Genomic DNA, 144,179 nt, shown 5'->3' with positions numbered 1-144,179 from the left:
ACTACCTAAATCTAACTAACCTAAGGACACCACACACATCCACGCCCGAGGCTGGATTCGAAGCTGCGACCGTAGCGGTCGCGCGGTTCCAGACTGTAGCACCTAGAATCGCTCGGCCACACCGACCGGCTAATTTTGAAATGGAGGAAGAAACGTCGGAGATTTTTGAGAATTTCCTTCATTAAATGTATGTGGGGAGCACATAGGCTTCAACATACAGTGCTTTTCTAAACGATGAAGATGGTATGGTATTGCGTTCCTCCACTTTCATTGATTCATTCTCTCATTAATCATGTTCCGCAGACTCCGTGAAGAAGAACAACTTTTAGTAGTTTAGACCGAATGAAGAAATGTGTTGCCAACTGCCTTGCCGATGTGGTAACACCGGTTCCCGTCTAATCACTGAAGTTAGCGCCGTCAGCCTTGGATAGCACCGTCCGGGTCTGCTGAGTGCTCTTGGTAAGTGGGCTGCACTCAGCCCTTGTGAGGCCAGTTGAGGAGCTAGTTGACTGTGAAAGCAGCGCCACCGGTACGAAAACTAACAACGGCGGGAGAGCGGTGTGCTGACCACATAGCCATCGACATACGCCTTTGGGCCGATGATGGCATGGCGGCTGGTTGGTAGCGCTGGGCCTTCAAGAACTGTCTGGACAGCGTTGGACAGTGACATGAGACAAACACGGCACAAGCGTAATCTCAGTACTGTATCGCTTAAAGCTGTTCGTGTTGAAGAGAGCTAAATTTAACAGAGTAAATTAGACAAAAATGCGACTAGACTGAGGAAAGCTGCTGGCTACTCAGTTACAGCACATTGCTGGTGCTTACCTGCTACTCTACTGGTAGCCTAGTATTACTTGATTACCACAATATACAGGGTGGTCCATTGATCGTGACCGGGCCAAATGTCTCACGAAATAAGCGTCAAGCCAAAAAACTACAGAGAACGAAACTTCTCCAGCTTGAAGGGGGAAACCAGATGGCTCTATGGTTGGCCCGCTAGATGGAGCTGGCATAGGTCAAACGGATATCAACTGCGTTTTTTTTAAAAATAGGAATCCCATATTTTATTATATATTCGTGTAGTACACAAAGAAATATGAATGTTTTAGTTGGATCACTTTTTTCGCTTTGTGATAGATGGCGCTGTAGTAATCACAAAGATATGGCTCACAATTTTAGACGAACAGTTGGTAACAGGTAGGTTTTTTAAATTACAGAACGTAGGTACATTCGTACATTTTATCCGGTTGTTCCAATGTGATACATGTACCTTTGTGAACTTATCATTTCTGAGAACGCATGCAGTTACAGCGTGATTATCTCTAAATACCACATTAATGCAATGAATACTCAACATGATGTACGTCAACCTCAATGCATTTTGCAATACGTGTAACGACATTACTCTCAACACCGAGTAGTTCTCCTTCCGTAATGCTCGCACATGCATTGACAATGCGATGACGCATATTGTCAGGCATTGTCGGTGGATCACGATAGCAAATATCCTCCAACTTTCCCCACAGAAAGAAATTCGCGGACGTCAGATCCGGTAAACGTGCGGGATATGGTATGGTGCTTCCGCGACCAGTCCACCTGTCATGAAATATGGTATTAAATACCGCTTCAGCTGCACGCGAACTATGTGCCGCACATCCATCTTGTTGCAAGAACATCACCATTCTGTCATGCAGTGAACATCTTGTAGTAAAATCCCTAGAACATTACGTAGGAAATCAGCATACATTGCACCATTTAGATTGCCATCGATAAAATGGCCAATTATCCTTCCTCCCATAGTGCCACACCATACATTAACCCACCAAGGTCGCTGATGTTCCACTTGCCGCAGACATCGTGGATTTTCCATTGCCCAGTAGTGCATATTATGCCGGTTTACGTTACCGTTGTTGGTAATGACGCTTCGTCGCTAAATAGAACGCGCGCAAAAAATGTGTCATCGTCCTGTTTCCTTAAATAACGTAACTATCTGGCCAACGGTCCGGACACTTGGATGATGAAGTCCAGGATACCGAGCAGCATACAAAGCACACGCGCGTTGGGTATTTTGATCACAATAGCCATCCATACATCAACACGAAATCTGCCTTTTCCGCGATTGGTAAACGGTCCATTATAACACAGGTAATGAATCACGAAGCAAATACCGTCCGCACTGTTGGAATGTTACGTGATACCACGTACTTATACGGTTGTGACTACTACAGCGCCATCTATCACAAAGCGAAAAAGTGGTCCAGCTAAAACATTCATATTTCTTTACGTACTACACGAATATATAATAAAAATGGGGGTCCAGCTAAAACATTCATATTTCTTTACGTACTACACGAATATATAATAAAAATGGGGGTTTCTATTTAAAAAAAAAAAAAACAACGCAGCTGATATCCGTTTGACCTATGGCAGCGCCATCTAGCGGACCAACCATAGCGCCATCTGGTTTCCCCGTTCAAGCTAGACGAGTTTCGTTCTTTGTAGTTCTTTCATTTGATGCTTATTTCGTGAGATATTTGGCCCGGTCACTATCAATGGACCACCCTGTATTTTAAAGAAAGTGAGTCCTGTTTACAGTACGTCGCTGCTTCTCACGGTGCCTTACAATGAACACTGTTACATATCATATGGCTAAAAGAATATTGACATTCATATAGTTTGTAGAACGAATCATGTATGGACTTAATTATGTTTTGAATTGTTGAGGCACTGAATTTGTATCTGTATGACACAAAAGTTTCCTGGGTACCGTACTGAGTGATTATATAATAATAAATAAATGAAAAAGAACTGCTCTGGAGAAACAAACATTTCGGCAACGGCTACAGTGGCCTTCTTCTGATCTATTGATGTGCTTTAGCTGTGTGGAGTCACTTATATTTTGTCATGGCTGCTCGGTGAACCTGACGTTACGTCATTATTGTAAAAGATCGTTGTTTTGATTAGTCACTTGTCAGACACAGAGGTAACGCAAGCTTACACATACGGACAGGTATCTGCACGCCGAATGCAACCACCACCCAACGCAGAAGAACTCAGTTATCCATCATCTGTGTGCAGCGGCTAAACGATGTTCAAAACGTAACACGAGAGCTCGAAAGGCTGTGTCCAATGTTCGTGACCAATGGCTATGGCTATAAATCGATCCAAACATCCTTGACAACAGACAAGTGAATGTGAAATAGGCAAGAAATCGAAAAACCACAGCCAGCAGCGCGCTTATTTTACGTGAAAAATGTAACTGATCGAATCGGTAGACTGCTTTGCCGGGTTGGTGTCCAACCACAGCAGCCGCAAGATCCAGGATGTACTACGTACCACGAAGGACAAGACAGATGCTTTACACACTGCAGGTGCGTTCAAGGTGGAATGTCAGTGTGGAGAACTGGGAGAGCGATAGCAACGCGCATACGAGGACATGAGCGTTACATTTGTCTGGGAGAGCACAGGAAGTCTGCAGTGGTAACTGGCTATCTCATTTGGTAATGTCATAGATCACGAAAGGTGGACAACCGAATTAGAATCGCAGTGTGGCTCACTACTTTCATCAGTTAGCATGCTTCAGAAGAATCTCTCCGTAATTACTTAGGGTTACTGAGGTCCTGTTTCCTCACGAGTCAAGTCCTCATTTTATTCCTTTCTTATTTCCATAAAATATTTTCTATTCCACGTCTTTCAATTAACCATACTTATCTGTCACAGACGAGTGTCACTTGATGTACTGTTGACTATAGGTTTGATTTAGGAATAAATAATTAAACTTAACTGCTGCAAGAAAGTTGTATTTTGGTTTCTCCAGATGGTGACGATGTTAACGTCGATTCTGTCGTCGTCTCGGGATACGACGGGGCTCCTTGTCCGTGTAATAATACTGGTCTCAATGACGACAACTTTCAGTTCCAGGAATCGAGTTCTATAGCTGAGCGTGCTCAAATGGATGGAGTTTGGTGGCCACATACTATGATATAATATCTATCTGTAGTCCTCACAATGGTAGCCACATCTACAGCGGTCCAGAGCAATACAGGGTGATACAAAAAGGTACGGCCAAACTTTCAGGAAACATTCCTCACATACAAATAAAGAAAAGACATTATGTGGATATGTGTCCGGAAACGATTAATTTCCATGTTAGAGCTCATTTTAGTTTCGTCAGTATGTACTGTACTTCCTCGATTCACCGCTAGTTGGCCCAATTGAAGGACAGTAATGTTGATTTTTGTGCTTGTGTTGACATGCGCCTCTTTGCTCTACAGTACTACCATCAAGCAGGTTAGTGTTCGTCACGAACGTGGTTTTGCAGTCAGCGCAATGTTTACAAATGCGGAGTTGGCAGATGCCCATTTGATGTATGGATTAGCACGGGCAATAGCCGTGGCGCGGTACGTTTGCAAGCAAGGTAATGTTGACTTAGGTGCTTGTATTGACATGCGACTCATTGCTGTACAGTACGTTTGGGCAGGCACTGTTAGTGATGTCTTTATTGGGCCCCATGTTCTCCCACCTACGGTCAATGGAGCGCGTTATCATGATTTCATACGGGATACTCTACCTGTGCTACTGGAACATGTGCCTTTACAAGTACGACACAACATGTGGTTCATGCACGATGGAGCTCCTGCAATTTTCAGTCGAAGTGTTCGTACGCTTCTCAACAACAGATACGATGACCGATGGATTGGTAGAGGCGAACCAATTCTATGGCCTCCACGCTCTCCTGACCTCAACCCTCTTGACTTTCATTTATGGGGGCATTTGAAAGCTCTTATCTACGCAACCCCGGTACCAAATGTAGAGACTCTTCGTGCTCGTATTGTGGTCGGTTGTGATACAATTCTCCAGAGCTGAATCAGTGCATCAGGGATTCCATGCGACGGAGGATAGATGCAGGTATCCTCGCTAACGAAGGACATTTTGAACATTTCCTGTAACAAAGTGTTTGAAGTCACGCTGGTACGTTCTGTTGCTGGTGTTTCCATTCGATGATTAATGTGATTTCAAGAGAAGTAATAAAAAGAGCTCTAACATGGAAAGTAAGCGTTTTCGGACACATGTCCACATAACATATTTTCTTTCTTTGTGTATGAGGAATGTTTCCTGAAAGTTTGGCCGTACCTTTCTGTAACACCCTGTATACGCAAGAGTGGCCCATAGAGACCATCATGTTCAACAACTATTAGTACGTCACTAAACAGAATGTCGGCATCGACGAGTGGTATTTTCTCTTCTCCAAGCCTTCTGGCGTACCAGAAGAGTGCAAGACCACCCATTCAGTTGGGTCGACGTGGGCGTCCTAAAAGAAGGCTACGGTGAGGCATGTGGACACGTAAATAGTTGCCAACGGCTTCAGCAATAGCCAGATCGAGATAGATAATATGTGGGAAACCTGCTACGTCATCTTGACGTTCGACACGGCCTATTTCCCCCACGCGAGGAAACATGCAGAGGAATTCGACGACCTGGTGTTCGGCGTCATGCTGCTGTTCTACCCATTTGTGAACCGACTGCGTGTCTTACCATTCTGAGGTCCTCGCCAGTGGTTTCTTTGTCACCAGTACTGGCGGCAACGCCGGTGCCTCCTGGTGGCACAGCAAATTTTGACGCAGCAGCCTCGAGGGCCGGTAGGCTTTGGTCAAGTATTCTTGTGTCTGCTGAGTAGTAACGAATTGCAACGTGACAACTGACTATGAGTCGGGCTTCCTGTGATAGTTACTTACAGTTACTTGCTATACTTACTGCAAGTGATAAAAGAACTGGGATACACAAAAATGATTTTTCTGCGTTTAATGCAGGACATCTTTCCATAAAGGAAGTGGAAACTAACAGGTGTATGACTGTTAACAGGGAGTGAAAATAGGTATAGAATAATTAGGCATTAGCTATGTGAATCTTCTTTGGGGGTTAGAATCACCTTGCAACGAAGCCCACAGATAGCTAATTTAGCTTATGTGTGTTCGTTCTCATATTACAGCACCTGTTGATGCAGTCTCGCCCGTTCAAATGGTTCTGAGCACTATGGAACACCTGATGTCATCAGTCCCCTTGAATTTAGAACTGCTTCAACCTAACTAATCTAAGGACATCACACACATCCATGCCCGAGGAAGGATTCAAACCTGCGACCGTAGCGGTCACGCGGTTCCAGACTGTAGCGCCTACAACCGCTCAGCCACCACGGCCGGCAATTTACCTATGGTTTCACCTGCAACGCATCTACGTTGTTGGTAACAGAATTTCAACAGTTGTGATTATATTTGTTGGAAGTTGCTAGTAGTACTTAATGCGTTATTTATGCTAAATGAGTCATAACATCATCTTCTGCGAATGTATAACTATTTTCACAATGGTTGTTTCTTTTGTTAGGACTCAGACATTCTTTCCTGTTTTGTCGTTCGTGTAATGACACTGGATTTTGGCACTGTTCCTTGATATGAAATTGATGTGCGTTAGTAACGGTTTGAGCTTTGGTATAAAAGCCTTTCAGCGCTACCTCCTCGACACCACAGTAGACAGCTTTGCAAATGCGACATTTGGTCACTGCGCACAACGGAAACACCATTACACTGAAACAACACTTTCTTCGTCGCCTGGCCCGCATCTCGTGGTCGTGCGGTAGCGTTCTCGCTTCCCTCGCACGGGTTTCCGGGTTCGATTCCCGGCGGGGTCAGGGATTTTCTCTGCCTCGTGATGACTGGGTGTTGTGTGATGTCCTTAGGTTAGTTAGGTTTAAGTAGTTCTAAGTTCTAGGGGACTGATGACCATAGATGTAAAGTATCATAGTGCTCAGAGCCATTTGTTCTTCGCCTGATATGGGAGATGCTGAAGGAATTAGGGTTCATAAATGGAAGTCAATATCATCGTAACCAACATAGAATCTTATTTCACCATAACTCTTGAAAAACATGAAATGTGGGCTAAAACTCCCCATATGGGCCACTGTCATCTTGCGGGTAGGTACCGTGGTACAGCTCACAATGCACACAATTTGAAGTACCAGTTACCACGACACTTACCCGTTTTCTTCCATAATTTAATTGGATTTGACACTCACTTTCTAGTTAAGCAATTGGTTAATTTCGGCTGGGAGAAAGGTCAGTGTCCTGCCTGAGAGTGTTGAGAATTATATTTCGTTCTCTAAAGGAATAACTCCAAAAATTGCTCTCTACTTCCTTAACACGCTACATTTTATCCAGCCGTCACTCCAGAAACTCATAGAAACTCTACCTCAGGAGGATATGCATATCACACGATCTGCATGCCCTGGGGAGGAAAAGTTTAAGCTTGTGACTAGGAAAGGACTTTTCCCTTATGAGTATCTGGATAGTAAGGCAAAACTCGAAGAAACAGGCTACCCGACATATTTGCATTTACCAGCACCCTCACAGGCGAAGCCATAGCTTGTGCAGATTATGAGCATGCCATGAATGTCTGGCGGGAATTCAACATTCACAAGTTGGCTGAATACTCAAGAGTATACAAGGACACGTGCGCTTGCTTGCAGATGTTTTTGAAAAGTTCCGGAGTGTATGCATAGCCACTTACTCCCTGGAGCCCACCTTTTGTTACATGGCACCTGGGTTGTCCTGGGATGCAATGCTCAAGAAAAGGAGGCGCTGCATCGAACTTTTGATTGGTGATGAAATGCTTCTTTTCTTTGAGTCCATGGAGGACATTGACAATGAGACCATAGACACGCCAAACCAAATGATCGACATGTGGGTGTGGGGCTCAACGCATACCTCGATTGAAGTTATATATAGTTTATATGGGCATGCCATGATGCAGTCATGATGGGTTTCAATGGGTGCCCGCAAATGCGTTAGAGAGATCAGGTTGAAAAATATTGGATCTGGCTGCTGATTCTGATGTAGGGTATGTGGTGGAGGCAGACCTCATATACCCTGTTTGCATGCACGAAATGACAAACGACTTGTCATTATATACAGAGTAACCAGTTCCGCGAGGAAGCACTACCCCTAAACAGATGACCACTGTTGGACACAAGAAGAGGTACGCAATTCATTATCGTAATCTGCAGTATCTCAGCTTTGGAATGGAGCTAGGTAGAATCATCTGGACTATCTCACTCAATCAGTCCCGCTGGTTGAAGGAGGATATTCAATTAAATACCGAAATGAGTGCGGGCGCGACTAGTGATTTAGATAATGATTTTTGTGAACTAATGAGTAATTCCATTTTCACTAAAGCCACGCAGAATGTAAGAAATGAACGCGATATTTTGATTAGGACCACGTGGGATGGGCGTTGGGGCGTAAGAAAGTGCAAAATAAGTGAGTCACTCTTTTCAACGAGAAATTTGTTGCCGTTGCGATGTCAAAGGTTTTAGTAGAGTTTACGAAACCTATCTATTGCGGTACGTGTATACTGGACATCTCCAGACACCACAGGTACCGCGTCCACTATGAGTTTGCTAAAACTCATTTCGTGGAGCCAAAGTTACTTTATATGGATAGAGATAGCTTCATACATTGGGCGAAAACCTGCAATCCATATGAAGTAATTAGATGCCTAGTTAAAGAATTCGACACATCGGAATACGCAGCCGATAATCCATACGGTATTGTTCCTCAGAACAAGAAGGTTATCGATTTAATAAAAGATGAGGTGGATGGATTGCCTGTTGTAGATTTTGTGGATCTAAGATGTAAAATATATGCATATTGTACAATACATGGAGCCATCCAGAGGCGGGCTAAGGGTGTGCAACGTGTGGAATCGTGTGTCCTCGCTGTCTAAAGGCTCGCTTACGCTGGGGCAACGTCTTGCAACATTGTGGAATGGCACGGAAATGTGGAGTTCGTCGTCTTGTGGCATGCTCCAAGAGGCAACACCTTGCGACGTATGTTGCATGCGGCAGGCTTCCCTATATCAAAGCAACAGACTTTGTGCCACATTGAGTCGGTCTTGCAGAAGAATGGGTGAGAAAGTGATTGCGGTGGCTGTTTGTCATCGCACATTCAGCTGACACCGGAAACGAAAATAAGCGGAAAACGAAACGATGGTGGAAGAGAAGAATATTTAAAGATGCACGAACTAGAATACCAGGAGACCTAACCACAGATTATAGTGCATTATTTAGTAATTTTACCAATGAGCACTTCAATTATTCACTGTTATTAATTAGACCTCTTATTCTAAAGAAAGATACCTATTTTCAGAACATTTTCACCAAGAATTCGATTGGCCGTCATAGCCACTGAAGATTCGTACAAGTCAATAATATAATAATTCAAAATAACATGTTCTGCTACTTCCCTCATGTAATTACCGATTTTCTCGGCCACTACGTATTGTCAAAAACGCCTTCGGAATAATGTCGTCGGTTTAGGAAAAGGTACAAAAGCTTGTACGTATCCCCACAATTTTTTATGGCAGAGTGTAACGTCCAGAACTATTTATTCACCTCCAAGTAGTTTGGACACGGTAGACGTAGATATAGGTGTAATTACTCTTGGAGAGTGGAGTGAAGCTACTCGCACCTATAACGGTTTAACGAATTTATCAAAGATTCCTATGATGCACAGGCAGTACGAGAGGAATTCGAAGAATATTTTATGACACCGCAAGGGAAGGTTGAGTGGCGCGACAGATACCAGTGGTATCGTCCTGTATCAACGGATATTAACTATGTACGTACTACAATGTACAATATTTTAAGTAAATAAATAGAATTATATAAATGAACTCAAATGTTTTAGCTACTTTTTTCCTGCAGACTTTTTTGTGTGCTCTCCGTCACATATAGAATGAATTTTAATGATTCATATTAGCGAACTATTTTCTTTCCGTATTAGGCGCTGAGCCGCTTTTTTCATTCGTCACTCCTGTATGTTCGCAATGAACTGCCCATTCTCAGATTTGTAATTTTCTTCCTCCCAGCTTTCTCATCGACTTCATTATTTTGAAGCGAGAGTCCATATAACGTCTCTTTTCACTACATTATTTTTGTATTTACATTCACGTACGTTTCGCAGAACCACAGCTTGTCTGTTGTCCTCTATGAATGCTTAATACTTCTCGTTCGACCCACTCCATATTTTGAATTTACCGCTGCCGCACAGAAGATGTCGCATACGAACCCACTCAGCTCGAGAGCTAGCTACAGCCCATTGCGGCAGTTTGCGGCATACGACAACGTGCGCCACGTAAAATGCGGCACTGTTGCATGTTGCAAGATGTTGCTCCAGCGTAAACGTGGCTTAAGACTACTTGCAGCGCCTGTACGGTGGCGTTCGCGGTGCCCCGCCGAAACCTCCACATTTGGTACAGGGAACAAATATCCGATCGCAAGGGTACGAGTTGTACAGTCTGCTGCACTCTGTAGACGCCCACCGTCGATCTGCTGTCGTCAGATATTGATGTTGTTATCTAATGTATACGCCCGACTCTTCGTTATATCTACACATCAGTGGAGTAGCCACAAACATCTTCATCATAACGGCGACTAAATTTTGGATTTTCACAATAATGATAACTAATGTTAACTTTTTACACAGACGATCATCCTTCGTTTATTCTTGCGTTACCAAAGACAAGATAGTAACGCCTTTGGACGTTTTATGCACTTTCCCTTCATTTGTTGCTGCGTTATCGAAGACAACATAGTAACTTCTTTGGACGTCAGTTATTATTTTATCTTCCATTTCCGATGTTACTACTTATTTCTGATTTTGTATTATTTCTGTCCGATTGGAAATGAAATATTAGATAGCCTTTAAGTCACAATTTACGCATCTTAATATTTCATAATCGAACCTTCCGTCATTCAGAGATATAGTTGACTATGATTATCGTTGACTAATACACACGCTATTGTGGAAATAACTTTAGTTTTTTATTAACAACATTCAATAATACTTAAATGATCATGAATGATTGCCTGTTGTGCATAGAAAAAGGGAGGGTTATTCCTAAAATTACTCTCAGCAATTACAGCAACTAAAGTGTCCGTAATTTTTATATTTCGTCACTCAAAGACATTATAGCAAGGATATGGTCCATTTCTATACTTCGATACAAATTTCGTACGCTATTACTTTCACGAAACTAAGTGTCCAATTCCGTTCTTATATTCAGTTTAACGTCCGTACAGTCCACAGATCCTATTATCGGTTATTCGGCATGTAACAGAGTTTAACACTAAGCGTTACTTTCTCTCAAGCGCACAATTCCTTAGATATTCTTAGTCCGTGATTTTAGTGAAAATATAAGTTTGAACGTAGTCCTGCCCGCTGTAAATGAACTATAGTTAATTTTCTGGAAGTTTAACAGAAATGCCCTGATCCCTCCCGTAGCATATCACACGGAAATGCCTACATCGCACGCCGCAGCTGAGTAGACTTTCTCAGAGTGCAGAAAACAAGACAAGAAAACTAACAATACCCGCGCATGGTTTATATAGTAGAATTTAGTAAGAAAATTATCCGCGTTGAACCCTCTTTGATTTCCCTGAGGCGTTACTTTGCTGCGGGCGTTATTCTGATGAGAGATTCTACATCGATAATTTTAATTAAAACGTTCTCAGTGTTATTAATTATTTTCGATATCATCGATTACCTCTACTCTATACGGGAATAAGCCTGATGATACTGTTCTCAGTTAAAAGAGCGGATGTAAAAGCCTCCCAGAATGACAACAGTTTTCACTTTGCTGCACGATGTTGTCAGTCTCACACATAACCGCTATCTTTATATTTCCACTATATTAGTAAACAGTCTTTACTGCCCCTAATAGGGGGACTGAACTTATATTTGCTGATTTATTTTAATGTGGACTGTGAGGCTAATCCTCTTGGCTTTTCAGCACCGAAGTGCTGGAGATGGGGGAAAGGGGAAGTTTGATCATTATGTTACATTGTTTTTTTTCTACATTTGTTTGGTTCTTATAAATAACATGCTTACATAGTTGTAGATTTTTACATGTTATAAGTGATTTAAATACTTCATGACTAACTTATGCGGAATAAATCCGCCTATCATAAATAAGTATCTCAATTTTAGGTATAGTCCATTTTAATACTTCATCGCTAAATTATGCAGAATAAGCCTGTCTATTACAAATACGTAAGTTCATTACAAATATTTTACAGTTGTTTAAAAGTTGTCTAAAGACAGTCTTCGATCTTAAGCTTGATAGAGTTTTCAGACGACATCAGCTTATCAACACTGCATCGCCCTATTCTTGAGACCCTCCGTGCGGTTGCACAGAGGGATGCAGCAATTATTTGAGATGGAACTAATCTTTTCGAGTCGCCTCTTGAATATGGAAGCGACTCGACGGACTGTTGCCAACTCATGTGCCCGCCTGTTCTTATGACTTGCAGAGTACGTTCGTTCAACTGACTATTGCTTATATGTCTCTTCTTATAATTATTAATGAACGGTAGAAGTTACATCCTGATCATTGGTTTATCTGATTTCTTCTTGCTGACTGACGAAGTACTTATTGACATCTTCTTATCTTCCATTGCGTTTAATGCATCATGGCTTTTTTGCGTAGGGTTTTATTTTACAGATGTTGCCCCCCGCAGGTTTCTTTCTTTGCATCGTCATCAACCTTGACATAAGCAGCTTTAGACCATCTGATTATTAGGTTGCCGTTGTTGCAATCTTCTTAACGTCTTGGTCCCTAGCTGCGTGCAATTTCGCCCAAAAGGGTATTGGTACTGGATCTTGAATCTCGTTTCGTGTAGAAGGTCCTCTGCTGCAGCTTAATGTGCTTTCGTCCCATCAGAGAATTCAGACTGCGACAGCACGTCATCTCGACCACCAGATAGTTGTGGCAGCCTTAACATGTCATCTCGCCCCGTAAGGTGTTGCAGACTGCGTTGGTGTATGTTCTCACACCATCAGGTACGTTGTGCAGATTTGGCACGTTGCACCTAACTGACTATCGAAGACAACGGTTCGCACAACTCAGTCTCGTGGATAGTGTGGATATTGAACATAAAATTTGTGCACATATACGGTGAAATAGTTATCTCCTCAAATGCTCGTGAGTTTCACGAAATAAACTTAGTCATAGTTATTTTTCACCAATTCATACACGACACTGTCTTTAACACAGATTATAGATCGTCAACTGTTAAATACATAATCACATCGGGTTCTTTTTATAGTAACACATTAATAGCACTTAATAATTGTGCAACTAGTCACGTGAAAAGTTGCGTCCTTTTAGTTCTAGTGACGTACAGTCAAAACACGTGATCAATGAACGTCCTACATCATGAGCTCAGATTCTGTCCTTTCAGTTCCAAACACGTAAGGACATGATGTTTAATTAAGCACTTCCTGCGTATCACGAGCCCAGATTTAGTATTTTATTCCGTTCCGAACACGTAATACGTTTGATATGGCTGACAAAGCTCCTGTCCCACACGTTATAATTGAGTTTCGTTTATCTTTAAACACGCAGTCACTCATAATAAAATCATTAAGTATAGTACTAGGATTCTGTCCTCACACCTGTCCTTTATATCAGGTCACAGTCGGTGATCATATTTTGCAAAAAATCAGATAGCTTGTTCCATTGAATTAGGATCAACATCCATTGAATAGGAAATAATTGACTGTTAACTTTTAGGACAGTTGCCCTCACGCTATGTACTGAATTACCGCTTCAGCACTCATCGTGCTATTACATATACTGGCCTCATGAAACTGACTTTACATCTGAGGCATTTATTCAACTTAATGATACAACATAAATTCACTAACAATGCAAGTAACCACACATAAAACACACACTAAGTTATTTTCCTTACATTTACATCAAATTACACAAAAAATATAACATCCTGAAGACAGTATCTAAACCCTTTTTCTCGTTGACTTTTCATTCGTAATATTTCTTCAGGTCTTTCTGACGGAACAACCCTTTGGCGCGCCCTCCATTATGGATATCCCCCAATACATAACTACCCAGATGTGGAATGTTGATTATCTTATAGGTCCAGCACATAGATGTTGCCACTTTTGATTCATCTGCTTCACCGCAGATGACTTGATGTGTTTCCGTAACAGTGCTTTATAATTCAAATTATATGTATTAACTTTAATTAGTTTCCTATCATACTTTCGTTTCCTTAACATCGCAATTTTGTACAAGGCTAGCTGAACTTTACCAATAAGTACACATCTGCCTATTACGGGATCAGCTATTCTCGGTAAGCTCTTAATCCATTCCCAGGATTCTTCCTTGTGGAATATTATTTCTACACAACTACACTGGGTGGATGAATGAGGCAGTCCGTTATGGATCTTTTCAAACATACCCGAGTTCGAGTCTCTGTTCGGCACACAGTTTTAATCTGCCAGGAAGTTTCATATCAACGCACACTCCTCTGCAGAGTGAAAATCTCATTCTGGAAACATCTCCCAGGCTGTGGCTAAGCCATGTCTCCGCAATATCCTTTCTTTCAGGAGTGCTAGTTCCGCAAGGTTCGTATGAGAGCTTCTGTAAAGTTTGGAAGGAAGGAGACGAGGTACTGGCAGAAGCGGTGAGGACGGGGCGTGAGTCGTGCTTGGGTAGCTCAGTTCATGTCGACACGGTAGCTCAGGGTTTAGCTACCCTCTGTAATAAAAAAACTGAGTGAACGGATCAAAGAACAACCTGAACGGATGTCATGAGACGTCCGCCCCGATCATATGCAATGAACAAAATTGAACATAATGAGATCAACAAAGACTTTTTTTAAAAAAAAAAAGTTTAGTAGAGCACTTGCACGTGAAAGGCAAAGGTCCCGAGTTCGAGTCTCGTTCCGGCACACAGTTTTAATCTGCCAGGAAGTTTCATACATACGTATTCCATCCACTTATACTGTTTTCTCTACATATATTCTACGAAATCTACTGAAGTCCCGGAATACCGGCTCCACAGGCGATCCCTCGGCATGGTATCTTATATTTAAATTATTGATACATTCATGCTAGGCTTTACAAGCGTAATACGAAGAATTATCGGTCAATATAGCTGTGGATTTGCCTACTTTTGAAATGCAGTCATTTACCAGTTTACTTTACATAGGTTTGGCGTTAGTGGATCGTAAACGATACATTCGTAGAAACTTCGAAAAAACATCATAAAATGCTGTTACGTATTTAAATCTTCCTTTCGCCGTTGGTAATGGCCCTGTGACGTCTCATGATACAATTTCAAGAGGTTTTGGCGGTATTATGGGCTGCGACCATAGTTTGTCAGAATAGTCTATAGGTCTAGCTTCTGACATAGTTTAAATTTACGTAAGATTTCAAATACTTTCCTCTTGATGTTGAGAACAAAACAGTTTTGTTTCAGTTTCCCCGAACACTTATTAGCACTAAAGTGTTCCCACGAGTAATGGGTATACCATACAAGCGGTGGAAACGTTACCGTTGGAATACACAATCTCCAGCTTTCTTCACCATCCATAATCTTACGAAATTGTATATTTAGATGCAACTTATACTTAATAATTCATTATAACACCAGGTTTATTATCAATAACATTAGTACGACATCGAAGTACTTCAGCTAGTTCGTACCTTTGCTCATCAGTCAAATATTCGGATTCTAGAATTTTAACTTTTATAAGTTCATTGACGAATATATGGGATCCTTATTGTTGAAGTGGAGGATGTTAGAATCATTACTTCTTATTTTGATTTGATTACATATTTTGTTTTGAAATTCCAGTTCCCCTACTGACGGTAACTCAACGTGTAAGGTGTCAGGCAAATCCAACACCTTCCATGAAAACCCTGACACGATAAGCAAATCCAGTAGTATGTCACATAGCTCCGAATAAATTGTGACATTAAATTAACCAAAGTAATACAAATAACGAGTGAGCAAATGGAATACCACAGACTAACACAAGAATGCCTAAATGCATGTCGTACCTTTCCACCGTGAGACCGACACAGTTCCGAGGGGAGAAATGAGAACAGAAGCCGAGAGCAGAACCGTGTTAAGCTAGAAGGCCCTACGATAAGGGACGGACTGGACACCCACGTCGCCAGCCTACCTCTAAGACTACCACCTGCACGTTTTAGCGTGAGACTGTTTCGCGTCTCTGTTACGTCAAGGACCACCCCCCAGCTCATGTTAAAAGCTAGAGCCCTCCAGAAAAACAGTATAGATCTTACGATAACACAAAAAGGGCCCCTACCATCCGCAAGTTTTAGCGTGAGACTTTTTTTTCGTGTCTGTTACATTAGGACCACCCCCAGCCCATGTTAAAAGATAGAGCCCTCTAGAAGAACAGTATAGATATTACGATAACGCTAAAAGGACCACACCAGCTGCAGGTTTTATCGTGAGACTTTTTCGCGTCTCTGTTACGTTGCAAACTTTACAAACGTTGCCCCACCACGAAAAGTATAACGTTTCTCATTGGATAGACAGAATGTTTGTAGGCGGAGCTTAAGGTTAACATTGAGACCCTGATTGGTCAGATGAAAACACTGCCAGATAATTTTTTTAAAACCAACTTCGGTAAATTGTAGTAAGGAGAAGTTAGGAAAGAGTTGCTTCCGAGATGGCGAGGTGAGCGGAGCTGTGCTGCCCGCCGCTGCCGTGACGCTGCCTAAACACCGACAAGGTAATGAACGCACGCGATGCCGCATTTTTGAGCGCATAAGGCTTCACTCAGAACTGCAGAAGTCTCATCTGTTACACCCCCGTTTTGCTTAATACTAGTGTCGATCGTTAATTAAATCTCATGGTGTTCACATTTGCCACTTGAAGAACAGATCTGAAACGCGATGATTTTTCTTTTATATAGTTATTAAGAAGCCACTGTAATTTTCGACAAGTTAGATAAATAATTAAAGATAATTGAGGGTCACTGTAGACCATTTTGATAGTTTTCTCTTTTGTGAAACTCAATTTAAACCTAGATTATAGATGTGATATGGCATAGGTTATCCTTCGATCCATTGTAGAACTTGGGAAACCCATTCAGGGAATATTCGTTCACATTTTTGTTGAACGCAGTTGGTTTTTACCATCCTGTATTAAAACATCTCCTTTTATCAATATTGCAATTAATAAACAATGTTTTGTGAGTAGATTAAAATTTCCAATGGTAAACGTAACTGTTTTTTCGACGTTATTTTACCAGCTAACTAAAAATAGGAAAGCCTTTAACCCCTTCCACTAAATATAGTTAGTATTAAGATTCTTTTACAGGGAGTGCAGTGGAGCTGACGCTGAGATCATTAAGTATTTAGTTATATCATCGCTAGTCTCACTGAACTCTTCTGAATTCTACATGTCATGTGTGGTCTGGCGTCTCCTTACCAGCAACAGGTCCCAGGTTCAAACTAGTTAATTCCCTAAAAAACACGCTCAGATAGTCGTTGCGCGAAAGTGGTAGGGAGACACGATATAGTACAAACAGACACCGCCATGAATGTTTAGAAACAACCCGTACCTGATTGTTTAAGTTACACAAACGCTTCACAGTGTCGAGCGTTACGTCTCGTTCACGCATAAAATCCCATCCCCAAATTCATGGGTAAGTTAAATTAGGAGCCAACAGGAAGGTGCTAATAAGTCGTTCCCCTTGCGCTACTATTTCTACCTGTAGTTGGGCCTTTATGGGCACAGAATTGGTTCCTAATGCTCCAGACAAAGTATAGTTGCCTTCCGGTAATACTGCGAACTGCTGTTTGCTATTCAGATATTTTTAAAATCCCGTATTCGCCACACCAAAAATTGTGCCAATGTCAAACAGGATGCTAACATCTTCATCTTAAATTTTTACTTTAACCATGGCTTGCATCACTTCAATAGAATTATCATCTAATTTTCTTGGAATATCTAAGAGTTCTCTGATATCGATATCATCATTATACCTCAGTACACACACCTTTAAGATTTTATTCCCTCCTGTCTCTTCGCGAGCTACGCTGGGAAGGCTCAGAGCAGCTGGTTTGTTTGTCGCATCTGTTTGGTGGTTACCCATTTCATGGAGTACCACTACTCGAACCCCAGAATTCTGACCATTCCATTCACTGTTACTATTAGTAGAGATATTCTAAGGCATAGACATTACGGGGGTTGGTACAAATTGTCCACTAGCTATAATAACAATAGTGGGAGCCCCCCCCCCCCCTCCCACTGAGTATTCTGTCCATTATCCCACTGAACACGCTTGTCATTTCTGTCCCGGCTGCTCTCCGTACTTTCGTTTTCTATTAAAACCCTCTGAATTCTCACCATTCTGATTAGCCTGATTTATATTGCTATGTTCGGCGTTATTACTACAATTTTGTCCATTACTTCCATTATTGTTATTAGGACTATTCTGTTTATAGTTTTTATCTCTAGATTGATTACTGTTATCCGGACCGTTGTACTTACTATTCTGATTTCGATTAGCATTGTGACCCTGTCCATTGTATTTCGTTTTACTGTTACTGTTATTGTCACAAGAACAATTATATCGTTGAGAGCTGTTACAATTAGTACAGTGAAATTGATTCCCCATACTCTTAGCGTCTTCCTGAATTACGTCCAGGGAACCAATAATTGACATAAAGTGGTCAACATCGTCAGCCGATAAGTTCATTAATTTCTGACGTTAACAAATAGGTAATTTTCTCTCGAGAATTGTAATAACCCCTCTGCGACTAATGAGAGTATCCCAGTATCGAATTTTATTGATGTACTTTTCAAAGCATTTTCGTTGGTTGGTTGGTTGGTTTGTGGGGATTGAAGGGACCAGACTACAAAGGCCATCGGTCCCTTAGTATTTTCGTAGAGCTCCTTATTTAGGATTGTAAAATTCCGGACTACATTTTTCATTCCTTAATCGATTTCGTTTGCTTTGCGATCGATATTTCGCGATGAATAATTTTTCAAAATCTCTGCATGTTCTGCAACTTTCAGTTGCTTCCGATATCCTTCGTGAAACTTCTCCAATGGTCTTTGACACTATAAACTGTATTTCATGTTGTTCCTCCCAAGACCGGGGAAATACATTTCTGAAACTTTTTATAAACATCATTGGGTGTATAGAATGTTTGTCTTTCGAAAATATTTGAAATTGTGTAGCTTTGAAAATACTGTATTCAACCATAGAGGATGAAACAGTCCCCTTGCGATCATAATATCAATCTTCAAGATCCGACTCATCGCTACTTCTACCGTTACTATGATCGCTCTCTCTCCACTTTCGCTTCCTAACGGGCCATTGTTTTCTAGAATATGGTTCTGGATATGTTTCAAATTGATTTTGTCTTTTAGGACTACCTCACCTTTCGACAAACGAATAGTTACATATTTCTCCTGCACAGACATATCGGATGAAAGTTTCTCCTTAATAAAACTGAATTATGATTTAATTTGTTGAATGCTGTCTACCTCCTCGCGTCGCGGTGCATTTGGTTTATTCCGTTGCGTTACGTCCTCGATAGTATCCTGAATTTGCGTGTGAACTTTTCCTGTCTGTGCTCCAAACCACTCTGATAAAATCTCCTCGATCTTAGTCGTCTGTTTACTAAGATAGTCATCAATAACTTCTGCCCTGTGATTTTTGAATCTTCTGCTTGTTTTGTTACGTTATCGATCTGTTCAGCTATTATAGTCTGTTCTTTATTTATTGCCTCCACATTCCACTCTAATGTGGAGACCGAAGTTCGCAATGTTTAGTTCACTTCATTAGAAGATTTTAGAATTAACGATAATTTATCTGTCTCCGCAGGTGAGTATTCAGCCTTTTTCTTGGTAGGTGAGTCTAGGTTATTAACAGTCTTTAATTCCTCTTTCTTAAATTCTTGGTCTTGATTATCTCGTTCTTTCTGTAATTCTAACATCTTCTGAAAAGTTTTTTCCGCAAGTTCGCATCGTTTGTTTTGCTCTAAAATATTCTCTCTAAAGGCTTGCTCTCTAAGATCACATTATTTATTTAGCTCTATAGCTCAGACTTCACGCTGTTTGTTTTTCTCTAATTTTTCCTGACTTGATTACACTAGAAATTCAGGCAACTTATTGATAACTGACATCTCCATATGGCATATTGACCACACCGGTGGGATTACTTTCCTCGCAAGTACTTACAGTTTCAAACTATTGACTTTCGGTATGGTCATTCCTCCTTACCAAACTAGTCCTCCTCATATTTGACATTTCAGGTTCCAACAAAAGCTCTGTGCTATTAACATCTAAATTTTCCACACGGTTTTCATCCTTGCTCGCATCTTCTCTCCCCAAAGTCCCTAGACTTGAACCTAGATTTTTATCTTAAATGGTATCCCCGTTTCATTGTGATCCATATACAGTATCTGAATAACACCAAAATTGTAATACACAGTAAATAAAATATAACTCTAACTACTTATACAGTTTCTGCGTCACAGACTTGTCTCATTTATCGACACAGTTAAAATTAAAAGCAAGCACAATGAGGCACCGTTCAGCCAGAACCAAATATTTTTACACATACAAGTCCGAGCCGCAGTAACACAAGTCAGTTGTTTCCTATTTTCCGTACAGCTTCTGACGTCTTGTAGTTCCCGGAGGTAGTTGCCTCGTTGTCGGCCGCACTCACAGATCCGATCTTGCGTCCGAAATCAACTCGTGTCTTTGCGCGTGCGTGATGGGTTGTGGTAGTGGAGAACATGTAACATAAATTGGAAGTTTTCAATCACTGTTAATTATGCAATCATAACAATTATATTTCTCCATTGTCATTTCGTCATAATTGTTTTCATACCTTACTCGCGCCTTCCACCCCCCCACCCCCCCCCCCACCCCCCCACCCCCATTGGGCGCCATTTGTAGCCGCACTCCATCGATCTGCTTTCGTCGACTTCTCTGTCGTAAGATATTGATGTTGTTATGTGCTGTATGTGCCCGACTTTCCGTTATAACTACACAGCAGATGGAGCAGCCACAAACATCTTCACTGTAACGGAGACTAAACTTTGGGTTTTCATAATAATAATTAATGTTGACTTTATACACTTTTCCTTTATTTGCTGCTGCGATACCGAAGACAAGATAGTAACTTTTTTGGATGTTAGTTATTATTTCAACTTCCTGTTTCCGACGTTACTACTTATCAGCACTGTTCGTGATTTTGTATTATTTCTGTCAGATTGTAAATGAAATGTTAAATAACTTTTAAGTCAAAACTTACGCGTCGTAGTTTATTTGACAATCGAACCTTCTGTCATTCAGAGATACAGTTTGCAGCTTGGCTATGATTATCGTTGACTAATACACACGCTATTGTGGAAATCACTTTAGTTTTTTTATTAACAACATTTAATAATAAATAAATGATCATGAATGATTTTGTTTTGTATGTAGAGAAAGGGAGGGTTGGCCCTACAACTACTTTCAGCCATTACGGCAACTAAAATGTCCGTAATTATAATAATTTGTCACTCAAAGATATTATTACAAGGATATGGTCTACTAATATACTTTGATACAGTCATTCAAATTTTGTAAGCTTTTACTTTCACAGAAATAAGTGTCCAATTCCGTTCTGATATTCAATTTAACCCCCTTTCGTATAGTCCACGGATGCTATTATCAGTTATTCGGCAGTAATAGAGTTTCATACTGAGCGCTACTTTCTCTCGCGCACGCAATCCTTAGATATTCTTAGACCTTCCCCTTACGGCGAATATGTGTTTCAACATAGATCTGTCCGGTGTAAATTAACTGTTAATTTTCTGGCAGTTTAACAGAAGTGCCCTGATCCTTTCCGTAGCATATCACACGGAAATTCATATATCGCATTTATTTTTCCTATATATATATATATATATATATATATATATATATATATATATATATATATATAAGCACCATGTACTGAAACAAAATATAAAGAAAAGTTAACAATGTGCTTTATATACGAAAGATTAAGAATTGACTAAAATCATTAAAAAAGTTAAAAAATTGTAATGTAGAAAAAAATAATTTACCGTATTTCTCTCCTTTGCACTTTATGTGTGTGTGTGTGTGTGTGTGTGTGTGTGTGTGTGTGTGTGTGCATATACAAATAGATTAGTTCTTAAGTTTCGAATACTGATAGCTGTCCAAGTCATACTACTGTAGTATTACGTGTAAGCTCAATCCACTTATTTTAGTGCAGCTGTTTGGGATGAGGATTTTAGGGTCATCGCTTGATTGTATTATTAAATTACTTCAGCTTCTTGAGGAGGAAAATGTTCAGAGCCACCCAGCTCAATGTATAAATTAAGTCTCCTGTGTGAGTGGAATTTTACTAGTAACAATAGCAGTGTAAGAGAAATTGTACCTCTGCTCAGTACTGCAATGTAAAGCAAAAAGACAGATTTGTTCAGCTAGTACTATTATTTTAAAACCAAGAACTGTGAACAAAAAATTACAATTCAAACAGTAACTAGAATTGTGAATTTAAAAGCAGTATCACTTCGTTTATTGTAAAAACGACTAGATTTATGGACGTAAAGATGTATTACCACTGTGAATGTTTATGTCTGCACAAAAAATTGTTATTCGTTACCATATATCTTTCTTGTTATTTTACAAATCCTTACCATTACAAATGTATATAAATGCTGTGCAAGATACGTAAGGTACTAGTTTGAACTATGAGAAAGGTGACGTTTAAGGTGAAGGAAAACAAAATATATGTACTGACTGAGTGGGATTTCACCTACGGTGCTGCATGTATAGGTTTTTGGGAACAGGCGGAGCGTGATCGTGTCCGCTTCAAAAGACATATAGCAACCATGTCTGAAATTATATCCCCGTGCTTTAAGAAAGCCACAGACCTAGGATATGGGCAAACTACATACTATCTAAGTAGGGGTTAGGAGGAAGAAAGAGAAAAACCGGATGTGAGGTAAAAATGCATTCACCTTCATTAATCCAACTTAAAAGTAATTATACATTTTCATAAGCAAACAAACACTATTTTCACAAATCCTCTTCTCGTTGAGTTTATGGGCAGCAGGGCACTCCTAGAATTGCAGGTCTTGAATATATGCAAAATTGAAGACTCGCTGCATCCATGTGATCTTCTCCTCGCCTTTAACGTAGATAATGGTCTCAGGATGACTGAATATTCGAAGTGAGATTATTTTTTTATGAGATATTTCAGGATCGCCCCAGGGGAGTCCATGAAAGAAAAGTGTTGACCAGTTTGCTCTCCTCCGTGTTTTAGCAAACTTCACAGCCTTGAAAGGCCTCAGTGATGCAATAATTGCTGAGGATAAGTTTATTATAATAGCATCTTCAGTGTATGATATCAGCGCAACATCTTTAAATGTGAATTGTCTACACTCATCATTATAGAAATCTTGAACTTCGGCAATGACGTTCACGCTGCAAGTTTTCATTATGAAATGCTGTGGGTATGCCACGGAACTTGGTCATTTATACAGGACGTTGCACAATTCCAGTAAGTGGATAATGGTTAATCATACGGTCATGTAGAACTAGAGCATTCGCTGCAGTGTGTTCTGGAAAATTTGATAAGGATTGAAATTTGATTTGTACATCTATTGGCTCTGATTCAATTATCTCATTCTGCTTAGAACAGTCTATGACGATGATTGATGCCAGATCCTTGAGTTTTCGTGAACTGAGTAGGCACTATTCCTCTTCAACAGCTTCATAATAAGAAGCACGGAACCTTGCATACATATCAAATGCTATACTGCATACATTCTCACCCCAATGTAGCCGCAAATTGTCATATGGACAGAATTCTGAGTTAAAGTAGGTTCTGGCATTAGTTAAATTACAGTTGTGAAATACGATGGAAAAATTTGCTAAATTACCCCTTCTATTGGTCTGAAATGCAAGTATGATGAATCTCGGTGTTTCCAGCTGCACTGAGATTTTAATAGCCCATGTCTGCTAGCTCTCGGTAGCATCGGATACTCTAAAACCTCCCACGAGCGTAAAGTGGCATTTAGAACTTTCTTCTGCCACAGTGATGTGTGGCATTTTCCATGTAATTCTCCTCTTGAGGTCCTTGAATATCTGAGCTACTATTTGTTGCGCTCCGTACCAGAAAAGTTCCTGTTTTAAATTCAAAATAATTCGCTGCATGTCATTAAACTACCCTGTAATATTTTTAGAGGTATACCTGCAGTATATCGGTGGAAATCCACTGCTGTTCTGCTCACAGGATCGTCTATGAACCATTCTGCATTTTCTAAACCATTAAAATCCGAGGATGATGATGATGATACATGTGTTTTAAGGATCCGTTTAATTTGAGGGGAAGAGATCAAACTGCGAGGTCATCAGTCTCATCAGATTAGGGAAGGATGAGGAAGGAAGTCGGCCGTGACCTTTCAAAGGAACCATCTCGGCATTTGCCTGAAGCGATTAATGGAAATCACGGAAAACCTAAATCAGGATGGCCGGACGCGGGATAGAACCGTCGTCCTCTCGAATGCGAGTCCAGTGTGCTAGCCACTGCGCTACCTCGCTCGGTTATGTTTGAAGGGTTGATGCTACGCAGACATTACGTGTACGATCAGTCTCTACCCCTTTAATTTCATAACGTATTTCCTGAAACAGGAATGCCAAAGCATTACGTGTAAGCCTTGATCCCACTGTAAGACCACCATCCTTTTTCTTAAAGGATCCATCCAAATATATGAAACTCCTGCATGGAAGAATTAAAGCGTCTTGGTATCGGATGTCAATCCTAATTTCATCGTTCTTGTTGAATGTGGTTGAAGCATAAGATTTACGCGAGAAGTATTCCTGGCGTGTGATTTGCATATCATATTCAACTGGGTGAAAGACATTGCGAGGTTTCAAGCCTATTGGTTTAAGAAACATGTAGTTTGCTCGTGTTATCACTTTCTGGTTCTGCTGCAAAGTGCTGTGCTGTGCTGTGCGCTGTGTGCTCTGATTTTATACCTTAAACCCAGCCGAAAAGAATGGAAACGAATGGCTCTAAGCACTATGGGACTTAACATCTGAAGTCATCAGTCCCATAGAACTTAGAACTACTTAAACCTAACTAACCTAAGGACATCACGGACATACATGCCCGAGGCAGGATTCGAACCTGCGACCGTAGCAGCAGCACGGTTCCGGACTGAAGCGTCTAGACCCGCTCGGCCACAGTGGCTGGCAAACCCAGCCGATCTTAGATGTAGTCATACAATAGTTTCTTCACCACGAAAGTGAACAGGTTGATTATTCTGGTCCACGATACGCACCTCTAGGTAGTCCAATGTCTGAACAGTCACTGGAAGTTATATACCGTTGGTAGGAGTCTCAACAATCGTATACTCTGTTACAAATGTTTGGAAGACTCTGCAAATTTAATGAATCAATCTGTTTGAGATACGACTTCGTTGTAAAGTTACACTCAACACTGCTCGTGCTGACAGGGAGAATATCCACTGTCTAATCAGGTTTGAAAAATTTACTGGGATCCATCTTCAAAAACTGTCCCTTTTTGAAACCCAGTAGTGGGCCTATTGAACCTTTCTACTCAAAGTCAGTTGATGCATTCACCGTCTTTATCTCAGATTTAAGTGCACTGATGTTTGCTCTGGTCTCAGTCCCTTTCCCAGACTGTTTTCAATCTTCGTTGAAATTGTCAGTATCATATGCATCGTATACAATTTCCACAATTTCGTTTTTACCATTAATTTCCAGGTTATTGCTAGCCTTTGTGATATTTTGGATGGTGGTGTACATCTTTCGTCTAGTCAATGCGATACTCCAATCTCCAATGTTCAAATCAATTGGTGGGAAGTAATTCACACGTAATACAATCGTTATTTTAAAGTCAGAGAGTACGACACTGTATGTAAACATCAACTGGTGAATGGATGATTAATACCCGTCCTTATATATCATTCGTGAACGTCAGGATGCATAGATGACCACACCGGAATGTATTAAAGACTTGGTAACATCGAAAATTATACAGCACATACATTCTGCCTGTGAAGTATCGTTGTAATTCTTCCGTGCGTTGCAGGTAGTCGAATGAGTCGAAATGGTAGACGTTATTTGTATTTCTTTTTTTTAACATATGCTACATCTACATTCACAAGTCCGCGTTATCCTGATTTCCACATAGTCTGCATTAATGTATTCCGCATGATCACTCCTCGGAATCTCAGAATGTTCAATTTCTTCTTAACAAACTTAAGCAGCTCTATACCTGGTAGGCCTTCTAGGGGGCTTTTTTTTGTTTATGAAGAGACCTAGTCTTTTGTTGTATGGTTCCGAGTATAGCCCTTTTCCGATGGCTGCTGCCTCCATCATGCAGTAATGTCTTCTTGCTTCCTGCAGCTGTTCCTTAGGGTTTTGTGTGTTCTTGGTTGTCGTGACAATAGCCACAGCACCCACAGCCAGTGACCCCACTGCAAAGACACCGCCTAGGGCAGGAATGAGGAAGGAAATAATTCCGCCCGACGTATTGTGTATTTGTAGAACCCTGGGTAGTTTAATCGATAGATTTTTCTCGCTTCTTTCTGCTTCAGGGCGCTTTTACTGCATATAACGCTGTCAGGATACAGTTTTTCGCGCAACCTTTGGTTATCACCTTCTTCCTTAGCACCTACGTGCAGCGCTCATAACTTGTTTGAACTCCTTCGCACCCAAGACCAATTTAACTTCACCACGCGTAGTTTTTTCAACTGCAGATGCTGCAGTGTTTTGACTTACATCTATATCTGCACAGATACTCCGTAAACTACTGTACAGTGCGTGGCGGAGGGTACTCTGCACCACTACCTGTCATTTCCTTTCCTGCTCCACTCGCAAACAGTGCGAGGGAAAAACGACCCTCTTTATGCCTCCACATGAGTCCTAATTTCTTGTCTCTTATCTTCGTGGTACTTATGCGCAATGTATGTTGGAGGCAGTAGAGTCGTGTGGCAATCAGCTTCAAACGCCGGTTCTCTAAATTTTCTCAATACTGTTTCTCAGAAAGAACGTTGCCTTCCCTCCAGTCATTCCCATCTGAGTTCCCCAAGCATCTCCGCAACATTTGCGCATTGTTCGAACCTACCGTGACAAATCTAGCAGTCCGCATCTGAATTGCTTCGATGTCTTCCTTCAATCCGACTTGGTACGGATCCCAAACATTCCAGTAGTTCATGCGGCCTCCTTTACAGGTGAACCACCCTCTCCTAAAATTCTTCCACTAAACCGAAGTTGACCATTCGCCTTCCCTACCACAGTTCTCACATGCGCTTTTCACCTCATATCGCTTTGCAACGTTATGCTCAGGTATTTGAACGACTAGACTGTGCGAAGCAGGACACTAGTAACACTGTATCCGAACACTACAGGTTCGATCTTCCTACTCATCCGTATTAACTTATATTTTTCCACATTTAGGACTAGCTGCCATTCGTCACACCAACTGGAAATGTTGTCTAAATCGTCCTGTATCTTTCTACCGTTACCCAACTTCGCCATCTTACCGTACACCACGGCATCATCAGCAAACAACCTCAGATTACTGTCCACCCTGTCAGCCAAATCATTTATGTACACTGAGAATCACAGCGGTCCCCTCACACTTCCCTAGGGCACTCCTGATGATCCCCTTGGCTCTGTTGAACACTAGCCGTCGAGGACAACATACTGGGTTGTAGTACTTAAGAAGCCTTCGAACCCCTCACATATCTGTGAACTTACAACATACGCTCGTACTTTTGTTATCAGCCTGCAATGTCAAATGCTTTCCGGAAATATAGAAATATGAAATTTGCCTGTTGCCCTTCATCCATAGTTCTAATTAGAACACTCGAGAAAAAGGGCAAACTGAGTTTCGCGCTAGCGATGTTTTCTAAAACCACGCTGATTTGTAAATCTTATCAGTCTCAAGAAAGTTTATTGTATTCTAACTGAGAATATGTTCAGGGAAAATTTGTGGCAAGGACTATGGGGCCAAACTGCTTAGGTCATCGGTCTCTAAGCTTACTCACTACGTAATATAACTTAAACTAACTTACGTTAAGGACAACACACACATCAATGCCCGAGGGAGGACTCGAACCTCCGACGGGGGAAGCCGCCCGAACTGTGACAAGACGCCCTAGACCACACGGCTACCCCAAGCGGCTATGTTCAGGGGTTCTGCAGCAAACAGAAGTTAGGGATATTGGTCTGTAATTGTGCGGGTCCGTTCTTTTACCTTTATTATATACTGGAGTCATATGCGCTTTTTTCCAGTCACTTGGAGATTTGTGCTGCGTGAGGGGTTCGAGACAAATGCAAGCTAGGTAAGGGGCCAATGCCACAGAGCATGCTTTGTAAAACCGAATTAGGATTCCATCCGGACCTACTGATTTATTTGCTTTCAAATCTTTTAGTTGTTTCTGTACGCCAGTTACGCCTATTGCTATGTTGTCCATACTGGAGTCTTTCCGACGATCAATCGACGGTGTGTTTGTACGATTCTCTTGTGTGAACGATCTCTTGATCGTGAAATTTAAAACTTCAACTTTCGTTTTGCTGTCTTCAAGTGCCACACCAGACTGGTCAACAATGGACTGAATGGAAGCCTTAGACTTTGTTGGCGAATTTACAGACGACCAGAATTTTCTCGGGTTCTCTGCCAGGTCTTTTGCTAAGGTGTGACTGTTGTAGCTGCATGCATAGATTTGTTCACATACGCACGAATCTGTACTAATTTTCGCTCGTCGTCAGTTGTGCGTTCCCTTTTGAACGGTGCCTCAGCGTTCGCCGAATTTTATTATTAAAACATGGAGGGTCTTTTCCATCTTTTATCCACTTACCAGGCACATAACTCTCCGACCACGATTTACAATTTGCTTAAACTTTGTCCATAATTCCTCTACATCCATCTTGCTGGAACTAAGTGATGTGAATTCTCTGTCTAAGTGAGATATTAATAACTGCTTATCTGCGCTATCTAGCAGGAACACTCTCCAAGCCTTCTTAACTAATTTATTACCTATCGTGACCATAGCTGTTATAACGACATCCTGATCGCTAATCCCCGTTTCTATAGTGACACTGCAGGTAAGGGCACTTGCATTTGTAGCTGCAAGATCAAAAATCTTTCCACTGCGTGTGGGTTGCCGAGATGGCTTCTCCACATAAGTCTCAAAACACGTGCCCAACAGTATTTCGCATGACTATACCCCCCCCCCCCCCCCCCCCAACGAATCCATGGATATCCCTTCTCGCACGTATCGCCTTAGCTTTATCCCCTTATCACCATAATTGTTTTTGAAGTTTTGTTTTAGGTCCACTGTCCTCACGTCCACGATAATGGAATTAGACTGGTAGTTTGTCGAGAATACCGCCTCCTCAAATGCGTCCCCTATTATGCACATTATGCTCCTGAGGTGGTTGTGATCTGTGAACCCTGTAGTATATAAAATCCTCATCATCGATCCAGCTGTTTTATGATGCGGGAAAACCAAGCCATTTAACTATCGCCCTACTCCCTCGACGCTGTATGACCCTCTCTACAAGACACACGTCTGGTTCCGAGTTCTTCTCTAATTATTCTGTGTAAAAGTATCCTGCAATTTCAGAACCACTGCTGTCCTTTAATAGGTGGGTTCTAGGATTCGTTCTCTACACTTTGGAAACCACAGTTTCGGTTGACCAGTTTGGCATGTATGACTTCTCAAATGCGGCCTTGTTTTTTGAATACATACTAAATCGCCTACATTGAATTGCTGTTTGCGTGGACCTAGCCTTTTAATACCATTGCATTCTGTATCTAGTAGTCTATTACCTTGAACATCGATGGTCCTATTTTTATTGTGTGATGTTTGGTTCGATTATACTGCTCAGCTATTTGCGGGAGGATATCGCCCCGTGTGAGCCACGACGATTGAATAGCATCTACATTTGGGTTTCCACTATCCTGTTCAGACTTTCCACGATACTCGTCTTCAGGTGTGTGAATGTCGAATAGTGGAGTATTCACTACGGCTCCATCACAGTCTTGAAGTATCTACTGTAAAACTCACCGCCGTGATCTCTTTGATGGTTGTTTGGGCTTTGATTCGTCCCCGTCTGGAGCAATTGCTCAAACAAATACGTGACATCCTTCCCCGTTTTCGCTTTCACGGGTAATGCCCAGGCAAATTTAGAATAATTATGAATGACCATCAAAATACACTCCTGGAAATGGAAAAAAAGACACATTGACACCGGTGTGTCAGACCCACCATACTTGCTCCGGACACTGCGAGAGGGCTGTACAAGCAATGATCACACGCACGGCACAGCGGACACACCAGGAACCGCGGTGTTGGCCGTCGAATGGCGCTAGCTGCGCAGCATTTGTGCACCGCCGCCGGCAGTGTCAGCCAGTTTGCCGTAGCATATGGAGCTCCATCGCAGTCTTTAACACTGGTAGCATGCCGCAACAGCGTGGACGTGAACCGTATGTGCAGTTGACGGACTTTGAGCGAGGGCGTATAGTGGGCATGCGGGACGCCGGGTGGACGTACCGCCGAATTGCTCAACACGTGGGGCGTGAGGTCTCCACAGTACATCGATGTTGTCGCCAGTGGTCGGCGGAAGGTGCACGTGCCTGTCGACCTGGGACTGGACCGCAGCGACGCACGGATGCACGCCAAGACCGTATGATCCTGCGCAGTGCCGTAGGGGACTGCACCGCCACTTACCAGCAAATTAGGGACACTGTTGCTCCTGGGGTATCGGCGAGGACCATTCGCAACCGTCTCCATGAAGCTGGGCAACGATCCTACACACCGTTAGGCCGTCTCCCGCTCACGCCCCAACATCGTGCAGCCCGCCTCCAGTGGTGTCGCGACAGGAATGAATGGAGGGACGAATGGAGACATGTCATCTTCAGCGATGAGAGTCGCTTCTGCCTTGGTGCCAATGATGGTCGTATGCGTGTTTGGCGCCGTGCAGGTGAGCGCCACAATCAGGACTGCATACGACCGAGGCACACAGGGCCAACACCCGGCATCATGGTGTGGGGAGCGATCTCCTACACTGGCCGTACACCTCTGGTGATCGTCGAGGGGACACTGAATAGTGCACGGTACATCCAAACCGTCATCGAACCCATCGTTCTACCATTCCTAGACCGGCAAGGGAACTTGCTGTTCCAACAGGACAATGCACGTCCGCATGTATCCCGTGCCACCCAACGTGCTCTAGAAGATGTAAGTCAACTACCCTGCCCAGCAAGATCTCCGGATCTGTCCCCCATTGAGCATGTTTGGGACTGGATGAAGCGTCGTCTCACGCGGTCTGCACGTCCAGCGCGAACGCTGGTCCAACTGAGGCGCCAGGTGGAAATGGCATGGCTAGCCGTTCCACAGGACTACATCCAGCATCTCTACGATCGTCTCCATGGGAGAATAGCAGCGTGCATTGCTGCGAAAGGTGGATATACACTGTACTAGTGCCGACATTGTGCATGCTCTGTTGCCCGTGTCTATGTGCCTGTGGTTCTGTCAGTGTGATCATGTGATGTATCTGACCCCAGGAATGTGTCAATAAAGTTTCCCCTTCCTGGGACAATGAATTCACGGTGTTCTTATTTCAATTTCCAGGAGTGTATATTTGAATCCGTTACTCACAGGTGAATGTTCCATCATGTTGGCAAAATCCGCCTGACACAGGTAGTCCAGACTTAAGTCATAACATATCTTCGAGGGTTTGTTTTGCGTGCTGGTTTGTGCAGTTATCGAACAAGTCTCCATACTTATTCGATGACGTCTCTAAGCTCAGAAATTATTGAAACAACTTCATTCGAATGAGCTGTATTACCAGGGGCAGCTGATGCCATGAGCAGTCGTAGCCGGTCTATTAGCTTATTGGGGCCATCGTAATATGTATACTGCTGGAGTCGATTGCTCACTCTTTTATGCTTAATGTCAGTACCATCACCACCGCTGATGAATGCTACATACTACGACTCCCTACCCGGATGCGAAGTCCATACTCGTGTAAGTTTTCAACAGTACAGTGCCTAACCGTTCTAACTATAAAATTTCCTGAGCAAAGACAGCAAGTCCGTCTGTACCAACAAAAGCTGATACAAAGCGACCGTCAAATACGGGCGCTCAAAACGGAAGACCTCTTTCTCTTCACTGCTGGCTTCCCAGCAAAGCTCGGCTCCCCTCCCTCGTAACTGCAGAAGGTGAATCATATTCTTGAAACCACGGAATATTCTTCCTCTCTACAAATTCTTCCGAACACTGACCAACCATATTTTAGTCTTTTGTCGTCCAGCGCGGAAAGTTTGCGAGGAAATACCTATCCCCATTGATTAGAAATTCATAAAATAGCACGCTTCTCAGAGTAAAAATCCTCAGAAATAACGCAGCCTGAGTGATTTCCGAAGTAACGCTTTCTTGTTTCTCTCAACTGCATCCAAGATTTTCAGAGTTTGAGGTTATCTTTCTGGCCCAGCTACAACACCGGCCAGCCGCCACTCTATTGTGCTTCAGCACTCAGGTACCCCGACCATCCAGCTAGGGCTACTTCCTCTGTTAAGCAGGACCAACACACCTGTGCGGGCTTTTCCACCCAGTGACTGAGTTATGCCTGCCGTTTCATGTCCACTGGCGTTCCAACCTCTACTAGTATAGGCGATAATTCATTATGCCGTTTTGATAATAAAGACACTCAATCACCTTTCATGCAATTAGTGTTATCTACTGTTTACAAGGTGTGCGTGACAATGTCAGTCTTCTTTAAATATTCATGTATACGATTTACAATCTATCAAATGATACCTAATACTGGCAAAGTATTTAGATGATTGGTTTTAAGGTGCGAAATTATAGCCACCTTACAATATGACCAGTATCTCTTTGAGTCTTCTGCCAGATTTAGAGACTGAGTTTCGTTGTGGAAACTATTAAACCATCTCACACTGAAGTTTGCACTAAATTTCGAACTCCTGTAAAACTGCGCCATTTTAGGTGATATTGGTTCTTTTAAATCCGACACCCATTTTTCTTTGCTTCTGCAACAGTGTTCTTACCTGTTTTATGTACCATGGGGGACCATTTCTTATTAACTTATGCATATACATCTCTCAACTGCCGCCGATTGTGGGTTTGGACGTTACGGTATCCAGTCTCACTACAACTCCCTTGTTGTCACTGATCCCTGAATCCGTCATGATCCTCCCAATTTACTCAGGATTCTTAGATCAAGTATGATTTCGCAACCGCTTGCACTTCGAGTAGGCTGCTAAACTAATTGTTCTAAATAATTATCTTAGGAAACATTCAGTTTAAGTTCGAATGACGTATAATGTCTCCCCCTGCTTTAAACATGTATTTCTGCCAACATATCGAGAGTAGATTGAAGTCACCATAGTTGTATGAGCGGGATACCTATTTGAGGTGACACACAAGTTTTCTTTGAACTGTTCACAAACTGTATCATCTGAGTCAGAGAGGCCAGGTAAACGAACTAACTGTTAATTATTCCGATTGCCAAATGTAGCCTCTACCCATATTAGCACACAGGAACTATCTCCTTCAATTTCACTACATGGTCGACTACTTCTGACACTAATAAACACTCTACCGCCAATTGCATTTAATATATCATTTCTGAACACAATTAGGTCATTTAAAATGTGTTGGCTGAAGTTATTTCCATCTTTACATAATACTCCGTACGTGTTACCATATGAGCTTCTGCTAGCGTTTGCAGCTCTAGTTCTTTAACGCAGTTACGATTGTAAAAGTTCAGGCTTTCCCGGCGAGGTGGTTGTCATGTTGATTAATAGGGTTTCTGCCGACTATTCGCGTCCTTCCTGCACGATTTTTCAACTGTGTGACTCGCGGTCTGTCTGATAGAGATGCCAGTTCTTTTTTTCTGATTTCGCTCCTTAGGGAGGAAAGAGGGCTGCTTCAGTGCCTTAGTTTTTGAACACTATTCAGCCATGGGGTTTATGTTGAACTGTCGGGCATCTAATTATTTTTCTGAGGGGAAAGCGGGGTACTTGTATCTCCCAATAGGGAATTTATTTGCAGGAGGTTTGGGGGACAGCTCCGATATTCACCTTACAGCCTACGGAAAACCTGCAAAACCCGGCCAGAGTTGCTGGTGTTGACACCTTTTCCACCTCATAGCGCTTCGCTCAGGAAACGCTATGTTGTTTTGTTTTGTCTTCTCAGCACTTCGGCGTTGTTCTTGCCTTCTTGCGCCTCATGACGGGCCTATCTTCTGTGGTAGCGATAGGGCTGTCGTTGGCGTCGTTCTTGTTTTTCCTCCTCGTTTCGAGCTTTCTCTGGAATTCAAGCTGCTCTGCCTCTTTCCTTCGCCAGACTTCGGGCCGGTTGTGCTGATACGCGTCGTCTCGACCTCCGCCTTGGAGCCTGTCTTGTCTAGCATAAAAATGTTGACGAGGTTCTCGTGCCAGTTGGCAAACTCCCTAGTTTGTACCTCTTGGTTTGCTTCGTTAGGGGCGACGCCAGTCGCATGCACGGCTCGGTTGATCACCGTTCTCCTCTTCTGTGTGGTGGTCTGCACTTGCAGCGAGCAGGCTTCCGTTTGGGATGCCGCTTCGGCTCCCATTTGGACGGTCATCGGTGAAGCTCACGACTTCACTTGCAGTCGGAGACAGAAGAACGGCCGGCCGTTTTGCCCGAGCGGTTATAGGCGCTTCAGTCCCGAACCGCGCAACTGCTACGGTATCAGGCTCGAAACCGGCCTCGGGCATGGATGTGCGTGGTCTCCTTACGTTAGTTCGGTTTAAGTAGTTCTAAGTTCTAGGGGACTGATGGCCTCAGATGTTGAGTGCTCAGAGCCATTTGAACTATGTGAACCAGTGTGACCTTACGACTTATCTTGGAAGAAAGATTGAGGAAAGGCAAACCTACGTTACTAGCATTTGTAGACTTAGAAAACCTTTTGACAATGATGACTGGAATACTCTCTTTCAAATTCGGAAGGTGGCAGGAGTAAAATACTGGGAGCGAAATGCTATTTACAATTTGTATAGAAACCAGATGGCAGTTATAAGAGTCGAGGGGGATGAAAGGGAAGCAGTGGTTGGGAAGGGAGTGAAACAGGGTTGTGGCCTCTCCCCGATGTTATTCAGTCTGTATATTGAGCAAGCAATAAAGAAAACAAAAGAAAAGTTTGGAGTTGGTATTAAAATCCAGGGAGAAGAAATATAAACTTTGAGGTTCGCAGATGACATTGTAATTCTGTCAGAGACAGCAAAGGACTCGGAAGGGCAGTTGAACGGAACGGACAGTGTCTTGAAAGGCGGATATAAGATGAATATCCACAAAAGAAAAACAAGGGTAATGGAATGTAGTCGAATGAAGTCGGCTATTACTGACGGAATTATGTTAGGAAATGAGACACTTAAACTAGTAAAGGAGTTTTGCCGTTTGGGGAGCAAAATAACTGATGATGGTCGACGTAGAGAGGATATAAAATGTAGACTAGTAATGGCAAGGAAAGCGTTTCTGAAGAAGAAAAATTTGTTAACATCGAGTATAGATTTAAGTTTCAGAAAGTCATTTATGAAAGTATTTGTATGGAGTGTAGCCATGTATGGAAGTGAAACATGGACAATAAATAGTTTGGACAAGAAGAGAATAGAAGCTTTCGAAATGTGGTGCTACAGAAGAATGTTGAAGATTAGGTGGGTAGATCACGTAACTAATGAGGAGGTATTGAATAGGATTGGGGAGAAGAGAAGTTTGTGGCACAACTTGACTAGAAGAAGGGATCGGTTGGTAGGATATGTCCTGAGGCATAAAGGGATCACAAATTTAGCATTGGAGGGCAGCATGGAGGGTAAAAATCGTAGAGGGAGACCAAGTGATGAATACAGTCAGCAGTTTCAGGAGGATGTAGGTTGCAGTAGGTACTGGGAGATGAAGGAGCTTGCACAGGATAGAGTAGCATGGAGAGCTGCATCAAACCAGTCTCAGGGCTGAAGACCACAACAACAACAACATGACTCCCTCAGAGAGAGGCAGGCTGCTTCCATCTCTGTGTGGAGCACCATCCGGAAGCTTCTTCCAGGGCGGCGTCGATGTCTGTTCGCAGTGTGTCTTGGCTGCATGATGCTGCGCCGCCTTTTGCCACTGCGACGACTTGGCCAGCGTGGCGGTCTTGGGCGGCCTGCTGCCGTCCGTCCGTACGTAGCCGGCCAGTGCCTTCCCCACCACAGCCACGGCCGCGCAGGTGGTGGGGCTGCTGTCGGCCCGCTGTTGTTCTGCGCTGGAGGTAAGGCAGCGGTCTTGCTACATTTTCACCTCCTCGTGCGTTTCTGCTTAGGTTGTTCCAGCTCTCTGGACGCCGCATTGTTGGTGTTGCTACGGACAGCAAAGGCTCAGCACCCACACCAGCTGGCGACGTGTGGCCCACCACAGTAGAGTCACGTCGGACAGGGGTTATGATCCGTCATGAAGAGACGAAGATCTGCTAGCATGAGTTTCTTAAAAGTAGATACCTTAGGGGTTGTGAAGCAACTCAAATCGATTGATACGGGCAAGTCTTCAGGTCCTGATTGTATACCGATTAGGTTCCTTTTAGATTACGCTGACACAATAGCTCCCTACTTAGCAATCATATACAACCGCTCGCTCACCGATAGATCTGTAACTACAGATTGGAAAATTGCGCAGGTCGCGCCAGTGTTTAAGAAGGGTAGTAGGAGTAATCCATCGACGTCTGTTTGCAGTAGTGTTTTGGAGTATGTATTGTTTTCAAACATTATGTATCACCTCGAAGGGAACGATCTATTGATACGTAATCAGCATGGTTTCAGAAAGGGGACAGGGGATCTCAAGTTGATTCGGTATATCTAGATTTCTGGAAAGCTTTTGACACCGTTCCTCACAAGCGACTTCAAATCAGGCTGCGGGCCTATGGGGTATCGTCTCAGTTGTGCGACAGGATTGATGACTTCCTGTCAGGAAGGTCGCAGTTCGTAGTAATAAATGGCAAATCATCGAGCAAAATTGAAGGGATATCAGGTGTTCCCCAGGGTAGCGTCCTGGGACCTGTGCTGTTCCTGATCTATACAAGGTGTTACAAAAAGTTACGGCCAAACTAGCAGGAAACATTCCTTACACACAATTAAAGAAAATATGTTATGTGGGCATGTGTCCGGAAGGGCTTAATTTCCATGTTAGAGCTCATTTTAGTTTCGTCACTATGTACTGTACTACCTCGATTCACCGCCAGTTGGCCCAATTGAAGGAAGGTAATGTTGACTTCGGTGCTTGTGTTGACATGCGACTCATTGCTCTACAGTAATAGCATCAAGCATATCAGTACGTAGTGTTCATCACGAACGTGGTTTTGCAGTCAGTGCAATGTTTACAAATGTGGAGTTGGCAGAGGCCCATTTGATGTGTGGATTAGCACGGGGCAATAGCCGTGGAGCGGTACGTTTGTATCGACAGATTTCCAGAACGAAGGTGTCCCGACAGGAAAACGTTCGAAGCAATAAATCGGCGTTTTACGGAGCACGGAACATTCCAGCCTATGACTCGCGATTGGGGAAGACCTAGAACGACGAGAACACCTGCAATGGACGAGGCAATTCTTCGTGCAGTTCACGATAACCCTAATGTCAGAGTCAGAGAAGTTGATTCTGTACAAGGTAACGTTGACCACGTCACTGTATGGAGAGTACTACGAGAGAACCAGTTGTTTCCGTACCATGTACAGCGTGTGCAGGCACTATCAGCAGCTGATTGGCCTCCACGGGTACACTTCTGCGAATAGTGTCAATGTGTCAATCCTCATTTCAGTGCAAATGTTCTCTTTACGGATGAGGCTTCATTCCAGCGTGATCAAATTGTAAATTTTCACAATCAACATGTGTGGCCTGACGAGAATCCGCACGCAGTTGTGCAATTATATCATTAACACAGATTTTCCGTGAACGTTTGGGCAGGCATTGTTGGTGATGTCTTTATTGGGCCCCATGTTCTTCCACCTACGCTCAATGGAGGGGGATACTCTACCTGCGCTGCTAGAACATGTGCCTTTAGAAGTACGACACAACATGTGGTTCATGAACGATGGAGCTCCTTCACATTTCAGTCGAAGTGTTCGTACGCTTCTCAACAATAGATACGGTGACCGATGGATTGGTAGAGGCGGACCAATTCCATGGCCTCCACGCTCTCCTGACCTCAACCCTCTTGACCTTCATTTATGGGGGCATTTGAAAGTTCTTGTCTACGCAACCCCGGTACCAAATGTAGAGACTCTTCGTGCTCGTATTGTGGACGGCTGTGATACAATACGCCATTCTCCAGGGTTGCATCAGCGCATCAGGGATTCCATGCGACGGAGGGTGGATGCATGTATACTCGCTAACGGAGGACATTTTGAACATTTCCTGTAACAAAGTCTTTGAGGTCACGCTGGTACGTTGTGTTGCTGTGTGTTTCCATTCCATGATGAATGTGATTTGAAGAGAAGTAATAAAATGAGCTCTAGCATGGAAAGTAAGCGTTTCCGGACGCATGTCCACATAACATATTTTCTTTCTTTGTGTGTGAGTAATGTTTCCTGAAATTTTGGCCGCACCTTTTTCTAACACCCTGTATAAATGACCTGGGTGACAATCTGAGCAGCTCTCTTAGGTTGTTCGCAGATGATGCCGTAATTTACCGTCTAGTAAGGTCATGCGAAGACCAGTATCAGTTGCAAAGTGATTTAGAAAAGATTGCTGTATGGTGTGGCAGGTGGCAGTTGACGGTAATTAACGAAAAGTGTGAGGTGATCCACATGAGTTCCAAAAGAAATCCGTTGGAATTCGATTACTCGATAAATAGTACAATTCTCAAGGCTGTCAATTCAACTAAGTACCTGTGTGTTAAAATTACGAACAACTTCAGTTGAAAAGACCACACAGATAATATTGTGGGGAAGGCGAGCCAAAGGTTGGCAGGACACTTAGAAGATGCAACAAGTCCACTAAAGAGACAGGTTACACTACACTCGTTCGTCCTCTGTTGGAATATTGGTGGGATTGACGGAGGGCATCGAAAGGCTGCAAAAAAGGGCAGCTCGTTTTGTATTATCACGTAATAAGGGAGAGAGTGTGGCAGATATGATACGCGAATTGGGATGGAAGTCATTAAAGCGAGATCTATTTACGAAATTTCAGTCACCAACTTTCTCTTCGGAATGCGAAAATATTTTGTTGCGCTCAACCTACATAGGTAGGAAAGATCGTCAAAATAAAATAAGAGAAATCAGAGCTCGAACAGAAAGGTTTAGGTGATCGTTTTTCCCGCGCGCTGTTCTGGATTGGAGTGGTAGAGAGATAGTATGATTGTGGTTCGATGAATCCTCTGCCAAGCACTTAAATGTGAATTGCAGCGTAATTATGTAGATGGAGATGTAGATGTAGACGCGGCAGCCTTCTGCAACAGGGGTTGCACGCTGCGCTCAGTAGCGACCGTCAAGCGTGCCTGCACCGTCACAGCAAGCGGAGGTGTCTCGTTATGCGTCCCCTCGACGTGTCTGCAGCACGTCCTCCCCTTCGGAAGGGAGCAGACGTCCCCAAATCCATCGGGGACGACACGCTATCCCGCGCGTTGGCTGGGGGCGTAGCTGGCCCCATGTAGGTGGAGGCGTCCACTCCCACCGGCTATCTCACAGTGGAGACGGCGACAGGGAAAAAGCGTCTTCTTGAGCACCCGCAGCTCCTCGCGCAGCTGTTGCAGCTTGCGGTGACTGCTACGAGTTCTCCCTCTACGGCGGACTTCTCGGTCGCAAGGGCAGCGTTGATGGCAGCCAATCCGGGCGGTTTCGCGGCAGCGCTGCTCACCAACCCTTACAAGAACAGGGGGGCGGGACGGCTTTTTGCCACCAGGAACCGCTGCAAGGTGTGGGGCGACCTTGTTGCTTCTGTAGCATTTAGCATTTTACTTAGGCAACTGCGCGAGTTTGCGGCGTGGGGACCGCAGCAGTTCGAGCACTTGGCAGCCATACCGCGAGGCTTGGAGCATATGCGCCTCGGCACACTTGAAGCACGCGTTAGTGCTCCTGTGCGCCTTATCTATGTGCCCCATCTTCTGACACTTGAAGCACTGCTGTTTCGTGCGCTTCTTCGAGCGCCGTTTGCGGCCTCGCTCATTCCCGATCACTTCCACCAGGAATTCCAATGTGGCAGCAAACTTGCCTCCTTTTCCGCGTCCAGGCACGTCGGTTGCGTAGGCGAGTGAGCAACGAAGCAGCTCGGTACGGGCTTTTGTTGAAGTTTCGAGAACATACCTTCACCGAGGAGTCAAGCAGTATACGAGGTGCATTCAAGTTCTAAGGCCTCCGATTTTTTTTCTAATTAACTACTCACCCGAAATCGATGAAACTGGCTTTACTTCTCGACGTGATCGCCCTGCAGACGTACACATTTTTCACAACGTTGACGCCATGATTCCATGGCAGCGGCGCAGGCTTCTTCAGGAGTCTGTTTTGAACACTGGAAAATCGCTCAGGCGACAGCAGCACGGCTGGTGAATGTGCGGCCACGGAAAGTGTCTTTCATTGTTGGAAAAAGCCAAAAGTCACTAGGAGCCAGGTCAGGTGAGTAGGGAGCATGTAGAATCACTTCAAAGTTGTTACCACGAAGAAACTGTTGAGTAACGTTACCTCGTTGTGCGGGTGCGTTGTCTTGGCCAAACAGCACACGCGCATCCCTCCCCGGACATTTTTGTTGCAGTGCAGGAAGGAATTTGTTCTTCAAAACATTTTCGTAGAATGCACCTGTTACCGTAGTGCCCTTTGGAACGCAACGGGTAAGGATTACACCCTCGCTGTCCCAGAACATGGATACCATCATTTTTTCAGCACTGGCGGTTATCCGAAATTTTTTTGGTGGCGTTGAATCTGTGTGCTTCCATTGAGCTGACTGGCGCTTTGTTCCTGGATTGAAAAATGGCATCCACGTTTCATCCATTGTCACAACCGACGAAAAGAAAGTCCCATTCGTGCTGTCGTTGCGCGTCAACATTGCTTGGCAACATGCCACACAGGCAGCCATGCGGTCGTCCGTCAGCATTCGTGGCACCCACCTGGATGACACTTTTCGTATTTTCAGGTCGTCGTGCAGGATTGTGTGCACAGAACCCACAGAAATGCCAACTCTGGAGGCGATCTGTTCAACAGTCATTCGGCGATCCCCCAAAACAATTCTCTCCACTTTCTCGATCATGTCGTCAGACCGGCTTGTGCGAACCCGAAGTTGTTTCGGTTTGTTGTCACACGATGTTCTGCCTTCAGTAAACTGTAGCACTCCCGAACGCACTTTCGACACATCCATAACTCCATCACCACATGTCTCCTTCAACTGTCAATGAATTTAAATTGGTTTCACACCACGCAAATTCAGAAAACGAATGATTGCACGCTGTTCAAGTAAGGAAAACGTCGCCATTTTAAGTATTTAAAACAGTTCTCATTCTCGCCGCTGGCGGTAAAATTCCATCTGCCGTACGGTGCTGCCAACTCTGGGACGTATTGATAATGAACGTGGCCTCATTTTCAAACAATGCGCATGTTTCTATCTCTCTTCTCCAGTCCGGAGAAAAAAAATCGGAGGCCTTAGAACTTGAATGCACCTCGTATTGCTCCCTGCTACGTATATCTCGCGAAGAGACCATGATGATAAAATCAGAAAGAGCCCACGCAGAGGTATACCGACAATTCTGTCCACGAACAATACGAGACTGGAATAGAAGGGAGAACCGATTGAGGTACTCAAGGTACCCTCCGCATCACACCGTCAGGTGGCTTGCGGAGTATGGATGTAGATGTAGATGTAGATCTCTAGCAAAGCGCAATAGTGTCCTTCTGATTCCAGTGTGGAATTAGTCCGGTATTATGCCTATGTTATGCTACGCGTTCCCTATGCGGTTTTCGTCGCGTCCGGCGCTCTGTACGTGGCTGTGCGCTGACCAATAGCAGCGGCTGTAGCGTTTCTTTCTAGCCGCGACTGTTCCGAATTCTGAGCGCGTACTCTTTGGTTATTACCCGTTGTCAGTATTGCTGAATTAAGTTGTGAATGACGTCCAAGCCGTGTTAGACGGTTTGTCTTCCGACTGCCGCCATTTGAGTCCTTCTGTGAATTAGGACGTGCTGCCTTTTGATCACTGCACCCTGTTTAACGGCCAGAGGTTCCTGAAGAGGTACAAGTAGAAACGCAGACGGTTGCGCATTTGCCGGATTTTTGGCCGATGTCTGCCAAAATCACCACAATTCTGCGCAAACATAACATTAAAAGCGTATTCCGTGCACCTACCAAGATTAAGGCTGTGCTGGGGAGTGTGAAGGACGATCTGCGTCTATAGAAACCGGGCGTTTACCACTTACCATGTGGATGTACGATGGTACACATTGGCCAGACGACCATGACCGTTGACGTCAGGTGCAAAGATCACCATGGCACACCATACTGAGACAGGCAACCAAGTCAGCGATTGCCGAATATTGTTTAGAACCCAATCATTCTATGAAGTGTAATGAAGCCAAAATTTTAATACAAACATCGAGGTTCTGGGACAGCGTCATCAAGGAATCAATTGAGATTAAGGTCGGGTAGACCGGATTTCAACTGATCTCGGCTTGGAACCCAGCACTCGACCTTCTGAAGGCGCAGCGGAGGCAATATCCAAATCCCAACGGACACAACTATGAAGATGGAATTAGAGATAACAACTCAGTACATGTAACAGAGGACGTACGTGAAATCGTACCTCAGACTACAGACACAATTCCTGAGGACGAGCGGCAATTTGAACACAATCAGCCAGAAAATAACATAGCAGCCGCTCCTGGGTGGCAAGGATTTCGGACAGAGGGTCTAACACGGCACACCAAGGTAACAGAAAATCTTAATGCATGGAAAGACTCAAATGACGACAGTCAGAAGATAAAATGTCTAGCACGGCTTGGACGTCATTCAGAACTTAGTTCAGAAGTACTGACAACGGATAATAACCACAAAGACTCGCACAGCGTTAGGAACAGCCGCGGATAGAAGGAAACGCTACAGCTGCTGCTGTTGGTCGGTGCACAACCACGTACAGAGCGCCGGACGCAACGAGGACCGCTGAAGAAACGCCTAGAATAACATAGGCGAAAATACCGGACTTGTTCCAGACTGCAATCAGTATCATACAGCACCTGAAGAAGAATGCAGGACACGCAGTTGAAATATCGTGCCGGAAAGACGCGAATAACAGGCAGAAACCCGATTTATCAACACGACAGCAACGACCGTTTACACCTACATCACCGGTAGTTACAAGGTCTCCCTTCCTGTGTTTGCCATGCACCTTTTTTGACTGACGCGCTTTCTGTATGCGGTGTCTTTGCTTTCGAACATAGCCGAAAGAACAGAGAAAGAAAGATCAGATGACCAAATCTAATTGCAAAATGATTTAGTGGCAATTGACACTGAATAAAGAAAAGTGTGAAGTTATTCACATGAGTACTAAAAGAAATCAGCAAAATTTCGATTACGCGATAAGTCACACAAATCTGAAGGCTGTAAATTCAACTACATCCTTCTTTTTTTTTTTGGTCATCTGTCTACTGACTGGTTTGATGCGGCCCGCCACGAATTCCTTCAAAAAATGGTTCAAATGGCTCTGAGCACTATGAGACTCAACATCTTAGGTCATAAGTCCCCTAGAACTTAGAACTACTTAAACCTAACTAACCTAAGGACATCACACACACCCATGCCCGAGGCAGGATTCGAACCTGCGACTGTAGCAGCCCCGCGGTTCCGGACTGCAGCGCCAGAATCGCACGGCCACCGCTGCCGGCCACGAATTCCTTTCCTGTGCTAACCTCTTCATCTCAGAGCAGCACTTGCAACCTACGTCCTCAATTATTTGCTTGACGTATTCCAATCTCTGTCTTCCTCTACAGTTTTTGCCCTCTACAGCTCCCTCTAGTACCATGGAAGTCATTCCCTCATGTCTTAGCAGATATCCTATCATCCTGTCCCTTGTCCTTATCAGTGTTTTCCACATATTCCTTTCCTCTCCGATTCTGCGTAGAACCTCCTCAATCCTTGCCTTATCAGTCCACCTAATTTTCAACATTGGTCTGTAGCACCACATCTCAAATGTTCGATTCTCTTCTGTTCCGGTTTTCCCACAGTCCATGTTTCACTACCATACAATGCTGTACTCCAGACGTACATCCTCAGAAATTTCTTCCTCAAATTAAGGCCGGTATTTGATATTAGTAGACTTCTCTTGGCCAGAAATGCCTTTTTTGCCATAGCGAGCCTGCTTTCGATGTCCTCCTTGCTCCGCCCGTCATTGGTTATTTTACTGCCTAGGTAGCAGAATTCCTTAACTTCATTGACTTCGTGACCATCAATCCTGATGTTAAGTTTCTCGCTGTTCTCATTTCTACTACTCTCATTACCTTCGTCTTTCTCCGATTTACTCTTAAACCATACTGTGTACTCATTAGACTGTTCATTCCGTTCAGCAGATCATTTAATGCTTCTTCAATTACACTCAGGATAGCAATGTCATCAGCGAATCGTATCATTGATATCCTTTCACCTTGTATTTTAATTCCACTCCTGAACCTTTCTTTTATTTTCATCATTGCTTCCTCGATGTACAGATTGAAGAGTAGGGGCGAAAGGCTACAGCCTTGTCTTACTCCCTTCTTAATACGAGCACTTCATTCTTGATAGTCCACTCTTATTATTCCCTCTTGGTTGTTGTACATATTGTATATGACGCGTCTCTCCCTATAGCTTACCCCTACTTTTTTCAGTACATGCTTAGAGGTTACAGTTACAAATATCCGAAATTGGAACGACCACATAGATAATGTTGTGGGTAGAGCAAACCAAAGACTGCGATTCATTCGCAGAACAACACTTAGTAGGTGCAACAGGTCTACTAAAGAGACTGCTTACACCACGCGTGTCCGCCATAATCTGGAGTATTGCTGTGCGGTGTGGGATCCGCACCAGGTGGGAGTGACGGATGAAATCGAAAAAGTACAAAGAAGGGCGGCTCGTTTTGTATTATAGCGAAATAGGGGAGACAGTGCCACAGACATGATATGTGAACTGGAGTGGCAATCATTAAAACAAAGACGTTTTTTGTTGTAACGGGATCTTCTCATGAAAATTCAATCACCAGTTTTCTCCTCCGATTGCAAAAACATTCTGCTAGCGCTCAGATACATAGGGAGAAATGATGATCACGATAAAATAGGAGAAATCAGGGCTCACACTAGCAAATTTAATTGCTCGTTTTTCCCGCACGCCATTCGAGAGTGGAACGATGGAGAGACAGCTTGAAGGTGGTTCATGCAACTCTTTACCAGGCACTTTATTGTGAATAGCAGAGTAATCATGTAGATGTAGTTGTAGTGCGGATACACACCACTCTAGAACTTTTACGCGAATCGGCGAAATGGCGCGAGTTATGAAAATAGTGGGCAAGGGGCGCCACATCAATAGTGTGTGGATAAATTGAGAGTTTGGCTCCGACGGGAGGCGTGCTAGCACAGTATGTGATGTTTCAATGGCTGCCGTGTCCGGATGACGCAGTGGTCAGCGCATCTTCCTAGAGAACAGCAGAGTCGGGTTCGAATTCCGGTGTGGAACCAATTTTCATTTTCATCCATTGATTTAAAACAATTTGCCCTGTAAAGTAGTATCCCGAAACCCTCTGATCTAAAAACACGCCCACTCTCCTCCACACAACCCCCGCCCCCCCTACCTACGTATCCGCTCGCTGTGTGTAGTGAAGCCCTGACCTATGAAACGGAATCCAGAAACCCACCACCCGATGGAGCAAGTCGAGGGATCTGCAGCTTACATAGTCGTAGAACCACCTGATCCTCTGATTCAAACCCTCCACTCACTCTGTACCAAAGGACCATAGTCGGTTGTGTCGACGTTGGTGCAGATGGTGACACCTTCATCTCGCAAGCAAGACCAGCAGTCCTTACCACGTGAGCTAGCTACCCGAAACAAACGAGAATCTCTTCCGATGCAAAGCGACACACATTGTTGGTACTGACATGAGTCACATCCTGCAGTTTCCTCCCTCTGTCCTCTTCGTATCATCTGGAAGTATCCTTTCCACATCTGGAATGACTTCTCCCGGTATGCACACACACTCTGGTTTCCTTCCCCTCCTTGGCAGCTCTGTCCCTAAGGCGCCTTATTGTAGACTAAAGTTGGAGCTCCCATCTACCATTAAACCCATCCTCTCTGAATGCTCTGGCGTTGCTGGCCGAGAGGCCTCCTCTGGAATAGGGCGAGCGACTGCATTTGGCTCAAGCACCCTGTCAGCCACAGATAGCCCCAAAACCTGTTTGATAGATGAACTGGGGCGCCCTCCGGTAGGCCCCTCAGTCCTTCGCTGCCTGCCACATCTTGGAACGACTTCCCACTGGGGCCTACCTTAGTGCAGGCAATACGTGGGGAGCCCGAAGCAGTGAACACTGACGGACAAATAGGAAGTGCTGGACGTCCTTTGCATTCACGCGCTCGGCCCCCTACAGGGGTGCCCATTGGCAGCAGCCGCAAGCTGTGTGGCCGAAGCCAGCGCCACCTGGAGTCACGAGTGAAATGTCGCCAACTCACATCCGACTGCAGTAATTACAGTTCCTATACATACTACAGATGGCGAAAATATGCTCTAGACAGTTAACAAACGCGAATCTGTGGCTGATAAATAAACAAACACATCCGAAATTAACGAGTTTAAACTAAAGAGCACAGAGGAAATTAAAGATAATGCACTTCTTATGAGTACCTGTGACAAACTCACAAAAATAAACACTGTTTCCTGTCGTGTTGCAGTAACGAAAGATAGCACTAGACTGAGGCCTGTAACTACTGCAGTGGCTGTTCAGACACAAAAAATTGCTGGTACGATGCAAGCAGTGGTACTATGCACTACATAGAAAATAAATTGCGAAACTCTTTCTGATAAATAAACAAATACACATGAAATTAACAAGTTTAAACTAAATTATGTCTATTGTATTTCCATTTTTAAATTGTATATCTTACCTACCTGATTAGTGGCTCTAACATACCACGCTGCCACACATAGAACAGCAGTTTTGTTTCTCCTGATGATCCTCCTGGGTAGTCCCTGTCCGGAGGTCCGAATGGCGGACTATTTTCGTTCGAAATATTTTTCCCAAGCAGAAGCAATCACCATGCTACATTCCTTCGGGAAAAATAACCGTAGTAGTTTGTCCTCATCTACATCTACATGACTACTCTGCAATTCACATTTAAGTGCTTGGCAGAGGGTTCATCGAACCACAATCATACTGTCTCTCTACTATTCCACTCCCGAACAGCGAGCGGGAAAAACGAACACCTAAACCTTTCTGTTCGAGCTCTGATTTCTCTTATTTTATTTTGATGATCATTCCTACCTATGTAGGTTGGGCTCAACAAAATATTTTCGCATTCGGAAGAGAAAGTTGGTGACTGAAATTTCGTAAAAAGGTCTCGCCGCGACGAAAAACGTCTATGCTGTAATGACTTCCATCCCAACTCGTGTATCATATCTGCCACACTCTCTCCCCTATAAGGCGATAATACAAAACGAGCTGCCCTTTTTTGCACCCTTTCGATGTCCTCCGTCAATCCCACCTGGTAAGGATCCCACACCGCGCAGCAATATTCTAACAGAGGACGAACGAGTGTAGTGTAAGCTGTCTCTTTAGTGGACTTGTTGCATCTTCTAAGTGTCCTGCCAATGAAACGCAACCTTTGGCTCGCCTTCCCGACAATATTATCTATGTGCTCCTTCCAACTGAAGTTGTTCGTAATTTTAACACCCAGGTACTTAGTTGAATTGACAGCCTTGAGAATTGTACTATTGATCGAGTAATCGAATTCCAACGGATTTCTTTTGGAACTCATGTGGATCATCTCACACTTTTCGTTATTTAGCGTCAACTGCCACCTGACACACCATACAGCAATCTTTTCTAAATCGCTTTGGAGCTGATACTGGTCTTCGGATGACCTTACTAGACGGTAAATTACAGCATCATCTGCGAACAGTCTAAGAGAACTGCTCAGATTGTCACCCAGGTCATTTATATAGATAAGGAACAGTAGAGGTCCCAGGACGCTTCCCTGGGGAACACCTGATATCACTTCAGTTTTACTCGATGATTTGCCGTCTATTACTACGAACTGCGACCTTCCTGACAGGAAATCACGTTTCAGCGTTTTGCAGTACCAGAACACGAAGGCCATGTTGGCTGATGTTACAAGTCCAGATCAGTAAATCATCCAGACTGTTCCCCTGTAACTACGGGTATCGTTGAGGCACGTAAGCCACTCCACCTAGGTCTATGATTTCACGGGGGCACGAAGTCACATACGAGTTACTCTTATATGTTGTACGATGTGATATAATCGAAATGACAGCTACGAGACCATTACACTACCAAAAAGCAACGTGCTAGTTCGAAAGTTATATGCTTGAAGGATTTCTGAAGATACACGGTAATAAAGTTAAGACCCTTAATGTCTCTTATACATCATCCGATCGGTTGTATTTTATAACGGAACGATAGGCCATCTTGAAGACTTTCAAGTAATTTACGGTTCTCTACAAGGTGAGTCAAGGTGAATGTGTCGTATGTCGGAAACCGTGTGGTTAAGATAAGTGTTTTTATAATTTCTCCAACAGCAAGCAGAGATTGAATCAAGTGGCTCAACATTTTGATTTAATCTGTCGATCAACGACCTGATATGACTCGTTATACTCAGGCTGATAAGTTCTTACGGTATAAACGCACGGCGTAACGTCTGAGAGTGGACAGTGCGGCAAAAGTGTGCACGATTACCTCGCTGCGCTGCGATGTGGACAGGTGAGAAGAGCAAGTGAACAAAATGTAAAAGATGTGTGTATTTGTATGTTGGTATTCTAATACGATACTAGATCTTAATGATGGGAATATCGAACTGAGTGAGCACCAAATCTACTGCACAGCCTTTTTTTAACGTTCGCTTACTTCATAAAATATTCTGGCTAGAGAACGCCACTGGTTCGGATTAACATAAACGAAGGAAGAAGAGCAATTTAAGGTAATCGAAACAGTCAAATTTCAGCAGAGAGTACAGGTTTTGTTGCAGATCCATCAGTGATGTAGTGGGTTTAGAAACTGCCCGCAGAAATAATTTCTTTCTGTTTTATCCTTCAGAGTCGTTTATTCTGTGTATCCACTATTTACACTTTCCTCCACTGTGACGATTGCTTCATTGTTTTTTAGATTAGTTTCGCTTCGTTAGCTGGCGAAGAATGCGCTTCAGGCTCTCATGGAAGAACCCCCCACGTTTCCTGAAGTGACGCAGAGAAACAGCGGAAAACCTAAACTGGGCTCGTCGTGCAAGGATCTGAATACCCGATCTTCCCATACGCTGGACCATCGTCTCAGTCACATTGATACTGCTACTAAATGTGTATAGCTACAAATAAAAAAAATACCTTACTGCTAAATTCACCGCCTCCGAAGTTGAGAATTTCTTTGCGAAAGCTCTCAGTCAAACGACTAGGGAGACCTGGAAGAAAATTGTGAACTCCACTGTAAGCGTCACCAGATTGGTTCATATGGCTCTGAGCACTATGGGACTCAAATGCTGTGGTCATTAGTCCCCTAGTACTTAGAACTACTTAAACCTAACTAACCTAAGGACATCACACACATCCATGCCCGAGGCAGGATTCGAACCTGCGACCGTAGCAGTAAGCGTCACCAGAGATGCAACCAAAAGCAACGGCATTGTGAAAGACTATGAGAATAATTTAATTATACACTGAGGCGACAAAAGTCATGGGATACCTCCTAACATCGTTTCGGACACCCATTTTACATACGCTGCGCAGCTGCGCAGCAACTCGACGTGGCATGGACTCAACAAGCCGTTGGAAGTACCCTGTAGGAATATTTATCCATGCTGCTCCTACGCCGCCCACAATTGCAAAAGTGTTGCCGGCGCAGGATTTTTGCACGAACTGACCTGTCGATTATGTCCCATAAATGTTCGATGGGATTCATGTCGGCGATCTGTGTGACCAAACCATTCGCTCGAATTACTTTGTATACATCCTCGTGACTGGAGGTCCGGGAGACTGCGGCCGTTCACTATTGTAGGAAAATGAAACACCTACGGTCGTCCTCATGGCGTCATTTATTGTGCAGATACCAGTTTCACCGCTTCAATGCACCTCCTTCAGGCCTTAGCTGATGCTGAAGGAATTATCACGATCCATGTATACGATGCATCAGTGGCCAACATGACTGATTTACGCAGACTATCTGTGACTGTGACGTTGTCTCTCCACCCACCAACTGTCTACTCACAGAATTGACAGTTGGTGGGTGGAGAGACTAAGGCCAGAAGATGGTGCACTGAAGCGCCGAAACTGGTGGTTATACAATAATTGACATCATAATAGACGGCTGTAGGTATTTCATTTTCTTGAAATCGATCGAATTTTTCCAGAATGTTCTTCAAACCAGTCACGAACATCTGTGGCTCAGTGACATGACTCATTGCCATCCTTAAAAATTCCATCGTTGTTTGGAAACATGACGTCCACGAATGGCTGCAAATGGTCTCCAAGTAATCGAAGGCCAGAGGACGCAGTCAATTCCATGTAAACACAGCCCACAGGTTATGAAGCCATTGCCACTGTCAGGTTGGGGAGTTCTTTGTTGACAACCTGAGTGGAAGGGTCCTTGTGGTCTGCGGCACACCCGAATCCTACCATTAGCTCTCACCAACTGGCTCAGAAGACCTGGTCACGGTTTTCCATTCGTCTGGGGTCCAAACGGTATTGTCACGAACCCAGGAGAAGCGCAGCAGGTGATGTCGTACTGTTAGCAAAAGCACTTTCATCTGGTGCCTGCTGCGCCACATTGTCCTAACGGATACATTCATCGTATGCGCCACACTGATTCCTGCGTTCAGCACAGTGTTGCTTGTCTGCTAGAAATGACAACTATACACGAACGCTGCTGCTCTCAGGCTTTAAGTGAAGGCAGTCGACCTTACGTTGTTCGTAGTGACACGTAATGCCTGAATTTTTGTATTGTCGGTACTCTCTTGGCACTGTGGATTTCGGAATATTGAATTCCCTTAAGATTTCTGAGATGGAATGTCCCATGCGTCAAGCTACAACTACCACTCCACGTTCAAAGTCTGTTAATTCCTTTCGTGCGATCATAATCAAGTCGGAATCCTTTTCACATGGATCACTTGAGTGCAAATGACAGCTGCGTCTCAATACACCACCCCTTTATACCTTGGTACTCAATACTACTGTCACTTTTACACTTGCATACAGCTATCGCACGAATTTCGTTACCTCAGTGTACATCTTCTCGAAACCAGGGTCTGCCAGCGACGTGAGTGACGCTTTTCAGTGCAACTGTAACGCGGGGTGCCTTAATCTACATTCTGCACCACTGTTGCGTAGCCGCGCGAACTATCGACAACAATCATTCCTTTTACGTACTGTACAATCACCACAGTAAGAGATACGTTGAGTAATTATACACTCCTGGAAATTGAAATAAGAACACCGTGAATTCATTGTCCCAGGAAGGGGAATCTTTATTGACACATTCCTGGGGTCAGATACATCACATGATCACACTGACAGAACCACAGGCACATAGACACAGGCAACAGAGCATGCACAATGTCGGCACTAGTACAGTGTATATCCACCTTTCGCAGCAATGCAGGCTGCTATTCTCCCAAGGAGACGATCGTAGAGATGCTGGATGTAGTCCTGTGGAACAGCTTGCCATGCCATTTCCACCTGGCGCCTCAGTTGGACCAGCGTTCGTGCTGGACGTGCAGACCGCGTGAGACGACGCTTCATCCAGTCCCAAACATGCTCAATGGGGGACAGATCCGGAGATCTTGCTGGCCAGGGTAGTTGACTTACACCTTCTAGAGCACGTTGGGTGGCACGGGATACATGCGGACGTGCATGGTCCTGTTGGAACAGCAAGTTCCCTTGCCGGTCTAGGAATGGTAGAACGATGGGTTCGATGACGGTTTGGATGTACCGTGCACTATTCAGTGTCCCCTCGACGATCACCAGAGGTGTACGGCCAGTGTAGGAGATCGCTCTCCACATCATGATGCCGGGTGTTGGCCCTGTGTGCCTCGGTCGTATGCAGTCCTGATTGTGGCGCTCACCTGCACGGCGCCAAACACGCATACGACCATCATTGGCACCAAGGCAGAAGCGACTCTCATCGCTGAAGACGACACGTCTCCATTCGTCCCTCCATTCACGCCTGTCGCGACACCACTGGAGGCGGGCTGCACGATGTTGGGGCGTGAGCGGAAGACGGCCTAACGGTGTGCGGGACCGTAGCCCAGCTTCATGGAGACGGTTGCGAATGGTCCTCGCCGATACCCCAGGAGCAACAGTGTCCCTAATTTGCTGCGAAGTGGCGGTGCGGTCCCCTACGGCACTGCGTAGGATCCTACGGTCTTGGCGTGCATCCGTGCGTCGCTGCGGTCCGGTCCCAGGTCGACGGGCACGTGTACTGTCCGCCGACCACTGGCGACAACATCGATGTACTGTGGAGACCTCACGCCCCACGTGTTGAGCAATTCCGCGGTACGTCCACCCGGCCTCCCGCATGCCCACTATACGCCCTCGCTCAAAGTCCGTCAACTGCACATACGGTTCACGTCCACGCTGTCGCGGCATGCTACCAGTGTTAAAGACTGCGATGGAGCTCCGTATGCCACGTCAAAATGGCTGACACTGACGGCGGCGGTGCACAAATGCTACGCAGCTAGCGCCATTCGACGGCCAACACCGCGGTTCCTGGTGTGTCCGCTGTGCCGTGCGTGTGATCATTGCTTGTACAGCCCTCTCGCAGTGTCCGGAGCAAGTATGGTGGGTCTGACACACCGGTGTCAATGTGTTCTTTTTTCCATTTCCAGGAGTGTAGTTGCATATTTTAGCTCCGAACGTTGTCGATCAGCTCCACACGACGGCTGTTTCGATCATCCATTATTACGAATGCAGAGTAAAATGCTTAGATCACGACTTTAGAAAGTAGCTGATCAGCCGAAAGACGATAAGTCGATAAAAGACTTCCACTCTATAATTATTGAACGATGCTGCTGAGTGACATAGTGAACTTCTATTGCACTGACACTAGCAGCACATTAATGAAATTAGGAACGTGATGTTGTGATGGAATTCCTAATGAATTGGTCGTGGATTTTCTAAGCCTTACCGCATTGCATTTTCGCAGTAAGCCATAGAAGAAGATAATCAATTTTGTTTTAATTTCGTTTCTTTTGGAGAAATCTTTGTTGCACTAGCCTGATCGTATAGCATGGCGGATTTATTACTTCACTACACAGCAGTTCGAATATACATTCGTACGAAACCTGCTTATGTGTACGGAGAGCAGTTTTTTGGAATAAACTTGTAATTCTGACGTAAATGGTTACCAATTAATACATCAATTTTTTTGTAAATGGGACCTATTGTATAAATATAGGCAATAGGTCTAAAGGTTCAGTAAATAAACGTAGATTCTATCGTGGGGAGAGTAGTAGAAATTAAAAGTTTATTATAGTTAGTAACTTTATCCTTACGTATTCAAATATTTTTATTAGTACTTCTATATTAAAAGTATGCTGTGGTACGTAACTGATAAGCGCTTACACTGAACGAGACTACATGCAAATCAGCAATTCCAGGACGTCTGTGTTGCAGCTACGTGGGCGACACCATTGCCGCTGGTGGTGGTTCTGGTGCTTGGGACGCTGGCGTCAACAGCAGCGGCTGACCTCGAGGTGCGCTATGACGAGATCAGTGGACGCCTCCTCATCTCCTCCGACAAGTGTGAGTGTGTGGCCACCTGCCGCGCTAATTCCGCACTGATGGTAGTCATCAACGTTTCCCTGTCATCTGGCATGTTTTTATGTTGTTACTAACTGAGTACCCGGCGTTGCTCTTGTGTAAATTTATTTCATTTTTCTTAGTCTTTTCCCCCTCTATTCATCCCCTCCACCACTCGTTTCACCATCTCCTTCTGCCGCCTCTCTGTATACACTGCCAACACGCCATACTCTCTATTTCCTCCTGATTCTCTCTCTGTCCATCTGCTACACCCACCTCTCTCTCTCCTTCTGCTCCTCTCCTCTCTGTCCACATGCTCCTTCCTCCTCTGTCCATCTCCTCCTCCTCACTCTGAATCCCTGTAGGATCGTTTTCTTGCAGCTCAAATTTGACCGCTCCCCCCCCCCCCTCCCCCACCCTCCTACGAACTATGACCCTTGATATGCGGCAGCGGCTTGCATGCCTCAAAGATACATGTAGCTCTGTCATAAGTGAAACGCCAACGGAGTGTTGTCTGTAGAAAACCAAGACAAAAGCGTGGTTCCTGAAGGGGGCACCAATTCGTTCAGTTGCGGGGGTTATAATCTGGATGATTGAATGATCTGGCCTTGTGAGATCAGCCAACATGGTCTCGCTGTGCAGGTACTGCAAACGGCTGGAAGCACGAGAAAATTACAGCTGTATTTTTACGCATGGGCATGCAGCTCTACTCTATAGTTAAACAATGGTGGCACCCTTCTAGTTAAAATATTCCGGAGGCAATATAGTCACCCATTCGGGTCTCCAGGTGGGGACTACTAAAGAGCATGACCTCGTCGGAAGAAACAAAACTCGCCTTCTACAGGTAGAAGTGTGGAATGTTAGAACCATTAGTCAGACTCGTGGGTTAGAAAATTCAAACTGGGAAATAGATAAGTTGAAGGCAAATATAGTGACTTTCGGTAGCAGTAGGGACTGCAGGGGTAATGCAGGAACAGACCTAATAATGAAAATGAAAATAGGAATGCGGGTAAGTTACTATGAACAATGAATGTATTATCGTAGCCAAGATAAACGCGAAGCCCATACTGACCACAATAAAAATGGTTCAAAAGGCTCTAAGCACTATGGGACTTAACATCTGAGGTCATCAGTGCCCTAGACTTAGAACTACTTAAACCTAACTAACCTAAGGACATCACACACATCCACGCCCGAGGCAGGGTTCGAACATGCGACTGTAGCAGCAGTGCGGTTCCGGACTGAAGCGCCTAGAACCGAGACCACAATAGTACAAGTTCATATGCCACCTTGCTCCGCAGATGATGAAGAGATTGAAGAAATGTATCATGAGAAAGAAGGAATAGTTCAGGTGGTCAAAGGAGACGAAAATGTAATTGTGATAGGGGACAGGAATGCGTTTGTACGAAAAGGGAGAGAAGGAAGAATAGTGAATGTGGACTGGCGGAAAGGAATTAAAGAGGATGTCGCCTGGTAGAATGATAGAATTGTGCGCAGAGAATGATTTAATTATCGCCAAATATGGTTTGAGGATCATGAAACAAGGTTGTATAGGTGGAAGAGACCTGGATATACCGGTAGATTTCAGACGGGACCAAAGAACCAGAGGTTGTTGACAGCTTCATAGTGTCATTAAGTAACGATTGACTACAACAACGGAAAAAGGAAAAGACGAATGTGTAGCTTTCAGAGATGAAACAGTAAAGACAGCAGACGCCCAAATAGGTAGAAATAGAAGGCCTACTAGAAATTCTTGGATTACACAGGATATATTGCATTTCACAGATGAAAGGAGAAAATATAAGAATGCAGCAAATTATGCAGACGAAAGGGAATACAAACGTCTAAAAATGAGATTCACAGATAGTACAAAATGACTAAGCAGGAGGGCTGGAGAACAAATGTAAGCATTTAGAGAGATGTACCGCTAATGGATAGACAGATACTGTCTGCAGGAAAATTAAAGAGGTCTTTTTGGAGAAAAGAGAAGGAGTGGTATGAATATCAATATCTCAGATGGGAAATCGGTAATACGTAAACAAGCGAAACCTGAAAGGTGGAAAGAGTATATGGAGGGGCTGTATAAGGAAGATGAATGCAATATTTTTGAAAGGAAGAGGATGCACATGAAGATGAGATAGTAGATATTATACTGCGAGAACAATTTGACACAGCAATGAAAGACCTAAGTCGAAAGAAAAGTAAATGATATGTGCACCACGTTTTGTCGAAATCGGTCCAATGGGAAGATGTAGAGCATATGTTCATTCATTCATACATACATACATATATATTTATAGTAAGTGCACTTTATCAGTGATTTATACAAGGCCTCTCTCCACGTAACGCACCTGTTCTTTAACTTGTCAAATTAACGGAAATAATCTGATTAGCAAGTTGAACAAGTCATGTTCAACTTGCTGCTCAGATTATTTCCGTTAATTTATCGGTCGTCTATCATCTACGATGATGGGCAGTCAGGAAGTATAGCAGTCGCGAAAAGTTATGCTTAACAAACCGACAAGCATTTGAGATGAACTCAGAAGAAGATTCATTCTGTGCAGTCATTCATGCATGTCGCTTCTTTGCTATGTAACTGGAAGGCCTGGTATCGCCTACTTTTCATGTAATGTGAATTGCACACTGTCTGACAAGAGAAATGAAGCACGTAGGAGGAAGGGAACTTTACGGACTGAGAGGGTATGTGATATTATTTCGCTGATTACAATATCGAGAAACATTTACAAAGAACATGACCGTAAGGGCCCACTTATCTGTACGATGTTACACCCACTGCGGCCCGATTGTACGCACTGATTCGGTTGAGGAGTGTGCCATACAGCATTTGTATCCTTTCCTTGAGGTGAGCTGGCCCACATCTGTTGTAACCTCTTCGTGATATCGTGGTTGATGGCGCTGGGACAGCATGGAGGTTCGGGGTCACCACACTCATGTTCTAATGGGGCTAAAACTGGGAATCTGGATGGCCATAAGAGTACCTAAACATCACGCAAGACATTCCATAGAGACACGTAGCATGTGTGTACGGTCATTGTCTTCCACAATACTGCCCTATGCGGGGTAACACATGAGGGCACAGAAATGTCCACGCTATATCGGTGTGCTTAAGCCTCTGTCGTAAGTCATCCTGCTTGCTCCCCACATCATGGCGGCAGGAGTAACACTGCTATGTCTCTCCAAAACATTGCAAGAATGGGCAGTCTCCCCACGTCAGCACGATATTCTCCGGCGACAGTTATCTGGGGAAGTGTAGAACAGAGAGACTCATGGTTGAACACAATGCGACGCCGTTCATCAGAATTCCACGCCTCCCGTTCACAGTGCTATCCAAACAATATCGTTTGTGTTGTGTAGTTAACGGCTGCATGCACGTGGGACGGTAATTCGATAGTCCGACCAATTGCGGAGGAGGACACATAATGTTGCACAGAGTCCATCAAGGATGGGAGGTACAGATGTGAGGGTTATCGTCTCTTGAATGGTGGTCAGATCTGGTCGATCGAAGAGCACGCCTACCTCCCGTTTCTATGTAGTTCACCATCAGGCCACTGTCACGTCTGAATGCTCCGCAAATCTGCGTTATTTGAACGGCCGTTCAAATACCCCCCCCCCCCCCCCCCCCCCTCGTCTCCCACTGAGGACATTTTCAAAGTCTGTCAGGTGCTGATAACGCTGACTCACGTCTCCGTATCGTTCATAGTGATCACTCAACATCTGACGCTGTCCGCCTCTGGTAGCTGAATGGTCAGCGCGACAGACTGTCAATCCAAAGGGCCCGGGTTCGATTCCCGGCTGGGTCGGAGATTTTCTCCGCTTAGGGACTGGGTGTTGTGTTGTCTTGATCATCATCATTTCATCTCATCGACGCACAAGTCGCTGAAGTGGCGTCAAATCGAAAGACTTGCACCAGGCGAACGGTCTACCCGACGGGAGGCCCTCGGCACACGACATTTCATTTCATTATCTGACGCTATTAACGCTCCTCATAAACGATGACAGTTGGCGTTCTACCTGTCACAGAGAACGGCAACTGTCATCATTTACATACCTGCGGCTGTTGTGCACGTGTACGAAGCTACATTGACTTCCGATCATAGCTTCGTGTGCTTCGCTTTTTGTCAGGCAATGTATACCTATGCATATTCATATCATAAAGTCTCCCGCTGCATTTTTCTGTATTTATGTGACGGCTAATATCCGGAACAACAGAGGGCTTATGATACCATTCTCACTAATACACTGACACATTCGCGATGAAAGTTTGTGTATATAAATGAGTAGTCAAGTCGTAGATAATGAATAACACACGTGCCAAGCCGGGGAGAATCCCTAGTAAAATGTGAATCGGTTGAGAGTTTCTGTATACCATGGAGGCAGGATCTAATTTAACACAGATAAATGCAATAATAAGCGACACAGAAAGTGTGCTAAGCTGTCTCCACACCAGAGTCTCTGGTGATACGTGAAAAATAAGTCTTTGTGTTGTGTTACATATATGTTTTTCTGAAACAATGCTGTTAGTGATCTATATGTAGACTGTTCGAGCTCTTCTGTGCAGTGGCGCAAACTGTCAAAAAAAAAAAAAAAACCGCTTTAAAGAGGACATAAGAATATGATCACAAGCACCACATGAACTGCGTAAATAGGACGCAATAGTAATATTTTCTTTTTCGTCCTACGTAATTTTGAAAAGACGATCGAGCTGCACATTTAATTTTCTGCTTTTGTTGTTCGACGGTTCAATCCCGTCTCCAGCCATCCTGATTTAGGTTTTCCGTGATTTCCCTAAATCGTTTCAGGCAAATGCCGGGATGGTTCCTTTGAAAGGGCACGGCCGATTTCCTTCCCAATCCTTCCCTAACCCGAGCTTGCGCTCCGTCTCTAATGACCCCGTTGTCGACGGGACGTTAAACACTAAGCACCACCACCACCGCTTTTATTGTCACCGAGCACGCAGTTAGACCATTCCCACGCACTCAGCTTAACATTAATGCTCATGAAAATACTATCTCGAATTTGAAATTTTCCCTGCTGCAAATATCTTTCTTTCATTACTCCTGTGAGGTGGCAAAAACTGTTTCAAGTACAGCTGTAAAAGAAATGAAGTCTGAAGCTCGTTATCCGCCCAGTTTCCTTCTTACGGCCGGCTATCGCGCTGTTCGAGAACAGGAGGCCTAATCTCAGATAAAGTGTAGATCGACCTGAGATTGTTTACCAAGATTTTCTGAAGAACTTCATCAGTTGCATCACACTTAAAAATGGTTGCAGAACCTTGACACATGCACTTACAGTAATTTTTTTCCGTGGACAGTTTATTCACTCATTCGTCACGTGTTTGATAAACTAGTTCTCAGTGTTCGGGTAATATAAGAGTTTGTCATTTCTGTCTAAGAATTACGTATGATTCTAACAACTCTGCGAGAGTAGAGGTGATGAGTGCTATACTATTCTTAGTTCACTATTTATTCGTGATTTCAGCTGCGATTCGAGCATTTTTGGTGGTTGTGAACATTTTCACGACCTTCGTCTTCTGGTACTATGTTTTCTTGATGATATAGAGGAGGACCGACTTTACGCTGGAGTCCAGTAACTTTTGTGAATGTGTGCCACCACCTACTGATCTGCCCCCCTGCGGGTCCAGGGGTTAGAATAGGCCCGAGGTATTCCTTCCTGTCATAACAGGCTGCTAAAAGGAGTCTCCCCCCCCCCCCCCCCCTCAAGGGGGTAGTTTGCGCCTGCGTCAGGAGACGGACGGTTCCACGACTTATATTTGTGGTCATTTTGGTTTTTCACTTATTCTGGTTTCTTCCTTCCTTTGTTTGGTTCCTTTCTTGGTCCTTCTCCCTCTCACTGTCTTCCTTACTTTTTACCTTACCTTCTTCTCCTTGCCTCCTTCTTCTTGCCTTCTTCTCCTTGCCTTCTTGTCCACCCTCTGGTCTCCGCCTCAGCGTTAGTCTGTCCTCTTTCTCCCTCTCTCCCTTTTTTCACTCTTCTTCTTTCCTCCCTGTGCTTGCCTGAAGGCCGACCCACGCTTTCGCACGTGTAGCCGGTGACAGGGTAACGCGTAACTCCCCGCCCCGAGTAGACAAGTAAAGCACGCATGTACCCCCTGGTAAAGGCCAGGCCCAGGGAGGGGTGATTGCCTGAGCTGACACCTTCCGACCATGCCGATTGGTCCCTCCATCCGTTTCTTGGGAGGTGTGACCTGAGGTGTGAACATTCACCTAAGGCGGGAGTGCCTTTTGATAGGGTCCCCACAAGGAAGGAGCGCGCCATCGGAGATGGTGGCAATCATGGGGGATTCCTCCGCAATGAATTTCTCTTCTTATTCTCTTTCGACTTCTGCCCAAAAACGGAAACTTGACCAGCCACCAGTGAGAAAAGTACTACCGCCTGCCCTAAAGTTTCTCGATCTGAGGACGGAAAGGATTTTTCATCTGTCAACCCTTTCGTTATCCAGAAGGGCGTAGATGCCATAGCCGGATCTGTCAAGTCTTGTACCAGGATGCGTAACGGTACCTTGTTATTAGAAACTGAGAGCGCCTTTCAGGCACAAAAAGTGCTTCAGGCCACACTCCTGTACACGTCCCCTGTCCGGGTGAAGGCTCACGGCACTTTGAATTCGTCGCGTGGTGTGGATCACTCGACGGATTGACTGACGAGGAGATTCAGTCTTTCCTCGCTGAGCAGGGTGTGACGGATGTCCATAGGGTTATGCAAAAGGTCAAAAATGACCTTGTACCAACCCAGACACTTTTCTTGACCTTTGATAGTGTTCAGCTGCCGTTGGGTATCAAAGCAGGCTACGAGGTTGTTTCTGTTCGCGCCTATGTCCTGACACCTAAGCGCTGCTACCAGTGTCAGCGTTTTAATCACACTCGCCAGTCTTGTTCTAATGCGGCTAAATGTGTCACTTGTGGCAGGGACGCCCTTGAGGGTGACTGTCCACCTCCGTCTCCTCGTTGCATGAACTGTCAGGGTGACAATGCAGCGTCCTCCCGCGACTGTCCCATCTACAAGGATGAACGCTATATACAGGAAATTCAGGCCAAAGAGAAAGTGTCCACCTCAGCTGCTCACAAGCTATTTGCTAGTAGGAAGCCCACGCTGCTCCTAGCGGGGAAATACAGTATTGTCTTCTCCTCTCCTCGGACTACCAGGGAGGTGGCGACTCAGACATGCGATCTGACCTTTAGCACTACAGCACTACGGTCGTCCATTCGGCCAGTGCTAAGATCTCCCGGTCAACGTCTCCTCCTCCTCCTGTCACCCCTAAGACACAAGCACCTTCATCAGCTTCTGCCAAGACAAAGATCCAGAAGTCAGATGCACGGTCCTTCAAGAAGGAACCGTCCCATGCAGACTTCCTACGTACCTCGAACTCCCAGCCACCGACCAGTACTTCCACTAAACGACCTTCCAAGAAGGCTCATAGGAAGCAAAGTTCTCCTACTCCGCCACGGCGCGTTTCTTCTCCTGCGCCACCCAGCGGTTGCCGCCCCAGGCCGTCATCCGTTTCGTCTGGCCGCACCGCTGGTAGCCGAACATCTGGCCGTTCACCAGCGGAGGACGCTCCCCTCTCCCGGCCACCTTAACAAGATGGTCGACGAACATATTGAACTAGTGGACGATGACTCTCCGCCTATTGATAGCGGCTGCAGTGCTCGCAGGCCCTCAGCAGCCTTCGAGGTGAGCTCATCTTGCTTCTCCTTTTTCTTTTTCTTCTCACGATGGCACTTCATTGGAATATTCGCAGCATTTGCTCCAACCCAGCGGACTTAAAGTTGCTGCTACGCTTGCACTGTCCGCTCGTCGTAGCTCTCCAGGAAACGAAGCTATGCCCATGCGATCAAATTCACTTTGCACACTATGTGCGTTTTGACTTAGGCAGGTATTCCGGCTCATGGAGGGGTTATGTTGCTAGTCCAGGATGATATTTACTACGATCCCATCACATTGCACACCGACCTGCAGGCAGTTGACGTCCGAATTACTCTCCCCACTTTTACATTTTCCATTTGTACCGTTTACACTCCATCATCGTCTGTCGTTACCAGAGCAGACATGATGCAAATTATGGCTCAGCTATCTGCAACAATTTTGTTAACTGGAGATTTCAATGCCCACCATCCCCTTTGAGGCTCTCCAGCATCCTGTCCAAGAGGCTCCCTGTTAGCAGACCTTTTCTACCACCTCAATCTTGTCTGCCTCAACACTGGCGCCCCTGCTTTTCTTTACACCTCTCTATATGTACTACCCAACTTGCACGCCGGTTTGAGTGAGTGGTACGCACTTTCTGATACGTATTCGAGCGACCACTTCCATTGTGTTATCCATCTCCTGCATCATATCCCCTCTCCGTGCTCAACTAGTTGGAACATCTCCAAAGCAGACTGGGGGCTCTTCTCTTCTGGTGGACCGCAGCATGTAGTGACGCTTTACGTGCTCGTCGACGTGCTTTACGCACATTTAAACGCCACCCTAAGATGGCGAATTGTATCAATTATAAACGATTACGTGCGCAGTGTCGTCGTGTTATTAAAGAAAGCAAGAAAGCCAGCTGGGCTGCTTTCACAGGCACCTTCAACAGTTTTACTCCTTCTTCTGTTGTCTGGGGTAGCATGCGCCGGCTATCTCGTAATAAGGTCCATTCACTAGTTTCTGGCTTGACGGTCGCGAATGACGTCCTTGTGGCCCCTGAGAATGTCTCCAATGCCTTCGGCCGCTTTTTCGCAGAGGTTTCGAGCTCCACTCATTACCACCCGGCCTTCCTCCCCCGAAAGCAGGCAGAGGAGGTAAGGCCACCTAACTTTCGCTCTTCGAATCGTGAAAGTTATAATGACCCATTCACCATGCGGAAACGCGAAAATGCACTTGCCCAGTCACGGTCCTCCGCTCCAGGGCCTGATTCTATTCATATTGAGATGCTGATGAACCTTTCTCCTGCGGGTAAAGGTTTTCTTCTTCGTACTTATAATCGCATCTGGGTCATGTTCCCACATGCTGGCGCGGGTCTATTCCTAAGCCTGGGCAGGACAAGCACTTGCCTTCCAGTTATCGACCCATCTCGCTTACCAGCTATGTCTGTAAGGTGATGGAGCGAATGGTTAACTCTCGCTTGGTTTGGCTGCTCGAATCTCGACGCCTACTTGCCAATGTACAATGTGGATTTCTTAGGCGCCGCTTTGCTGTTGAACATCTGGTTACCTTGTCGACCTCCATTATGAAGCGCCCGACCGCTGCTGTGTTCTTTGATTTGGAGAAGGCTTACGACACCTGTTGGAGGGTGGGCATTCTCTGCACCATGCATACATGGGGCCTTCGCGGTCGCCTCCCTCTTTTTATTCGTGCCTTTTTAATGGATCGACAGTTCAGGTTACGTGTGGATTCTGTCCTGCCCGACGCCTTTCGCCAGGAGAATGGGGTGCCACAGGGCTCAGTTTTGAGCGTCCCTGTCTTCGCCATAGCGATCAACCATTAATGGATTGCCTCCCAGCTCATGTATCAGGCTCCCTTTTTGTGGACGATTTTACCATCTGTTGCAGCGCGCATTGCACATGTTTCCTGGAGCGTTGTCTTCAGCGTTGTCTTGACCTTTACTCCTGGAGTGTCGCCAATGGCTTCCGTTTTTCTACCGAGAAGACCGTCTGTATTAACTTCTGGCGCTACAAAGTGTTTCTCCGACCTCATTACGACTCGATGCTGTTGCTCTCCCATTCGTGGAGACAACCAAATTTTTAGGTCTTACATTTGACAGGAAACTTAGCTGGTCTCCACATGTGTCATATTTGGCTGCCCGTTGTACCCGTTCTCTGAATGTCTTCCGTGTTCTCAGCGGTATGTCGTGGGGAGAGGATCGAACCGTTCTACTTCACCTATATCGGTCGCTCGTCTGCTCAAACCTGGATTATGGGAGCTCCTCTGCACGGCCGTCCATCTTACGCTGCCTCAACTCTATACAACATCGGGGTTTACGTCTTTCGATCGGAACGTTCTATACTAGTCCCGTCGAGAGTCTTCATGCTGAAGCCGGTGAATTGCCACTCACCTACCGGCGCGATATACTGCTTTGTCGTTACGCCTGTCGGCTATTGTCAATGCCCAACCACCCATCGTATCGTTCCTTTTTTGACGACTCTCTCGACCGTCAATACGGGTTGTATGTCTCTGCCCTGCTACCCCCTGGAGTTCGCTTTCGTCGCCTCCTTCAGCACCTTGATTTTTCACTCCCTGGCACCTTTCGAGTGAGCGAGAGCCAAACTCCACCTTGGCTCCAGGCTCAGGTTCGCGTTCACCTTGACCTCAGGTCGCTCCCAAAGGAGGTTACCCCAGCTTCGGTATACCGCTCCCGTTTTGTCGAACTTCGTTCGAAGTTCATTATACATTTGGCTCTAAGACCAATGACGTAGTCGGGTGTTCTTTTATTGTTGGGGCACACAGTTTCAAATACCGGCTCCTTGGCCATTGTTCGTTCTTTACAACTGAGCTATTTGCCCTCTACCAGGGCATCTGCCACCACCGACATTCTGCTTATGTCATCTGCTCTGATTCCCTGAGCGCCATCCAGAGTTTCAGTGACCCATATCCGGTTCACCCTTTCGTGCACCGAATCCAACGCTCTCTTCAGCAGCTGGCGGACGATGGTTCTCCGGGTACCTTTGTGGGTTCCTGGACATGTCGGTATCCCTCTGAACGAAGCTGCAGATGCCGCGGCCAAGGCTGCGGTCCTCCAGCGTCGGAAAGCTTCTTGTTGTGTCCCTTCATCAGATTGTAGCAGGGTCATTTGTCAGCGCATTTTATCGCCGTGGTATGCCGATTGGGCTACACTTACGGATAAACAAGCTTCGGGCCTTGAAACCTCTTCCCACGTCTTGGAAGACCTCTTCACGCCCTTCTCGGCGGGAGGAAGTCTTTTTGGCCCGGTTACGAATTGGACACTGCCGGTTCAGCCATCGCCATCTGCTGACGGCTGCGCTGGCGCCGTTCTGCCCATGTGGGCAATTGCTGACGGTACGCCACGTTTTAACGTCCTGTCCGAATTTTAATACACTGCGCGTTGAACTTGGCCTGCCATGTACTCTGGATGCCATTTTTGCGGATGACCCAAGAGCTGCTGCTCGCGTTCTTCGTTTTATCCACTTGACAAATCTGTCTAGGGACATTTGATTATACTGTTTTTTTAATCCTATGCCTGTTAATATGTCTTTTATAGTATTGTCTCTTTTAGTTGCTGTTTTAACCTTGTGCCTCGCGGTGCATTCCTAACTTAGTCTGGGCGCTAATGACCATTGTTGTTTTCATCTCGTTATTCTCTTGGACGTAACTTACCTAAGTTGTTGAGATGGTCCCCCATTTCCTTACGAATTCGCGACGGTGGTTACTTTTAAGCGGTTGCAAATTCATCTTTTTCTTTTCTATGTTTAATATTCTTTGCGGGATTCTTTATACATGAGGTTTTGTTGTTTTTACTACAGCGTTTTCGGATGCCGCTGTTGATATTGCTTGGATAATTTTTTCATCGTATTTTTCTACTTTTTCTACGTTTGCTATTTCTTGGGCTTGCAGAATATTTTTAGATGTTGCACGTTGGTCATTTGGTACTTCTTTACATTTACGTTTCCGGTGACTAAAAATATTGCTTTTTTGTTTCCTTCGATTTTCGAAGATGCCTGTACACGTGTACCTATTTTTAGGAGAAGGTGGTCAATACTGATGCTGACTCCCGCCCATGGTATGTTGAGATAAGTATAAAATGAGGTTGAACATACGTAGCGATCAGCTGTAGACGTTTCTACATGATTAATGAAGGATGGTGCCTTACAGTTTGTGTTGTCTTCTAGTATTGTTTCTAGGGCAATTCCGCTCTTATCGCTTCTGGAATCTCCAAATGTTTCAGGTCTCGTACTTATGATATCCATAATTATAAATTCTGCCAGGTGTATGACGTAATGCAGGAACTCTATTAGTAATTGCTCCTGTTTTGGTACATACATATTTATTAGTTGCTGTTTTTTGTTGGCATGGGTTTGTAGCTTAAGGCTGATTCCCTGGATGTCCGTATGTTACGGTGCTAAGTTTATTCTAATGGTATGCATTATTTTTCTGTGAAATATTATCACTTTGCTTTTGGGTAAGTAATGATATACTGGCTCTGTGTCCACTCCATGGCTGGCGTAAATGTGTAGGATCAGTCTAAATCTGATAGCCCTTGTTCTAAGACTCCAAGTGTGGCTAATTTTTCATTGATGATTAGTTGTCCTAATACCAGTAGCCTTGCCCTGAAGTCGTTGGTACTGACAAAGTCAGCAGTGATATTTTGCTGAAGTCCCTCACCCATGGCTGTTCTATGGTTCGTTAGGGACTGCTCCCTTTATTTTCCTGTAGCTTTTGTCTTTTATGTTGATGTTTCCTTAGTTACTCTGTCTGTACTGTATCTGCATTTGAATATGGACAGAGTGATGTTTCCACTTCTTGATTCGTTAGCTTCTCGTCTGCTGTGGCTGGATTAGTGGTCGGGTTTTCTTGTGCGATGGTTGTGGTGGAGTACATTTTGGTGTCTCCGATAGCTCTTCAGGTTTATTTTTTACCATAGATTTCTATGTGGAGTGTATGTGCAGGTGTGGCTTATTGCCAGTTAGCACAAGGTCTAATTGTTTTGCAAAGGCTTTTTAGATGCTTCTTTCATAGCTTCGAATTCGTTTTTCTCTCCGGCAGTGTATTGACAAGGGCGGTTGTGACTGTCCTGAAGAAACTGGAAATTCCTATGGAAGTTCCTATGTGACTAAACTGCTGAGGTCATCGATCCATAGGTTTACACACTACTTAATCTAACTAATTTACGCTAAAGACAACACACACACCTATGCCCGAGACGTGTATATTGTGTCTTCTGGTATACTGGCAGTTTTGTTATCAATACATTTTATGTTTAAGTAGGATTTAGGTTCGTTGGAACGGATGGTCTTTTCGAGCACTTCGCAAGCGTGTAGTTGCTCATACACTTCGCGCATTTAGTGTTATCTTCGCTTGTGTCACATTCGACCTCAAAATGATCACCTGTGTATCTTGAGCATTTCTGTGCACTGTATGTATCCAAGTAGGGTCGAAAGTCTGCCCCTGTCTCAGTGAGCATTCGGATATTTGGGGTGTACTCTGATATCATTCTTGTTCGAATTCAGAGAGATCGTTCGTATTTATATCTTTCTCTCGTGAATTCCTCTTATATTTATGTGGCAGGTGTGTAAAAATCGATCTTTTATTTCGACGCAAATGACTTCGCCTACCATTATTTGAGATGCGAAATTCTTTCAGATTATAGCTCGTCTAAGGTCGATATCGCGCTGGAAATACGTTGCTTTTTGGTTTGATGTATGGGTGTTTGCGGTACAGTTTCTATGTACAGTTCTATCTGATGGTGATATGTAATGTGCTACATTTAATGGCTTACATACCAAGCGAGATCTGTGCGTTTCTTCTTTGGTTATGTTGTATACCGTCAGAACGGTTAGCCTCGATAGGTTGGCCTGTAAAATATTTGCAACTTCTTAAACGTCTGAGCCCAATCACAACCAGCTAAGCTAAATTTATAAACTGTCCAGTTATTTTGTTTGCGAGAGTCATTCTCAATAATTTGTTTTTCGTAAGAGAAGGCAGTCTTTGGACGATGTTTTCATTCTTGCTATGCTCCTGTGATACTTTGTTTTGTTCTCTTTGCTGTCAATAATTTTCTTTGTCCTAAGGTATATGTAAACAATCCTCTCCTACACCGCGACGTATGGAAACGGTGGTGAGTGATGGTGCGGTCTTTGCATACGCTGATGTAACTAAGACGCCGTGGAGTCTTTCTTTCTTTTTAGTGAATATGCATTAAAGTAACTAGTGACTCCTTACTGCAATAAACTGGCTTGCGTCCAGATGCGTTTCTGAAGAAGACAAATAAATTTCGAGCATCATATGAAAGGATATCCAGGTGGCACTAATGTTTCAATTTACTCACAACCATTGATTTTCTGTCATATTTGATCTCAGTGCCCGAAGTATGCCAAACTCAAGAACGAAATGGTCATTTTGTTGGACCATTTAATGTCTTGAGTGACGTGAGTCTTTTCAGGGATGCACGTGGCCTTGACTTCATTTATATGGGTGAGAATACGGGATAATTGAACAGAGCAAGTAGAGGAACGAGAGGATGCCCGTGTGGAATGCGTTGGGGAGATATATTATAGGACGTCTGGTTTTACGAACGACTATACAGCAGATGTCAGCCTCGATCCTGAAGGAATGGAACACCCTGCCACGAGAACTTCTTACCAACCATGTGGCCTGCATGTGAGCGGGTTACAAAGGATGCATGGCCGACCGTGGTGACCACACATCCTATTAACAACCATGTTTCGCCTTTTGTAATATCCCGGAAACCAACATGAACTGCGGTGACTTCAGTGTAATTACTGCCTATGAATAAAAGTGTCATTTCTGTTCGTCTGATTGCGTATTTCTTTCAGTTACATTCTGTTCTATAGTGTAGCCGTTCTTTCTATGTAGGATCCGTTTTATCGAGCTATGTCGTTTGGCAGTGTCACATCATGAGAAAATCACTTTCGTCCTTACGTTTTGTCCACTAGTGTGTAGTTGTAGAAGCGCGATATTTTATTGCAAAGAAAAGAAAGCAATTAAAAGTGTTACTCTGTCACAAAAAATGTGGTTTAGTATGGATTCATTCCGCATCGTTATTCAGCAGAAGCCCGCTCTTCCGTCATTCAAAATTTGCACATCAACTCCTTTACGTCAATCAGTCGCTTGCAGAAGATGACCAGCTGTAATCACATTGATTTACACGTTCAGTACGCCATATTTGTACGCCTTTTTCACTATCTGTCAATTCTTCAGTCGTTCAACTCTTATTTACACAGACATTAATCTCTCTGAACACAGCATCCACACAACAGAAAATTCACATGTGCAATACTTACATACGTACTAAGTTTCGTATTCCATTTAACATGTTGTTGTTGTGGTCTTCAGTCCTGAGACTGGTTTGATGCAGCTCCCCATGCTACCCTATCCTGTGCAAGCTTCTTCATCTCCCAGTACCTACTGCAACCTACATCCTTCTGAATCTGCTTAGTGTATTCATCTCTTGGTCTCCCTCTACGATTTTTACCCTCCACACTGCCCTCCAATACTAAATTTGTGATCCCTTGATGCCTCAGAACATGTCCACATAACATAGGTAATATTAATTGCAGAGAAAGAGAAAGTATTTAAATTAGTACTTTATACAAAAATTTTGCTCTCAAATGTATTGAAATCAACAAGAGGATGTGTGGTGGAGGTGGCGCGGAGTGAATATCCCAAGAATTCATAATGTAAGGTCTGGGTATGCTTTCCTGACCACTCTCACTTGCGATACGAAGCGTGATCTTGCTTGGAAATTTCGTCAGTCAGGCTAGATTTTTATCTGTTATATTGATTATTTGATCACTACTCTCGAGATCAAAATATGGTCGCGGCCAAAATGTACTGTTTTAACAACAGGTAGAGGTTCAGCTCTACTGTGTATGCCAGAGGCGTCACACTAGAAGTGACGATGATAGCAACGTGCCATCATTTAGCGGAATTCCGTCTTCGCTGCTACCATACGGACGGAACAATTTAAACCACGAATGTTTGTAATCTTGTCATGTCACAATGTGGGAACGTCATTGCTTTATACACACGCAAGTCGTACACTGCGTGACTGCTGTTCAACCCTAAGTCTATCTTATGGCCAACCCGGACAGCACACGTGATGCCGGTTTTGCTGTTCGATTACGGTGTAATTTGAAGAATTAAGAACCACACGCCATGGCAGTACTTGGATACGTCACGCCAGTTGGTACAGCGGTTAATGTTGTATTGTAGCCTGTCAATACAATGCAACGGGCAATCGTTCCGGGTACACAGGTTGCGCCGCGCGGGGTAGCCGTGTGGTCTGGTGTGAAATGCCCCGGCTCCCCCGTCGGAGGTTCGAGTCCCCCCTTGGGCATAGGTGTGTGTGTGTGTTGTCATTAGTGCAAGTTAGTTTAAGTTAGATTAAGTAGTGTGTAAGCGTATGGACCGATGACCTCACCAGTTTGGTCCCATAGAACTTACCACAAATTTCCGAATTTCCTACAGAGGTTGGCTCTAGAGTTTCCGCTGTTGTCAGACACAGGCAGCGGCAGCGACTGCACGAGCGACACGTTCCCTTATCACGTGTTTAATAGGCCGACTGACAACAGCATTTTCCCAGCTGTGTAGCTCCAGTCTAGCAGCAGTCGAGTACCGTCTTAGTTCCAGTCGCAACGTTCCCTACTAGTACAGTGCAACACAACTTACTTCAAGGCTTGACTTACCTTTAACCCTGTTGACTGCAAGCCAGACGTACAATGATCAGCCAGAACATTATGACCACCGATGTATTATGGGTATAAACGCGTCCAGGAGATAGCAGCATCACATGGCGAGGAATGACTGTTGGTCAGACACATGCTCGGTGGATGTAGCATCAGTAAGTGTGCTGCCCGAGGGTAGAATGTGGAAGGCGCGCGATCGAGGGCAGATTGTGATGGCCTGGAGGCCCGGCACTAGAATTTAGGAAACTGAACGACTTGTAGGGTTTCGAGGACCGCTGCGGCGAGTGTCTTCAATACGTGGCGCAACTAAGGCCTGAAGACGGCGTACTGAAGCACCGAAACTGGTAGCTGCACAATAAATATGATCATAAGGACGGTTTTAGGCGTTAGATTTTCTACGTCTACATTTATACTCCGCAAGCCACCCAACTGTGTGTGGTGGAGGGCACTTTACGTACCCTGTCATTACCTCCGGCCAGAGTGGCCATGCGGTTCTAGGAGCTACAGTCTGGAGCCGAGCGACCGCTACGGTCGCAGGTTCGAATCCTGCCTCGGGCATGGATGTGTGTGATGTCCCTAGGTTAGTTAGGTTTAATTAGTTGTAAGTTCTAGGCGACTGATGACCTCAGAAGTTAAGTCGCATAATGCTCAGAGCCATTGTTTGTCATTACCTCCCTTTCCTGTTCCAGTCACGTATGGTTCGCGGGAAGAACGACTGCCGGGAAGTCCCCGTGTGCGATCGAGCCTCTCTAATTTTACATTCGTGCTCTCCTCGGGAGGTATGAGTAGGGGGAAGGAATATATTCGATACCTCATCCAGAAACGCACCCTCTCGAAACCTGGACAGCAAGCTACACCGCGATGCAGAGCACCTCTCTTGCAGAGTCTGCCACTTGAGTTTCCTAAACATCTTCGTCACGTAATCACGCTTACCAAATAACGCTGTGACGAAACGCGCCGCGCTTCTTTCTATCTTCTCTATCTCCTCTGTCAACCTGAGGTGGTAAGGATCCCACACTGATGAGCAATACTCAAATATAGGTCGAACGAGTGTCACCTCCTTTGTTGATGGACTGCATTGTCTAAGGACTCTCCCAAAAAATCTCATCCTGGCACCTGCCTTATCAACAGTTAATTGTATATGAGCATTCCATTTCAAATCGTTCCGTACGCATACTCCCAGATATTTTACAGAAGTAACTGCTACCAGTGTTTGTTCCGCTATCATAAAATCTTTCTATGTGTTCGCAATACATTACATTTATCTATGTTAAGGGTCAGTTGCTACTCGCTGCACCAAGTGCCTATCCGCTGCAGATCTTTCTGCATTTCGCTGCAATTTCCTAATGCTGCAACTTCTCTGTATACTACAGCATCATCCGCGAAAAGCAGCATGGAACGTCCGACACTATCTACTAAGTTATATATATATATATATATATATATATATATATATATATATATATATATATATATATAGTGTGAAAAGCAATGGACCCATAACACTCCCCTGTGGCACGCCAGAGGTTACTTTAACGTCTGTAGACGTCTCTCCATTGAGAACAACATGCTGTGTTCTGTTTGCTAAAAACTCTTCAATCCAGCCACACAGCTGGTCTGTTATTCCGTAGGCTCTTACTTTGTTTATCAGGCGACAATGCGGAACTGTGTCGAACGCCTTCCGGAAGTCAAGGAAAATGGCATCGACCTGAGAGCTTGTATCTAATATTTTCTGAGTCTCATGAACAAATAAAGCGAGTTGGGTCTCTTACAATAGTGAACGGCTGTAGTCCCCAAGACCTCCAGCCAAAAGGATGGATGTACGATAGGCGAAACCACATCCAGACGTCGTGTTGTTGGGCGGCTTGGGCAGACTGGTAAAATAGGACAGGCGCCGAACAGTGGTTGAAGCCTTTAATGCTGGACAGCGTGCAAGTATGTCTGAACACACAGTGCACTGAACAGCCCTAAGAAGCGTCTCCGCATCCGAAGACCCATGCATGTACTAATGTTAACATCAAGACATCAACAACTACGACTGAAATAGGCGTGTGACCATCAGCAGTGGACATTTGCGCAGTGGCAGGACGTTGCACGGTCTGATGAACCCCGTTTTCATCATGCCCATGGGAGAGCGCAAATCCGTCGTCTTCCAGGTAAACAGCTCCTTGACTCGTGTACTACAGGACGGAGACAAGCTGGTGGCGGCTGCATTATACTGTGGGGGACATTCACGTGGGCACCCATGGGTCCTGTGCAACTCGTGCAAGACACCATAATGGCCAAAGACTATCGTACGTAGCCTGCAGACCATGTTTCCGAATGCCGGGGCATTTTTCTACAAGATAACACGCCCTGTCACAAGGTCAGGAGTATGATGCAGAGGTTAGAGCAACAAAGTGTCAAAGAGCCAAGTCCTAATTGATGTGCTGGACTCCCTCCCCTCCCCCCACTCCCCCCCCCCACTACCCCCCCCCCCCCCCCCCCACGCACACACAAACAACACGCCAGAGCTCAGCCCAGTCAAATACATCTGGGATGTAAATAAATTATACAGAACTGCAATCACTATTTTGAATAATTATGTTTTATTCCATGAACCGGGTTTCGAACCTTTAAAGGTTCATCTTCAGGAAGTTACGTCATTACTGCTAGCATAAGGCTGGGTGCTGGTTCTATGACAAAAAGATGGGTCACACTTTAATGTGTCGCCATGACTGTAGCTTATCTGTCTATATGGATGTAAATTTAGTTTTTGCTTAATGAGACTGTATAGGCGTAATGGATAAGCATAATCAGCAGGGATGATACTGCACGTGGCGTCAGAACTCACCGCCCTCCTCCCCGGAATTTACGGGAATCAAGTGACTTGCATGTGCAGATGCTGTGTCAGCTCCCTCCAACTACCTACCGCGGCCTCATTGCTTCCACGCCACGACGTGTAGCCGCTTTTATCCGTGTCAAAGATAGACATACAGGCTATCAGGTAGGTGGTCATAATGTTCTGACTGGTCAGTGCAAATTGTGAAGTGTTAAGGTGTTTAACTTGCCCCGACATTACGCAAGGACTTTCATAAGGATTTCGACGATAATCATTTTAATAAAGCGAATACACACTCCAGGAAATGGAAAAAAGAACACATTGACACCGGTGTGTCAAACCCACCATACCTGCTCCGGACACTGCGGAGGGCTGTACAAGCAATGATCACACGCATGGCACAGCGGACACACCAGGAACCGCGGTGTTGGCAGTCGAATGGCGCTAGCTGCGCAGCATTTGTGCACCGCCGCTGTCAGTGTCAGCCAGTTTGCCGTGGCATACGGAGCTCCATCGCAGTCTTTAACACTGGTAGCATGCCGCGACAGCGTGGACGTGAACCGTATGTGCAGTTGACGGACTTTGAGCGAGGGCGTATAGTGGGCATGCGGGAGGCCGGGTGGACGTACCGCCGAATTGCTCAACACGTGGGGCGTGAGGTCTCCACAGTACATCGATGTTGTCGCCAGTGGTAGGCGGTAGGTGCACGTGCCCGTCGACATGGGACCGGACCGCAGCGACGCACGGATGCACGCCAAGACCGTAGGATCCTACGCAGTGCCGTAGGGGACCGCACCGCTACTTCCCAGCAAATTAGGGACACTGTTGCTCCTGGGGTATCGGCGAGGACCATTCGCAACCGTCTCCATGAAGCTGGGCTACGGTCCCGCACACCGTTAGGCCGTCTCCCGCTCACGCCCCAACATCGTGCAGCCCGCCTCCAGTGGTGTCGCGACAGGCGTGAATGGAGGGACGAATGGAGGCGTGTCGTCTTCAGCGATGAGAGTCGCTTCTGCCTTGGTGCCAATGATGGTCGTATGCGTGTTTGGCGCCGTGCAGGTGAGCGCCACAATCAGGACTGCATACGACCGAGGCACACAGGGCCAACACCCGGCATCATGGTGTGGGGAGTGATCTCCTACACTGGTCGTACACCTCTGGTGATCGTCGAGGGGACACTGAATAGTGCACGGTACATCCAAACCGTCATCGAACCCATCGTTCTACTATTCGTAGACCGGCAAGGGAACTTGCTGTTCCAACAGGACCATGCACGTCCGCATGTATCCCGTACCACCCAACGTGCTCTAGAAGGTGTAAGTCAACTACCCTGGCCTGCAAGATCTCCGGATCTGTCCCCCATTGAGCATGTTTGGGACTGGATGAAGCGTCGTCTCACGCGGTCTGCACGTCCAGCACGAACGCTGGTCCAACTGAGGCGCCAGGTGGAAATGGCATGGCAAGCCGTTCCACTGGACTACATCCAGCATCTCTACGATCGTCTCCATGGGAGAATAGCAACCTGGATTGCTGCGAAAGGTGGATATACACTGTACTAGTGCCGACATTGTGCATGCTTTGTTGCCTGTGTCTATGTGCCTGTGGTTCTGTCAGTGTGATCATGTGATGTATCTGACCCCAGGAATGTGTCAATAAAGATTCCCCTTCCTGGGACAATGAATTCACGGTGTTCTTATTTCAATTTCCAGGAGTGTATTACAATATTTCTAAGAGTGATTGTATTCTCTCATGCTTTGGAAATCTGCTTCAGAAACCCACAAACAATTCCGACACGACACCACATAATTTTGGAGACGAGACTTCACTTGTTGACTTCTGTTTCGATACTGCACTTGCAATTGATATTAATTCAGTGTTCCATAGTCTATTTACACGAGTTTTATCTAAATGATACTGGTTGTGTCGGCTTGCAGGATGAATAGACACGACGTGTTTGTGTTTATGGTTACTTATTGAGCATTTATAGATTGATAGGTCACACAGAGGCATCAATGTTTTGAAGACATGCATACTTACTTGCTGATCGACCCTCAGGAAATCTTTTGCTCGTCTCAATTGTATTCAAATCAGCTATAGGATGTGTGGTGGGGGACACATACACTGCCAAGAGCTATGGGTTTTGACACAACACACATTATTTATGAAATGCATTTAAATTTGGTAGGAAAATAAAAATCTTTCTATTATACATGACAGTTTCCATAAAATTTTAGTTAAAAATCAAGTATTACAAAAAAGAACTTCTCCAGAAGGAAAGATTTAAGATAGTATCTAAAATTTGTTTTGATGCATACTAAGCACTAAAATTTTTAGTAAACGAGTAATGAAGATCATTGTCTTGTATAGCGTTTTTCTTGTGGATATTACCATTCTTTCAAGAGGGTGTTACATTGTCTATAAAATTTCATTAACGAATATATGTTCTATCAAGGCACAATCAGCATATGCATCTCCTTATAACGGTACCTACACTGTGTCTCTGGGTAAAGAATACACACTGTCCTCACTTTTATCTACCCTACGATTGAAATTCCAATTCTAAGTGGTAGGTTACTCCAGGGAATTATATCATAGACAAATTGTGAATAGAAATAAGTAACACCTTGAAATGGGATTTGCTTCCTTTCATATCTGGAAATTATACCAGGAGCAAGTACTGCTGAACTTAGTTTTCTGAGGATCTCAGTAATATGTTTTTCTACAGCTCAAATTGTCGTCGGTATCTAAATTCAAAACTTTTGAAGTAAAGTGTAATTTTTCTGCTGTAGTTCACACTATTCCTGATTATATTACTTCCTCGAATAATTTGGGAAGTCATTACAGTAGAAATACTTTAACAATATACAGTAAGCGTCACCGTTGGTCCTAAAACAGTAGTCTATACCAGGCACCAGATAAAATGCTATACCTAAAACCAGTAACGTGTGACACTGATAATCTCGACACCATGAATGACAAATACACAGTAACGTGTGCACAGACGCTTTACGACATAGCATCATAAACTCACATCATCTCCTCACAAATAATAAAGGTTTTGACTTCTTCCTTGGACTCAAAGTAGTTAGCTGGTTCTAATGTGCACGATAGCAGTTATTTTCACAAACAAAATGAGAGGTGATGGCGTAGTCTTCCATATCAACAAACGCTGCATCAGTGTTCTGGATTAAGTCCCTGTTCCCCAGCACATCATGGAATGCTGATACAGGATGCTGCAGGTGATGATACACCTGTGGTGTAGACTCACTCAGTTGGACAGCCATCTTAGTACCACTAAACAGGTGTAGTAAAACAAGCATTAGATCTTCATTCTCTTGTTTCATTCTTTGTGCGTACGCAGCTCCATAACTAGAACAAACTTTTCATCACAGTCATCCACCCGGTACGAATACACTTGACTGGCAGACCTGAGAACTTGCCTACAAAGCAGTTCGTAATTTGTATCAAATATCCAAAGAGCCTAAGGATCTTAAATTTAAGCCGTAAATACTTTCAACCACATATGTAAGATATGGTCATGTTGTAGCCTGTCTGATAAATACATGGAGGATGAAGGTAACCTTTCAACAACGTGGTCAGTAGAAAAAAATGAACCTGGTCAATCAGACAAGGATGCGGAAATATGTCTGTGGGAACTCCATCCCAGCTTTCACCTGGCATTGTCTCGGAATGGGGATGAGATATCATAGAAAATATAGATCAGAATTGCCTCATTGTATTCTAACGTCGCTCCTCTTGAGTAGGTGCTCAGTGTCCCGATTACTGTTCAAACTCGTGCCGAGAATAGCGCATCATACTCTTAAAATTGCACAGTAATGAAAGAGATGTGCGAATGTTACTACACATCCATATTTTACAGCTCACATTTTGAAATGTTAGCAGGTGCTGTAGATCAGGGAATGTGTGACCTTGTCTGACTCCATGTCTCATTATTGCCAGCAACATCCTTAACTGTACGATGCTGGGACACATACATACTTCATTAAACATCCTATTCCAAGAAAATAGAAAATGCCCAAATGATCACCTTCTATCTGGAGATAACGTTGCAGAGTGATATTAAATAGGACTAACATATGAGGATTCTGGTACCGCACGCCGCAGAATTTGAATCGCTGCCATACGTCGTGGACGTCGAAGACCCCTAGAGGTCTCTGCATCATCGCGCCGTAAACTGTGGCGGTGCGCACGTACTGGCCTGCATGTAGTGTGAGGGCGCCACAGTGGAGCACGTGGTTCCAACAGCCAATAGCGGCGTCCCCGATAGAGTATTTAAGAGCGGCCTCTCGCTCTGCCATCCCCCACCTCCTCGTGTTTCTCCATCATCTCCGCATCCTTTACATTGTCTACAGACTTGATCCCCCACCCTCTGGTTTCATCCTTCTTCTCCACCCCCCGCCCGTTGTCGCGCCTCTATCGCTGTATCCCTCCCTCTCTCCACCTCCACACCATCTCCTTCATCAGGGCAATTTCCATCGCCTCCCCCTCCTGGATGATGAACTTCGCCATGACATATACCCTTCCTTCCAACTATAACCTAACTTTAATCCCCTCCTCCCCAGGTCCCCCTTTTTCCTCTCCCCTCCTTCTCCCAGAGCGGATTTTTCTCCTCCCCCAGCCCCTTGAGACCCTGCACCCCATTCTTGCTCTTTCCCTCCCACGTCCCTTCCTACCTTGTCCTCTTCGGCGCTCCCCCTGCCCATCTCCCCCCCTCTCTTCCCCTCCCACCCTTTTTCCGTTCTCCCTAATCTCCTTGCACCTGGCAGATCCTCCATTTTGATCATTGTCAGTGGGCCACATCAGTGTTGTGTTTAGTGCTGATTCTCCTGTGTGTCGAGAGGTTTGATTTTAATTTTGTGCTGGCCTTGTACTTAGTGCTACTGTCAGTGTTTGTTATGTGCTACGCCATTCGTCGATACTTTTATGCTCCGATCATACTGTGCCTTGTGTTCTTTCAACAGTCTCAGTGTATGTTTTTTGTGTGCACTATTTTTTTACTGTTTTTGTCTCCATTTTACAATCCCCTTTTTTATCTCTATGTCCACCATGTTTTATCCTTTTTTATTTTTAAATATCTTCTATTGTTTGTTCTATGTCCTTCGGCTGAAGAGCAGCGCATATGCTGCTGGCAGCCCGCCCCGATGGAGAACTGAAATACAATAAAGGGAAAAAAAGCTCTGCCAGCGAGTCTAATTGTTGCGTGAGTCTCGACACATCGGCTCGGCTAGACAACGCGTTTATCGTACTTTGATCTCGTTAATAGTGGACTTCTTGGATTCGTTTGGTTGTCTCTGTCACTCCGTTGCGTCTTGCGTGTTGTCATCGTAAAGTCTTTCTCCCTCGTCCGTCGTTGTTTGGTGTCAGTCCTTGCTATTCGTTTGTTTGTTCACGGGCCGCTCTCCGTCTGCTCCCGCCGCGCTTTCTCGGCCACCCCGCTTCCGTTCCGGTCGCGGTTACAACAGGTTGCAACAAGGATTGTGGTAGAAAAGGCGAATGGTCGATTTCGGTTAATTGGGAGAATTCTAGGAATGTGTGGTTCATCTGTAAAGGAGACCGCATATAGAACGCTAACACGACCTATTCTTGAGTTCTACTTGAATGTTTGAGATCCGTACCAGGTCGGATTAAAGGAGGCGGGCTAGATTTGAACACAAGTGTTACACATATGCTTCAGGAAAAGTGGGAATCCTCGGAGGGAAGGTGACATTTTCGAGGAACACTCTTGAAGAAAAAAAATGTAAGCCAGCCGAAGTGGCCGAGCGGTTCTAGGCGCTTCAGTCTGGAACCGCGCGACCGCTACGGTCGCAGGTTCGAATCCTGCCTCGGGCATGGATGTGTGTGGTGTCCTTGGGATAGTTAGGTTTAGGTAGTCTAAGTTTTAGGGGGCTGATGACCTAAGATGTTAAGTCCCATAGTGCTCAGAGCCATTTGAAGCATTTTGCTGGCCTTTTACTTTTGATGGTGCTTAGTGCTATAGTAACTATAAGCCATGTAATACTACAAGACAATAGACGTAGATCTATATGGTTATCAGAATGTTCAGTACCGTGGTGTAATTATTTGTGTTTTACTTTTATTATGAAAATTTGTAATGGAATAATGTAGGCCGAAAACATTTTGTTGTAAATATCTCGCACATTGTCTTGAACATCTCATGTTGGTAAGAAACACGCCCCCCATCTCCCCCCCCCCCCCCCCCCCATTAAAGCTCTGTTATTTACTAAACGGCAGTTAACCTCATTTATCAGAAATTATACTATCATGCAACATATTCATCCAAGCCCCCAATGATGCTACTGTCCACAGTAAAATTTTTGAAAATTTTTGTTAAGTGACAGCAATTCGTAAAGGCCAAAGTTGTATCTATGATGTGTCTATACAGAATAACCAACATTATACATTAAACCTTGACGGCCACTACTTAGATGAGATCGGTGTCTGCTTCTCAACGAGAACATAACTAAAATCGACCCAAGAATATGCCATACCCCTTCGACACTTATGCCTTTTCATTTAACACGTTGAGGCATTATTGTCTTAAAGCACAAAAGATGCCATATTTTTCTATATACAACAACCACCACCCTTTCTTCAAACTGCAATAGATTCATATTGTCTTTGATGCTCTCAACGAATATTTCACATTATTGATGTGCTTTGCCAATGCCGAAGAACAATTCTCTTTGCTGTTATGCTCTTTAAATTTCATTCCAACATTTTCTGCCATTTTACTGCCACCCTTCATCTCACAACCGTGACACTATTTCATGAACTATTGTTTTCGGCATCTAGTTCTCATCTGTTTAAATCTTGTGGTTCAGTCTCCACTCCAGTGTCTGTCGTTCTGAACGTGAATTCAGTCTTAACTCCTTCTTAGTCGAAAAACCTCGCCAGTTACTATGAGATAATTTCGAAGTATGGCATGACTCTATGTTTCCTAAGCCTTATATCGCTTGCTCCTTTCTGTGTCCTACCGTTACATGAATTATGCTTATTAATTATATTTATGTGTGGTGTCCGCTCTTTAGGACACATCCGGAACCCGCAACTTTCATACATGTTATATAAACTGAAACTGAGAGGGAGGGGGCGGCAACAAAGGAGACGAAAGTGGGGAAAGAGGATATGAACTCCATCAGGACTTTTGCCGGGTCAGCGGCGCCACGTGAAGGTGTGTGCCGGGCCAGGATTCGAAACCGGGAACTTCTGCTTACTGGGAAGTTACGTTAACCAATGTGTCATGATGGCGCAGCAGTTAACGTAACTGCCTAGTAACACGACCTATTCTTGAGTTCTACTTGATTGTTTGAGATCAGTACCAGGTCGAATCCTGGTCCGGCACACATTTTCCCATGCACTGAGTTTTCGAATAATGCTGTTTTATGTTTATGGGGGTGGGATGATATCTTGTAAGCAGCTGCTCCTAATAACGTCTATTCCTACATGCCCTGTCTTAAGGTTGTTATTCTTGTTCTCTCAGACAGCCTTGTTATTTAACTTCCCTTTGGATACTGTATACCTACATCTTAATTGCAACCCAGGCTAGTACACAGAAAACGACATTGTCAGCATATGAGATGTAGTACAAATGCTATAAAAACACTGTAGGAAGTGGTACTCGTTGATCTGTAGTAGCACACAACGTTATTCAAAAACAGGGAGAAACCTCTCAGGAACCACAAATGTAGTGAAATGTGTACTTCCTTGAAAATTGTGTTGTTTTTGGTGCCAGTAAATTATCTCTCGCAAACCCAGATCTGCACACAGCTTTGTGGGAAAATGGCCTATTTTTATGCTTGCAGATGGTTACAGTGAAGACATCGCTTACGTCGAAATCGATGGCGGTCAGGGCCCTCCAACGCCGTGTACTGATATGGTTCCCGACGAAGAGTGCTTCCAACTGCGTAGTTCCCAAATCACTATCAGGAGTTCGACCAAGGTCGCTGGGCCATGTATCAACCTAACTGTCTCGAGCCCTGGCCCAGGTAGTGCTAGAATCGTAAGCTGCCATAGCCACCAAGGCAGCTATATGTACGGCGGACTCGAGCAGTACAATCAACTGTGGCCCATAGAGGAAAATGTGTACAGCAACTACCCGTATGTCACGAAACAACAGGACAATGTTGGCATCGCCGAGAGGTATTGGCTTTTCTCTGATGGTAGGTACCTGCACGTTTCTCCCAATGTGCCCCTGTTCATAGACCAGCATACTAACGAATCAGCTGACGCACTGTGTCTCATCGCTGAGAACCAGGCCCCCTACCCAGTCAATCGGACTGACATAGTCTTCCAGATGCTGACGTGCGACTTCGACGACGCGAGACAGGCACACGAGGACGCTGTAGAGAGACTCCTGGGCAAGCCGACCGGAATACCTGACGAGCGAATGACCACACACCCCATATGGTCGACCTGGGCGCGGTACAAGAGAGACATTGACGATTCTACAGTGAGGGAGCTGGCTAGTGAGATACTCGCTAACGGCTTCAACAACAGTCAGATAGAGATAGACGACCTGTGGGAGACGTGTTACGGGAGCCTCACGTTCAACACGACCAAGTTCCCTGACGTCAGGTCGCTCGTGGATGACCTGCACGACCTGGGGTTCCGGGTGACCCTGTGGGTCCACCCGTTCATCAACCTCGACTGCGAGCCCTACCACTCTGAGGCGCTGGCCAACGGCTACTTCGTCACCAATACCGACGGCAACCCCAACAGCACCTGGTGGAACGGCGACGGCAGTGTCGTCGACTTCACAAACCCAGAAGCGGCGGCCTGGTGGGCGGGTCGGCTGTCGGTAAGTACTCTTGAACGGTCTGCGTCATACTGTGTGATACCTGGTATGCCTACATGACAGGCTAAGACTTTCTAGTCATGCAAAAGTTTCTTTACTCGATAGTATGGACTTTCTGGCCGGAAAGGTACGGTTTGGACAAAATAAAAGTGGCCTGGAAAAAAAATTGATGTTCCATAAGGTAGGCGATGCAACTTGAGAGGACTATTCGGAAAGTAAGGGCCGATCGGTCGCGATAGGATACCGCAGTGAGAACTGATGAAGCTTTGTATACTGTGTGTTTCATTGATTGTGACCTGGCCAAATATCTCATAAAATAAGAGTCAAACGAAAAAACTACAAAGAACGAAACTTGTCTAGTTTGAAGGGAGAAACCAGATGGCGCTATAGTTGGCCCGCTAGATGGCGCAGCCATAGGTCAAACGGATATGAACTACGTTTTTAAAATAGGAACCCACATTTTTTATTACAAATTCGTGTAGTACGTAAAGAAATATGCATGTTTTAGTTGGACCACTTTTTTCGCTTTGTGATAGATGGTGTGTAATTGTTACAAAGATATAGCTCACAATTTTAGACGAACAATTGGTAACAGCTAGGATTTTTAAATTAAAATACAGAACGTAGGTACATTTGAACATTTTATTTCGGTTGTTGCAATGTGATTCATGTACGTTTGTAAACTTATCGTTTCTGAGAACGCATGCTGTTACAGCGTGGTTACCTGTAAATAGCACATTAATGTAATAAATGCTCAAAATGATGTCCGTCAATCTCAATGCATTTCGCAATAGGTGTAACGACATTCCTCTCAACAGCGAGTAGTTCGTCTTCCGTAATGTTGGCACACGCATTGTCAATGCGCTGACGCATGCTGTCAGGCGTTGTCGGTGGATCACGATAGCGAATATACGTGCGGGCCATGGTATGGTGTTTCGACGACCAATCCACATGTCATGAAATATGCTATTCAGTACCGCTTCAACAGCATGCGAGCTATGTGCCGGACATCCATAATGTGGGAAGTACCTCGCCGTTCTGTCATGCAGTGAAACATCTTGTAGTAACATCGGGAGAACATTACGTACGGAATCAGCATACACTACACCATTTAGATTACCATCGGTAAAATGGGTGCAAATTACCCTTCCTCCCATAATGCCGCACCATACATTAACCCGCCAAGGTCGCTGATGTTCCACTTGTCGCATCCATCGTGGATTTCCCGTTGCCCAATAGTGCAATTTATGCCGGTTTACGTTACCGCTGTTGGTGAATGACGCTTCGTCGCTAAATAGAACGCGTGCAAAAAATCTGTAATCATCCCGTAATTTCTCTTGTGTCCAGTGGCAGAACTGTACACGACGTTCAACGTCGTCGCCGTGCAATTTCCGGGGGGATAGAAATATGGCACGGGTGCAATTGATGTTGATGTAGCATTCTCAACACCGATGTTTTTCAGATTCCAGATTCTCGCGCAGTTTGTCTGCTACTGATGTGCGTATTAGCCACGACAGCAGCTAAAACACCTACTTGGGCATCATCATTTGTTGCAGGTCCTGGTTGACGTTTCACATGTGGCTGTACACTTCCTGTTTCCTTAAATAACGGAACTGTCCAGCGAACGGTCCGGACACTTGGATGAAGTCGTCCAGGATGCCGAGCAGCATACATAGCACACGCCCGTTCTTCATTTTGATCACAATAGCCATTCATCAACACAATATCGACCTTTTCCGCAATTGGTGAACGGTCCATTTTAACACGGGTAATAAATCACGAAGCAATTACCGTCCGTACTGGCGGAATGTTACGTGATACCACCTACTTATACGTTTGTGACTCTTACAGCGCCATCTGTCACAAAGCGAAAATAGTGGTCCAACTAAAACATCGATATTTCTTTACGTACTACACGAATGTGTAATAAAAATGGGGGTTCCTGTTTTAAAAAAACGCAGTTGATATCCGTTTGACGTATGGCAGCGCCATCTAGCGGGCCAACTATAGCCCCATCTGGTTTCCCCCTTCAAGCTAGACGAGTTTCATTCTTTGTGGTTTTTTCGTATGATACTTATTTCGTGAGATATTTGGCTCGGCCAATATCAATGGACAATTCTGTAGTCGTGATGAACGGTGCCTCTAGTATACGTCGCTCTTTTCAGTCCTGAGAGCACAGTGAGCACGTAAAGATGCCTAGAAAACACAGTCACGCCCACAGTATGAATGCCTGTGAGAGATTCCGCCTGATTTCAAGCAGGCCACACTACCTAACTGTCATAATTTTCGTTTTTCGTGACAATTATTGGCTGCACACTGCGGCGGCGATGAGAACGCACCTTCAGCGTTTTCGATGGGAAGTGTTTGATCACACTGAAACACTCCATATTAAACGCACAGAACCATTAATTAGGGTGGTTCACAAACAATAAGTTCACATGTTATTCCAAAACGTTATCGTGGAAGTAGGGGCAGGAGGTGCTGGTGAAATAACACACACTGATAAAGATACCTTTTTATTTTTAAGACTTTCTGAATAATAAATTTTTAAGTCTGACATTTTTTAAGAAAACAATTACAAAAACAATTTCCAATAGCTGACAAAGCTTGTTTATGTAACAGAGATTGCAAGGTATGACGTTAACGACTTCCCAATAATAAGATTTTAAACTTGATATATATATATATATATATATATATATATATATATATATATATATATATATATATATGAGAACAATTCCTTAAAGAAAAAAAAAACATTTAAGTAGCTAGTTTGTACTAAAGTTAAAATAGTTGTCTCTTGCCAGTGAAATAATTTACATATTACATCTGTCAGTTGTTACAAGGTAAATATCAATAACCCAGCGCACAAACCTTAACATTAAGGGCAGTTCCCAAAAAAAGAATTTTCTTAGCTCGGTGAGGGAGTGACACGTCTAAAGGTGCCCAGATCACAATTGTCGGAATAGTTATTGGTGGTCTACAGGGCCACGGCAGATCAACCCCAAAACTTGCATTACAAGCCACCATCTTCCCGAGTTACCCAAACCAGAAAATGTACAGACTCTGAACCACAGAGACACACGACACCGATCCTAAATCACCCAATCAAGGTATGAATGAAACGGCCCTACCAAGAAGCAATTACCACATTCCCGCGGACAGGGAAACGCAAACTGTGGTGGGAAGACCCCAACAAAACCACTGATGAAGGAACTCATAGACTTCACTACAACTTGAAAAACCTCTTTTATCTCTACATAAATACAGTACTCAACTTCACACATTCCACCACAGCGCCGGGAACACGTTGCATTTCCTTATGCTCGTCATAGCCGACCGCTGCCAGTGGTTTTAACGGCAGATGAAAAGACATACGGTCCCACTCGCTGATCTCCTGCAATACGGCGTCTAAGCTTCATAAGCCACGTACATGCGGGTAAGGCAGACTCAGCCCCTGACAGCCAAGAGGTCGGCCAAAGCACGTGGCGAGCAGTTGACGAACCCCAACAGCAGCGCCCCGCTCTCGCGCCACCACCTCTCTCGGTCACAGCCCAGTACGAACTCCCCGATCGACACGTGACCGTACACTTGCTCCACCTCCCGCCAGAGGGCGGTAGCGGTCCAAACAGCGCGCCAAATCGAAAGCTCCACCGCAAACACTAGACGCGAAGCGAAAGCACTCCGCCTGGAGCGCTTTTCGAACAGCCGGTCACAACTATGGCTCACCCACCGTTATTGGCTAGTGGATTATAGCCTAACCGTTTAAAATAGTTTAACCCTGTGCAACTGATAAAGGCTGAGCGGTTAATATTTGCACGGTAGTTGGCGTATCAAATCCAACAAAGCTAGTTAGGATGTGAGATAGCAATAATCAGTACATACTTCGTTGTTAATGCTCTGTATCTTTTGTCTAAAGAGCACAAATCAGGCAGTTACTCCCTTAGTCTGACAAAGTGATAGCCGTTAACTCATCACAGACCGCCTATTAATGTCGTAACACGCCAATATTCTTCACGTGGCACTGAATGCACAATCCTAACTACATTCGCGGTTTTTGCGTGATCACTGTGAACAAATGAACCCTTAAACACTTCAAACAAACCACTCAGTTAACGCCACTTACGTACACTCCTGGAAATGGAAAAAAGAACACATTGACACCGATGTGTCAGACCCACCATACTTGCTCCGGACACTGCGAGAGGGCTGTACAAGCAATGATCACACGCACGGCACAGCGGACACACCAGGAACCACGGTGTTGGCCGTCGAATGGCGCTAGCTGCGCAGCATTTGTGCACCGCCGCCGGCAGTGTCAGCCAGTTTGCCGTGGCATACGGAGCTCCATCGCAGTCTTTAACACTGGTGGCATGCCGCGACAGCGTGGACGTGAACCGTATGTGCAGTTGACGGACTTTGAGCGAGGGCGTATAGTGGGCATGCGGGAGGCCGGGTGGACGTACCGCCGAATTGCTCAACACGTGGGGCGTGAGGTCTCCACAGTACATCGATGTTGTCGCCAGTGGTCGGCGGAAGGTGCACGTGCCCGTCGACCTGGGACCGGACCGCAGCGACGCACGGATGCACGCCAAGACCGTAGGATCCTACGCAGTGCCATAGGGGACCGCACCGCCACTTCCCAGCAAATTAGGGACACTGTTGCTCCTGGGGTATCGGCGAGGACCATTCGCAGCCGTCTCCATGAAGCTGGGCTACGGTCCCGCACACCGTTAGGCCGTCTCCCGCTCACGCCCCAACATCGTGCAGCCCGCCTCCATTGGTGTCGCGACAGGCGTGAATGGAGGGACGAATGGAGACGTGTCGTCTTCAGCGATGAGAGTCGCTTCTGCCTTGGTGCCAATGATGGTCGTATGCGTGTTTGGCGCCGTGCAGGTAAGCGCCACAATCAGGACTGCATACGACCGAGGCACACAGGGCCAACACCCGGCATCATGGTGTGGGGAGCGATCACCTACACTGGCTGTACACCTCTGGTGATCGTCAAGGGGACACTGAATAGTGCGCGGTACATCCAAACCGTCATCGAACCCATCGTTCTACTATTCCTAGACCGGCAAGGGAACTTGCTGTTCCAACAGGACAATGCACGTCCGCATGTATCCCGTGCCACCCAACGTGCTCTAGAAGGTGTAAGTCAACTACCCTGGCCAGCAAGATCTCCGGATCTGTCCCCCATTGAGCATGTTTGGGACTGGATGAAGCGTCGTCTCACGCGGTCTTCACGTCCAGCACGAACGCTGGTCCAACTGAGGCGCCAGGTGGAAATGGCATGGCAAGCCGTTCCACAGGACTACATCCAGCATCTCTACGATCGTCTCCATGGGAGAATAGCAGCCTGGATTGCTGCGAAAGGTGGATATACACTGTACTAGTGCCAACATTGTGCATGCTCTGTTGCCTGTGTCTATGTGCCTGTGGTTCTGTCAGTGTGATCATGTGATGTATCTGACCCCAGGAATGTGTCAATAAAGTTTCCCCTTCCTGGAACAATGAATTCACGGTGTTCTTATTTCAATTTCCAGGAGTGTATTTGCTAGAGATCAGGCCCACGGTTTTGGGTGACACACACAGACGTTAAATAGTTGTTAACGTGGTCGGTCGTCGTGCCGAAATCCGCCCTGCTCGCATAGCAGCGAACAAGTGGCTCGGAGTCTCAACATTGACTGCTCTCTGGTGCACTGAACTATCGATGGTACCTACTGCGACCTGCTACCTGTGTGAGGCAAAGACATATTGTTCTCAATACGTAAGGGTGGTTGACCCCTTACAAACCTCCATACAACACGGACTTGGTTCGCTCTAAGTTTCATCTCTGCTCACATGAACCGTTGGCTATGAAGAAAACATTTTGACACTGACGAGAACCTGCAGATCGGCGTAGAGAATTGGCGGAAAACACAGGCGGCTTCTATGACGAGGGTATTGGAAAGGTGGTACAATGCTACGATAAACGTCTTACTCGTGGCGCCCAGGTAGAGAAACAGCTGAAAGTTGTAGTTAACTGTTAGAAAAAAAAATTGATTTTCGCTGTGGTTTCCATTCCGCAATCGACCGTTGCTTACTTTCTGTACAGCCCTCGTACACCATCTGCATTCCAGGTGGGGATGCAACTAAATGCCATTTCGAGTTTGCGACAGTCCGTTGTAGTCGCGCTACTGAAACCTGTGCGTCTCTCTTCATTGGTGCCACGGACTGTAGTTGCCAGATCATATTTTGTGGGTCACTTCGTTGCAAGCTGAAATCGAACTCGAACAAGATCCCATTTGTGGCACTCATAACCTGTTGTCACAGCTTCCACTCAAGTTCAACATGCTTTTAACTACGTATGTATGCTATCGACGTACAGTTGAATCTAGAGACGCAGATCTAAGAGTACGAAATTCCTTATCAAGATGAGCACGAAACCCAAGTCTTAAACTCTAAGACATCACATGGTATCCGTATCACATCGAAAACTGATCACCGGACATGTTTCTCAGTTACTTGTATGGTATAATACGTTCACACTATCAAGAAACAGTAAATTTGCGTCAGAATATCAGTGTAATTGTGAATGAAAATCATAATTAGCTACAAAAAAATCTCACAGCAAGTAGGAAAAATCTCTCTATTGCCTCTATGCATTCTTAAAATTACCAGTATTTACAACTCAAACAAAACAAAAAGTTAGACTTTCTGTAGCTGTGCCAAATCCTTACTAATGTCATGCAGCTCAACAGACTCGACCTAGCTCTGCATGCGGGACCCTTCGGATGTTTGAGCACATCCTTACTTTTTGTGCTCTGTTGTGGTCGATACGACAGCTTCAACGACACACTGTTTCCGTAATCATTTTCTTAGACGGTGCTGTCCGCAGTACGATTCCTCGCATACCAGTACATGCATATACATCTACACAACTCAAGTCACCATACGGTGGGTGGCGGTGGGTACTTCTGAAGCCTCTGTCTCCTTCATCCTTCCCTGTTCCAGTCGCGAATGGCATGTGGTAAGAGCGATAGTCGGTAAACTTACCATCATTACATTACTACAATACCGAACCGGATAAATCTTGCATATTGGCTTCACCAATGCAAACTCAAAATCTTTCTATATCTCTTTCTTCATTCCAGCCATACGACTGTGGAAGAAACTACACAGTAACCTGTGTCGTTACTCGTAATCATTCTCATTTCAAGAGGAGAGCTGTCTATTATCTTCCACGTAGCTGCCCTCCCGCAATATCCCAGCTGTTTTGTTCTGACCAGAACTGAACGAGTAGCTCTGTCGTACTGTCAATACCGATATCTTTTACTGTCATCTACCAACCGTATCAATTTTGTTCCTCGTTTTTCATCTGATCAGTCAGCTTTTTCTTGACATTTGACGATTTCTTTACGGCTGCTATGTGTTTCTTTAAGGTATATATTCTCGCATTCGACAAGAACGTAAACAGTATTAACAGGACCGAAATATCTTAAATTCCACATATCCAGTACTATAGCTATTATTATTATTTTGCACTTCCATTTTGGCCAACTTAGGAGCTGGTCACAATCTGAATTTGTTCTCATTTGAACTTCTGTTTCTTCAATATTCATTCTTATTAGTTATTATTATTATTCTAAGAATTATTTTTAAATGTATTCCTTTAACTCAACGTCCCAGTTGCACATTTATTTTTAGGTTGACTGGTTTCGATCGGTATTAGATCATCTTGTGACTTGTGTAGTTATGTAACTACACAGATCTGAAGATGATCACATACTGACTGAAACTAGTCATTATAAAACTAAAAATAAAAATGAAGGAAACATATAAGCTTCAACACAACTGTGGGATCTATCATTACTAATACGAACATTATCGTTAGTAATGTCCTAATCTGCTGCTAATACAATATGCGTATTGTAATTGTTACTGTATTATTATTATTATTATTTGCTATGAATGTTAGAATGCTAAACATTAAATATGTCTTGTTAGATGTAAGGTAGCACTCGAAGTTTTCCGAACTTAAATCGTTTACAAATAATTAAATAGCGTAGCCTCCCACAATATCCCTAATATTTTTAATAATATTTTGACGAATTCCGACACTGCTGTTGCTTCTAAAAAGAATTTCCTTTCGAGTATTTATTTATTTTTATTCTTCACGTTTAGTTCCATAGGACCAAACAGAGAAGCAAATCTCCGTGGTCATGGAACGTGTCATTATATGAAATTACAACAGAAAAATAATAGTGCATAAATTAAAATGAATATGAGTCCCTAAAAGACGAAAAGCTATAAGTTAATGTAAAGGCAGTCAACAATTTAACACATGAATCTGCTTAATTTTTCAAGGAACAACCCGTACGTTTCTCTTCATTTCCGATTTGAAAGCGTATGGATTACTGCCAAGATTTTTGAATTCTTGTTGTACCTAACTGAAAATGGATGCAGCAGAATACTCCACGCCTTTCTGCACAGTACTCAAGGAGGTGCTATCCAAATGCAAATTTATTTCTGCCTAGTATTAAGTGAGCGAAAGCAGCTAATTCTTGGGAATAAGCCGGCACCGTTAACAAGAAACGACATTAAAAAGTCTACATATTGAGAGGTCCATTTCAGAATACCGAGATTAATAAACAGGAATCGACAAGAGGTTCGTGAGCTTACACCATTCATTGCCTAAATCGCCCCTTTGAGAATGGGAAGAGTTACCCCGAAATATAACACAATACGTCATAAGCTGATAAAAACAAGCAAATTAGACTGCAGTGCATATCGAACTATCACGTACGTTACATACTGCTCCAACAGCAAAAATGGCAGCATTAAGTCTTTGAACAAGATCCTGAACATGGGCTTTTCACGATAATTTACTATCTATCTGAATACCTAGAAATTCAAACTGTCAGTCTCACTAATCATATGCCCATTCCGTGTAATTAATATGTCAGGTTTTGTAGGATTGTGTGTTGGAAACAATATAAACTGAGCCTTACTGCGATTTAACGTTTGTTTTCCACAAGTCATGTACTTATGTCTTGAATTGCACTATTTGAAATGGTGCCAATGTTGAAAAACAACTTCCTTTACTACCAAGCTAATGTCGTCAGCAAACAGATATATTTTAGAATGAACTGTAATATTAAAAGGCATGTCCTTTACATAAATAAGGAACAGGAGCACCCGCCCGCTCCCCTCCACCCCTCCCCATTTAACCGCACTCCACTCGGACACCACACCATAACCATTCCGATACCTTTTGCGGTCTGTCTTAAATTAAGATGTGAACCAATTGTGAGCTGCTCCTCGTATTCCATAATGGCTGAATTTCAGGAGCAACATTTGTGGCCATCCCACTCCTTAGTTAAATAAAAAAAAAGTTGCGTTCGAAATCTTTTGTTAAATCCATCCAGTACCTAGCAGAGTAAAGAGAATACAGCATTTTCAGTTGTTAAAACACTTCTAAAACCAAATACATTTGACAGCAAATTATGTAATATGAAATGATATATTATCCTTACAAATACAGCCTTTTCGGTAACTTTAGCAAACACTGATGGCATAGGAATAGGTCTAAAAGTGTCTTTATTATCCCTTTCCTCATTTTTATAAAGCGGAATTGCTACTGAGCACTTTAATCGTTCAGGAAATTGGCCATTCCCAAAGGAAAAAAAATATCTCTAAGTACAGGTCTAACATGTGGAGCACAGTACTTTAGTATTCTGACAGATACTCCATCATATCCACGAGAGTGCTTAGTCGTCAGCGATGGAGTATTTCAGATACCAGTCTCGAAAAGCCATTTTCCAGTCGACTTATATGATTCCTTGTAGAAACTAAGTTTTTCTTTACTTCATCAGCTTTGTTCAGAAAGAGATTGTTAAATACTGTACATGTATATGGCTTAAACAGAAACATTTTTACTATGTACCGAATTTACACCCTCGACCTTGTGCTGCTGACGAGACACTTCCTTAACGAATGACCATACGGTTTTAATTTTATCCTGGGAAATAGAAATATCTGTGTACTCCATACTCTTTTTCTTTGTAATAAAATTTTTAAGCATCTTGCGTTACAGCTTTAAATGGGCTACTGTAGTTCGATTGTTACTACTTCTAACATTTTGATACAATTTCCTCTTTGTTCTACATGATATCCTTATCCCACTAGTCAGTCACCAAGATTGTCTTTTACTGCTGGTATCCTGTTTTGAACGCTCTAATGGAAAGCAACTTTCTAAGAGCACGAGAAATGTGTTAAGGAAAGCACTGTATTTGTCATCTATGTTATCAGTATTATAAAAATCATGACACTCTTGTTCCTTGACGAGGTTTAGAAAACTCGCTATTGCCGTTGGATTAGCTCTTCTGCATAATTTGTAATTATATATATATAACATTTTTGAGTACAAAAACTTGTTAGTGCTAAAATTTGTGCATCACCGTCTGAGAGACCCTTCATACGTCTACTAACAGAATGAACAAGCAATAATGAAGAAAGAATAAAAATATTGTCTATGGCTGTTTCCATGCACCCTGTTTGTGAAAATACAGTCTACATCAGATTATATGAATTTAGGGGATTTTCCAACGTTTTCTTTCACAATCACATACAAAATTAATATTTAAGTCACCACGTACCACTAACTTTTGGTATTTCATTTGAAGTGAAGCAAGAACTGGAGAAATTCTCTGAAGGTGGAGTTAGGGGACCTATAAATAACAACAATTAGAAATTTAGTTTCACTAAATTTAACTACCCCTGCACAGCATTCTAATGCCTGTTCAGTGCAGTACTTTGACACGTTTATGGAACCAAATAGAATAGCGTTTTTTATGCACATGGTCACTACCCCATTCCACAAAGAACTCTTTGAAAAACAGTCAGCTAGTCTGTATCCTGGTAAAGGAAGAGTCTGAATTGTCACATTACTTATGTAGTGTCCTGATATACCAATAAAGTCAGAGTCAGTTCACTAACATTATCTCTAATACCTCTTATATTTTGATAAACCATGATAATTCCTTCACTGCTTGGATACCTGGTCTTCTCTGAAGGTGGTCCCTTTGTTAGGGAGACTTCCTTTAAGCAGAGATACCTATCAGCTGACTTCAGAATAAAATTTTCGCATGAGTTATCCCACTACACTGTCATCTATAAGATTTGCCAACCTCCCTTTCCTGTACCTCTTGAGGTGCAGCCCAAGCCAAGTGAAACCCAGTCTACTGACAGACGCAACTGGCATTACTCCAATATGAGCCATTCTCAACGCCATCGACACCTTCTCAAGCCCCATGTTGACACGCCTAACATCAACATTAAGACGAGGGTGATTATAACGCTGAAACAGATGCACGAAGTGCACTAACGCAGTTTAAGTAGCTATGTTCACCAGGCCACCACCTACATTACACCCCACGTCCCTTTCAAGACTATTCTCAGCTAAACCAACAATCAATACCTGTCACGGTCAGCCTTGTAACGCGCAAGCTGTTCCGCACAGATGGCCCTCCGTTACACTTTATGGTTTTCTGTTAGGCAGCACAGTGGGCACAAACTTCTGAGCTCTCCAACTGGTGCATGAGTGACGTCCGTTTGAGCAGCGAGGTATTTGAATGTAATCCTTCGATCACCTCCAATGAGAATGTTCGCACGTTACAATTGCGCTGCAGCCTACATCTCCATTTATGTGATTACCCTGCTATTCACAATAATGTGCCTGGCTGAGGGTTCAATGAACGACCTTCATGCTGTCTCTCTACCGTTCCACTCTCGAACGGCACGCGGGAAGACGAGCACTTAAATTTTTCCGTGCGAACCCTGATTTCTCTTATTTTATCGTGATGACCATTTCTCCCTATGTAGGTGGGTGCTAACAGAATGTTTTCCCAATCGGAGGACAAAACTGGTGATTGAAATTTCATGAGAAGATCCCGCCGCAACTAAAAACGCCTTTGTTTTAATGATTGCCACTCCAAGTCACGTATCATGTCTGTGACACTATCTCCCCTATTTCGCGATAATACAAAACGAGCTGCCCTTCTTTGTACTTTCTCGATGTCATCCGTCAGTCCCATCTGATGTGGATCCCACACCGCACAGCAATACACCAGAATAGGGCGGACAAGCGTGGTGTAAGCAGTCTATTTGGTAGACCTGTTGCACATTCTAAGTGTTCTGCCAATGAATCGCAGTCTTTGGTTTGCTCTACCCACAATATTACCTAAGTGATCGTTCCAATTTAGGTTATTTGTAATTGTAATCCCTAAGTATTGAGTTGAATTTACAGCCCTCAGATTTGTGTCACTTATCGCGTAATCGAAATTTAGCTGATTTCTTTTAGTACTCATGTGAATAACTTCACACTTTTATTTATTCAGGGTCAATTGTCACTTTTTGCACCATACAGATGTCTTATCTAAATCATTTTGCAGGTCGTTTTGATCATCAGATGACTTTACAAGACGCTAAATGACAGCATCATCTGCAAACATTCTAAGACGACTACTCAGATTTATCCTATGTTGTTAATATAGATCAGGAACAATAGAGAGCCTATAACACTTCCTTGGGGAACGCCGGATATTACTTCTGTTTTACTCGATTACTTTCCGTCTATTACTACGAACTGTGACCTTTCTGACAGGAAATCACGAATTCAGTAGCACAACTGAGGCGATACTCCGTAGGCACGCAGTTTGACTAGAAGACGCTTGTGAGGAACGGTGTCGAAAGCCTTCTGGAAATCCAAAAATATGGAATCAATTTGACATCCACTGTCGATAGTACTTATTACTTCATGACTATAAAGTGCTAGTTGTGTTCCACAGGAACGATATTTTCTGAATCCGTGCTGACTATACGTCAATAAATCGTTTTCTTCTGGGTACTTCATAAAGTTCGAATACAGTTGTGGTCTTCAGTCCTGAGAGTGGTTTGATGCAGCTCTCCACGCTACTCTATCCTGTGCAAGCTTCTTCATCTCCCACTACCTACTGCAACCTACATCCTTCTGAATCTGCTTAGTGTATTCATCTCTTGGTCTCCCTCTACGATTTTTACCCTCCACGCTGCCCTCTAATACTAAATTGGTGATCCCTTGATGCCTCAGAACGTGTCCTACCAACCGATCCCTCCTTCTAGTCAAGTTGTGCCACAAACGTCTCTTCTCCCCAATCCTATTCAATACTTCCTCATTAGTTATGTGATCTACCCATCTCCAGCATTCTTCTGTAGCACCACATTTCGAAAGCTTATATTCTCTTCTTGTCCAAACTATTTATCGTCCATGTTTCACTTCCATACATGGCTACATACAAACTCTTTCAGAAACGATTTCCTGACACTTAAATCTACACTCGATGTTAAACTTCTCTTCTTCAGAAACGCTTTCCTTGGCATTGCCAGTCTTCATTTTATATCCACTCTACTTCGACCATCATTACTTATTTTGCTCCCGAAATAGCAAAACTCCTTTAGCATCTTAAGTGTTAAGTGTTTCATTTCCTGATCTAATTCCCTCAGCATCGCCAGACTTAGTTCGACTACACTCCATAATCCTCGTTTTGCTTTTGTTGATGTTAATGTTATATCCCCCTTTTAAGACAACTACCATTCCGTTCAACTCCTCTTCCAAGTCCTTTGCTATCTCTGACAGAATTACAATGTTATCGGCGAACCTCAAAGTTTTTATTTCTTCTCAATGGATTTTAATACCTACTCCGAATTTTTCTTTTGTTTCCTTCACTGCCTGCTCAATATACAAATTGAATAACATCGGGGAGAGGCTACAACCCTGTCTCACTCCCTTCCCAACCACTGCATATGTTCTAAAACCCTACTGAAAATCGACGTTAGTGATATAGGCCCGTAATTCAGCGGATTACTCCTACTTCCCTTTTTGGGTATTGGTGTGACTTGAGCAGTTTTCCAGTCACAGCCGTGTTCGGCCTGCCGGCAGGCTTGTACGACCGTGTTGCGATGATGAGAGACGGCTCTCCCAACGACTCACCGTACTTTTGTTCACTGCCAAGTCTCCGTAGACATTCTGGAAGCACCGATGAATATTTGTGATGCTCTGATTTTCCGTCAAAAGAAAATGACAGCCCTCTACTTGGTAAGCACCTCCGTTGCAGTCGCCATTTTTAAGGCAACTCATAGCGCCGCCACCTATCGATTCATGACACTGTAGGGGTTGAAGCTGGAATATTCCACGATGTCCCACAGCAAATTCAGCATTTTTTCAACCGAAACTTCTAGAGAAAAAAATGTGTTGCCTTGTTTATTGAGCAGCCCTCGTATGTGGTGTTCGTGGTTTGTGAAATCTACCGCTACACCTTTTATCGGTTTCTGCCTTCTCTTTCAAGGCTCTTCTCGCGGAGACGGGCATCGACTCGTACAAGTTCGACGCCGGCGAGACCAGCTGGCTGCCCCAGCTGCCCGACATTCAGCCCATTGACCTGAACCCCATACAATTCTCGGCCGACTACCTGCAGACGGTCTCGCAGTTTGGGCCCATGATAGAGGTGCGCACGGGCGAGCGGACGCAGAACCTGCCCGTCTACATCCGCATGATCGACAAGGACACCAAGTGGGGCTTCGACAACGGCCTGGCCACGCTGGTGACGACGCTGCTGCAGATGAACATGGTGGGCTACGTTCTGGTGCTGCCGGACATGGTGGGCGGCAACGGCTACGGCTCCGACGTCCTCACAAAGGAGCTCTTCATACGCTGGCTGCAGGCCAACGTCTTCATGCCGGCCATACAGTTCTCCTACGTGCCCTGGGACTTCGACGAAGAGGTACGTAGCTTTCTGGATATGAGACATCTTTTATTATTTGTTACACCTCTCTTCAAGCACTTAGTCTGTTGATTTAAGACTGTTTTCCACGTCTTCCTGGCTTGTGCTCAGTTATTCGTATCTAAGCGTAAACATCCTCGGTAGGAGTTCTTGGAGCGAGAAAACATTTGGCGAAAGGACAGAATACTTGACGAATGGTCTTGACCTGCCCTTTGCAGGATGCGTTAGAGAAACGTACTGCAGCACGTCCGTATGGTCCAACGACCACCCGGCAGTTATCAAACAGTGGCGATGGAGGAATGGAACGCCCTACCATAAGAGCTCCGTACCAACTTTGTGGCCAGCATTGGAGCACGTAGCTATGTATGCAGTGCAATCCGAAGTGATTACACACCCTACTGAGAACCATGTCCTCTCTTGACTATTTGAGAGTGGTTTGTGGCGCGGCAGCGCCTTCAGCATTGCATTTACTCGACCCTGTGCACCACTGTGGGGTTCGACTAGCGACAGGAGCTTTTAGGACGAGTCCAGTGACCAGCGCACTGTACATGTATGCAACTGAATTGGAAATACCCGTTTAGACGAAGGAAAAGAAGTGGTTATTTGCTAGCAATAGGAATGTATTGACTGGGCTCGGCTTGTGCTGCGATGCGGTGGGTATTTATGTGGCCGCCACAGGCAGTCTCCGCAGAACGAAAGAAAGACTAGGATTTAACGTTCCGTCAACATCGAGGTCATTAGAGACGGATCACAAACTTGGAATCATTCAAGAATGGGGAAGGGAATGGTCCGTGCCTTTTCAGAGCAACCACGCTTGAAACCTACAATTATGGAGGAAGGGATATGAGGAGAAAGGTTAGGGTCCATGTACCATCATGTTTCATTCCGTGTCACTACCTTATTGACGTAAATACCTCTGATACAGGTAGGCCTTTTGCAATCACAATTTCAGTTAATTACAACACAGATGAGTAAGATACAAGCTCTCAATAGGGGGGGGGGGGGGAAATAAAAACAGGTAGACCTTGATTAATAAGAATTTCAGCTAACCAAAATTATGAAATAGCTTTTAATTTAGTTAAAAGGGAATACACAAGCCTTCAATAATAATAGCTTCAGTCACGTAGAATTACCAAATATAAAACAGGTTGGCCTACAATGCTAACAGCTTCAATTAGGTAGAATTGTCAACTAGAAAACAGGCAGGCCTTCAATAATAACAGCTCCAGTTAAATGAAGTCAGGAAACAGAAAACAGGTAGACCTTCTTTAATAACTGTCCAGATCTCAAAATCCAAACTTTAACTGAAGTTCACGAATCGAAGCTGAGCGTTGCCGGTTCCAAAGGGGGCCCGGGATTCAGCACAGCGAAACTGGCTTCGACTCTCTGATTGGCGTGCCACTCTCAGAGTTGGCTGGCCAGGCTAGTCACGAAGACGGCAGTCGCAGTCAGGCAAATGGGCCCACATATATGCCCAGCAACCACTCGTTTCTGCCTTTGTCGCCGGACGGAGCTCTCACACCGTCTTCCTCGCTCCGTTACCACTACCCAACTCGCCAAACCACAAAACGCGCCATCCTCCACCAACAACCTAGAACAAATATCTTAATGGCCTCAAACCAGAGAGACATCGCACGACAGATCGAGCTAGTGGCGCCAGGGGTTCGAAAGGCGACGCCAGCAACCCCGCCAGATCAATCCTAGAATTTGCCTGGAGCAATTTAGTGAAATGACTCAAAACCTAAATCTGGATAGTCGGACTGTGATGTTACTCATGCTCCAAAATGCGAGTCCAGTGCGCCATCTCACTCGGTCGACCGCAGAATGGCAAGACGCGCGACCTCAGCGCACTAGGCCACGTTCAATGTTCAATGGTGACGGCCCGGCGGATGCGATGGGCTTTTCACTTCTCAACGCGACCACCTCGATTCGGGGGGGGGGGGGGGGGCGACGCGAACAGACTTGATTACCGCAGGCTACAACGTGCTGACGACAGAGGCTGCTGACGACTTTCGTGGGGTGCAGGAGCGAATATACAGTCAACAGAGCGACAAATTTTTGACGGTTCAATGACGAACACGAACAGCATCGGGTGGTCACTTGCATGACTTTGCTTACCGATCTTTACAGGGTATACAGATTAGCATGGTCCCAGGAAAGTCGCCATCAAACGCTCGAATCTTGGATAAGTGTAAGAAAATGAAAGACCTACAGCTATCCTTATGATGTCATTTATTGTACGGCTACCAGTTTCAGCATTCAGTGAACCATCTTCAAGCCTTATCTGATGCTGAAGGGGTTAACACCATACACAATGCATCAGTGGCAAACATAATTGGTTTAGGCAGGCTACCTGTTACTGTGATGTTGTCTCTCCGACCATCAACTGTTGGCAGTTGGAGAGACAACAGTGTCCTAAAGATGGTGCATTGAAGCGCCGACACTGGTAGCTGTACAATAAAAGGCGTCATAAGAGCGGCTGTAGGTGTCTCATTTTACAATAGTGAACGGCTGTTGTCCCCCAGATCTCCAGTCACTGTGATGGGCATACAAAAACTTGGATAAATGTGGCCAGAAATGAGGAATCGAAATCCACACTGGTGCATCGACTGCGAGGAGCATTGTAGAGTACTTGAGGCACTGTGCTTCTTGCTTGTCGATGGAGTATATATTTGACAGGTGGTGGAGATGCTAATGAAAGGTGTCCTTTCTTTATTACGTGCGTAGTTTTCCCTGTCCAGCTCCAAGACTTTCCCCTTTTTTTTGGGAAGCTGCGGTTTTGATCTGTTTCATACTAAGGGTAAAAATAATTCCTCAAATTTGATTCGAAATGACTATAAAATTAACAAAGGTAAACGATAATAAGAAAAATGCTTAAATAAATAACGAAATTAAAGAAAATCCCTTTTTTCCTACGATACCATCATTACTGATATCGTATTATATTTTGCTGCGTTTTCTCATTTTTAATTGATATACTGCCTACACAGAAGGTTGTGTTCGTTACCCATCCTAAGGCACGGGGATCTGAGGAGAGAATCAGCCATTTCTACAAGTTCTTCTCAGCATGACTGGGGATCGTCAGGCCTGCTCCTCCTTACGTTCTACTGCACGGTATGTGACCGTGCCACCCCGACCGCCCATGCACCTTGCCGTAACAGCACCATGACGTCACATGTGAGGCGAAACTGCAGCCAGTGAGGCGCAGAACAACCCCAGAAGTTCTCATCCAACACCCTCTTCGTCCTGTTGATGTTTTATTCCTGTATCAGTTCCATAAAAATTTTATTTACCCGCTCTCTGGTTGTCTTACATGCAATTGTAAATTAAAGGAACATTTCTCGTTCTATACAAAATACAGCTTTTACTGATTTCAACAGCTGCAGCCCGTGAGCCACCGCGGAAACAGAAGACAGTACGCACTTTATGTAGTTGAAAGGCTGATCATATTCAGCATTCTGTTTCAAAAATCTCTCCCCTGGCTGCACTGCACCTCGTAGTGGAATTCCGAGAAGTGTGGAGACAAAGATGAGTAATGCCGGTATTTAACGATTCTACGCTAAAAATAATGTATCCAGGCTCGTTATGTACGTCTTCCACGGATTGATACTGTGGCAGCTGCACAGCGCAGAGCTGAGAGTTTTCTCGGCAACTGCTACTGTCTTTCTGCGGATCACACAGATTTGGTTTAGATATTAACTTGAATGTTTTAACCTTGTCGTTCAGCGTAATGCCAACGCACTAGCCTTGTCGTTAGATCAGCAATAATCACCTAGTCAAAACTAAACCGCACCTCTCAACTGTTCATCTTAGGTAGTCGAATTGCGCTCTGTTATAACAACGGTAGCTACAGATACATAAAAAAAGAGGTTTGGTCAGATATATGAGTCTGACAAGTTGTTTTGGGACGGCATGATTCCAGCAAAAACAAAATCACTGACGTTCCATTGATACTTCATACCAGTATTGATCTGTCTTGTGGAAACAAGCATCCTCATGAATAGAGAGTCAGCAAGACCACTGGCGTCAGCAAATTCCTTAGATCCAGAAGACGAAGATGGGTAAGCTGAGAAGTCAAGAGGTGAGGAAGAAACATGGAATCACTCATTCCTTGTGGATTGAATCAGAATATCCACGTGGTATAGTGTATTGAGGTTGCAGTCTACAGAAGAAACGATAATAAATTTAGAAAGAGAGTGGAAGTAAAACGTCTTGATTAGAAGGCGTTGGATAGAGATTATAATGTATGACATGGCAGCCGGAGGAAGAACGGAGCTGATCTCTCTATGGCAGGTTATGCATGGACAGAAGGTAGTGGGAAAGACTCATTAACAGTACCCAGGAAACTGGAACTGTACAATGATGATGATGATACATGCATTTGAAATATTTTTATATTATTACATTTATTACAAAATGTGATGACTGATACAAAACAAAAAGAGAACAAAATTGCATAGGCTGGCTAGAGTTATAAAAGCAAAGACGTACGATGAAGAAATTAATTATACGAATGAGACGGAAGAATGTGTTATGATGTAATTTACATGTACCGACAAACAAATGATTACAGTTTCAGAAAAATTGGATTTTTTTTTTCAAGAGAAAGACCTACACAAACTGAGCAAGTCAATCACGTTTTGATCCACCTCTGACCCTTATGCAGGCAATTTTTCGGCTTATCATTGATTGATGGAGTTGTTGGATGTCCTCCTGAGGGATATTGTGCCAAAGTCTAAAAAAATGGCGCGGTAGATCGTCGAACTCCAGAGATGGTTGGAGGTCCCTGCCCATATTTTGTCCAAACGTTCTCACTTCGGGAGAAATCCGTTCATTGGGGCTCAATTCGAAGCCGACTTGTCACTGAAGGCAATCCAACGCCAGTCATTGAGATATGTCTGAAGACGTCCTGGACTGCCATGGGATGCCAATCATCTCGGGTGTTGACAGTCCTACTTGCCAACTGGACGGAATTTGGCACAAAATCACTCAGCAATACACCTAACACCTCTGTCAATGCCAAATAACTGCCCGCACGAGTTGTTGACTTCCTCAATTTGTGAAACTATTTCTCGTCATTAAATCTACATATGTACATCATATTTTTGTCTTCTGTATATGTACATATTTTTTTTGCCTAAGAGGTTAATTTCTAGTCATGCCCAAGAAGTCGTGTGACTGGGTTGCTCTTGGATTGTACACAAGAGCGCTTCTAGTCTTGGAGAAAAGAGGAATAACACACCAGTCAGTTACCTGTGTAAGTAGTTGGCTTGCTTAATATATGTATGACAGCATTTTTATACATATGAAGCCGAAATGAACTAAACTGTTAATGATTGGAATGTTTTAAATATTGTGGCAACGAAATTAAGGAGTTATCCAACGGAAGACGACGTAGGACAGGATGATGGCACTTTCGCAATGTTTTTTGGAGGATCTAATTATTGAGAAATATGAATATTGATTTGACTGCTTAAATGTTGCTACGTTGGATAGGATAATGGACGAAGAAAACAATTTTGTGAACGATAACGCGATTGACAGTGTTAAAGTTTGCAGTGCTGGTGGTTAAGACTTCTGGTGACTATGAACCTTCACCAGAGAAGATATTCAATACTGTTAGTATTTTGACACAATTTTCAGAAGATCATCTTGAAGATATTTATTATAGTCATAATACACTTACATTTAAAGTTGCACATACAGCTCTTCATTGATGACATCCGTGTATATAAAGTACATCTGATTATGTGATGAAATAAAGATGGAATGAACACCCATTTGGAGGACATGGCAATAAAAGAACTGGAGATAAAACAACTCATTCTGTCTCAATCAAGAAATGAAGACAAACGTGTTCATTACTAGCACCTTAAAATTTGGACAATGTAAAACGCAAGAGAAATTGGCCACACAGAGTTTCAACATTGTGCAGCTATCACAGCACATCTCTAGGAAGAACACAGCATGTCCCGTAGACCATCACCGCTTTCATGATAGCCAAAGATGTGCCGATTGACCAAGATATTCACCAATGTGGGGTCCATTTTGTCGACGAAATAAACCAGAAAACTGCAGTTTCCATTTCTAGCCACATTGAATTTCGAACATTAATCAAAGTGGAATTAATTGTGTACCAATTTCTGGTGTGACACCACCTAAAAATGGGAAAACACAACTATGTGTCGTCGGAGTCTTTCGCGACGGCATACATAAATAAAACTTTCTCGGTTTTCAAGCTGCGTCAATTCGAATAAAATCCTCAAGCTTTCGATGACCATCTCCGCCATCATCGTCAGGAGTTCACTGACTGTCGGGGCTGCTTTTTTTTCCTTTATTGTATTTTTCATACCTATACAGATACATAGGTAGGCTGGCAGCAGTATCGTATGCTGCTCTTCAGCCTTCGAGTTTCCAATGAGAAAAAAAACATTAAGAAGATACATAACAGGTAGCGACAGGTAACAAAAACAGTAGACACACAAAAATATAAAACACGGAGCCGTTCACACTGGATGAAAATTTCACTGAAACACGTTGGCACGGCGCAAAAACACTGATGATTCGACGGCACAGGTGAACGTAGGAGAGTGACGGTGAACACTAACACAAACACGACGGCACACACACGAGAAACTGATGGCGATGATCTCCAGCGCGCGAATGTCCACGTAACGTGTGCGAGTCCGGCGACCTGCCAAGAGGGGCAGAGGGGTGAGGGGGAGGGAGAGGTCGGGGCCGCTACGGTTTCTCGCTTATATAGGCAACATGACATCATCAGCAGCCAATCAGATGGAACCAATGTGGCGCGCGCACGTGAGTCGACCCGGGCAGGTAGCGGAGCTATTGCCCGTGGCAGTACCGGTGACATCAGGTGGCGCCAGGGGCACGCGCCACGTTTGAAACTGTCGCTCCCGCCTCGCGTATCTGTCTTTGATTTCTTGCGATGTCCATCGCCCGCCCCCATGCCCTGCTGAGTGTGTAACCCTGTCATCTGTGGAAATTGTTGTTGTTTTACCGAATCTCGACCGCTTCCTTTATAACGGAGTCCCAACATGTAGATGCATGAGCCAACACTGCTGTATTTTCGAACTGTATTTTATGTCCTTTTTCTAGGCAATGCTCCGCTATGGCCGACTTGTCAAGCTACCTCTATTTTATATGGCGCTTGTGCTCAGTACAACGCTCCGCAGCCGTGCGAATTGTTTGTCCGATATACAGGCTGCCACATTCACAGGGTACACCATACACGCCGCACATTCGAAGAGCAATGTCGTCTTTAGCAGGGCGCAACATACCTCGTATCTTGAGGGCGGGACAGAACCCTGGCCTTAGCCCATGCTCCTGCAGCAGACTTCCTAACTTACTGCTAGTTGCTCCATAGTACGGCAGGAATGCAGTCCGTTCAGCCTCTTCTACTGATTCACCAGGTGTCTTTCATCGGCGGCCTTTGTAAGCGAGCGAGAAGCTGTAGCAGCCCCGGCGGTCAGTGAACTCCTGACGACGATGGCGGAGATGGTCATCGAAAGCTCGATGACTTTTATTCGAATTGACGAGGCTTGAAAACCGATAACGTTTTATTCAAAAACAACTGCCTTAGTCCAGTCTGCAGACAATACAACTCATATTTATAGAATAGATATTAGACTTGCAATGAGTGGAATCTTAACAAAAAGCTGCACATATGTCCACAGGAAAAGCATTTGATCTGAAAGTTAAAAAGTCTGTTGAAGATAATCTTCCACGAAACATACATATGGGTGCTAGCACAAGTGGAAAACCGTTTAAAGACCGTTTAAAATCCTTTTTCATGAATGTTGTTGGTGGTGATGCACCAAATAAACAGGATTGTATACTCCATCAGTAAACACTTCCGGGCTAAATTGGCGTGGTCGTTCTGTAGAGCTTCTTCTCCCTGACGTTTCGTTCTCAACTGCGGAGAACATCTTCCGAGGTGAGACGACGACTCGCTGCTTGGAGCTAGGGCCGCCGCTTATATGGAGATCGTAGAGGGCGCCACCGCACGTCAAGTGGCGTCGATGTGTGGCCATCTATGGTTATCGTCTGTTCTCTCGATTGCAGGCAATAGATTGTCACGTGATTGATGCAACGTCGACCGCCATATTTTGTCCAATTTTAATCCTTCTTCTTTACGATTAAAATTGTATTGATGTTTGTGGATTTCAATTGCCTCTCTATACATACGTGTATAATAATGCGACGTCCTCGCTAGCACCCTTGTCTCACCAAATTTTATTTCGTGATCTCCATGCTTAAAAAGATATTCCGCTACTGCCGATTTGTCGATATGTCCCAAGCGACAGTTTCTTTTGTGCTCCGTCAAACGTGTATTTATGCTTCTTTTTGTAGTTCCTATGTAAACCCTGCCACAACTACACGGAATTTTATATACCCCTGGGATGGCTAGGGGGTGACGAGCATCTTTAGTTGATCTTAGGCATTCACTAATTTTTTTAGTAGGTCTGAAAATAGTCTCCACCTGAAACTTGGCTAGTACTTTCCCAATGCGATCCGTGATGTTATGGATGAAGGGAAGAAATACATTTCCACCTGATGGTTGTTGCTGTCTACTATTTTTAGGTATTTTTCTACTTGGGTGAAGTGCTCGGTTAATCTCGTTTTTCGTATAACCATTTTTCACAAAAGCCATTCTTAAATGATTTAGTTCTTCTTGTAAGTAGCCTGGTTCACAAATATTATTGGCCCTATCCACTAGTGTTTTTATGACCCCCCTATTTTGTCTAGGGTGGTGGTTTGAGTTCTTATGGAGGTAGCGATCAGTATGTGTACCTTTCCTGTAGACCTTGTGGCCTAAGGTCCCATCCACCCGTTTGATAACTGATACATCCAAAAAGTTAATTTGTCCATTATTCTCTTTATCCATGGTAAATTTGATCTTGGGGTTGATGCTATTTAAGTGCACCAGGAAATCATTCATGTCCTCTTCCTCATGATTCCATATTACAAAGGTATCATCCACATACCGATACCACTTCGAGGTTTTTTTTGTGGCCGTCTGCAATGCTTGATGTTCAAAATATTCCATGAATAAATTCGCAATTGCGGGGCTTAGGGGGCTTCCCATGGCTACCGCATCAATATGTTCATTTTTAAAGTCCAATAGAGCCTAAACCGCGGGTTGCACAATCGTATGCTTCCAGAATACTAGTTACAGTGGTACATAAACCTTATAAAAATATTTGGAAGACCGAATTCCTGTTCGATCCAAGGAACTTGCCTTACAAGTAGCTCTTGTCACTTTCGACTAGTAGAAAGCGATTCAGACTGTGCTGTCACAATAGAATTAAACCTGTATGTGGTCTAGTGCCTTATATTTTGTCACTATCCGCTTTCGGCATAAGTATATTTCCATCAAAAACCAAGGGGTAGTACATCTTAAAACACTGGAAATCGATAAATTTAAAACACGGATAGATGTAATAAAGATAGCTAGAATGCTCTGGGAAGGGGCGTAAGAGACATTCAGTAAGTCAGTTTAACCCTTTCGGGACGGAGCAATTCGGCGGCGCTGTGACGGTTCCATATCCTTTAGGTTTCTTTCTTCGCTTATAAAGTCTACAGTTTTAGATTTATAGGTAATTTTTTTGTAAATGAAGCTTAAAACAAGCTCTTAATTCGCATACTATTTTCATTATTCCATATCGCCCACTTTTTGACTTGGTGGTGGTGTTAAAATAGAAAAAAATTAAAAATTTGATATTTTAACAATTTCTTATAGTTGAGAGGTGGTGCATTGAATTATACGTATTAAAATTGATTGTATCTTATTCTTTAAAGTTTTAGCTATAAAAGGACATATAAAACACAATTTTATCTCTAATGGGACGTCCGTGGGGAGAAAAATAAAAAGTCCATTTAGAGGGATGAGAAATTTAATTGCTGTCCATAAACTACAATATTTCATAATGTTTTCTTAAAACAAACTTTACTACTTTAGCATATCGATTTTTCCATAGGCAACCACATTTTACAATTTCTTTCGGTACTTTTCTACTTTGTGATACCTTCTGAAGCACTCAGGCGCATCAAGAGAAGGGTTGGATGGACAAGTTTCACAAAAAGGGGGCACCGTTTGCGCCCTCTTGGCTTGGAGCGATCACTGCAAACGACACAGTAACCCTGTTTTCTGGTGTCCATTCTTGCGACAGCGTGGTATAGGCCGTCCGTGCTTTGTAGGTCACCATGCTCAGAGCGTAGCCTCTTCCTCGACGGGTTGCTTGAGCCCTGACGTCGCCCACAGGCTCCTTGACGAGACTCTTCCGAAACTGCAAATGAATCTTTGGTATCTCTTCTGCTTTCTTTGCTATGACGACATATAGCAAGAAGGCGTTGACGATCCCCACCTGAAATTAGTCAGAAGCATTACCTTTTTGTCAGGGTGCGCCCCGTCCCGTGTCGATACTCCAAGCCAGTCCACAGATACAGCGCTGGGTGTGTAACGCGACAATCGGCCCACGTATGCGGGCCTCGCACCCCGAAAGTGTTAAATATGCGGTGCGAAAGAAGTAAACTTCTCCCTCCTGTTAGTTAGCTACCGTATATGTATGGAATGGAATGTTATTTTGACCTACATGTTACTCAATTTATCCTATATGTCAAAAAGCTCGAAGTAATTACACTACTGGCCATTAAAATTGCTACACCACGAAGATGACGTGATACAGACGCGAAATTTCACCGACAGGAAGAAGATGCTGTGATATGCAAATGGTTACCTCTTCAGAGCATTCACACAAGGTTGGCGCCGGTGGTGACACCTACAACGTGCTGACATGAGGAAAGTTTCCAACCGATTTCTGATACACAAACAGCAGTTAACTGGCGTTGCCTGGTGAAACGTTGTTGTGATGCCTCGTGTGAGGAGGAGGAATGCGTACCATCACGTTTACGACTTGGTAAAGGTCGGATTGTAGCCTATCGCGTTTATCGTATCGCGACATTGCTGCTAGCGTTGGTCGAGATCTAATGATTGTTAACAGAATATGGAATCGGTGGGTTCAGGAGGGTAATACGGAACGCCGTGCTGGATCCCAACGCCCTCGCATCACTAACAATAGAGATGACAGGCATCTTACCTGCATGGCTGTAACGGATCGTGCAGCCACGTCTTTATTCCTGAGTCAACAGATGGGGACGTTTGCAAGACAATAACCATCTGCACGAATAATTCGACGACGTTTGCAGCAGCATGGACTATCAGCTCAGAGACCATGGCTGCAGTTACCCTTGACGCTGCCTCACAGACAGGAGCGCCTGCGATGGTGTTCTCAACGACACACCTGGGTGCACAAATGGCAAAACGTCATTTTTTCGGATGAATACAGGTTCTGTTTACAGCACCATGATGGTCGCATCAGTGTTTGGCGACATCGCGGTGGACGCACATTGGAAACGTGTATTTGTCATCGCCATACTGGCGTATAACCCGGCGTGATGGTATGGGATGCCATTGGTTACACGTCTCGGTCACCTCTTGTTCGCATTGACGGCACTTTGAACAGTGGACGCTACGTTTCAGATGTGTTACGACCCGTCGCCCTACCGTTCATTCAATCCCTGCGAAACCCTACATTTCAGCAGGATAATGCATGACCGCATGTTGCAGGTCCTGTATGGACCTTTCTGGATACAGAAAATGTTCGACTGCTGCCCTGGCCAGCACATTCTCACCAATTGAAAAGGTCTGGTCAATGGTGGCCGAGCAACTGGCTCGTCACAATACGCCAGTCACTACTCTTGATGAACTGTGGTATCGTGTTGAAGCTGCATGGGCAGCTGTACCTGTACACGCCATCCAAGCTCTGTTTGACTCAATGCCCAGGCGTATCAAGGCCGTTATTACGGCCAGAGGTGGTTGTTCTGGGTACTGATTTCTCAGGATCTATGCACCCAAATTGCGTGAAAATGTAATCACATCAGGTCTAGTATAATATATTTGTCCAATAAATACCCGTTTATTATCTGCATTTCTCCTTGATGTAACAGTTTTAATGGCCAGTAGTGTAGATTAAAATTCGGTCTCTGTGGGCAAACATTGTTTTTTTGGAAGGTGTTACTGCGGAGGTAACGTACGTTCTGTACAGGGCGACCTGTCTTGCAGACGGTGGAGATCAGCCGGGAACTGGCGGAGCTGCACGCCCGGTACGCGCCGCGCATCGTCGAGCTGATGGAGGCCGCCGTGGAGAACGGCACGCTCGTCAATCCGCCCATCTGGTGGATCGCCGCCAACGACACCACCGCCCAGGGCATTAACTCAGGTACCGTGTACAGCCTTCCCACGTCGCACGCGTTGTTTCACTATGTCTTTCGAGTTCCACTCTCTTTCTTCATCTGACGACTTCTTCCTTATTCCTCTCCTTTCGCAGTGGTTTCATCTCCGAGCCTTAGCTGTCACACTCATGTTCATAATCCTACGCGAACCTTGTTGCTACATTTAAGTCTCGCCATAAGGATAGCTGTTGTTGTGGTCTCTAGTTTGAAGAGCGGTTTGATGCAGCTCTCCATGTTAGCCTATACTCTGCAAGCCTCTTCATCTGTGCAGAATTACCGCAACCTGCGTCCATTTCTACCTGCTTACTGTATTTGCCTCTTGGCCTCCCTCTACATCGTTTGCTCCACCCTACTTCCTTCAGTTATCAAACTGACAGTTCCCTGATGACCCAAGATGTGTCTCTCGACCACCCGCTTTTTTTGCTCAAATTGTACAATAGATTTTTTTCCCCAATTCGATTCAATACATCCTCATTTCCTACTCAATGTTCTCATCTAATGTTCATCATTCTTATGTAGCACGACATTCCAAAAGCTTCTGTCTTCTTCCTACCTGAATTATCCATCGTTGACGTTTCACTGCCGTGCAAGGTTACATTCCAGACAAATCTCTTCAGTAACGACTTCTTTACTTTTCAATTTATGTTAGATGTTAACAGTTTTTCAGAGCTACTTTTCTTGCTCTTGTCAGTCTGCATTTTATATCTTCCTTGCTTCGGCGGTCATCAGTTATTTTTCTGAACAAATAACAAAACTCATCTACTGCTTTCAGTGTTTCATTTCCTAACCGAATTCTCTCCGCATCGCCTTATTTACTTGGACTACAAAAAAATGGTTCAAATGGCTCTGAGCACTATGTGACTTAACTTCTGAGGTCATTAGTCCCCTAGAACTTAGAACTACTTAAACGTAACTAACCTAAGTACATCACACACATTACATATTTGTTTCTTTCCTAAATTAAATTAAATATTTTCTATCTTATCGAAGGATTTCTACTAGACCTTGCTTTTCTTCAATTATGTGATTCTCTGCTGCCTACACGATTTCATTTCTGAAAACTACCCATTCGTCTTTTACTATATTATTTCTCTTGTTTCAATCAAACATTGCCAAATCCACCTTCTGAAATTTTCAACAACATCCATTTCCTTCAGTTTATGCAACCCTCACTTCAATGATTAATTATTTTTATGCAATTTTTTTAAAAATTTAATCTTCAACTTGTAACACGAGTGTGTTTATGATGATAACTGATGTACTTTCATGCACTGTTACTAAGTAAAGACTTTTAAGCTATGCTGTAACACACGCACCTGTATGGTCCAGATACAAACTGGAAATGCTAATTGACTACGAAAAGTCACAGATACTCATTTACTTAATGCAGGAGCAACAGAAATGAATTTTGCATAGCTGACTATCCCAAAATTAAACAATAAGTAATTTTACACTAGACTTTGTCTGCTTTTGGCTTATAGCCTCAAGCAGTAGAAATGACGATCTCCCATCTTATCCGCACTTGCTGAATCTAGACTTGAAAGAATAGTTAAACCAATACTTTGCTGCATATCCTCCTAATAAAGCAGTTAGAGAGCCTGTCACACTGCATTCAGAAATCAGCAATCTTCTAAAGCAGCAGCCAGTGACATACCTTTCCCCATCTGAAACCAAACTCCATGTAAAGAAAGTGAGTGTTGATTACTAATGGTCTACAAATGCAGAATGGATTAACTGTCTGTGCCATCTTAAATCATTCATGTGACGAAGGTGGTGGTAGCAAATATACAAAATGTGGTAGCGTGGTTGCATTTAGCAGCATCAACTACAGATAATAAATGAACTGAATTAACTGAGTTAAATTATGAGAAAAATACTATAAATAAAATGATGAAACTGGTTGAAAGTCTACATGAGCCTTCAATATATGAAACACAAAAAAGGTTCTTGCAAAGCGTAAACAGAGTTATGTGCTGTCAATACAAAACATGTGAGAAGGCAATAATTCTTTTATAATGTAGGATAGGATAATTTGGAGTCTACAGCACGATGGACTGAAAGATAATATTAGGTCCTGCAACTAACACAAATTTAAGAAGAAGTGAGCAAATTATGCACTTCCATTTAACCATGCAGAAAAACATTATCACAGGCGTGAATGGGAAGTAATCATAAGTTAACTGTGAAATAGGTGGAATACACTTTGGGAATAACCTATTGGTCATCATGGCATGTAGTTAAAAAGAACTAATCAGTTTCCTTCATCATTTCAGAAACTCAAAACCAGCTCCCGTCGACACCAGTCAAAGCCACACTGCCTCCCAAATGAAACAGAGCAGAATTTTATGAGAATAAATACCACTATGGCGAATACAAATTCAAATATAGCACCTTGTCGTGCCGAAAACGGTCATCTCCGATTGGCTGATGGCCTAAATCGGCCTCCAAAGATAGGAAATGCATCAGTGGAGGCACAAAGAGGCTGCTCAAAGAGCTAATGTTGAGTAATCAAACCTGACTATAGCACAAAGACGCAAAGTACTTCAAACACAATTTCCAATCGAAGGAAACCAAAGATATTGTGAGTACAAAATCAAAGTGCAAATGAATGGTCACTTTCATCGCTCGCACATTGTTGATTAAAACAGATGTTTAATGTGTTTCAGAGAAGACCACCAGAGCACATTAAAAATTGGTACAGGACATCCTGTCATAATTTATATATAGGGTACTCCAGAAATGATGGTCAGTATTCAGGGATGTGACAGGAAAGATCATTCGAAACAAAAAAGTCAACTAAACATGGGCTCTAAAACGCATATCTAAAGAGCTATGAGCAGTTCCTTATCTTCGATACTGTGAAAGAAATCTCTTCTACTGCAAGCTCTTTGCTTTCTATGTTTTGGGAAGTGGTAGTATGGAGCAAAACAAGAAAAAAAATGTCTGGCAAACAAGTGCTCTAAAATGCATACCTTAAGAGCTATGAACATTTGTTTATCTTTGCTACTTTGAAATACAACTCTTCTAATGAACAGGTGCTCATAACGTTTAAGTTACGCAATTTAGAGCACATGTTTACTGTTTTGGTCCATACCACCATTCCCCAAAGTATGGAAAGCAAATACCTTGCAGTAGAAGAAGTTTGTTTCACAATATGGGAGATCAAGAATTGCTCATAGCTCTTAAGGTATGGGTTAAACTCATATTTAATTGACGTTTTTGTTTAGAATAACCATTCCTGACATTTCCTGAATATTGACCATATACATGTTGAAACCTATGAATTACTTCCCAGTAAAATACAACACATAAAACTGAGTACGGAATAACACAAAATTCCAGTAGAATGAAAAGAAAAGTAAGATGTTAATATGTATTTTTTACCAGAGAAACTGGTTACAGGACTCAAACTATCAGTTCTTTTTTATTACTTTCAGTTTGAGAAATTTGTGGTAAGGTATTATATATAAAATAAGGTTTCTCTATTTTCTCCCAAACTGATCCAAATTCATGCTATTAATGTCAAGTTATGTTTACATTTTTTGCACGAGTTTTCCCTAGAAATTACTGCACAAAAGTTTTAATAAAAACATTTTCTCCTGGTGACTTTTGCCAAAAGCTTTTCACATTGAGGGTACACTATGTATTGATGCTGTACACTGTGCATGGGAATGTACACACATTTATTGTTTTTCATGTAGACCAATATTATAGTTATGGTGATACGGAGTGGATCATGGAAATCTTTTTGACAATTGTGGATGATTTTCACTAATGGTATAACATGTCGCTGTTTCCTGAACAGTTCTTAACATGTCTCAAGTACTATATGTTTTCAGAAGCATTTAGAGGGATCAGAAATCTCATCCTCTTATGTTTGTACTAATTGCACACCTAGTACCTTGTATGGACAGACAAGTGATGCCAGCAATGGTATGGGGCAAGTGCCATGACTGGGTGGTACAAAACTGTGATAGTACATAGAAACAATAATTAAAATGCAAGATGAAAATGATCAGTCATGTATGTATGGGTTGATTACTCATTCTTTTGCTGACATAGCTCTTTATTTGAACAAAAAATCTAAATGAATATCATTTCATACTTCAATACTACATAACTACTAAATATCACTACTTGTAGCTATTCATAACATCATCTGCAACAACTCTATTTAAATTGCAAGAAGTATCTTCTCCCTACAAACTCCTCTTTGCCTGAAGAACATAAGAAAAATCAGCCTGATAACAAAATGTCACAAAACTTAAGGTCAGACTCATACATATTTTCCTTTAACTCCTGTTGACAGCTGTCCAAACGAAGATTGGATTACTGAACAAGTTAATTTCATTATTGGTCCCAACCTTCGACTCAGCTTCATTTACAAAAATCACAATCATTGCATGGTATCTCCCTCTGTAATGTATTACCAAGAAAAACAATAAATCGTACCAAATATTCAGTGGTAGAGCAAACAAAAAGATAACATAGCAAATGAAATGAAGTGCTAAACAACAGTACTCCTCCTTTTCCATCATTCACAATGACAAGCAATACTAGCAAGAATATCACCTGCACTGACACCATGAATAATGACAACACACAGTCACAGCAAAATATACCTCATAATCTATAGCTGTAATAAAAGAGAATGGTTCATAAATCCATGTACAAACAATACACCAATGGAGGAGAACACATCCATATGCACACAGACCTACATACGTAATGGCTCGAATTACACTTAATACTCACAACACAATATTCCATGTCATCTACATTTCCTGTAATAACATACACTCCTGGAAATTGAAATAAGAACACCGTGAATTCATTGTCCCAGGAAGGGGAAACTTTATTGACACATTCCTGGGGTCAGATACATCACATGATCACACTGACAGAACCACAGGCACATAGACACAGGCAACAGAGCATGCACAATGTCGGCACTAGTACAGTGTACATCCACCTTTCGCAGCAATGCAGGCTGCTATTCTCCCATGGAGACGATCGTAGAGATGCTGGATGTAGTCCTGTGGAACGGCTTGCCATGCCATTTCCACCTGGCGCCTCAGTTGGACCAGCGTTCGTGCTGGACGTGCAGACCGCGTGAGACGACGCTTCATCCAGTCCCAAACGTGCTAAAAGGGGGATAGATCCGGAGATCTTGCTGGCCAGGGTAGTTGACTTACACCTTCTAGAGCACGTTGGGTGGCACGGGTTACATGCGGACATGCATTGTCCTGTTGGAACAGCAAGTTCCCTTGCCGGTCTAGGAATGGTAGAACGATGGGTTCGATGACAGTTTGGATGTACTGTGCACTATTCAGTGTCCACTCGACGATCACCAGAGGTGTACGGCCAGTGTAGGAGATCGCTCCCCACACCATGATGTCGGGTGTTGGCCCTGTGTGCCTCGGTCGTATGCAGTCCTGATTGTGGCGCTCACCTGCACGGCGCCAAACACGCATATGACCATCATTGGCACCAAGGCAGAAGCGACTCTCATCGCTGAAGACGACACGTCTCCATTCGTCCCTCCATTCACGCCTGTCGCGACACCACTGGAGGCGGGCTGCACGATGTTGGGGCGTGTGCGGAAGACGGCCTAACGGTGTGCGGGACCGTAGCCCAGCTTCATGGAGACTGTTGCGAATGGTCCTCGCCGATACCCCAGGAGCAACAGTGTCCCTAATTTGCTGGGAAGTGGCGGTGCGGTTCCCTACGGCACTGCGTAGGATCCTACGGTCTTGGCGTGCATCCGTGCGTCGCTGCGGTCCGGTCCCAGGTCGACGGGCACGTGCACCTTCCGCCGACCACTGGCGACAACATCGATGTACTGTGGAGACCTCACGCCCCACGTGTTGAGCAATTCGGCAGTACCTCCACCCGGCCTCCCCCATGCCCACTATACCCCCTCGCTCAAAGTCCGTCAACTGCACATACGGTTTACTTGCAATGGATTGCCATCTGAGCTCTTGATACTCATGCAACTGTTTCTCTTTAATTTTCCTATACATGGCGTCTATGTTTCCCACAGTAATGCATCTTTCTACAATATTTTACTTCTTCTTTAATCATTCCCTGTTTGCCATTATAAAGTTTGTGACGATATTATTTTTAGGCGCCATTAAAGCCTTTTGCCTGCACTTTTGTGTTTTGTACTTTCGTCAATAAATTCAACAAATTTTAAAAGGAGTGTGATTGTAATCACAAATAATACTTTCTCAAGAGTCAATTTATGTCAGTATCAACAAAATCCACTGCACTCTCTGGCGAGACGCTGGTATTTAAGAAACAAATTATGAGGCAGTGTTTCATGTTTTATACATTTTGCTTCTTGTGCTATCAATGACTTGTACATGCCATTTGTATTAATTTGCAGACGTAAACGGAACAAATAAAACTCTCGTTCCCCTATGGGAAAAATTCCTTTTTCTATATATAACGATGAAGGGAGATTCGTCTTCTTCCGTATCCGGATGCACCAATTATATCTTTCCTTCCCAGTAATTAGCAACGTAGTTTGCTTTGTCATTGACTTTCAAAATATCATCTTTAGTGCATGGTATAGACATATCTGGGCAAATCAGTAGGTGGTCCAAGTCCTGTATTGCTCCGCATTCACACCTATCGCTATCACTGTAGCCCCATTTAAATAGGTTTGATTTGTACACAGTTACTCCAGTGCGCAGCCGGTTTAATGACCTCCAAGTTGTAAAAGGTAGTTGAAATCCTGCAGATCCCTCCTCAATTAGTTCCATTGTGGAGTGTGGCACCATTTCTTCCCAAAGAGATAGCCGCCTTGCGGCGGGCTTGGTGGCGAGCTCTTCAGTAGTTTCAATGAAACTCCTGCGGGATTTCAGCCGGACACGTTGTTTTCGGTGCATATGCAACGGGTGTCGGGGATCATTCATTTGTTTTGATCTTTCTATCTCGGCGGCTACTTGTCTGCGGATAGTGGGTGGTGCTATGCCTATAATGGGATAAATGATGTCTGTGGGAGTTGGTTTGAGGCATCCTGTGGCAATACCTACAGTTTCGTTTACGGCGACGTCAACTTGCATAGTGTGAGCAGAGTTCCTCCAAACTGGCGCCGCAAATTCCGCTGATGAGATACTCAGCACCAGACCCGTGGTGCGCAAAACATGTGGTTGAGCTCCCCACGATGAACCTGTTAGCTTCCGCAGTATGTTGTTCCTGGCACAGACCTTTTTTTTAGTGTTGTGACAGTGCTGCTTAAAAGTAAGTGCTCTGTCCAATGTTACTCCCAGGTATTTTGAGCTGTTTGTATGTTTTAGCTCTTCCCCTTGCCACATGACTCGGAGTTTCCGTTTGGCTTGTTTGTTCCTAAGATGGAAGGCGGATACTTGAGATTTACTACGGTTTGGTTTGAGTATTGCCGTCTTAATAGGTAGCAAGTTCTGTTAAGGCTCCTGTGAGATTTTCCTCCACTTGTTCAAAGGTTTTATCCTGTGTGGCCACTGCTGCATCATCAGCATATATGAACATTCGTGTCTGGTGGCTGATGGGAAGATCATTGGTATAGATGTTAAATAATATTGGAGCCAAGACACTACCCTGTGCAAGTCCATTTTTCTGAGTCCTCCCTCGGCTGTTTTTAGATTGTAAGGTTACATAGTAGCGTCTGTTCTGTAGCATGCGTTTCACGAACATAGAAAGGGTGTAGTCATTAGTGACATTATACACTTTCTGGGTAAGCAACTTATGGTTAACTGTGTAATATGCAGCACTGAGATCCAGGAATGCGACCCCAGTTACTTCTCCTCTCTGATAGCCGTCTTCGATGTACTGTGTGAGATTAAGGATTTGGCCACAGCATGATTTTCCTGGTCGAAATCCAGCTTGTTCGTTAATGAGGGCTTTGTCCACATAATCGGCTATGCGTTTGAGGATCATTCGCTCCAGCACTTTAAATAAATGACAAAGCAGTGAGACAGGCCGAAAACTTTTAACTTCAGTTGCGTCTTTCCCTGGTTTAGCTTTCCTCCACAGTTTAGGAATTTGCATTGTTGTAATACAGTGATTCATTAGCTCTAGGATCCATGTTTGTACTCCCGGTTCAAAATATTTAAGTTGCTCAGGTCTCAGATCATCGAGGCCAGCGGCCTCAAATCGTTGATGGCATCTTGTAGCTCCTGAGTGAAGAACGGGCGAGCTAGGAAGCTAATCTCCTCGTTCAGTTTTCTTTTAATTTTGCCATTCCTGATCTTCCTTTTAGTTTTTACGTTCATGAGTAGTTGGTGAGCTATCTGATCAGGTGTAACTTCACTGTAATTTGGTTGTGGTTCTCTTGGGTCGTTGCTGAGACTTTTGACCAGTTTACATGCCTTCCTACTGCTGTGCTTCATGTCCGTCTCTTGTAGGAGGTTACACCACTTTTCCTTTCTCGCTTCGGATATACCAGACATCAGTTCCTCACCTGCCTGGATCGTTTCCTCTGAGAAGGGGTCCTTGTTGTACAGTTCTTCATACTTTTTTAGAGCTTCCTTGCTGCTACCATTGAGTCCAGCGATATACTGGGTGCGGCACCCTCTAGGTATGCGCCGTCGAGAGATTTTCTTAACAAGGTCTATAAAAGTTTCATGTGATTGTATCTCTGGTTTAATTTCCAAGATCTCCTTATCAAGGTCCTCTGTGAAAAGTTCCGAATGAGCTTTTTTGAAATTGAAGAGTCTCTTGAAGGGCATTACATCTGATTTGATTACTGCAGTAATGCAGCAAGTTATTGGTCTGTGTTGCGATCTTGGAATTGGGTCCTCGATTTGCTTTACAGTTTGCATGGATACCTTTTCGGAGACAAAGATGTTATCTGGATTATATCCTCGTTTCCATCTTCCGCTCTTAAATGATGCAGGCAACTTTGGGTCATGTATCAATTTCAGTTTAGCCTGGTCTGCCCAAATCTCCAGCATTTCACCATCGTCATTTGTCTCTTTATAACCCCATGCGAGACCGTGACAGTTAAAATCTACTACTATAACTTTAATGGTTTTTGAATGGAAATTTCCAGGCTACGTAAATTTGAACCTCGCACTGGGTGGTTTGTACATGGATGTTACAGTACATGAATGTAGCTCAATTGTTAAAATTTCTATATTTTCTTCGCAGGTCAGAGCACAGGAGCATATGTCTAAGTTCGGTTTCACAAATATAGCACTTCCGTACCTTTCGTGTGGTCTCTCAAGAACTATTTTCATGCCCTGTATTTTTGGTCTATGGCTAGTTGGTGCCCTGTGTGTTTCTTGTAACACTAAAACATCACAGTTGTTTCGTTTGCACATGTCCGATAGTAAAATTTCTTTATTTACAGATAAGCCTTCAATATTGCAGGAAGTTGTCACTAGTGATGGTCTTGATCAAGGCCTTTTTTGTGTCTCTTAGGAGAGTTATTTTGTCATCTTTGGTTTTGGTGCTCCGGTATTTGCAAGATTGGCCGACTAGGTCGTTTGCAGGGGACGCCCGATTGCTTGTTGTTCGAGTGGTGAACGCAATCTTCGTGGAGGCTCCTGCAGTGACCCCCGAAGGGAGATACCAACTTTGACATCTACATAAAACCAGCAGCAACAGATACAGTTATACAAGCCACATCAACGCAACCAAAAAGTAGCAGTTCTTCAGCACATGGCACACTGAATAAAATTGCCCTTCACAGAAAAATTATGAAATAAAACGAGAAACAGCACATACCCATAAACAATGAATATAACACTGGTGTAGTACATTGGTTAAATAATAAAATCAAAACACTATTGTAATAAAAAGAAATGGTGCAAACGGTAATACGATCACAAAACCCCACCACCAACATCGACACTACAGCACACACAAGCACAGAAAAAAGAAACACTTTTATGAAGATTAAAAGGGATAATGGTGTACAGTAACCATGTAAATCAACATATAACATAAGAAATATGTCGAATAAATAAGATATTCACAGAGCATACAGAACAAGAAAGATACCCCATCGACATTTACACAAATAAAGAACATATGTGTGACTAATAGTGTGCCAAGACCGTTATTTTTTTGTTTGCTGGAGGAATTTGGTTGCTGTCTGGGTACATTCGATTAAGGATTCAATTAGCAATTATAAAAAATATGAGAAAATCATTTATCATTCACGCCACTTATACAGAAGACAAACACACACACACATGTATATATATATATATATATATATATATATATATATATATATATATATATATATATATATATATATAATGTGTGTGTACTCTGTTCCCTGTTGTGGTCTTCAGTCCAGAGACTGGTTTGATGCAGCTCTCCATGCTACTCTATCCTGTTCAAGCTTCTTCATATCCCAGTACCTACTGCAACTCACAACCTTCTGAATCTTTTTAGTGTATTCATATTTTGGTCTCCCTCTACGATTTTAACCTCCATGCTTCCCTCCATTACTAAATTAGTGATGCCTTTATGCCTCAGAACGTGTCCTACCAACCGATTCCTTCTTCTAGTTAAGTTGCTCCACAATCTTCTTCTCCCAATTCTATTCAGTACCTCCTCTTTAGTTACGTGATCTACCCGTCTAATCTTCAGCATTAAACTGTAGAATCATGTTTAGAAAGCTTCTATTCTCTCCTTGTCTAAACTATTTATTGTCCATGTTTCACTTCCATTCATAGCTTCACTCCAAACAAATACTTTTAGAAAGAGCTTCCTGACACTTAAATTTATACTCAGTGTTAACAAATTTCTCTTCTTCAGTAACGCTTTCAGTGATATAGCTAGTCTACATTTTATATCAACTCTACTTCGACCACCATAAGTTATTCTGCTTCACTGATAGCAAAACTCATCTACTACTTTCATTGCCTTATTTCCTAATCTAATTCCCTCAGCACCACCTGATTTAATTTGACAACATTCCATTGTCCTCCTTTTGCTTTTGTTGATGTTCATCTTTTATTCTTCTTTCAAGACACTGTCCATTTCGCTCAGCTGCTCTTACAGTTCCTTTGCTGGCTCTGACAAATTTTCAATGACGTCGGCAAACCTCAAACTTTCAATTTCTCCACCATGGATTTCGATTCCGACTCCAAATTTTTGTTTTGTGTCCTTTACTGATTGTTCAATATACAGATTGAATAACATCTGGGGTAGGCTAGAACACTGTCTCACTCCCTTCCCAATCACCATTTCCCTTTCATGACTCTCGACACTCATAACTTTCGCCCCCTGTATTTTACCCCTGCCACCTTCAGAATTTTAAAGATAGTATTCCACTCAACATTGTCAAAATCTTTCTCTAAGTCTACAAATGCTAGAAATGTAGGTTTTCCCTTTCCTTAATCTAACTTCTAAGAGAAGTCGTATGGTGAGTATTGTCTCGCGTGTTCCAACATTTCTACGGAATCCAAACTGATCTTCCCCGAGGTCGGTTTGTACCAGTTTTTCAATGCGTCTGCAAAGAACTGATAGTTCGGTAATTTTCACAGCTGTCAACACTTACTTTCTTTGGGATTCGAATTATTATACTCTTCTTGAAGTCTGATTGTATTTAGGCCGGTCTCATACGTTTTGCTTCACATATACACGAGTTTTGTCATGGCTGGCTCACCCAACGCTATCAGTATCTGTAATGGAATGTTGTCTATTCCCGGTGTCTTGTTTCGACTTAGGTCTTTCATCGCCTCGTCAGATTCTTCACACAATATCATATCTCCCATTTCATCTTCGTCTACGCCCTCCTTAATTTCCGTAATATTGCCAACGAGTACATCGCCCTTGTACTGACCTTCTATACACCTTTCTGCTTTTCCTTATTTGCTTAGGACTGGTTTTCGATCTGAGCTCTTGATATTCATACAGGTGGTTCTCTTTTCTCCAAAGGACTCTTTAATTTTTCTGTAGGCAGTATGTATGTTACCCCCAGTGATATATGCTTCTGCATCCTTACATCTGCTTCCTTGCTTAGCCATTTTGCACTGCTGTTGATCGTTTGTGTGCCTTTCCACCTGTTTCACTTACTGCATTTTTATATTTTTTCCTTTCATCAATTAAATTCAATATCTCTTCTGTCAGCCAAAGATTTCTACTTGCCCTCGTCTTTTTACCTACTTGATCCTCTGCTGACTTCGCTATTTCATCTCTCAAAGCTACCCATTCTTCTTCTATTGTATTTCTTTCTCCTGTTCTTGTCAATCGCTCCCTAATGATCCGTATGAAACCCTCTGGTTCTTTCAGGTTATGCAGGTATTATCTTCTTAAATTCCTACCTTTTTGCAGTTTCGTCAGTTTTAGCCTACAGTTAATAGCGAATAAATTGTGGTCAGAGTCCACATCCGCCCCTGCAGTGTCTGACAGCTTGAAATATGATTCCTAAATCTCTGCATAACCTTTATATAGCGAATCCGAAACTTTATGGACTCTCGAGGTCTCTTCCACATCTACAAACTTCTTTTGTGACTCTTAAACCAAGTGTTACCGACGATTAAGTTACGCTGTGTGCAAAATTCTTCCAGGCAGCCGTCTCTTTCGTTCCTCCCCCCCCCCCCCCCCCCCACCCTCCTTTACATATTGACCTATATTTTTCCTTCTCTTCTCCTTCTTACTATCGAATTCCAGTGTTCCATCACAATTAAGTTTTCGTCCCCTTAAATTGTGTGAATAATTTCTTTTTTCTCACCCCATATTTCTTCCATCTATTCAGCATCTGCGAAGCTAGTTGGCATATATACTTGTACTATTGTGGTAAGATTGTGATTTTGGTCTATCGTGGCTACAATAATGTGTCCACTGTGTTGTTAATAGTAGCTTACCTGCATCCCTATTTTCCTTTTCATTATTACACCCCACCTGCGTTATCCCTATCTGCCTTTGTAGCTACAGCCTGTGTTCGCCTACCACAGAACTTTACTAATTCCAGCTATACCTAACTTTAACCTGTCCACTTCCATTTTCAAATTTTCTAAGCTACCTGCCCGATTAAGTGATCTGACATGCCACACTCCGATCCGCAGAACGCCAGTTTTGTTTCTCCTGATAACGACGTCCTCCGCCCGGAGATCATAATGGGGGACTATGTCACCTCCGGAATATTTTACCCAAGAGGGAGCAACCATCATTTAACCATACAGGAAAGCTGCATGCCCTCGGAAAAAATTACAGCTGTAGTTTCCTTTGCTTTCAGCCGTTCGCAGTACCAGCATAGCAAGGCAGTTTTGGTTGATGTTACATGTCCAGATCAGCCAATCATCGAGACTATTGCCCTTGCAACTGCTGAAGAGGCTGCTGCCCCCTAAAGGAACCACACGTTTGTCTGGCCTCTCAAAAGACAACTGTCCATAGTGGTTGGCACCTACGGTACTGCCACCTGTATCGCTGAGGCACGCAAGTCTCCTCACCAACGGCAAAGTCCATTGTTTGAAAGTACAATAACTACTCGAAGAGTAACGGTTCTACTAGCGGTGGAAAATTTAAGATATCTAAGTAAAAGATAGTACGCGAAAAGAAAGAATGAACATTATGAAATAATATTGAGCATGTCCCTTTGCAGCCGACTGTGGTTGTAGTCTTGGAATATATATCGAGTCTGCACCCTATGACTGGTTAGTAAGATGGTATTATTATTTCAATTTCCAAGTGGGCCTGCAGGTGTGCCACAGGCTCTGTAGATTTAAAACCTTTTGCTACCCCTGCAGGGTTTACGTTGCTGCTAACTAAGGTGAACAGTATGTAAAGTTTCAATTGAATTTTGCGCTAATAGTATCTTAAAACAGCTGGTATTATATCACTTATATATCGTTTTGTAAACCAAAACCAAGTGTTTGATCTGTAGGAGCTGATAGGATTTAAGTGTAAGTGTAAGTATCGCTGTGGATGTGGACACCTAACCATGGAGGTGTAAGCTAAGCTCTACTTGTCTGACGTCGTGACTGAAAACGTCATCATCGATGCTTGACTCTCCCTCTTAACTCGCACTCACTTTATAGTCTTTCTCCCTATTTTCTACCCACTCCACCCTGGTGAGTCCGTGGCGGCATCATACTTAGCTATTTGTCGCTTTGAGATTTGTTTGCTAGACCGTCAACTACAAATTACTTTCGGGGTGCCCTTACAGTCGTGCATAGGTAGGATGTATGTGGGATGTTGTATCTAGAGGTGTGGAAGAAAAAGTATTCTGAAGTTTTTTCATTTTCGCCTTCGCAGACGCCTGAGATCGAATTGTAAGAGATAAGTGTCATAAGGATTGTGTCCTGTCCAAAAATGTATCATACCTCGACTAGGGTTGTCATGACGCATTTCCAATCTACCTCTGAACTTTGGGGAGGAGGAGTATTGTCCCATTAACTCTGCCATTTCTAAATGGGAGTTCTTTGGTCGTTTCCACATCATTTATTTTCTGGACATTTTCTACACTTCTTTTCCTCAGCCAGTTTGCAGCACCAGTGCAGCTAATAGTGATGTACGTCGGGTTTATTCCGAGAACGATTCATAGCGGCACCACTGGAACGGCTCGCAACGCCGCAGACGCAGTCAGCAAAGCAGTATGGTCGACGATGGCGGGCAGTAATTTTATAACAAGATAGGCGGTACATATGAGAAGGCATAAGTATAAACACAGCTATCAAACTTTTGTCATCACTTAATAAGTGCAAGACCCAAGAAACACGAAACAAGTTATAAAGTAACAGCAATGTAAAATCGTAACAGAAAGATACTAACGTACTGGAAAATTTCTTCATATACAAGGCCTTGCAATGAATGAGAAATTGATGAATACCACAACAATGAATGCAGGAACTAATCTCTTTCTGTGGCCACTGAAACACTACAGCTGAAGCATAGCATAAAACCGCAGCAAACTGAACTTAACCAATCACCCCTCCGTATCAGCTTTCATCCATTTAAAAACGCACAAACTAATATAACCCATATTCACCATCCTCTTTCCGTGTTTCCGCTCCCCCCTTCCCACCACACTGTACAGTACATTATGAACAAACGAAAATTAAACTGCTTACAGCCACTGGAATACAACCGGACAGAAGGACGCCTCTTATCGACTGGCAATACGTCATACAACAAACACACAGAGGGAAGAACCGTTTTAGACAGCACGCTAGTGGAACATGAAGTGTACATGAGGAAATGTTCACGGACACCCTAGAATGTCTGGATAATTCAATGCGGCACAGCTTCGAAAAAAGAACCACACAAATTAGTGAGTGTATCCAAAGCACGTGAAAACCTTGAGTAAATTCTATACAATTTATTTTTTCTCACCTAATTATAGGAAGGCAACATAAAAAAGCTCCCACAAACGAACATGCATGCTTTTTCAATAACAAACAAAACAGGCTTCTGATGAAACTTAAAAATAAAGAAAGCGAAACGCGTAACTCAGTGAAACAAATGGACAACAGCCTTCTATTTAACCGCAGAGACGCCATGAAGACAGTTTTGGAGAAATGCAAACGTTTACTCTGAAGTCAGAAGGCAATCCTGTGGATACACCAGATCCTTCACCCATCATTGGGAATGTCCTGAGGCTACTATGTATTTCAATGTGACTCAGTTGTTTATTGTTTATGATGTGCGTTCATGCGTAAAGAATACGCTTGTCCTGGAAACATAGTGTTGTTGCTAGGCACTAAATACTATAGACCTACAATTTACATCTCATATCTCTAAGGAATTGACATGGAGGAGAAATTACAAAATGTTAGAGCTTTGAAACTCACTTGTGAATTAAAATAAACAATATTTTAAAACACTGTTATCATTTTTCCTGGAACACTCATATGCTTGGCTGAAATGTCTTGAGACAGACTGAAGCAGTACGTTGTTGTTGTTGCTGTGGACTTTAGTCCTGAGAATGGTTTGATGCAGCTCTCCATGCTACTCTGTCCTGTGCAAGCTTCTTCCTCTCCCAGTACCTACTGCAACTCACATCCTTCTGAATATTTTTAGTGTATTCATCTCTTGGTCTCCCTCTGCGATTTTTAACCTCCAAGCTGCCCTCCAGTACCAAATTGGTGATCCCTTGATGCCTCAGAATACTCCCTACCAATCGATCCCTTCTTCTAGTCAAGTTGTGCCACAAATTTCTCTTTTCTCGAGTTCTATTCAATACCTCCTCGTCAGTTACGTGATCTACCCATCTAATCTTCAGCATTCTTCTGTAGCACCACATTTTGAAAGCTTCTATTCTCTTCTGGTCTAAGCTATTTATCGTCCACGTTTCACTTACATACAAGGCTACACTGCATACAAATACTTTCAGAAAAGACTTCCTGACACATAAATCTATACTCGATGTTAACAAATTTCTCTTCTTCAGAAACTCTTTCATTGGCGTTGTCAGTCTACCTTTTATATCCTCTCTAGTTCGGCCATCATCAGTTATTTTGCTCCCCAAATAGCAAAACTCCTTTACTACTTTAAGCGTCTCATTTCCTAATCTAATTCCCACAGCATCACCCAATTTAATTAGACTACATCCCATTATCCTCGTTTTGATTTTGTTGATGTTCATCTTATATCCTGCTTTCAAGACACTGTCCATTCCGTTCAACTGCCCTTCCAGGTCCATTGCTGTCTCTGACAGAATTACAGTGTCATCGGTGAACCTCAAAGTTTTTATTTTTTCTCCACGAATTTTAATTCCTACTCCGAATATTTCTTTTGTTTCTTTTACTGCTTGCTCAATATACATATTGAATAACATCGGGGATAGGCTACAACCCTGTCTCACTCCCTTCCCAACCATTGCTTCTCTTTCATGTCCCAAGTCTCTTATAACTGTCTTCTGGTTTCTGTACAAATTTTAGATAACCCTTTGGTCCCTGTATTTTACCCCTGCCATCTTCAGAATTTGAAACAGAGTATTCCAGACAGCATTGTCAAAAGCTTTCTCTAAGTCTACAAATTCTAGAAACGTAGGTTTGTCTTTCTATTTTCTAAGATAAGTCGTAGGGTCAGTATAGCCTCGCGTGTTCTAATGTTTCTGCGGAATCCAAACTGATCTTCTCCGTGGCCGGCTTCTACCAGTTTTTCCTTTCGTCAGTAAAGAATTCATGTTAGTATTTTTCAGCCGTGGCTTATAAAAATGATAGTTCGGTAATTTTCAGATCTCCCAAAGTCTGCTTTCTTTGGGATTCTATATATTAAATTCTTCTTGTCAAGCAGAGTATCCACTGTGCTAAGAGTCAAGTACTTATATATTGCAGAATGTTGCTATTTAATTGTTATAGTTACATATTCAGGTTGAGAACGCTATTGCGAGCTTTAAAGCCGTATTATTTACTTGCAATGTGAGGAATGAGCACCTGTACCAAAGCGCCTGTTGCCTATGTTGATTATTATGTTACTAACTCCGTCCGAACAGGCAATGGAAGGCACCGACCAGCCATCGTGTCACCTTCAGCCGACAGGCGTCACTGGATGCGAATACCGGATAGGATGAGTTCAGTATACCGCTCTCTCCGCCGTCGTCAGTTTTCATGACTGGAGTCGCTGTTTCTCAGTCAAGTACTTCCTGAATTGACCTCACAAGGGCTGAGCGCATCCCACATCATCAGCGCTTGGCAGACTGGACGGTCACCCATGCAAGTGTTAGCCAAGCCCGAGAGGTCTTAACTTCGGTGATCTAACCCGAACCGGTGTTGCCGCTGTGGTAACACCGGTCCCCGATCTGCCAAGCACAGTTAGCAAGCGGGATGCACTCAGTTCTTGTGAAATAAATTAAGGAGGTACTTGACTGAGAAGTAGCGGCTCTGGTCACGAAAAGCGACAACGGACGAGAGAGTTGTGTGCTGGCCACATGCTTGTCGGTGTCCACACTCAGTAACGCCTATCGGCTGAGGAAGACGCTGAAGCTGGTCGGTATTTTATACACTACTGGCCATTAAAATTGCTACACCAAGAAGAAAAGCAGATGACAAACGGGTATTCATTGGACAAATATATTATACTAGAACTGACATGTGATTACATTTTCACGTAATTTAGGTGCATACATCCTGAGAAATCAGTACCTAAACACCCACCTCTGGCCGTAATAACGGCCTTGATATGTCTGGGCATTGAGTCAAACAGAGCTTGGATGGCGTGTACAGGTAGAGCTGCCCATGTAGCTTCAACGCGGTACCACATTTCATCAAGAGTAGTGACTGGCGTATTGTGACGAGCCAGTTGTCCGGCCACCATTGACCAGACGTTTTCAATTGGTGAGAGATCAGGAGAATGTGCTGGCCAGGGCAGCAGTCGAACATTTTCTGTATCCAGAAAGTCCCGTACAGGACCTGCAACATGCGATCGTGCATTATCCTGCTGAAATGTAAGGTTTCGCAGGGATCGAATGAAGGGTAGAGCCACGGGTCATAACACATCTGAAATGTAACGTCCAGTGTTCAATGAGCTGTCAGTGCGGAAAAGAGGTGACCGAGACGTGTGACCGATGGCACCCATACCTTCACGCCAGGTGATACGCCAGTATGGCGATGACGAATACACGCTTCCAATGTGCGTTCACCGCGATGTCGCCAAACACGTATGTGACCATCATGATGCTGTAAACAGAACCTGGATTCATCCGAAAAAATGACGTTTCGCCATTTGTGCACCCAGGTTCGTCGTTGAGTATACCATCGCAAGCGCTCCTGTCTGTGATGCAGCGTCAAGGGTAACCGCAGGCATAGTCTCCTAGCTGATAGTCCATGCTGGTGCAAACGTCGTCGATCTCTTCATGGTTGTTGTCTTGCAAACGTCCCCATCTGTTGACTCAGGGATCGAGACGTGGCTGCACGATCCGTTACCGCCATGAGGAGAAGATGCCTGTTATCTCGACTGCTAGTGGTACGAGGCCTTTGGGATCCAGCACGGCGTTCCGTATTACCCTCCTAAACCCACCGATTCCATATTCTGCTAACAGTCACTGGATCTCGACCAGCGCGAGCAGCAATGTCGCGATATGATAAACCGCAATCGCGATAGGCTACAATCCGACCTTTATCAAAGTCGGAAACGTGATGGTACGCATTTCTCCTCCTTACACGAGGCATCACAACAACGTTTCACCAAATCGGTTGAAAACTTTCCTCATGTCAGCACGTTGTAGGTGTCGCCACCGGCGCCGCCCTTGTGTGAATGCTCTGAAAAGCTAATCATTTGCATGTCACAGCATCTTCTTCCTGTCGGTTAAATTTCGCGTCTGTAGCATGTCACCTTCGTGGTGTAGCAATTTTAATGGCCAGTACTGTACGTAAGAGTATCAAACTAACTGCGAAAGAAACTCTCGCTGATGTAACACAACACAAAGTGAAGGTGCAGCTACTCAGTGGCGAAAGCTGGCGGGAACGATGAATCGCTGTGAAGTATTTGCCCCTGTGGGCTGAGTCAGATATCGTTGTTTTGTAATGTCAGATAAAACAGGATTTTACACATTTGTCATATTTTAATATTTTGTGTGCAGAGTACCTGCTGGGTGAGGACATATTGGTGGCACCGGTGCTGGAGGAGGGCGCAGTCAGCCGCGACATCTACCTGCCGAGTGGTAACTGGACGGACGAGGTGGACCCCGAACACCCAGTCATAGAGGGGCCCATCTGGCTCACCAACTACTCGGCACCACTCAATGTCTTACCCTATTTCACCAGGGTCACAGAAGACTAGTAAGAACTGTGTTCGTCTGTTAACACAGGTGCACTAAAAGCAGGCATTATATGTGGAATATGATAAATAAAAGTATCCCCACGTACATTATCCCTTCCTTAAAATACCACCTTCTCACTGGTTCAGTTTAAGCCGATCAGTTAATGGTCATGCCATTTACCTTTACACCTACATCGGATGAGTTTTTGCAGTACATGCGGCGCATTTACGAGGATTTATTTTCGGAATTTTTAAGTTTTCTTGGTTAGTTTTTTCGCGTTTAATATTGTTTAGTTTCATAACATGATGTAAGTTGGTATGCATACATCTGACTCAACATTACATTTCGGAGAGCAGAATAATTTTATTTAGGCTCAACTCTAGTGTGTAAACGTGCTCCAGGAATGAGGGTAGGTTTATGCACTTATGGCAGCCACATTTACACATATAGAATACATTAACGAATAAACAAAACAGACTTATAAAAATTTCAAAATATGTTTTACTCACAAAATTACAGGGTTACTTACACCAAACAATTTTTATGGGCGTAAACAAAGTTTTTTGGCGAATTTCTGCCTACTAGCACAATGTAGCCTACATAGAAGTTTTAATTTGAACTAAAGGCCTGTTCATCATCATAGTCCAAGTCGTAATTTATGCACACGAAAAATATTTGCCTTTCCTGTGGCACAGTCGCTAAGGGCCCATCTTTTACATCTAAAACACGGACATATTCTTGATTGCCTGTTGACTCCTTGTATCGTTTCAATAAGTAAATACAAAGGCAGTTTTCATCCTATTTATGAGACTGCTGAAGGTTATAAGAGGAAGGGAGAAGAACTGTATAACAGATTCGCTGAGATCGAAGTGCTTGATAACAGACTCTTTGGAGGAATTTATTTGTGAGAGGAGCCTGAGGGGAAGGAGAAGATACAAGATGATAGACGGCATAAAGCGAAGCAGAAATTACGCGGACCTAAAGAAGGTGGCAGGCGACAGTAGAGCACGGAGTGTTACCACGTGAAAACCTGTCTTTGGGCAGAACACTAATGATCACATCGAAAGTAGGTCTACTCACTTTTTTTCTTATTCTTGCTTTTAACAATATGTTGCCGTTATCAGTGCTTGCTCTCGTACAATTAATTCTTTCTGGTTAAGATTCATTAGGTGTAAATAGCTGTTTTAGCTATTTCCATCTTTTATTCCTCTCTGCCTTCATTTTTTAAACTGCGTTTCTAACTGCTGATGTCTTCAAGTTACCTTGACTGGGATATTAGTTAGAATGACAGTGCGAATCAGTGCGTAGACGTAACCGAACCGAACTGAGAAAACGTGCCCCATTTCTATGACAGAATTAATATGGAAACTACAGTAGTAACATTCAGGCATTCAAATTATAAAAATGTACCTCGAAATGTACCTCTACTGTAAACGAACATTATATTTACTTATTCTCTATTCTAAAAGATATGTTGCCAAGGAGTTTCGATATTTGAGTAACAAAATGTACTCATCTTCTACAAAAGCACAAAAATGTTCTTCGCGGCTCGTGGCGTGAAGTTTGTGAGAGACCTCAATCTTTCATCGTCGTTAGCGCCCTAGCAAGAATCGTTCCAGAAAAGTTTTCTGCGTAAACTTGCCCTAGGCGTAAACATGTCCCGGTCTCCCCTACAAATGATATTGATGATATTTTTGAGTTTTTCTGGTGAATGAGACTACAAGTATTGGCAATACAGTGTCTTCGTCGGTTATTTTCACTTTTTAATTAACGTGTATTGACATATTATGTAACAAGATGACGTGAGTGTCCTGCTTAATAACGTGGCTCTTTATTCTGTGATTTTCACTTCTGAAGGCAATATGGAGGGTCAGAGAATAATGAAATGGTTCGTCTTTGTGCAGTTCATATATAAGAGATATGCTTGCCTGAAGAACACTACTCGTAAAAGGCAGATAATTTGCGAATTATCCTGTGCGAAAGTAACGTTAAATTTTATTTGTCGCTAGCATATATGGAAATTCGTCTACGAATGAGATAAAGTTACATCGATTTTACACTCCTGTTCTCGTCTATCAGGAAAATCAACATATTCTCATTATAGTGAAATGGTAAATTCAAGACAAATATTCTAGGTGCTCAGTCCGGAACCACGCGACTGCTACGGTCGCGGGTTCGAATCCTGCCTCGGGCATGGATGTCTGTGACGTTCTTAGGTTAGTTAGGTTTAAGTAGTTCTAAGTTCTAGGGGACTGATGACCACAGATGTTAAGTCCCATAGTGCTCAGAGCCAATCAAGACAAATAACGTAGTTTAATGACTTTACAACATCCATAGCTAAATTATGTTCTTATGATGATAATGACTCAGAAGTTAATATACAGAAAATAAAGGTAAGTATATGTCTTTCTATTTTCAGTATTTTGCATGCATGAATGGTGATGTACTTCAGTATCCGATGTCAGACACTAGGTACATTCAGTCACTTTTGTTCCGTACTATATTTGTGCTCTTCTTCCTTCCTGGTACTTTTCTTCCTTCCTTTCTTCTTCCCACTGCTAATTTTTACTTCAGCGTATAACTGAATTCATCAAGATGCACAAAATTGTCAGAAGTATAATTTAGCTACAATTTCTCCCAGTAAAGGTGCAATTTTGTACATTGTTTATTATGAACTTAATTGTTAAATTACGGCCAACCACAAGGTTACGTGCAGTTTACGGATTTCGGATTTATTATCCTGTTTCTTCACTTAAGCTCCTCACAACCGGTTGAATATAACAATCGTTCGTGTAACTTTGCTTGAGTATGGTTGTAAATTAATGATTTGTTTTATTAGATAAGAAAAGAAGGTTTTTAAGCTGCACTTCGACTGAAAATACAAAGCCCTGCTGCACTATAACCATGTTACACATTTCGTTTCATTTGCTTCTGTCCAGTGTTATTATTTTTCGCGACCAAAGAAGCAGGCAAGGAAATTTCTCCGAATTGACGACGTATGTAGAAGGTTAAGGTGCTACATTCTCTGGGGCACTTACCTATGCTTCCGCACTTCGGTAGCTAGCGTGGGGTCTTTGCTCGGATCTGAAAGCAGTTGATAAAAATTGTATGTCTAGGAAATGAATGACGAATGACTGTGTCTCTGAAAATCGATTTGATGTAGTGCAGTCGCTGGTAAGATGCTAAATTGGCACAACCACTAGTTTCATTGTTATAGATGACACACTGAGTTTTCTATTAGAAAAAAGTGGACAATGATTTATTGATTATAAATCCCGATGACTCTGACTTACTAAGGTCTTACAATTCGGCTGGTTGCACTTATTCTTCCATCCACAGCACTGTATAAAAAATCACTCAACTAACATTATTTAAGTGTAAAATATTGAATTCTGTAATGACAGAACTATGTCAAGACATTAGCATAAAGTTACTCATTTGTAAAATCACAGCATAATTTCCTTTTGTGAATTTATTAATTTTAATTTATAATTAGATCTTGAATAATTCAAAGTATGCGCCGCTTTTCTGTACCTGTAACGAGTAACGCCATCTGTTAGGAGCATAAGGAATTTTTGTACAAATATTTATGACTTAGAACTTTAATATTTGCGAGTAATATTGTTAGTGTAATCAAATATGGCAACAGTTAAAAGTGTACTGAAAAGCAGGATGGGTGTTTAAAGAAATGAAACGAAGTATGTAATACATTGATTGTCCTTGTACAAGAAACTGCACTAAGTAGGCAGGAATTGTGCCTGTACAATAGTTAGTAAGGTGTTGGGGGATAGGCAAGAACTGGTGGTGCGGAGGGGGTGGGGTGCACGTTAGCAACGGATGTGGGTGCCCTTGTTAGGCAGAGACTTCCTCTATGGCGACAACTTTGTGATTGGTCCGTTATGGCTACGGCCTGAGCTGTCTGTGATGATTAATGAAATTCACGTGGAGAAATATTTGTAATGTGGCTGCATATGGAGATATGACGAGTCAGTAAATGGAACATGGTTGTGGAAATTATTTATCTGCCACTGAAAGGCGACGTCACGGCACAGTTAAGGTAAGTGATATTGAATCGTAAAGTACAGTTTCTCACTAACAGTTTGCGTCCACATTCTGAAACTGAAGGGTTAAACGAAGCGTAAATAACTGACTTGTTTTATTAACTATTTTCGTAACCTTTCATTACAAATTATTTTGGCATTGAAAGTTTCATTACGAACGTGCTGTTTCCGGCAATGCAGTGAATTATTTAGTTTAGTATTTTCTCTGTATTATCTGCATCAGTAATTATATTGACTAGATACTGAACAGTATTTTAATTTACGTGCATGATGGTGTGAGAGGTTACTGTATTTATTAAGTTAGTGGATCATTATGTGATCCAATGTAACACATTGTTAATTACTCAGTATCATTCATCTGTCATAGCTTTTTTGTTTCGTGCTAATTGCCAATCATCAGCAACTGAACAGAAAAGTAGAATAGTATTAAAAAACGTACTGAAATATACTGATACACTTTACAGTCAACTTTTCAATAAATTAATATTTTTCATAGTAAATCCAGATGGCAGCATTCTAATACTTATGCTGTTCAACAGCTCTTTTTAAACGTTCCCTATGAATTTTAACAGTCTATGTCACTTTAATCTACCGTCTACACCTATTATTGACTTCTGTAACTTTCTGTGCTTGCTGTGTGCACCGTGCATGCACCAGTCTAACAAGAAGTCAGACTTAGTTTTTCATTAACAGTCTCCATCTTACTGTTTCTCTAATTTTCCATTGATACTTAAATGATAAAACAAATACATGAGAAACAGCTGTACAACTATAAAATGTGCTTACTTCTGATAACATAAATAATATAAATTAAAGAAGAAGAAAAACACAAATACCAAAGAAAAATTACGTCTTAGATCATGTATTGTTTATTTTCAGATGTCTGCACCTCTCTTGTAATTTAAAAACGTAACTTACACACGAGTACATTTAGTAGGATTGTCACAGATGAAATATGAGTATTGAATTTTACTACGAGGTTGACAAAATAAACCGGCTCGGAAAATATTTGTAATACAGCTCTTTCGCACTCCTGCTTACCCAGTCCCAAGTACTTGGCTGGATCATTACTTTTGAATGAGAGGAGTAGAAGTGTTTGATGATCAGGTGAATGCGACACAAAATGACGATCATGATGAAGGAGTCCGAGCTTGTTGTTGAGTATTATGCAACGCACAATTTATGGTAAATGTATGTGGAACTGCTTGCGTAAGAGTTTAAGGTCGGAAGTATTTTGGAAAAACCTGTAGCAAAGTCTGAAATAAAAAACTTATTGCCAAAATAGCATGAAATGGTCTCTTCACTGAACAGAAACCGTAACTTTCCAAAAAGAATTTGGGCAGCATAAAACACTGCTCGAGTAAAGGAATGCGTGGATTGAGTTCGACAAAGTTTTAACGCCGCTTACCAGAGCAAATCATTGTTAAGATATCGTCGTGTGGAATCATTGTCAAAAAAAGGGATGTGCATCTATATTCTTACAATTGCACTGTTGTGAATGAGTTAAAGTCTGCATATGAACTTTCGTGTGTTGGATTCCGCCGGTGATTTTTGGGTGAAATGCAATGAGAATTTTCGGATCCAACATTTTTCTGAGGAGTGATGGAACCTGTCAGGGTATGTGAACCGTGAAATACGCCGTTATGCATCAGAAAATTTCATCAGTACTTGGAAGAGGCGTTGCATTATCTCAAGTTCGATGTTTGCTACACAGTGTCTGGTGTCCGTATCATAATGTAACCAAACTGTTAGTGCTACCCAGTAGGTTCAAAAACTTTAATCCATATGTGGATAAACGCAAAGAACTGTATTTACATTATAAGAAAGATGCAGGAACAGCACACGCCTCCTTGACAGCCTGAGGAGATGACAAACAGAAAGAGCACTGCAATTTACTGCCCACGTCGATCGCTGATTTCTCTGCCTGTGATTTTGGCGTGTGGCGCAAAATGGGGGGTCACTTGTTTGTAAGTATACCTCTCACACCCTAAGAGCTATAGCAGTGTCTCACAGATTGATCAATTGAGCACACGGCTGCATGGACGTCAACGGTGTTGATTTACAGCAGATTCTTGTAAAGGATGTCGAACACGAAAGAGGCGTAACAAACGAACATTTGCTTAAATTACGGTTAAACAAATTGCAAAAAAATCAGGAAATGAAATGAAATGATCATATCATACCTTGTTCATAGGTAAATAAAGGTGTATCACAGAAGGTGCTGGAAGTGACCGCCCTCGACTTGCAAAAACAGTTGTACCCGGCGCTGCACATTCTCCGACGTTGCTGCCAGGACCTCTTGTGTCACTGCCTGAATTTCACGGATAATGTTCTGTCGTAAATTTTCCAAGTTGTGTGGTTTGTTCCTACAGAAAACATGGCTCTAAGCACTATGAGACTTAACATGAGGTCACCAGTCCCGTAGAACTTAGAACTACTTAAACCTAACTAACCTAAGGACATCACTTACATCCATGCCTGAGGCAGGATTCGAACCTGCGACCGTAGCAGCCGCGTGGTTCCGGACAGAAGGGGCAAGTACCGCTCGACCACAGCGGCCGGTTGCTCCTGCAGACATGCCTTTTAGCCCACCCCGGCGGAAAGGGTCAGTTGGTGTTAAATCAAGTGGTCTTGGGGGCCAAAGTCCTTTCGTAGCCACTCTGCCTAGGAAAAACGATTGAATGTGAGACGTGTGGCATGTGGGGTCATACTATCAGTTCCATCCGATGGTAAGTTCTTTATCGACCAACTGCTTGACAGATTCTCGAAACATTTCAATGTAAACTGCACTACTCACTGCAGATTCGAAAAAAAAAATATTGGTGCGGTGATGCGACGCTGTGGTGTTGTATAGGACTCGTCAATTACCTGTGAGGGCCGGGGTTGCTCGGTCAGAGCGTGTGGATTTTCATTACACCACAAACTTGTATTCCGAGAGTTTACATAGCTAGGGAGGTGGAACCAAGCCTCATCACTGAACCATGTGTACTTCAATATTCGAGGCCTCTGAGCAACAAATTGCTGAAGGCAATGGCAAAATGTAATGAGTTTGTAATTGACATTAGGCTTCTGATCAACTATAAACCTATATGGATACATGTCATCTTTCTTTGCAGCGATGTGACACGTACTGCGTGACATTCCACATTCCTGAGAACAGATATTTCAGCAGAAGCCAACAATCGTTTCAGGTCAGTCACCTTTTCTTCCAAAAATGGCGACCGTCTTCCGTCCTTGAAGATCTAATCCGTTCCACTGCTCTGCATCTTGTTCACAAACTTTTGTAGGCAGCATTTATATATTGTACGTTGGTCACCAAACCGTTCAACAGGCATTCGCTGACGCAATAATCCAATATTGTTTCACAATAAACACACGCTCTTCGTCAGAATTGCGATACATTGTCATTAAACACATCATAGGTTCAGTGTGATGCAAACGTGCGAAGCAAGCAGGCGACTACGCTTTAGAGATGCACTCGTACCTCCTAAAACTAACTGAGCGAATTTGAAAGTAGTGAAAATGTGGTCTGCCGAGTAGCGTGTGGTCCTTTTGGAGAATCGTCACACAAATTGCACGTGCTGCGTCAGTTGTGCAACGATTCTTGTGTTAGTGGCCACGTGAACATTCTTACACCCATAGACGAGGTTCTGGACGACCATGAAAAACAGACGGCCGCCAGGATCGTCGTATTGTAAGGGAAGCAGTAGCACATCGTACAGCTACCACAGCACAGGTGAGAGTGCTTGTGAGCATAGGCGAGTCAGCACGAACTGTAGCGAGCCGGTTATCAGCCACGGGACATCGTGCACGCACACCTCTTAGGGTAGGCGCAAATTGAGAAGCGTATAGCACGTGTGAGGTGGCACGACACTACAGCGCGACTCGCACGTGCCGCACGGATCGCGCGGGTGCAGCGCATATTGCGACGCGCAACCTCTTATCTTTCTCAAACGATTTTACAGAAACTATTCTCTGAAAATATATGATTTTTGCCTTACTTGTAGCGTTATATGTCAGCTTCGTGGCGAAGTGCCCATCACCTCGCTAATGACCATTCTTATTGTGATGTACACGTTTTAGTAAGACACTACGCAAAACTCAAAAAGTTTGCAACGAAAATTAGGGGTCGCTATGATTTTGCGTTTGGTGCGTATTACACCATATGTTGCTGCGTATGAAATTTAGCTAACATCCTGAATTTTTGTCCAGACTTGGGAGGAGATCTCTGTCTGCCTCCGATCTCGAAAAAATGGATCCCATGTAGCGCGCTCACTTCCTATCTCACGCCCGCGAGAATGAAATACTCGCAACATCTCTCGTACCTCCTAAACCGCTCGAGACATCGAAACGAAAGTTTGGCGAAGTATAGCACACAAGGAGGAGAGTGTTTTGCCAATTCTTAAACACACGGGATTTTCTTATCTATGGCGATATATCACTACTTATACTTCTTTTTTTATTTATTTCACTCCAGTGACTGTAATTTTTTAAGAGTTATCGACAGCTAGCGAAACAAGAGCTTCCTAGTATGAAAATAAACATGAAATTTCTTCTTTTATGTTACTGCAAACCGATACTATGAGGTTTTTCGTAAGCTATTGAACTTTGTGATTGCCAATTACTTGTTTAATGGGGCCCTCCGTTTCGGAATTCTGTCTCAATAGCTGCTGTGAGATGAGTTGGGAAAATTACATTGTGACAAAGGAAGTACAATTAAACCAGTCACCAAGTGAAATGTGGCCTTTACTCATAAATGGTGATGCTTCTTCGAATGAGAAAAGGTTAACAACTCACACAAAAACAGATTGGCAATACTCTTGGAATTTTGGTGGAATCCCCGTAACCCATCGTATTTTTAACACTGAGCGACTGGAATGGAAATTTACCAAAGGATTTTATTCCTTCTATTGATCTGAGCAGTATTAAAATAATGACGAGCGTTCCTTCAGGCGGAATGATAGGCACATGCCAGATACTGTTTAATCACCTAGGGCTTGCCAAACTGACGCGTGATCACGAATAAAATAGTTGTTATTGAGAAAAATAAACAATTGGTCTGTCGCACAATGGTCTGTGTATTGTCAGCAGCGAAAGATAATGCGCGCGACAGGAATGCACAAGCTAGCCATGTGTGCCTTGTGAGATGGAGTTGAAAAACATTGTCATGAAAGTAGATCTGTATTTGTCAGCAGCACATTTCATAACACTCTTTTATGATATTCCTACTTTCGTAATAATACCGACCATTTTCTTTATTTGCGTAGCCTGCTGTTGTATAATTAGTTTATTAATGCTGATAATGTCCATGCAACAATTGAAATGCTTTTTCTCATCAAGACAAACCAATTAAAACATTGTTATTTGTGACTGCTTTTCGACTGCTTCTAGCTTGCAGTGGAAATATGTTATTCATATGCATGTAGTACAGTGTGTCGTATAACATTATTACATCCATATCAGAGTAATCACAGTGAAACTTCTATACTTCAGATCTTGGACGCTTTTTACCACAATCACAAAGGGATCACATCTGTGGAGATTGTCCCTTTGTACATTTTTGTAACAGATCGTACAGATACGCTAGCTTACTAGGCAGCGAGAATATAACCTTGCCTTACTTCCCTGCCTTGATTCTTAATCACATAATTTTATAATATTTATTGCATCCTTATTCACTATCCTCTGTCCCTTCTTGCGATCTGAAAATATCGCGGAGGCATATGGTGCAATTCCAGCGGCCAAAGGCTCATCAGTTACTGAAGTATACATTTTTCTTGACAGAAGAAAAACAAAACAAAACTATGCAGATATAAATAACAGAAAAGTATAACGTGCTAACGAAGAAAGCTGGAGCTGGCCAAAAACGAAACACTACCCAAAGGCAATAAAATTCAGTACACAGTAAGGCAAAATTTATCGTATTGGCAATGCTACCACTGCTAATATGCGCCGTTCCGATGTGAGCATATGGCCGCGCTACGTTTCCGCTCCCCACCTGAAATTTCCCACAGTGCTAGCGAGGCAAGCGCGACGCGCGGCGCGAGAAACTGTGCTTCAACCACAACGCAACGCGACCTGGCGCAGGCGCGTGTCGCGTCCCAGTCGTGTCGCGTCGCAATTTGCGCGGTCCCATTTGAACCTGTGATGTTACAAAAACACGCGCTGCGCTGCGTCGCGCCACACGCGCTATACGCGTCTCAATTTGCGCCTAGCCTTACACACGTCTTACACTCACGCCACAGCATCGGCGTGCTAGTCTATACTGGTGCCGCCATAGGATCACAGGGAATTGCACTCGGAGGTCTTTAGTGGTGAAAGAAAACTCTGCCTTCATGGAAGTGACGACGTAGACTTGGTGAGCGCTGTCTCGTAGGTTTCATTCGTCCAAGACATACTAGCCTCAACCTACGCCTTATGGCTTGTGATGCGTGAAGCTACAACTCTCTACTGTTTCTGGAGAGGACGCTAACCAGCGCTCGAAACGTGTAAAATGTTGATAGGAGCATTATTTTGCCATTCTTACAACTCGAAGGTGATGAGTCATTCCAAGAGGATAATGCTCGCCCTCACACTGCCCGTCAAACTCAAAGTGCTCTGAATGACGTGCAGAAACTTCCCTGGCCTGAACTATCTACGAACTGGTCTCTAATCGACCACATGTGGGATATGATGGGACGAGAAGTGACTCGTGCGTCTCGTCAACCAACAACTCTTACAGAAGTACGTGAACAGGTCGAGCAGACGTGGCATAATGTGTCCGAGAACAGTATTCGCCATTTGTATGATCTACTGGATGCCAGGAGTCAGCGACTGCATTGTCGCCCATGGAACCTACACCATGTGTAGGGGGGGGGGGGGGGGGGGTCGGTGGGACCATCCCGTACGACGCGCATACCTAGTTTGACTAGTATGCGGTTACGGGATGACATTTTGACGAAAAATGAAAATTTGAAAATTAAAATAATTTCACACTAGCAGCACGCGAACGTTCTATGTTAAACCCATATTAACTTACAACACTGATTTTTAGAGAAAAACAGTATTTACTTTTGTATTTGACCGTTCGAAATAATGCCTTCCCTATTTGGCAATCTATAAGAACTTTGCTGCCTTCATCTCCGACTGCTGACGTCATCAATGGGCATTTCAGCATTGGCCGATACATAGCAGGTTAGAACCCTTGTGCTACTGACCTGTAAATGTAATCACTTAATGTACACCATATGCACTGACGCATCAATAAATCTTGAGTGAACTGGAAATCTCTAAAAGGACGTACAAATTTTTTTCTGTAATTGTATATTATGTTCCTAAATGTTTCTGCTCGTTGAGGAAAGTGTTTTATTACTTGTAGTACGTGCTAACTCTTATTGTTCAGTATGCAGCTGTTAACTTCTGGGAAGACATTTCAACTATTTTCATTGGACTGAAGGCTGAATTGCTTTCCATTCTCGCAGAAGCAGGGTAATATTTGCTGCCTGGTTTCTTTGCATCCTGATGTCTTACATTACTGACGCTATACTTTGGCACAAGATTTCTATCCAGTTCACCTAATTCAGGATAGTTTTATCTTTCGTACTGGATTCTTGATGTTATGAAAGGAAAATTACCGTCCTAAAAGAGAAAACGTCGATTACAAATTGTAGCCCGAGGGTGAGGACAATGGTATTGTCTACAGCGATGTCATGTACTTTTGAATATTCTGTCGACCAAACTAATGGTTCTGGTGAAAACCACCTGTCAGCTCCAGACAGGGTTGCCAACCGTTTCATATTGGAAAAAATGTGCAATATTTGATGGTTAAAATTTTGCCCGTATTTAATGTTTTCCCAGTAATCTATCTTGCTTGTGTATGAATTCTGTCAAAATTACATCAATTTTAGGTTTGTATATTACTCAACGACATAATGATGTATGAATTTGTCTTATAGCACTTTTGTCAGGATTACAGTATTGTACATCACATTACAAAAATGTTCAAATGTGTGTGAAATCTTATGGGACTTAACTGATAATGTCATCAGTCCCTAAGCTTACACACTACTTAACCTATATCATCCTAAGGACAAACACACACACCCACGCCCGATGTAGGACTCGAACCTCCGCCGGGACCAGCCGCTACATCACATTATTAACTATTAGGCAGTTCGTTTAAGTTCGAATTTCCTTCATTTAAACTGAAGTCTAAGTCAGTTGTCAATGTCACTTAAATAATACAATGTATGTCTCACTCAACAATCGTTAGAAGTTTGATAACTTATAACAACAATGAACTACGTTTTATGCAGACAAGACTATAGTTGTGATTCTTGAGTTTCTCCCGGCGTATTTGATAACCAAAATATCCACGGGTGTACTGCTGGTCTATAGTGTCCAACGGGCACAATATTTCGGCGATCAAACATGTCGCCATCATCAGGTGAACTGACGGACTGAGCTCCTGTGAACGCGCCGGCACGGAGATCCGTACGCTATGGCTGCTCAGGGGGAACTGGGTTCGGTCGTCGTCGTCGTCGTGCGTGACATCTCGTGCATTCACTGCACGTTTTGGGCAGGTTAAGCAGGGCCTGCTGTTCCTGCGTCAGAGATCGCAATTTGTCGTTGTGGTCCTCACGTTTTGTTCGTCTTCACGTCTTCACGCTTCGTAATTTTTCTTCTCTTGCTGCTTGGATTACTCCAGCAGCAGGTCTGGCCATCTGGTCGCTGGGCGCCAGTGGGGTTGGTTTCCCAGCCCCCTGACCAGCGGGTTTTCGGAGGTCCTCGTCAACTCATAAAATGGTGTAGCGAGCGCGCGGAAGCGGCGCTCCAACATCTGGACTCCAGCGGCGTCGTGTAGCCTGCGTGTGCCGTAGTCCCTCGGCAGGTGTAGAGCCAGCCGAAGGGCTTTATTCTGCACACGCTGCAGCGTCTGGATGTGCATTTCTGCCGCGTTTCCCCACACCACGGCCGCGTACTCTAGCACTGGCCTGATGAGTGCTAGGTACAGCGAGAGGCCGCAGTGGGGGGGCAGTGTCGTCGTTGGGTTGAGGAGCGGGTACAGCAGGCGCAACCTGCCGAGCGCTCGGCCCCTCAGCTCCCGGATGTGTGGACCCCACGTCAGGCGTCGATCGAGGGTGACGCCGAGGTATTTTCCTGTGCGCGACCACGGGATGGGGCCTCCCATGATCCGCACTTGCAGCAGCGCGTCGGGAATGCGGCGGCGCGTGAATATCACCGCCTGGCTTTTCCCGGCGTTGAACTTGAGCCGCCATTTGGTGGCCCAGGCTCCAATCTCGTTGCAGGAGAGCTGCAGCCGGCGGCGCATTAGCTGCGCGTCCTTGCTGCGAGTGTAGATGGCGGTGTCGTCCGCGTAGAGCGCCAGGTGCACCCTCGGCGTCGTCTTTGGCACGTCGGCGGTGTACAGAGAGTACAGCAGTGGGCCAAGCACAGACCCCTGCGGTACTCCTGCTCGGATGTGGCGCGCCGTTGACACGCCACCGTCAGCGCGCACATGGAAGGTGCGCCCGCGCAGGTACGACTGGAGAAGGCGGACGTGCGACACAGGAACCCCCTGTACCAGCAGCTTGTACAGGAGGCCGTCGTGTCACACGCTATCGAAGGCCCTAGAAACATCAAGGAAAACCGCCCCGAGGTACTCGCGATGTTCCAGGGCCCCCATTGCCTGCTCCACCAGTCGTAGTAGCTGATGCTGCGTAGCATGACCGCGGCGGAATCCGAACTGCTCGTCAGGAAGCAGGCCTTCTTCACTGACGTGGCGCTGCAGTCGGATCGAGTAAATCCTCTCGAAGGTTTTCGAGAGGGAAGGCAGGAGGCTTATTGGGCGATAGCTTTGCGCCAGCCTAGGGTCTTTGCCAGCCTTCGGGATGGCGACCACCTCTGCGTGTTTCCACGCAGCAGGGTAGACGCCAGTGCGAAGGATGGCGTTGAATATCGCTGTGACGACACGCACTGCTTCCGGCGGCAGCTTCTTCAGCAGTGCGTTACCCATCTTGTCACATCCCCCTGCCTTCCTGGGCTGCAGGAAGTTGAGGTGATGTTGGACCTCTTCTTCTGTTGTCTCTGTGAGGATGTCGTCCTCTTCCTGCTGGGTCAGGTACAGTGGGAGGCGCTCGTCCACCTCGCGGATCATGTCGTCATCGACGACGTCGTCCACCGGTGTAAAGTTTTCCGCGAAGGCGTCCGCAAGGACGCTCGCCTTGGCATCTGGTTCCGCGACGACGTCTCTGCCAACTTGCAGCGGCGGGATGCGTTGGCCCTTCCTCAGGAAGCTCTTAGTTACGGCCCAGGCGCTTCCGTCATCGATTCTGAGCGTGGCTATTTTGCCAGCCCAGTCCCGATTTCGGTGGTGGCTGACGGCCGCCGATATCTCGCGGCGCAGGCGATTTAGCAGGCGTTTGGTGGCGGGGCTTCTCGTGATCTGCCACTCACGGAAGACCCGGTTCTTCTCACGGATGGACATCAAGATATCCGGCGGAAGCTGCTTGGATTTATCCATCGGCTTCCTTGGTCGCTGTGGCGCCGCCGCATCTGCCGCCGCGAGTGTGTAGTGGGTGAACGCAGCTAGCGCGGCGTCCACCCCCTCCACGTCCGGATCGGGTGTGGCGGTGACCGTCTCTGCTAGGTGCTGTTGGAAGTGCGCCCAATTGGTGTTGAGGCGGGCGCTGCGGTGCTCAGGTGGGGCCATCCCGTCTGTGTCCATGTCAAAGATCACTGGCAGGTGATCTGAGGACAGGGCACAGCGCGTGGTCAACTGGGTTCGGTCGCGGCGGCGGCCGATTTAAATACCCTCCGCCCGCGGCGCGCTCCCTCCGCCGTCCGCGCCCCGCGCCACGGTCTCGCGGTGGAACAGATTGCGACGGCGTCTGAAATGACGTCGGTGTGATGGCTCTGTCCGCCGTGGTCGTCACAACTATGCGTTTGCTCGATTTACTCTTGATTAACCCAATCGCTGGTTCCCAAGCCTTGCTAAGGTTATAGCCACAGTCACGGTTTATGAGGTCGTCATTGGTGCGAATTTCGATGGCCTCTCTAACAACGCTGTCCCAGTATCTCGACGTCTGTACCAGAATCCTCGTGCGGTCACACTCCATAGCGTGATTTTCCGATAAACAATGTTCAGCGACCGCCGACTTGCTCGGATACATCAGTCGAGTGTGCCTCTGGTGTTCACGGCATCGATCCTCGACGGTACGCATCGTCTGACCAATATACGACTTGCCACATTGACACGGAATGTGGTACACGCCGGCCTTCCTCAAACCGAGGTCATCTTTGGCGCTCCCCACTAGTGCACGAGTTTTATTCGGAGGACAAAACACAGTTCCGACCCGGTGTTTCTTCAGAATGCGGGCGATTTTCCCCGAGAGTGCGCCTGTGTATGGAATAAATGCAGTGCCTACCTCCTCCCTCGTGACTTCATCCATCTCAACAGGTTGTGATGCAGTGGTTGGG

The 144,179-nt window shown here is 43.9% G+C and overlaps 1 protein-coding gene across 1 annotated transcript; it reads left to right on the top strand.

Moving 5' to 3' along the window:
* The first annotated feature begins 48,736 nt into the window (after positions 1-48,736).
* Positions 48,737-128,819, top strand: LOC126281681 (myogenesis-regulating glycosidase-like). Its single transcript, XM_049980847.1, has 6 exons — positions 48,737-48,843; positions 53,739-53,867; positions 80,906-81,900; positions 96,267-96,701; positions 108,844-109,000; positions 128,482-128,819. The coding sequence occupies exons 1-6, from the start codon at positions 48,834-48,836 to the stop codon at positions 128,679-128,681; spliced, it is 1,926 nt and encodes a 641-aa protein (XP_049836804.1). The 5' UTR covers positions 48,737-48,833; the 3' UTR covers positions 128,682-128,819.
* The last annotated feature ends 15,360 nt before the right edge of the window (positions 128,820-144,179 follow it).

The sequence above is a fragment of the Schistocerca gregaria genome, chromosome 7, assembly GCF_023897955.1.
Source record: "Schistocerca gregaria isolate iqSchGreg1 chromosome 7, iqSchGreg1.2, whole genome shotgun sequence".
NCBI lineage: Eukaryota > Metazoa > Arthropoda > Insecta > Orthoptera > Acrididae > Schistocerca > Schistocerca gregaria.
Note: the sequence above shows the minus strand (reverse complement) of the source record. Positions and strands in the feature narration are given on the sequence as shown.

Coding starts and splice junctions, on each gene's coding strand:
- LOC126281681 (XM_049980847.1), top strand. Junction 53,868..80,905: donor CCTCATCTCCTCCGACAAGT/GTGAGTGTGTGG, acceptor TTATGCTTGCAG/ATGGTTACAGTGAAGACATC. Junction 96,702..108,843: donor CCTGGGACTTCGACGAAGAG/GTACGTAGCTTT, acceptor CCTGTCTTGCAG/ACGGTGGAGATCAGCCGGGA.